Source organism: Oryctolagus cuniculus, chromosome 6, assembly GCF_964237555.1.
Source record: "Oryctolagus cuniculus chromosome 6, mOryCun1.1, whole genome shotgun sequence".
In the NCBI taxonomy this organism is placed as follows: Eukaryota; Metazoa; Chordata; class Mammalia; order Lagomorpha; family Leporidae; genus Oryctolagus; species Oryctolagus cuniculus.
In genome coordinates this window covers 21074341-21200400 of record NC_091437.1, presented here as the reverse complement: position 1 = coordinate 21200400, position 126060 = coordinate 21074341, and the positions used below count along the sequence as shown (strand labels likewise).

Sequence of the window (126060 nt, the reverse complement as noted above, 5' to 3'; positions counted from 1 at the left end):
AGTGCCATTTCACATGGGTGCTGGTTTGAGTCCCGGCTGCTCCACTTCCAATCCAGCTCTCTGCTATGGCCTGGGAAAGCAGTAGAAGATGGCCCAAGTGCTTGGGCTTCTGCACCCACAAGGGAGACCCAGAAGAAGCTCCTGGTTCCTGGCTTCAGTTCAGTGTAGCTCCTGGCGTTGCAGCCATCTGGGGAGGGTGGAAGATCCCCCCCCCCCCCCGCTCTTTCTCTCTGCCTCTGTCTCTGTAACCCTGCCTTCTAAACAAATAAATAAATCTTTATATATTTAGCTTTTGCATAAAAAGGAGACTCCTCTTGCTGTTGCAGGGCTTTCTCTCTTCCTTTTCCCAATTGCCAAGCTATGTAAAACTCCTCTGAGTGTATAGAAAATAAATGTAGAGGCTGGCCCTGGCATATGCAAAATAATGAGTAGTGCTGCCTTTGTACCCTCTGCCCCTCTTCCCCCACTGAGGTGTGGAGCTGCAGTGTCACCTGCTTCAAGCAGCACCCCGAGGTGCTCCCCAGGAAGCCAGTTACTGCCTTGTTCTCAGGGCCGCTGAGAACACCATGCATTATGCCATCTTGTGCAGACCCCCAAGAGATTGCTCCACACCTAGCACTAGCCCAGTGGACTGGTTCCTCCCTCGTGGATAATCAGAACTAGGTAGAATAACATGTATTTTGCTTTGACTGATAGGACTTTAGAATACGGTGGCCTACTTGCCTTTAGTCTGATTTTTTTTTTTTTTTCAGGACCGCCATTTCCTACTCCCTTTCTTCTTTGGCCCTAATAATACTGTTATTTTCTGCCTTAATCCTTTGCAACAGATCAGTTTGAGTCCATTTTTAAAACAAGATAGTGCACAAATAAGCTAAGACTGCAGTTAGTGTGTGCCTTATAGGGACAGTTTGTGCCATTCTAAAGCCACAGCCTCCACTTGATGCCAGCTGGAGGAACCTTCCAAACACTTGTTTGTTGTAACATTATCTGAATGTCTCATTCTTAAGCCGTTTCATTTGCAAAGCAAATCAGGTATTCAGTCTTCCTTCGGAAGTTGAACAAATGTGTGGGAAAATGATTATGAAGAGGCTACTTCAAAAAAGAACCTGTTTCCTCTCAGCATTTATCTTGGGCTTCCTGTGACCCAATCTTCAAGTTACTTTTATCAGCGTTATCAGAACATCAGATTTTACCCGAACACGTTTATGGCTGTGACTAAAGAATATGACAGATCAGACATTCTTCCACACCTGCTCTCCTCCCCCATCCCTTTTAGAGGGCTGGGGAAATTCTAGTTTTTAATCAAAGGCTTTATTTCTCCAGTTGCACAAAGGAATCTAACTGGGACTTTACAACGGAATAAAATATTTCTCAGAGTCGATACCAATCTCAGCAAGAGGATATTGCCCAACTCCACCTAAAAGTACTAGAGTCATTACAGAAGTTTGTTGGCTTTGATTCCTCCTCCACTGTGAGTTAGGCCTCCCCGTTGCCAAGTGTGTGTGTGTGTGTGTCTCCTGCTGTAGCCCAATTTCTGTACATGTGTCTTTTGTGTTTGCTGTATACCTGCACTGTGCTGAGTGGGATGTTCCTGGGAACACAGAAGTGCTCAGTCCTCGCAGAACTCACAGCCTCTCTCAGTGGGCCGAGGGTGCCATGTGCAGAGGGCTCTACAGGAGGGTGAATGATGAGCGTCAAGTCCTGTGTTCTTCCATTGCAACTAGCACAGCATCTCACACGTCTGCCTGACCAAGGAGTCGGCCAGACTGCCTCTCGGGGAAGAGCTGTTGAGGCTTTGAAGCCATTCAGTAAGTGGGGAGGCATTCTAGACAAAAGGAGTAGAATGCGTTTAGCTGCCAAGTGCGCTGATGTTCTGCTGGAACTGAGGCCACAGGGCTGTGTAGGGAGAGGCCAGGATCCCATTGTCAGAGTTTTCTGTAAGTGAAGGATGTCCAGTGGGACTCTGAAATTGTGTTGTAGAGAAACAAGTGCTGACCAGATTGTGAAGGTTTAGATGGGAGGGACCAAGGCCTGGGAGAGCCGGTGATGTGTGCACAGGCACCCTGGAGGCTGACGCCGTCATCAGCCGGATGATCCGTTCTCTCATGAACTGCCTGGCACCTGTGACTGCTCTGGACTGAGGGAGCCTATATGTCTTTACTCTCTGTACTCCAGCTGCCTAGCAGGTCCCTGGATGTGTAGTGAGCACTGGTGAACAGGAACCAAGGACCAGAGACTGGAAGTTGGACTAGGGAGAAGTGGACAGGAAGGATGACTCGGGCAGAAGAAAGGTGCTCCAGAGAGCTAAGAGGTGGATATCTGGGGTTAAGGCAGAAGGCTGGTTCTGGACAGAGTGAGCATGACAGCCACCCAGGGGATGTTGGTATCCCCCTGGGGATGGAACTCCAGCTTGAGTTGACAGACTGGACCTAGAATCAGCCCCGACGTGAGAGAACGTGCTGCCCTGCCCAGTGATGCTGGTAGGATGCAGAAAGCTAAGCTTGTATTGAGAAGCCAGGCTGAGCCTTGCTCCATAAGGAAGCAATGCAAGGGCCAGCGCTGTGGCACAGCGGATTAAAGCCATAACCTGCAGTGCCAGCACCCCATATGGGCACTGGTTCTAGTCCTGCCTGCTCCACTTTTGATCCAGCCCTCTGCTATGGCCTGGGAAAGCAGTAGCAAATGGTCCAAGTCCTTGGGCCCCTGCATCCATGTGAGAGACCCAGAAGAGGCTCCTGGATTCAGATTGGCTCAGCTTCAGCTGTTGTGGTCAGTTAGGGAGTGAACCAGCGGATGGAAGACTTATCTTTCTCTTCGTCTGGCTCTGCCTTTCTCTGTAACTCTTTGAAATAAATTAAATAAATCTTTATAGAAAAAAAAAAAAAAAAGGAAGCAATGCATAGCCCTTTGTCATGAGAGTCCTCAGATGCCTTTGGGTACCCTGAGATGCAGAAGGGAGGGTGAGGAAAAACTGGGCAGGTCAATGGCACAAATGAGCCAGGAGCAACCAGAGGGGCCATGTCTGTGTGTTTAAAAAATGTATTTATTTGAAAGGCGGAGTTAGAGATCTTCCATCCACTGGGTCACTCGCCAAATGGTCACAATGGCTGGGGCTGCCCCACGCTGAAGCTAGGAGCTTCTTCTGGGTCTCCCACATGGGTACAGGGGCCCAAGCACTTGGACCATCTTCTGCTGCTTTCCCAGGCCATTCGCAGGGAGCTAGATTGGAAGTGGAGCAGCTGGGACTTGAACCGGTGCCTATATGGGATGCTGTTACTGCAGATGGTGGTTTAACCCACTGTGCCACAGAGCCAGCTATTGTTGTGTTTGTATTAGAAGCCACCCTTTCTAATTGTGGCCCAAGAATGTTTTAATAAGAGACACGGCTATAGATTTGAGCCAAATGGCTTTTTTTCCCATTTGTTTATCCAGTGAGTATTACCTACTACCAGATGCCAGTCAGAGATGGTTGATTCAAGGGCAGAAGGTGGAGGTAGCCAATAGCCAGGAGGGCGAGGTCAGCCTGTGCTGTCAGCGTCACATATTCCATGTGCAAATGAGGTCCGTCCCATGAAGCAGGCGTAGGCTGTGGCTAAGTTTCTGAAATGAGTGTGCTTAAATGACAGGCATCTTGACTTTGACTTACTCCTGGACTTCTGCTTCGCTCGCTCTGTGTGTCCTCTTCCATCTGTGCTCTCTGTATGTTTAGAGGCACCTCGCTGGGTTTCCATGCAGAGTCCAGGATTACAGTCTGAAGTGAATGGAATGTGAGTTGTATCTTGACCATTGAATCTTGTCTTCAGACAGATCTGCCATAGAGCCTGCATGTGTCCTTTCTCTAACTTGTTTCAAATCTTTTTTTTTTTTTTAAGATTTATTTTATTTATTTGAAAGACACAGATACAGAGGGGGGGGGGTCTTCCAACTGCTGATTCACTCCCCCAAAATGGCCACAACAGCAGGAGCTAAGCTGATCCAAAGCCAGGAGGAGCCTGGAGCTTCTCCAGGGTCTCATGTGGGTGCAGGGGCCCAAGGACTTGAGCCATCCTCTGCTACCTTCCCAGGCACATTGGCAAGGAGCTGCATTGGAAGTGGAGTAGCTAGGACTAGAACTGGCACCCATTTGGGATGCCAATGCTGCAGGCCAGAGCTTTAGCTTGCTGCGCCACAGTGCTGGCCCCTCCAAATCTTTCTGGATGAATGGGAATACATCTGATATAAGACACACACAACGCACACTGCAGTGCCTGGATCCAATACCCAGCCCCCACTCCTGATTCCAGCTTCCTTCTAACCCACACCCTGGGAGGCAGCAGTGATGGTTCAAGTAATTGGGTTCCTGCCGCCTACATGGGAGACTTGGAGTTCCTGACTGTTGACTTCACTGGCTCTTGGCTTTAGGTGGCCAAGTCCCAGCTGTTGTGGCCATTTGGGGAGTGAACTGGCGGATGCTACCCCTCTCTCTCTCAAATAAAAAAAAATTTTAAATCTTTTTGACGGGCTTTCCTTTGTAGTCTAGGCCTCATACACAAACTATAACCCACAAGTCATATCCTGTGGCAGACTACAGCTCACATTAGCCATTGAATGCAAATAAGTCTCAATCAAAGAAGAAAGGAAATTAAAGTGTTCAGGGTGTATCTGCTCTGATTGGGCTGAGCAGCCCCCATGACTCTCCTGTATACTTAGTGCCCTTGGCACACGGGTATTTCATGTGGGCAGGGTGAAACTGGCTGTGGTCAGGGTGAGACTTTAAGCTTTTGATTTATTCCCTTATTTTGAAAGGATTAAAAAGACATTACATATTTTTGTGTAATTTTAGTACTACTATTAATTTTGATGACGTGTAAGTGAGGATGAAAAGAATGCTAAGTCACTGCTGCAGATCAATATTCTTGCCGAGAAGGCAGGTTTTGATGATCTGACTTCATTTTGTGTTGTCCTGCTCTAGTTCTTTAAATAATGGCTTTGTTGGGATGCAAGTCTTCTCTCAGCTCTGAGTCTTACACCTGGCTTCACCTGTGGGACTTCCATAAGGGGGGAGGGGGGGAGATGGCCTCAGGACCTTGTGGTGGCCTCTCTTTTCCTCAGAGGCACAACAGATGCAGGGCAAAAAATAAAAAATAAAATAAAAAATAAAAAATAAAAGATAAGTAAAAGTATCAAATGCATCCTAATGGGGTACACAATTCAGGGGTCAGTCTATTCATAACAGATGTGCAGCCATCACCACTTGTTAATATCAGCATTTTCGTCACCCCCAAAAGAAACCCCATGTCCATTCAAAGCCACTGCCCATTCCTCTACCCCTCCTGGCACCTAGCAAGCAATATTCCATTTTTGTCTCTCTAAATTTTCCTATCCTCAATATTTCCTATTAGTAGAATTACACCATATGTGGCCTTCTTTATCTGGCTTCTTGGCACATTTCCTGGGTGCGTGCATTTTGTGGCTATGTCAGTACTTAGTTTCATTGTTTGATTGTGAATTATCTGCTGTGAAGATATACTGCATTTTGTGTACCCTTTTTTCAGTGGACAGACATTTGGGATGCTTTTTTTTTTTTAATGTTTGAAAACAGTTGCTGTGAACATCTGCAGAGGTTTTTTTATGGACATGTTTTCCCTTCTCTCTGATCTATACCTAGCATTCAAATTGTTGAGTCTTAAACCATCTTTAACCATTTGAGGAACTGCCAAGTTGTTTTCCAAAGTGGCTGCACCATCTCCCAATCACAGCAGCAAGTGTTCCAGTTTTTCTGAGTCTTTGCCAGCACTTGTTATTGTTTGTTTTGTACATTTTATTTAAGTTTAAAATTTTCTCAGCCACCTTTCCTCTTTTTTTTTTCAGGCTTTCGAAGGGCTAGCATCATAAAATAAATTTTCAAGTATATATATAAAAGCAGAATAGTTCAATCATCTCCATTACCCATCCTCAGCTACAACGTCAGCTCTTGATGTGTTGACTGGACATGGTACATCGCTTCCCCTGTTGGACAATAAGGGCTTACCTCATTCATTTTCCCCTTCACAAATTTTTTACAGTAAGTTATCTTTTAGTTCTTATATCACCTTTAAAGTTCATAGAAATAATTAAACCTCATGTTCTTATTCCATCAAACCTTGACGGTGGTGGTGAACTGACTCCTCCCATGGAAGCTGGGAGTGTTAGTGCCCTGCCTGTCTCTCCCAACCGTGTTCAGCTCTTCCTTTTGTATTGTCTGGTGGGTGGTGTTTAGAGTCTGTTCTCCACCCATAATTAAGTCTTCCGTACTTTGTCAGTTGGTTCTAAGACTTGATAACCAAAAGAATTTATATTACGAGTTCAAAGGTTGTCCACTGCAGCACCTGACAGTGTGTGAGGCTTACTTACGTTTTCTACAGACTTTGTGCGAAGGGGAGACGAGTGTTCTAAGCACCTAGCTGACCGCTAGTTTAGACAGGAGGATTCATGGACACACTGTGCAGGCTCTCTTCCTTATCATTTACATCTCACATGGCTCTGTTTCTTAATCATCGTATGCTGTTCTCGCTCCCAGTAGAGAGGAACAGCGTTGAGAAGGAAATGGTCTTTCTGTTTGGCTCCTACACTATTTATAGTAAGTTAACTTGGTTTTTCTAAGAGTTGCAAACCACAATTGCATTTGTCACGTAAACATAGTCACCATTAAATACCATCACTGTTATATTCTACATATACTTTATTTTATGATGAATTATAAATACATAAATATTAAAAAAATAAAGCCATTAAAATTCATAAATTAAAATATTCAGCTCTGACGCTTTGAGTATTTCTCTTGCATGGCGGTCTTTAGCCTGTCTAAGAAGTCTTCCAGTGTAGTCTGTCTGGCTTCCTTCCCAGGACAGTTGCTCTGCGAAAGAAGCATTGCGTTAGCTGCATTGGGAAGCATTCGAGGCTTGCTCTCCTGCCTGTCGACTGGGTCAGGCATCCCCTGGCGCTTGCCACCTGCACAGTGCGCAAACCTGGACCTCCACACTAGTTTGATTGGGGTCCGACTCTGCCACTAGACCAGCAGGGTCTTTACCTAACCTTCCTGGTCACGGTACCCCCTGCATGCTGGCTTTCAGGGGGTGGGCACAGTCTCTGGAGATGTGTCACAGCTAGGGGCTGCTCACAGGCAGTGACATGGAGGTGCAGGTTAGACCAGTTCATTGCCCTCCTGGGCACTCTGTGTGGCTGCCTGACTTGCTGAGAGATTCAGTCAGCTGCCCTCATGCCCTCAGTAACACCACCGTGCTGTGGCACCAAAGGAGAAAAGGATTCCAGGTCCCTACCTCCAGGCCACCACTTCACTTTGAATAGGGGGCCAATGCCGTGGTGCAGGTTAATCCTCCGCCTGCGGCGCCGGCATCCCACATGGGTACCAGTTCTAGTCCCAGCTGCTCCTCTTCCGATCCAGCCCTCTGCTATGGCCTGGGATGGCAGTAGAAGATGGCCCAAGTCCTTGGGCCCCTACACTTGTGTGGGAGACTGAGAAGAAGCTCCTGGCTCCTGGCTTCAGATCGGCGCAGCTCCAGCAGTTGCGACTGAACCAGTGGGTGGAAAACCTCTCTCTCTGTCTCTCCCTCTCACTGTCTGTAACTCTACCTCTCAAATAAATAAATAAAAATCTTTTTTTTTTTTAAAAGCCATTGCTTAGGCAAGCTACTTAATTTATTAAAAAAAATGTCAGTTTCTTCCTTTGTAAAGTGGGGACGATAGTACCCACTTCTGAAGGTCATTAAGAGGCTTGCAAGAGAGAACGCGTGCAGTGGCCGGTCCTGTTCATTCCCTTGATCTTTCCAGTAAGGTGTGAAGGTGGAGGCCCAGGAGGGGAAGAACGTCCCTGTTCTCTAAAGCCGGCTCCTCTGCTCTGCTCCAAGGCTTCTGCCCTCTCCTGATTCTGTCCGTTTCCTGTAGCATCAGCTTTCCTTCCTTCCCACTGGCACCCTAACACGCTGATGGATATCCCGCCTGGGAAGAGCTCCCCTTACTCCACACCTGCCCTTCAGCTATTGTTCCTTTTCTCTGCAACCTTACGGCAGAACACCTCAAAAAGAGTTTTCTGTATTCACGGTCCGTGATTCACCTGTTCCCACCTCCTCCTCTCTTGTACCAGCGCCAGCTGGGCTTGCATCCCTACCTCTCCATTTATATCCCTATCACCAGGGCTATCCGTCCTTCCAAAGCACTCCCTCCCTAAGAGAGCGTCTTCCCTTGCCTTGCGGTGCACCACACGCTCCTAAGTTTTATCCTATGGCAGTGGCTGCTGCTTTTCGTCTCCTCTGTTGGATCCCCCTCTTCCTAACCTCCAAGACTCAGGCTTCAGATCTCTTCCCTTCTCTACTTCAGTCTGACTTGAGGTAGCATCACTGGAGAACTCTGTTTTACATGTAAGTCCTGACCTCTCCCCTAAGCTTTTCTGACCATCTTCTCAACATGTCCACTTAGGTCTGCAAATAGCTACCTCATATTTATGATGTTTGAAATTGAATTCTCCATCTTCCACAGCATGAAGCTATGTTAAGTCCCCAGCGTTCCATGGCTGTTACAGGACCAGCCATCCCCAAAGGGTCCCTGCAGGAACCACGAAGTCACCTTGTTCTTCTTTCATAACTCACAAATGATTTGCCACCAAGTCCTTCTGGCCCTATTTGTAGTTATATCCCAAATTGAGCCACCTCCACTGTTCCCACCCCATCCGAGCCACCATTGTCTCCAGACTGGTCTACGGTAGAAGCTTTCTGACAATACACTCAACGCTGTTCAGTCTGCTTACCATACCATGACCAGAGTGACCACTTACAGCCATGTAAGTCAGATCGTCCTCTATCCTGCTCAGAACCCCATCCTCGGGGCAGAATGCAAAGGCCCTGTGTGATGTGATTGGCTGAACTCCCCCTGGGTCCCTCTGATCCAGTCATATTGGTCGTCTGGCTGAGCTTTGAACCAACACATGAAACTCATCTCCACCCTCGGGCCTCTGCACAGCTGTACTTTCTGTGTTGATCAGGTGGCCTGAATCCTCTCAAACTGCTGCTTGGATAACATCACGAACTCCTGAACCAGTCCTCTGCACTGTGACTCCTGCATTCTTTATTTCTGTTTTTCTTCATGGCGCTTTTCGTTACTGAACATCATATTACACATTTGCATCTGAGAGCAGTGGACTGGCTGCTTATCTGAGAGAGCTTCCTCCACTGGTTCAGCCTCCAGACGCTTGCACTAGCCCCTGGCTAGGAGCTAAATCCAGATCTCCCACTGCATGAGACATCACAGCTACCTCCTAGGGTGCTCATTAGCAGGAAGCTGGGGTCCAGAGCCAGAAGTGGGAATCAGACCTCGGCACTCTGATGTGGGACGTGGGTGTCTCAACCACTGGGCTGACTACCCAGCCCTGCCTGTTTGTCCTTAATGGTGCATCCCTAGTGTCTGGAAGAGCACCTGGCACTCGCAGAGCCGTAACGAGTGCTGGTTGAACGAGTGAGTGGGCGGATTAATCAAGGTACTGCAGCTCCTGAGGCGGAGCAGTGAGCGGGGGGGGCCGCCTCCGCCGCCGCCTCCTTACCAGCTTCGCCATGCTGCAGAGGTTCCTGTCGAGTCCTCTCAGGAGTCTGAGGTCACCGAGCTCTCCGTGCTCCTTGAAGCACCAAGACACCTTGTGGTGGAGGTAGAACTGCCGGAGTGCAGTCGCGGCCCTGCAGACGGCCTCTCTCTCGGTTGTGTTCTAGAAAGAGAAATACCAGACGGCCACGCGCTAGCTCTAGCGTGGACGTGGAGCAGGTGTTTTCCTTCCCGATTTCCTTCTGGGAGGACAAATGGAGAAAGGTGAGTTTGCCCGCTGTGGCTCCGTAGCCAGGCATTCCTGCCTGCTGCTCTGGCCTTCAACCTCTCCAGACGCCTGCTACCAACAACCTGCACAGGCTGCCACCTGCTCTTCAAAACCTCCCAACTTCTCTTCCCTTGGAGGGTTTTGCCAGAAGGGCCCCTGGATAGCATCGCTGACTGAGGTAAGTGGCCCAGGGGAGAGTCCCGTGCAGGGCCATCTGGCGCTACAGTCCGCGTCCAGCTGCGAGCTCTGCTCTTCCTTCTGTAGAAAGAACCCACATGAGCCCCTCCCGGCGGATTCTGCTCTCATTCCGAAAGCCTCTCGGGTCCAGCTTTCCCTGGAAACACTGCTTGTTGACGCAATGAGTGCCCATCATTGGCCTGGACACTGCTGCTCCGGGCAGCACTTGAATTTGGCTCCCCGCAGGGGAGAGAGCCGTACATGGAGAAGTTCATGGTCAAGTGGGGAGTTAAGAGTTTCCCCATGCTACAAGAGGTCAGTGCCCAGATGAGCAGGGCAAGCTGCCGCAGGGGTCTGACCTGGGGAGGTGAGAGGGTGCCATTGAGCTGGAGTTGGGGCCTTGGCTGGTGCAGGATGAGGATCTCCTGGGAGTGTTGCAGCTCTGATGTGGGACTGTCCACAGGCTCTTCCTGGGGACAATGGGTCTTAGAAAAAGAAACCAGCTTTTGGGGTCGGCGCTGTGGCGCAACGGGTTAATGCCCTGGGCTGAAGCACCGGCATCCCATATGGGCGCCGGTTCTAGTCCTGGCTGCTCCACTTCCAATCCAGCTCTCTGCTATGGCCTGGAATAGCAGTAGAAAATGGCCCAAGTCCTTGGGCCCCTGCACCCACGCGGGAGACCCGGAAGAAGCTCCTGGCTTCAGATCAGTGCTGCTGTGGCCAATTGGGGAGGGAACCATCAGATGGAAGCCCTCTCTCTCTCTCTCTCTGCCTCTCTCTCTGCCTCTCCTCTCTCTGTGTAACTCTTTCAAATAAAAATAAATAAACCTTTAAAAAAAAAACAGCTTTTTGGCGGAACCTAGGAGAGGGATTGTGCATCAGTCTAGACCAGGCCTCGGTGTGCTCTGGTTTTCCACTGAAAAACAAAGGCATGAAACCTAGAGCGGTCTTAGCTTGAGCCCTGTTTCCTTATCAAGTGCAGATAAACTGTGTAGCCTTGCTACTCAAAGTGGGCCCACGGGCCAGCAGCCTGGACGTCACCTGGGAGCGTGTTAGCAGTGCAGGCCTACAGCATGGGAAGCTGCAGTGAGAAGATCACCGTGAGGACCACGGGGGACGCTGCCCAAGCAGCTGCCAGTTCTGTATTTCACCTGATGCTCAAGAAGGTAACTAATCAGCAAGAACAATTCAGGCTCCCACCAGCAAGAGACAACCTCTTAGGATTCTGGTAAATATCTTCTCAGGTTTTTCTTTGTTAATACAGTTTTTTTTTCCTCCAAAATGGAGCAACTGGTATTGACACTGTGTTGTGACGTCTTTACACTTAGACTGCAAGCATTACACTGGAGAATGCTGTTTAAGATGGAATTCAGAGGGGCACAGAAACCACTGTGGCTTTGTACAGCCTCTCGTCAGTCCCCGGTTGTAGCAGCTTTTTGCTTCTATAAATGATGTGGCAGGAGCAATCTCTGTGTCCATCTCTTTTTCTGTAAGCTAACTAACAGATTTTATTCTAAGATTTTTCAAGGAAGCTCCCTCAAGGGGAGGGCCCCTCGAGGGGAGGGCCCCCTGCCCCATGTGCTGGACTGGCGGAAGGACACCTAGCTGGCTGGGAGTCTCTTCTAGTCCCTGACTGGAGTTTAAGGGTAGTGACTGTCTCTGGGTTCTGGGAGTCAGGGACCCCCTTTCTAGCCACCACCCTGGCTCGGTGTGGGTGGGTGGCAGTGGTGAGCCTGTTAGGAGGTGGCTGCTCCCTGTGTACCCAGATGTGAGCAGGTGCCCTCCTCTGTTGCTGTAGAGAGAACGGTGAAATCTCAGAAAGCCAGAAGGGCCCTTTGATAATTTTCCCATCAAAAGCTGGTGAGGCTTTTCTGAAACTTTAGCTCAGAAGCCTAGAAGTTATGCTGTCTCTTGGTTTTGACCAGTATATGATCACAAAAATCACAAAATTAGAGGAAACCCTTTACAATGTTTTTCTAAGTATTTTCTAAAGGCATTGTATTTAAAATAGGAATTGAGAAGTCTCTGTTGGATGAAAAGGACTATTTCTAAAGGGAGTCTTAGTTGGAGGCCTTGAGTTTAGTTCCCTTGGTTTTGCTGCACGAGGATAACCCTTGACGCTCCCCTGGCTTCTTGGCCAGCCTGCTTCCCGCCACCCGCGTCGCCTTTGTTGCCTGTGTGGTTCTGGCAGTGGCTCGGGAGGAGGCCTCACACCTCGGCCTTGTTCAGGAAGAGAGGAAAAGAAGGGCGTGAGCCCATGCCAGAGCGAGGTCTGTCCCTCGAGGGGATGCCAGGAAATGACCATGGAGTGGGGTTTTCTTCTGGGGCAGTGACTCAGTCTCCTAACTTGGTTCTGGGCTAGCCTCGTCTAGGGCCACTGAACGCAGCCCTGACGGCGTTGCGTTCATTATCTCCTGCTCTGCCCACGTTTAGTCAGCTGATACATGGGGAAGTCCTCTGAAAACCCAAACAAGGCGGCCTGAGATTCAATATGGAGCTCTGTGAAGACTTGTGGGCTCCAGCTGTCCTTGGTAAATGGGATATACTTCCAAGTAAGGGTACACCCAAGAAAGCCTTCAGAGAGCAGCCAGCTTGCTCTCCTCCGGCTGGAGTTGCCTCCAAGACCCAGGATTTCCATCCGCTTGTTCCTGGCAGCAGCTGTCCCGAGGATGCTCCCCAACTTAGAAATAATGTAATTCCTAATCCCCCAAATAACTGAGACTAATACACTAGGTTTTAAAAAGACTTTCTCCTTTGGGAACATAAATAGCTTTACCTCCCACCTACTACTTTTGTGGGTTTTTGTTTGGAAAATAAAAGCCTTTCGTTGCTCTGAAATACCTTAATAGATGAGTAAGCAGTGCTGAGTATTGGGGGAAGAAGGCGATGGAAGAGGGAGGTTAATTCCAGGAGGAATGGGTCAGGCTGTGCAGGGGAAGGCGTGTGAGCTAGGGAAGCGTGAGGAAGGCCGTGGGGACTTGGAGGAGATGATGACGGGTGTGGTGAGGGGGCATCCCTGTGAGAGCTGGGAGAAGACAGGAGCCTGACCTGTACTGGGACGGTGGTCTTGAAATCACAACTTTCTACCCACTCCAGGGCTGGGTTCCAGCCAGGCCTCCCATCACCTCCAGAGTCACCGTCACACCTTCAGATGTGGAAAGTGAGGCACAAAGTGGCCAGAAGTCTTGTCAAAGACCACACAGCTAGTTAGTGGCAGAACTGGGACTGAAGCCATAGCCTGTCTCCCAACTGCCGCGGCTGACATGGAGCCCAGGCAGCAGTGTGGCATCCACGGGTCGCAGGACACAGCCCAGATGCTCTTGGCTTCTGTTGGTGCTATCTTAAGTCCTTAAGCAAGGACTTGGAAATTGTATAAATATAGTATATATATATATTATACATACACCTGTAACCTTGTCCTTGGGAGTCCCATCCTGTATCAGACTCCTGGAATAATCTTCAATAAAATGAGGTAGCCCAGATAGAGCCTTGAAGAGCAGTCTTAGAAGGAGAAGGGGGGCTGGCACCGCGGCTCACTAGGCTAATCCTCCACCTTGCGGAGCCGGCACACCGGGTTCTAGTCCCGGTCAGGGCACTGGATTCTGTCCCGGGTGCCCCTCTTCCAGGCCAGCTCTCTGCTGTGGCCAGGGAGTGCAGTGGAGGATGGCCCAAGTGCTTGGGCCCTGCACCCCATGGGAGACCAGGAGAAGCACCTGGCTCCTGCCATCGGATCAGCGCGGTGCGCCGGCCGCAGCGCACCAGCCGCAGCGGCCATTGGAGGGTGAACCAATGGAAAAGGAAGACCTTTCTCTCTGTCTCTCTCTCTCACTGTCCACTCTGCCTGTCAAAAAAAAAAAAAAAAAAAAAAAAAAAGGAGAAGGGGCCCTGCTCTGTGGGCCGAGTGCCCAGGCTGACTCCTGGCCGGGTCAGCCCCTCCAGCACACACGGAAAGCCGGCACTTAGGAGCTTTGGGGCTTTCATTCTCAGTCGTGTGTTTCCATGAAAACAGGAACTGAAGTACGCCAAGCCATTGATACAGCCCCAGTCATGTGTTTGTCAGAGAAAACACACTATCAGCTGTCAAATCTATCTCCTCCCACTGCACATGGTGGGGTGGGGGTGAGACTCGCGGGAGCAGCAAGGCTGATGGTGCCCCAGCAGTCAGAAGCAGGGATGTGTTGGGCTCTGTGCGTCAGGATGGTCCCAGCACAGGCGCGAGGGGGTTTGGTAGGACAGAGCCCGCTGCGGGCCTGGGGGCGGCCAGGCCGGAACGCAGTGGGCTATTAGGTGACCGGCCTGTGGGAGAGAGAGGAGGGGCTCTGGCAATACCTCCTCTGTTGTCATAGGAAGTCTCTTAGACAAAATGAAAGCTCCCTCGACCTGTAATCTCAATATCTACTTCTCTGTGAGGCTATCTGGTTTTTCAGAAAAGCATGGGCCAGAAAACTTCTCTCATTCAACAGGCATTTAGTGAACACCTTCTGTATTCCCGGTAAATCCCTAAAGAGCTTTTTCTTGACCTGGGTCTGGTGACAAAATCCAAGCTATCTGTCACACCCCTCCTCAAATCAAGTGAAACCCGAAACGCCGAAACACGGTCCTCAAGCGTGAAGACGCAGATTCTCATTTCTGAAAACATTTAACACCTTACAGATAGCCTGGGCCCCCCTGTTTCCCCCAAGAAGTATCTTGTTGGAGCCCTTGCAGGCGGCTCCCGTCTCACAGGTCCCCCTGCACTGGGGCAGGCACGGGCAGCTTCTTACCTTGGGGACGGCCAGGGCGTCTGCTATCATCAGCTTGGTGCATGGAGTCTTGGCCCCGGCAGGAACAAGAGAACAAGAGACAGAGTCAGCCTCCGACGGGACAAGTCTGGGGAGAAGTCTCGCGTGCTCCCTTTCCTGCCCCCGACCCAGCCCCGGGCCTCCTGGCCCTCAGGTTTCTCATAGTCTAGGACGCACGGGGAGATGGTGCCAGATAGGTGCTCACCTTTCTCTCTGTGAGGATGTTCAGGGTTTTGATGACTTCGGGTAGGATGATGTCGCCCCTGCGCCCCTGGATGAAGTGCGCGGTGCCTGCGAGGAGGCAGAGCAGAGTGACAGGCAGCTGGGCAGGGAGCCCCATCAATAGTGCAGTGGCGGTGCGGGGCAATTAGTTTATCAGGAGACGCTACCAATGCATTCTGACAAAGATTTCTCTATTTATAGATTTAAAATTGCTGAAACCGAGGAAAAATGAGTTTACATTGGAAATTTTCGTTACACCAGATTGTCAGTTGCTGGGAGCCAATCAGAGCCTCTCTTCCAGGAGAAAAAGTGCCTCAGAGAAACAGGTAAAATGTTCCTGTGAAATCAGACCAATAGGAAAATGAAACCTTTTTTTAAAACTAACTACAAAGTTTCAGCATAGGAAATTACACCATAATTTGCTCTTTAGATTAATCTTATCAGCTTGGGGCTGCTGCTGGCTTTTGCTTTGCATAGAAGGAAGAGGCCACAGGTGTCCGAGCTAGTCTGAGCGCGGTCCCTCCCGGGGAAAGATAGAGTGATATCAAGAAAGTCTGACTTGCACAGCTCTTGAGCCCGGGCTCTTCCAAGTATGGGTGGAGACCTGGAAGTTGTCCTGTCATGGAAAAGCTGACCTGGGGCTCCTCTCTGGGCAGAAGGAGATCCTGTCCCGCCCTAGCACGGGTGGGCTGTTCCTGCAAGTGGAGGTCTTGAGGGCAGGACAGGTGACACTGGGTGGGGCAGGTGAGGACGCCCCAGGCCGGGTGTGCCCCTCTCAGGAGCACCACTTCATAAATGGGACTTCAACACATCCTAATTAGGAAAAGAAAAAATTAAAAAAGCCCCAGTCTTAGAAACTTGCGAATCAGTTCTCTTGGTCAGCGCCGCTTCCTCCCGCCTGGCTGTTGGAATCTCATCCCCTAGAGCTGTGAGGTGCTTGCTCACCTTGACAGTGAACCTAAGGACCCCATCGCTGGCTTAGCTGCCTGGGCCTTGTGCAGCGTCCCTTCTCCCTCTGCACCCTTCCAAGAAAGGGCCCGGCCACGGTGGGAACCCGCACCCTCACCCTTCCTCCCAGAGCCTTCCCCGCACTCCCCGCCCTTGGTCTCTGATCTTCTCCTTACTCATCTGCTAGGTCATCTGGAAGTGTTTGTGACTGAGGCTGTTCCTGGACTGGGTTTGTTTTTTTTTTTTTTTCTCTTTATTATTTAATTGACAAAAGTTAAGTATGTCTTTATGGTACGTGAATGTTTTTAAAATTGTATACATTGCGGAGTTGCTAAGTCAAGAAAATTCATGTATTACTTCACTAGAATTTGCGGTGAGAACACCTCAAACCTACCCTCAGGAGCCTGAGCGCGCAGGGCACTCCTAACTGCAGTCACCGTGTCGCGCAGCACGTCTCCTGCTGCCTGGAGTTTTACATATTTGGGCCAACATCTCCCCACCCACTGGTAACCTCCGTTCTACTCTATGCTTCAATGGGTTTGCCATTTTTTTTTTTTTAGATTGCACATATGTGTATGCAAGGGTACTTCAAAAAGTTTGTGGAAAAAATGGAAGGAGAAGATGATGCACATCTCGCACAGACTGTCATGTGGCCTTGTGTGTGCGGTCAGCCTGCCTTACCTGGGGTAGCGTCCACCAGCGGCACCCACACTGTCACAGTGGCTGGACTTTGTTCTTTCTCAAGGCTGAGTAGTATTCCCCTGCGTGCAGCCCGCACCTTCCCTGGGAGCTGTGCGTTGAAGCTGCCATACTCAACAGGTGCCTTTGGACAGCAGCTGCGGGAGCGGAGCCATGCCCTGCAGGGGGAGGGCGCGCCCTCCCCCCAGACACAGGTGCAGCTCAGGGGGCCGTGGGCCACCCTCTCCTCTGACCAGCTGACTACAAACTTGGGAGTGCAAACTGCCTCTTGGGTTTGGTAATTGGCTGTCAGGAAATAGCCCAAGTGAGGTTGCAGTCCTTTGATAGCAGAGATATGCAAATGAGGTCCAACCCTAAGGGGAGACCCACAGGACAGGGTCCAGGCAGGTCCCCGAAGCAGGAAGCTTGACATCCTCTTCACGGATTCCGAGTGTGCCGTGTGCTCAGCTCCCAGCTGCACCTCGGTGCCTGGAGTGGTTCCTGGGGCTCCGTTTTGTACGTGTGTGTGCGCAATGCACAACTGAACAGCGGGCCACCTGGCTGGGCTCACTCTGCAGCCACCTGCTTGGAGGCCAGGCTGGTGTCACAGGAGTTCAGTGGTGTGCTCACCTCCCTCATCGTGCTAGGACCCCCAGGTCGCATCACTCACATAAAGCACTGGGGCCACCAAAGGCCCAAGGATTTAGGAGCTGCCTCCCAGGTCTTTGGCAGAGACTTTGTTCCAAGAATTTGTAACCTGTTGGACGTCCCAAGAGCTCAAACAGAGGCTGACCCTGTCTGTGAGTGAAGTGGATTCCTCTCTGCACAGACAGACTGGGAGAGTTTGTGAGCAGGGCAGATGGCTCTGAGAGAGGCAGACTGAGCTGTGGTGTGGGGGACGTGGGGCCGAGGCTCCAGGCACAGCAGGGGTGGGCTGCGGAAGGTGCCGACTGGCTGCTGGCCCCGCCGGAGGTTCTGGAGAGGTGGGGTGAGGGCTGGGGTCTGGAGCATCCTGGTGGCAGTTGAACAGCCGTGGGCATTGTCAGCAGGTGTTTTCTGCTAAGGACCAGCTGGGACTTGAGGCTCTGGGAGCCAAGATGAGGAACCAGAGGAATATAATGTGGGGCCTTTAGCGCAGAAGCAGGGAACATAGCTAATTTTGTTTCTTCCAGCAGCTGGATGAGGCCAGGGGAAAGAAGGAAACTTGCCCAGCTATCAGGGAGTGATGGGAAGGAAAAGACGGGCTATCCCACAGCGGGGCCCCCAAGCCTGCGGAGTGCTGGGCGGTGCCTGGGCAGGGTCAGCAGGGAGGCTGCAGACTGCTGCGCCCACACTGTGTCAGTCCTAGGCCCTTCCTCTCGCCCTGCACGGGAGCTGAGACTCAGAACTTTGCTTCCAGGCTCTAGCACTGCTGTTTGAAGTCAGCAGACAAGTCACCTGTCACCCGTCAGCTCTGTGACACGGACGGTCACTGACACTTTTGGGGCCTCACCTTACTCATATGTGAAATGGGAATCGCACGTGAGATTCCCGCAAGGAGAGAGATGCTGTGAACGCAGTTGGCGCATTTCCCTCGTGTCCCTCCCCAGGTTTCTGTCACCAGAGGCCACAAGTGCATGGGGTATCAGGGGAAGGGCTCAGGGCCAGGCCTGGCCACTCTGCCTCCCCACTGGGCTTGGGCTTGGGCTTGGGAAAGTAGGGGTGATGTATGCACCTGTTCTGTCGGGTGGAGTAACTGAGAATGCACCTGCCGTTTAGTGAGTGCTGTGTGGGTGGTGGCATTATCATTAACATCATTGTTATTATTATTGACAGTATCTTTGTTTGGGCAAATGCACAGGCCCGCTTGTTTCCCATGATGCACAGCCACTTGCCACACTGCAGCCTTCAGACTTGGTCTCTGGATCCAGGGCAGGAATCAGACCCTGCTGTGGATTCTTGCACAGGAAAGCAGGTGCTTACTAAACTCTCTGGAGAGCAGGAGCAGGCTGCAGGTGTCACAGGGCTCTTACGAATGTACCCCGGGAAGAACCTCTACCTCTGCAGCTGCCACTGGAGGTTTGGCTGCAAGTGCGGTAGACCAGAGCCACTCCCCAATGGCCTCCCAACACGCACCGGAGAGCTTCAATAGCCCACCCTTTCTCCCACTACCCCACAGCCCAAAGGAGCATGAAGGTGGCACTGGCCTCCCTGCCCAGCTCTCCCCATGGCCCCGCTGTGCCCTGCGTCCCCATGCTGTCCCCTCCTGGCAGCGGTGTGGGCGCAATGCCTGAGAGCCCTTTCTCACTGCTCTCAGGTGCACTCATGGTGCAACAGAAGCCTCCGCAAGGGGGAGATTTCTAAGCAGAGGCTGGGCCAGCCAGGCTCCTGCATGGAGCGGGGGCTGGCCAGGTGGGGACAAGTGCCAGGGGAAGGGTGCGGCCTGTGGGGGCTGAAGCCAGGGGCTTGCTGAGGCTCTGGTGGAACTCAGGGACGCCAGGGAGTCTGGGAGGGGACATGGACAGGGCAGCCAGTTAGAACTGTGCAGTTGTCCCAAGAGTGAGGAAGTCAGGTGGATGGGGTGAGACTGGAGAGGGGAGCTTGGGTTTGAGAGCCACTGGGCAGCAGTAGAGTATCCAGGTTAGAACCATGTGTCCAGGAGTCAGCAGCTTTGGCTTGTTCTCTGTGCCAGCTCTGCCACATCCTCTCTCAGTGACCTGGGGGAAGGTACCTTGCCCAGTTTTCTCCATGAAACAGCTGATGGTAGGGGTGTGAGTCATAAACACAGTGTTTGGCGTGGGGCCTGGCAGGTGGTAGCCCTCGAAAACCTGTCTGCTGCCCTCGTCGTGTCTCTTATTCCCAGCGGAGTCAGGTTTGGTGGATCCTGGGGTGAGGAGCAGTGAGGTGTCGCAGATGGCCCCGGGCCTGACTTGGGGGCTGCCATTCTCAGAGGTGGCCTTGGGGAGAGAGAGGATGACCCAAGGCTGATGGTGGGCCCAGGCTCTGGGCACAGAGAGTGACTGAGCCATGGGGAGAATTCACTGCTAAGGAGCATGGGAGGAGAGGGACCAGGAGGGACCTGCCATCTCAGCCACCCTGCAGAGGCGTGCGAGGTAGGAACAGTGGGTTGGTGAGTGGTGACATAATTGCCACAGCTTCTGAGTGCAGTGTGGGCAGGAAGGAGTGGAACCCATAGACAGCCTGTGTCACAGGCAGGCTGTGCTGCTGTGTGTGTTATCAGGGGTGGGCCTCCCCAGCCCAGCAGAGGGCAACTCCCTCATGTAACAGTCCCATACCATTACCCCCAAAGCTCCCCCACCACACAGGGCCTAGGAGCTAATGACGAGATGTCTTGGGGGGAGGAGAGATGGAACAAAACTGGCCTTGAATTGCCAAGTTTTTTTTTGTTTGTTTGTTTTTTTGTTTTTAAGATTTATTTTACTTGAAAGGCAGAGATAAAGAGAGAGAAGGGGATTGAGAGAGAGAGATCTTCATTCATTGGCTCACTCCCCAAATGGCCACAGCAGCCAGGGCTGCGCCAATCCAAAGCCGGGAGCCAGGAGCTTCTTCTGGGTCTCCTGCATGGATGCAGAGGCCCAAGCACTTGGGCCATCTTCTCCTGCTTTTCCAGGCACATTAGCAGGGAGTTAGATTGGAAGGTGGATCAGCTACAACTCCAACTGGCACCCATACAGGACGCCGGCACTGCAGGTGGAGGCTTAACCTTCCATGCCACAGTGCTGGCCCAACTGCCAATTCTCGAAGTTGGACGGTAGATAACTGGGGGTTATCCTTGTATATGTTTGAAATTTTCTATAATAAGAGGTCAGAAAACTTCTAAATGCATGGAAAATTTAAAAACATATTTAGCATTTATCTATAACATACGCATACATAAATTTTGTATTTGTAGATTTTGTGAATAGTAAGTAAAGTAGACATAGAAAAATATAATAGAACTACATGTAACACAGGCACATAAATGCATCCCCAGCATCTGAGCACCACTGCCTGTCTCGCTCTCACACTCCCTGTCTTCCTCACCCCCCTCGGCCCTCACCTCCCACTCCTCCCCTGCAGCCAGGAGGGACCTCAGGTGGCGTCCCTCCATCTCAGATCCTCAGACACAAGGGCCTGCTGTCTCCGCCTGCCCCTGTCCCACTCTCTTCCAGCCACAGGTGCTGGGCAGAGCAGCCTGCACTCCCTGGGAACAGCCTTGCCCTCCCCCATTCTCCCCTCGGTGCAGCAGCCCCTGCCCGCTGCACGGCCCCAGTGGCACTTGTGGCCCTAGACACGTGCCAAGCCAACTTGAGACTGTACCCACTCACTAATGCACTCCCCTAGAAGCCTGCGATGACCAAGACTGCACCAGGCTTACGTTGGAGCCAGGTCTCCCACATAGGTGACAGGAGCTCTATTACTGGAACCACCACTACCGCCTCAGGAGCCAGAGCCAGGTATAAATCTAGATACTTCACCGTGGGACGTGTCTTCAGTGGTGTGTCAACCTGTAGGCTAAATGCGTGCTCTCTCCCACATACTTTAAACCATCTCTAGATTACTTGTAATACTGATGTCAGTTACCTGACATAGGTGTACATAGGGAGCAATGACCAGAAAAGTGGACGCACACGGTCAGCTCAGGTGCCATTTAAAATGCATGCATTTTCTCTCTCGTTGGATCCCCAGAGGCAGTAACCACAGAGAGGCTGCGCTCGCTGACTGCGTGAGTGTGGCTCCGGTTCTCAGGGGGCGACTGACCCTTGGCTGGAGTGATAGCCGTGGAAGTGGGGGACTCCGCTGGGGCTGACGCGGAGCTGTGCGGCCCTGGCACCTTTGCCCCCAGCCCCAGGCTGCTCTTTGTGCCTGTGTCCAAAGGCGCAGATCACGGAGAGGAGGCAGGAACGCAGGCAGGCAGGGTGTGGACCGGCCTTGCTGGGCAGTGTGGTGAAGAGTGATGGCTGTTGGGTTAGCTTTCCCCAGGAGAGGCGGGAGCCGGCTGAGGGGTGCACAGGAGCTCTCTGCATTTGTCCCCGGGGTGTTGGTGTCACCTCGGCCTGACAGCAGGGCTGGCACCTGCTTCCCAGCTCACCTATGTCAGCCTGGCGGGCCAGGGCTGGATGAAGACCCCGAGCCTCTCCAGCATGGTGAGCACTGAGGGACCCAAGAGGGCCCAGCCCCTGCCGCAGGTCGGCCGGCCGGGCAGTTGAGCTTCCCAGGCTATCGGCTGTTGCCTCCCAGGCCTCTGCAGGCCCCCTTCTGATGCCCTGGGAGAGCTGAGGGTCTGGGCCCCTTCACCTACCCCAGTCCTGATCGGCTCCCCCTGGGGGCCAGACACCAATCTGAGGTTCTTTTCGCCTCTTCTGAAATTTATCTTCATCCTGCATTGGGAATGAGTGTGTACTCATTGTAGAAGCCGTGGGAGTCCGTTAGTGAGAAGGCGCCTTTGCCGGTGTGGTGTCACTGCTGCTCCTCTGGGCCGGGGTCTTGAACTGCAGATCTGCAGGGCCACCACAGCCAGCTCAGGCCCTCTTCCCCGCAAGGGTTTCGGGAAGAACTGTGCGGCCCCCGCAGCTCGGCCGTCGTGAGGCAGAGAACAGAGCTGACGAGAGTTGCTAAATTTAATTCTGGTGCCTGCGTCACCTCTGACCACACAGTAGCATCTGCCCAGGCAGTGCACGGGCTGGGGGTGTTTCAGAGGGTGACTTTCCACAGAGAAGGCATGTGGAGGGAAGGAGAGAGCAACAGAAAGTGAGGTCGTAAGTAGAAAATCACTTCTGGGATTTTGAATGGCTTGTCGTGGGGCCCTCCCTTGCTGCTGAGAAGTCACTTGATCTGGGAAAGTTCTTTGCACGCCATTTGCACACTGCTTCTGGGTGGAGCCGAGAAATGAATGAAGATAGGGAGGCTGGCTGTCTGATGTGTGGGAGGTGGCCGGTGGGTGACACAGCCCCCAGTCTCTAACCAGGAGCACCTCTAAGGGCCCGTGTGGCCCCTGCTGCAGTGCCGCTGGCCCTCTTGGATAAGGTGGGGGTCAGCCGGAGAGGGGCAGGCTCTGGGCGGGTCGCGGTTAGCCAACTCTTGCAAAGATGCGTCCCTGCCGACTCGGTACTAAGCTGCTGCCTGGGCCACAGGGAGGTGAGATGCAGGCCTGTCCCCCCAGGCTCCGCCTTCTCCTTGTGAGCAGCTCAGGGGCTGGCCTGGGAGAACCCCAAGTGACCTGGGCTGTTTGCTGACACCTCCTCTAGCTGCAAACACAGGCTTTGGCGCCAAGTTCACCGGAAACTCGTGTGTGTCTCTCACTTCTCATTTGCGCCCCAGCCCCTTTTCCAGTGAAACCTCCTGGGCCTGGTGCTCTGGGGGAGCTGAGGGGCCCCTGCGCCCTGGGCCCCACAAGCAGTATCTCCCTCCGTCTCTCCTGGCACTCTCATCTCTTCTTAACAGCCCCCCGTCTCCGGGTCCTACTTGGGGCTTGCCTCATGCAGGAAAGTCAGCCGTGTGGTTAGAGAAAACTCCCAGCAAATACCCCAGGGTCATCCCCAGGAGGCCGTGCTGCCAGTGACAGCTGACACGTCCCTCTCTCCCCATCTCTGATTCCTGGCTGGGCCATCACTTCCCGCCCCCGTTGCCAGCAGTGGCAGTTTGGTTCTGTGGCCCTGTAAGGTGTCATGTCCCTCATCCCTGTAGGACCTGGTGCCTGTTCCAGTTCCCCCCCAACACTGCCAAGGGGGACGGTCTCTGAGGTGTAGGCACAGGGGCCAGTGTGCGGCTGAGGATGTGGCGAGCTGTGGACCCCTAGTGGTGGGGTCCGGGACAGCCTGTGCTTGGCACCGCACCAGCCTGCTGGGCCTCCAGGTGTGTGGGTGGAGGCCTGCCAAGGGACACCGCCCCCACCACACACACACTCCCCACCCTCTGACACACACACCTCCCCCGGTTCCGGTGCCTGTCCTCAGGGGATTCACGTGGCATTTCACTGGAAGGCTCTCCATCCTCTGTTGGACACACAGGCCGAAGCTTTGGTAGGGTGGGATGGACCTGGTTCAGAGAGGCATTTGGCCCAGTGGTGAAGGCGCCCACATCACATTTTAGACTGCCCGGGCCCCATACTCTGCCCTGCTTCCTGACTTGTTTCCTGCTAATGCAGCCCCTGGGAGGCACTGGTGATGGCTCAAGCGAGACTTGCATTGAGTTTCCGGTTCCATTATGGGCATCTGGGGAATGAACCAGTGGACGGGAGTTTGCTCACTCTGTGTCTCTGCTTCTCAACAAAAAAAGACACTAGTGGAGGGTAGATCACTAAGTTCTACTTAAAAAATCATTACTGTTCTGTAGTATTCTTTAGGCTTAAAGCTCCTAGACTGGATGGAGCAGGCTGCTGGGATCCTGACTCTCTCCCCCAACTTCCGAACCTCTCCTATCCCCCCAGCAAGTCAGCCCCTGCTCACCTCCAGAGGGTGGGCCTCCCTCCTAAGGACCCTGCATTAATAAAAACGAAACTCTTTTTGGTGGTGACCCTGGAGTCAATGTGCCTGGATGGCCATTGTGGTGCCAGCCTCAGGTGACCCTCAGCGGATGGAGAAGCACTCCACAGGTTCTTTGATCCCCTTGGCACCCAGAGGCTGGTTCTGTCCCCTGCCCTACACAGCCCATGGAGACACAGTTCCTGTGTGCCTCCCCGAGGCTTCTCGCTGGGCCTGGCATCCCTGGCTCCTGCCCCATCCAGCCTGGCTACTCCTCGGTGGACGTGAGCAGTCCCTGAGCAGTTGCCCATAGTCGTTGGCTGCCAGGTCTTCTACTCTTGCCCGAGTGATACAGCCGTGAGCACTAGCTGTCTACATTGACTTCTCAGCATCACAGGGTGTTCCCACTGGTGCCTTGGGCTCCCAGCAGGACAGCTGCCTGGAGACCCACTGCCTCTGCAAAGACACCCCAGCCTTCTGGAACCATCTCTGCCTTTGGTACCTCTTAGAGATTCAAGGGATGCCATGCTGAGGCCTGCTGGTTCAGCCCTCCCACTGCGGGCTGAGCCCACTGGTCCAGGCTCCCCATCTGCCCTGCGGCACAGAGGCCACAGACCGAGCCATGTGTCTGTCCAGTGCTGTGAGTGCAGTCCCTAATGAGAGGGGCTCAGAGCTAGATGAGCTCCCTGTCGTGTCAGTGGGGATAAGCCAGTCCCTGACGGTAAAGGAAGGGAACAGTGCATCCAGGCCACTGGAGAGAGCACAAGCTTCGGAGTCGCAGTGCGTTCGGGGCCCAGAGCCTGGCTTTGCTTCTTAACAGCTGTGTGTCCCTGGGTGAACCGTAACTGCCAGAGTGTGAGGGAGATACGGCGCCCACCGACACAGCTGGCTGCTGGTCAGGGTCATGATGGTGGGATGCCTTCCCATCCTGGCCCAGGCTTCCTCCCCCGCCTCCTTGCCATGGGCAGCAGCCCGAAGAGGGGCTCCCTCCCCGCCCCTTATTCAGCCAGCCTGCCTCCCGCAGAGCTCCTCAGAGTTGGGAGACCCCAGACCAGCTCCCCAAAGACCCAAAAGAGGATCCAGTCTCTTTGTCGTCATCTTTATTCCAGTTTGACAGAATTGCCCTTCCCCCCATCCACAGCCCCGCTCGTGTCCCAGGCTGCACATCAGTATATATTATGAACTCTGTGCTAACATGCTGAATACTTTAAATATGAGGAAACACTGTAATAAATTACTCCTAGGCTGTTGGCTGTCGACAAGAGTGGCTCCCTGGCCCTCTCCTGTCCCTGGCCTTGGCTGAGGCCCGGAGGACCCAGAACCAATGAGGTAGCAGAATTCTGTGCACAGTACTTCTTAGCAGGGACTCCTGGCACCTGCTGCCTTAGCACTGGAGCCCCGCGGCTCTGGGCAGCCCCAGCCTGACAGACGCTTTAAATAACATACAATAATAAATAAGAGACTAGTGCCCGCGCTGCACTGCCCCTGGGCCCTGTGTGAAGCAGGTCCCTCTCCCACCCCGTGTGCCCCCTCTGGGATGCCATGGCCCCTAGAGCAGGGGTGGCAGGCACCCTCGTCCCCCAGGCTCAGAGCCCTGGACAGGAGGCGCAGCGGGCTGAACCCAGGCCCCAGGAGCAGGGGTGGGCAGCACAGATGAAGTCTAAACTAAGGAAATCTTCCCCTTCCCTCTCCCCTTCCCCATTCCCCAGGAGAACTCAGCGGCTGGCGGCACTGGGGGCCGACCTGCGGGCTTCAGCGGAACTTCCCCAGGCGGTACAGCATCTGCAGGTGCCTGCGCAGCTCCTTCAGGAACTGCAGCAGTTCGATTTTGGTGTCTCGCGCTTGCACGCTGGTGACCTGCTGCAGGACGAAGAGGAGGCGCGTTAGTGGGTACCAGGGCTGTGTCCCTCAACCCGCTCCAGAGTGCCCAGGAGGTGGGTCCTGTTACTTCTGCTGCATCACAGATGTGGAAACTGAGGCTCAGGGGGGAGGTAGGGGCCCTGGAGCCTTGCTTTGAGAAATCCCCAGGGGCCGTGTCCCCCCTGCTGCCACAGGGGACCCAGGTGAGCCAGGGCTGGCAGGAGTGGGTGCTGGGTGGGGCTGAGATGTGGGAGGGAGCCTTACCTTGGCCACAGCCTTGTCTGTGCAGAGTCCGCTCAGCATCCGCTGGGTCCTCTGGATGGCGTTGCAGCCAGAGACATTGACGAGGGACTCCAGGGCTGCGCAGTACTGTGGGGCGGAGACCGCGTGCGTCAGAGGCTTGGGGGAGGCAGGGCTGAGTGGTGGGAGCCCCGAGTTATGGGGGCAGAGAAGGCAGCTCTTGAAGTCTGCTTGGATCCCCTCAGCCGTGTGAGCGAGGCTCAGAAGAGACCAGGCCGAGGTGTGCACCTGTCCTCCCCTCCCTCCCTCACGCTGTCCATGGGTCCTTACCACGCTGCCTGTCAGGTTGACGCTCCACACCATGGTGCCATTGCAGAGTGGAGCCTGAGGAGACAGAGGGGCCCCTCAGCATCCCTGCAGGAGCACTCGCACTGTGCTCATCTGCCTGGGGCTTGGGGCTGAGAGAGACGGACTGGGACCCAGCTGGTAAGGGCTGAGGCAGAGCCGGGGCAGGAAGGCAGGAGTGAGGGGTGGCCTGGGCTGCCGTTGACCAGGACAAATGAGACAGCAGGTGGTAGAGGTCAGGGTCTGGTCCTGCCTTCCGAGGTGGGGGATGCCACGCCATTAGGAGCATGGGCGCTGTGGGGTTGTCCAGGCCTGGTTTGAATCTGGCCTCTGTCCATCTTACGAAGTCTTAGTCAGCAAGATGGGTCATTGTCCCTACTGCTGGAGGTGAGGCAGCAAGGAAGTGACACGTGAAGCGCCCAGCGTGAGCCTGGCGCCTCCCCCTGCCCAGAGTGAGCTGTTGCCAGTGGGGACGGGAGCTGAGCCCACGTCGAATTCTGTGGTGGAATGGGCTCAGCCAAGCTGTTGTGGACAGTGGCCAGGTCAGTGGCAAATGCCAGGCAGATCTGGGGGTGTTCTGACCCATTAGCTTTCTTCTCATTAGCAATGGCCAAGGATGCACTGGAGGTGCAGGTGGGGCCAGGCCAGGGGACAGGTGGTCCCTGGGGGCACTGCTGGGCCCCTTCATGGTTTATCCACATTTCTGTCCTCCATAGCCCGGTGCCTGTTGCTTTGCCATGGCTGGGCCCGCCCCCTTGTCCTTGGGGCTTCTTCCTGACTCCCAGGCCCAGTCCACTCATGACCTCCCTGAGGGCCACCCACCCAGGACCCTTGCAACTGGGACCCTGGCCAGCCGGTGCTTACCTTCTGGTTGTGTGTGATGTTGACCAGCTCCTCGATGAGCTCCTTGAGGGATGTGGGGGGAGGCACAGGGCCTGGGGATACGAGGCTGCCAAGGCAGGTCACAGCAATGGCCACAGCCCACCAGAGCGCCATGGAGCCCAGAGCAGCAGAGGAGGATCGGGAGCAGGCGTGCGGGCTGGCCCAGCTGAGCGACTGTGGCCCTGGCCTCCTGTGGCAGCTTTTATAGGCCCGAGTGGTGACGCCCCAGCACCCTGGTCTCCGCTGGCAGACATATCTATAAACCACATCTTTACTCATCTTTTTTTGACTTTGTGGAAAATCCAGCATGTATAAAGGAAAGAGTTTGATTTCGCATGGACTTATTGAGAAGGGTCTCATGCATAGTTTCCAAGATCTGGCTGGGCTTGCTTCCAGGAGTAGGTGAGGGGGCCCACACTTGCCATGGCTACCTGGTGACCACGCTGAGCACCTGTCCTCTGACCCCTTCCTTCACTGGACATGCATGGAGTCTCGGTGGTGGGTGACCGCAGTCTACCAGCTGTAGGAATGGGGGAGGTTTAGCCAGTGAACCGGTTTTTCTTTCTTTCTTTTTTTTTTTTTAAGATTTTATTTATTTATTTGACAGGTAGAATTACAGACAGTGAGAGAGACAGAGAGAAGGGTCTTCCTTCCATTGGTTCACTCCCCAAATGGCTGCAACAGCCGGCGCTGCGCCGATCTGAAGCCAGGAGCAAGGTGCCCCTTCCTGGTCTGCCATGCGGGTGCAGGGGCCCAAGCTCCTGGGCCATCTGCTGCTGCTTTCCCAGGCCACAGCAGAGAGCTGGACTGGAAGAGGAGCAGCCGGGACTAGAACCCAGTGCTCATATGAGATGCCGGTGCCGCAGGTGGAGGATTAACATAGTGCGCAACAGCGCCAGCCCACAGTGAACCAGTTTCTTAGATTACCAAGGTCATACTTGGTTTAGATATGAAAGTCGAGCAGGATAAAAGAACAGTGCCAAGCCCGGCTGTTGGCCCACCCAGTTCCTCCCTGTTGGCCCGGTGGGAAAGATGCTAACCGTTCAGATGTTCGGATGTCAGGTGGAAGACCCAGCCAGACCAGGGCTCCTCCAGGAACCCCAGGTTGCACAATTGCCTTGATGGAACCCTGAGTCGGCGCAGCCTGGACAGCTGGGGTTCCTGCCCAGGCCTTCAGCCCTCGGCCGTCCTGCCAGGAAATGCTTACTGGGCGGCTAGCCAGAGACTGCCCTGCCTGAGCCCAGGTGCCAGTGTGTGACTGTTCCAGGCCACTGAGGCAGCAGCCGCCACCTTTGCCCTTGCCCGTCAGTCTCAAGGGACCAGCTCCTGCCCCCTGGGGCCCCTAGTGTCCCCTGAGCAGGATGCAGCAGTGCTGGGGAGTGCTGTTCTGTGTCCTCTGCTTTTCCCTCATTGCCCCAGGAGCTGTAGAAGCAGCCAGAGAGGGCGCAGCGTTTGCCTGCTGGGTGCTGATGTCAGGATCTTACCTACCCACTTCCTCCCCAGCCCAGGGTCTCCCCAGGACCTCCTCTGCCTGCTCAGCCTCCCTCCATCCTCCCCTCAGTGAGACGCAAGCTCTGGCTAAGGCTTTTCCACAGGGCGCTGGGCCCTCACTGCTGCTCACAAGCCTCCCGGCTTGCCCGCCTCTCTCCCTGCCAGGATGCCACTTCATCCACAGCCCACGGTTGGTTGTTCGCAGCAGGAGCCCGTAGGTCCAGACGCTGGGAAGCCATCCCCACCCGCGGTGGCCCGCATGTCTGGCTGTGTGACCGCCCCTTCCCCTCTCCCGGGCCTCGGTTTCCTCCTCCGCAGAGTGGGGTCTCCCATGGGGCTCGGTGCGGGGGGTGGAAAGGAGTGGGAACCACTTGCTGTGCAAGTCCCGGAGCCCCGCGTGGCGATGAGTCAGCGTCCCTCTGCTCCCCATGACCAGCACAAGGCTTGCGGGGAACTGGGGCCCGCGCGTGGGAGCAGGGCGATGGCCCCGGGAGATAGGGGCTCTGCGTTATGTAAGGGGCGATGGGCAGATAAGCGGGCTCCGTGCGGCTCGCCCTCCTCTGCTGTCTCGGTGTAGACCGGCTTCTCCGGGAAGCTACGAGGGGGCGGGAAGGTGGAAGTGGTCGGCGGCCGGCCCTAGGCAGGGCAGGGGCCAGCGGGGCCCCCAGCACCTGTGCGCACCGGCGGGCCCTACAGGCTGCGCGCGCGTCCCCGCGTACAAGGCCGACGATCCCGCCCTCTCCCCGCCCTGCGGCCGCCCAGGGTCCGGGATTCACAGGCGCCAACGCCACCCGCTCTGGCAGGGGCACCCCATCACTTTCTCCTTGGCTGCGAGCAGGGCTCCAAGCTCTCCCCTGGCGCTGTTAAAGCTCTGAGCGCTTGGCACAAGCGGCCGGCATGTCTCCCCCACCTGCTGTCACAAGCGGGAGCTCTCGCAGAGGTGGGTCCCTGCGGCTGGGGGCGGGGTGAGGGGCGTTCGCCCGCCCCGCAGCCGTCCATCCAGCACTGCCCTTCCTGGCGCCAGGCCTGCACTGAGGCCGGACAGCTGGCGCTGGCTTTTGCGACATTCTCGGACTCCGGGCTTCCCTGGGCCAGGCAGGAGTGAGGTGTTCTAGTACAGGACGGTGTAATTTCCTAAGCTTTCAGTTTTAGGAAAGCTACCCCTGCAGGTGATTTTTAAAATGAAATAATTCAAGAAAGTTGGTTAGGAAAAAATCAGTTTGCTACGGGTGCCTTGTGGTGCTGTTTTGTGAGGGAGGCACAGCCTACCTGTGTCCCCACGTGTCCAGAGCATCCGTGTCCTCGGACTGCACGGGGCCCTGGGAGAGAGCATTCTGTCCGGGAGCAGGCGGCTTGCAGTCCTTTATAGAAAAGAAGCTGGCTTCTCTCAGCCGAGGCTCCCCGTCCCGCAGTGCAGCCACTGTGTGCGGGGCCTGGGGCTCCCATCACTCGGCGCTGTGGGAACTGGGATCGGCCAGGCAGGAGTGGAAGCGTCGGTCACGTGCCCCTGCTTCTGTGCCTGGCCAGCATTTGTCTCTCTTCCCGCACTGCCTGCGTCCCGTGCCGGGTGGCCAGGGGGCACCGTCTCGGATCCTTCAGCTGCTTTAGCTTCTTCTCCAGAGGAGCCACTCTTTTTTGGAGTTGTTTTTTTTTATTTTTATCTACTTGAAAGGCAAAATGTGAGAAAGAAAGAGTGAGACTGATTGTCCATCTGCTGGTTCACTCCTCGAATGGCCACAGTGGCTAGGGCTCTGGGCCAGGCTGAAGCCAGGAGCCCAGAACTCCGTCCAAGTCTCCCACACGAGTGGCAGAGCCCAAGCACTTGAGCCACCGTCTCCCAGGGTGCCCATTAGCAGGAAGCCGACTGGAGGCTGAGGTGGGACCGGAACCCCCGGCACTCTCGCATGGGGTATGGTCGTCCTAAGCAGTGCTTTGTCCTCTGTGCCCCGATGCACAGCTCAAAGCTCTGTGTTGATAATTGTGTTCTCTCGGTGAACTGATTTCTCATGAAATGTCTCTCCACCCAAGTCCTACTCCAGCCTCTCAGCTCTGTAGTCCAAGAATAATGTAGTGGAGTGGCCAGGATGCAAACAGGCCCTCCCCTGTGGGATGCCCTGCCCCACGCAGCCACTCAACCTGCTGCACCACAGGGCTGGGCCCGGGAGCTCTTGGAGCCGGTGCACCTGCTGCTTACGCTTTTCTGTTCGCCGCATGAAACCGAGGCTGCTACTTGGTGATGTTCTGGCGAAGGGATAGTCAGTGGCCCCCGAGGGATACTTGTGCTGATTGCTCTTTGTCAGCCTTTCTCCACCGACGTCCTCCTCCTCTTCTCTCTGCCAGCATAGCTCGCGTTTGGGTCTGCCTGAAGCCCTGCTCTCCGCTTACGTAACCGCTCTGCCGTGGTCACGGCTGAAGCAGGCCTGGCTAGGGCTCCTTTTATTTTCCCTTGAAGCTTCTCCCCTCTGCAGTTAACGATAGGCTTGTTTCTCAGTTCGCTGTCTCCCGTGTTCTCGGTCACGTCACCGGGCCGTCGTGGCTCGCTGTGTGAGCCTCCAGAGGCCGGGCCACCATGCTGCCGCAGTTTGATTTTGCTGGGGAAGTCTCCCCAGGGGCTGCCCTCTCCACTCTGCGCTCTTCTGCGCTCTGGAACCCCCGCAGGCTCCCCGCCGCTGTCTGCTCTTCCATTGAGCTCCTGCAGTTTGGCAAGAGCGCCCCGGGCACGAGGTTCCTCTGTGGGCGAGTCGGGCTCGTGATGTGGACCACGTGGCTGACAGTTTTCCTCTTAGGTGACGAGTGTGTTGGACAGGACAGTTGGACAGCACGTGCATTGTCTCTCCTCAGATTTGTGCCCATATTTTTTTTTTACTTATTTATTTGACAGGCAGAGTCACAGATAGTGAGTGAGAGAGACAGAGAGGAAAGTCTTGGATTATTTTATTTTATTTTATTGTGGGCAGTAATTGCATACAGTATTTTTACTGCACCTGTGTTTTGATTGCTGTCTGCGTGTGAGGTCAGGCGTGAACTTGCCCGCTTGGGGCAGCACAGTGGTGCTCGAGATGTCTCAGGACTTTGAGATTAGGGATGCTCAGTCCCTGTGAAGCAGAGCTAGCCTCGTCTCTGCTCATTTAGATACCTGTTGATGTCCGTGTGGGCTCAGGACTACTGACTGTGCAGGTTCCAGCCAGGTGCTGTCCTTGTGCTGTTTCTCACGTTGATCAGCCTTTGGCCATCAGGGCTGCAGTCAGGCCAGGCCCTGGGTCCTTTGTTTTGAATGTTTTCCTACTTTTGAGTGCCACAGGTTGTTCTAGACTGAGTTTGTATTTCACCCTCAGCCATGGAACCAAGTGTTTCTCCCAGGAGTCAGGGCTCCATTCAGTGGGGAGGGTATTCAAATGGGCTTGCCCATTACTCTGGGCTGCCATTGCCTGAGGGCCTTCTTGGTAGACAGAGCTAGACTCCCGTGTGCGTGTACATGGATGTGTTTCTGTTTCGGTCTCTGTCTTTTTCACCACAAGAATGCACACACACTGTAGTCAGTTCTGAGTGTACCGTCGGCAGTGTTCAGTCCGTGCACACTGGTGTGCAGCCAATCTCTGGAACTCTGCGTCTCGCAGAACAGAGCCTCCTTACCACTCTCCCCGCCCCCTCCCCAGGGAACGTCCTTCTACTTTCTGTGAATCTGATACTGTAGGTGGTGACTGTCTTTTTTTTTGTGTGTGTGTGTGTGTGACAGGCTTTCACTTAGCATGATATTCTTAAGGTTCACCCATGTTGTAGCATGTAATAGAATTTCCTTTTTTTTTTTTTTTTGACAGGCAGAGTGGACAGTGAGAGAGAGAGACAGAGAGAAAGGTCTTCCTTTTCTGTTGGTTTACCCCTCAATGGCCACTCTGGTGGCACGCTGCAGCTGGCACAGCGCGCCAATCCGAAGCCAGGAGCCAGATGGCTCTCCTGGTCTCCCATGTGGGTGCAGGGCCTAAGAACCTGGGCCATCCTCCACTGCACTCCTGGGCCACAGCAGAGAGCTGGACTGGAAGAGGGGCAACTGGGACTAGAAACCGGGGTGCCAGCGCCACACGCGGAGGATTAGCCTAGTGAGCCGCGGCGCCGGCCAATTTCCTTCCTTTTTAAAGCTGACTAATATCCATTGTAAGCATACACGATACACAGTGTGCAAGTTTATCCAAGGAGGAACTGACAGGTGTTGGCCTGGCTCCCCCTCTGCGCTGTTGTGAACAGCACTGCTGTGAACGGAGGTCTAGAAATACCTTCGAGACTTGCTTTCACCTCTTCTGGGTACACTCCAGAAGTGGATCATTTTACTCTAAAGAGTTCTGTATTCCTACTTTTTTTGGAGGAGCCAGCATTGTAGTACATTCCAGTGGTGTACAAGGATTCCAGCGTTCCGTGTTCTCACCAGTACTCTTCTCTGGTTCTGATGGTGGCCGTCCGAGTGAGTAGGAGGTCGTAGCTCGCTGTGGGTTTGAGTTGCATTTCCTTATCTTCAGTGGTGTGGAACAGCTCTTCAAGTGCTTACTGTCCATTCGTGACCAGCATCATCATCTCCGAGGAAATGCCTGCTCCAGTCCTTTGTGGGTTTTAAATCATTTTTGTTGTGTTGTAACTGTTCTTTATATATTGTGTGTATTAACTCTGTCTCAGAATTTTACCCCATCCTTGCAGATGCCTTTCTACTCTGCTGATTGCTTTGATGCACAGTTTTGTATTTTTTTTTTAAGATTTATTTATTTATTTTAAAGTCAGTTACACAGAGAGAGGAGAGGCAGAGAGAGAGAGAGAGAGAGGTCTTCCATCCGATGGTTCACTCTCCAATTAGCCACAACAGCCAGAGCTGCACTGATCCGGACCCAGGAGCTTCCTCTAGGTCTCCCACGCAGGTGCAGGGGCCCAAGGACTTGGGCCATCTTCTGCTGCTTTCCCAGGCCATAGCAGAGAGCTGGATCAGAAGTGGAGCAGCCGGGTCTCGAACCGGTGCCCAAATGGGATGCTGGTGCCTCATGCCAGGGCGTTAACCCACTGAGCCACAACGCCAGCCCCTTGATGCACAGTGGTTTTTTTTGTTTGTTTTGTTTTTGTTTTTGTTTTTGTTTTTGTTTTGTTTTTTTTTTTTTTTGACAGGCAGAGTGGATAGTGAGAGAGAGAGACAGAGAGAAAGGTCTTCCTTTTGCCATTGGTTCACCCTCCAATGGCTGCCACGGCTGGCGCGCTGCAGCCGGCGCATCGTGCTGATCCGAAGCCAGGAGCCAGGTGCTTCTCCTGGTCTCCCATGGGGTGCAGGCCCAAGGACTTGGGCCATCCTCCACTGCCTTTCTGGGCCACAGCAGAGAGCTGGCCTGGAAGAGGGGCAACCGGGAAAGAATCTGGCGCCCCGACCGGGACTAGAACCTGGTGTGCCGGCGCCGCTAGGTGGAGGATTAGCCTATTGAGCTGCGGCGCCAGCCTGATGCACAGTTTTTAATGTGTGTGTAGTCCAGTTTACCTGTAGTTTATTGCCTACGGTTTGGGTGTATAATGCTTTCTGTATAGAATCACTTTCCTGGTATTTTGTTGAGGACTTTTAGCATCTACTTTGTTTTCTTTTTCTAAATATATATTTATTTTAAAGGCAGAGTTACAGAGAGACAGAGGCAGAGAGAGAGAGGTCTTCCATCCGCTGATTCACTCCCCAGATGGCCACAACGGCTGGAGCTGCGCTGATCCAAAGCCAGGAGCCAGGAGCTTCTTCTGGGTCTCCCATGTGGGTGCAAGGGCCCAAGGACTTGGGCCATCTGCTGCTGCTTTCCCAGGCCATAGCAGAGAGCTGGATCGGAAGTGGAGCAGCCGGGACTCGAAGCGGCATCCATATGGGATGCCGGCACTGCAGACGGTGGCTTCATCTGCTACACTACAGCATCGGCCCAGCATCTACTTTCACAAGGTGTGTTGCTCTGTGGTTTCCTTTCCTGTCTGGTTTTGTTATCAGTGTAATATTGACCTCATAGAACCAGTTGGGCAATATTCCCTCCTTTTCTATTTCCTGGAAGAGTTTGAAAAGGATTGGTATTATTTTTAAACATTTGCTAGAAATCACCAGTAAAACCACTGGGCCTGCACTTTTTTTTTCTCAAAGCTTTTGGTTTTTTAATCATCTTAATGATTAAAGTTGTTTTAATAACTTTACTTGTTCTGAGTCTTCAGATTTGTGGGTTCTTCTCAGGCCAACTTGGGTAGCTTGCACCTATCTAGGGATTTGTTAATTTCATCCAGGGTATCTTACTTGTTGGCCTACAGCTGCAGAGTTCCCGATACACTCAGTGTCCCCGAATGATGGGGCTGCAATCTGAGGAACACGACACAGGGTGATTTCATTCTTTTGTTTTGTTTTAAGATTTATTTATTTTATTTGAAAGGCAGAGTGTGAGAGAGAGAGGCACAGAGAGAGACATCTTTCTTCTGTTGGTTCAATACCTAAATGCTTGCAACGGCTGGAGCTAGGCCGATCGGGAACCAGGAGCTTCTTCCAGGTCTCCTGCGTTGGAGACTTCCAGGTACATTAGCAGGGAGCTGGATTAGAAGTGGAGCAGCTGGGACTCGAAGTGGGACCCATATGGGATGCCGGTGCTGCAGGTGGCAGCTTTACCAGCTACGCCACAGCACCGGCCCCAGGGGGGTTTCATTTTCATGCAAACATCACAGTGTCCTTGGGCACAGCTGGGCAGTATAGTCTGCTACACTCTGAGGCCGCAAACACACAGTGTGTTACTGTGCCGAATGTGACAGGCAGCTGGGACAGAACGGTATTTGCATGTTGAAACATAGAAGAGGTCCAGTGAAATGCCAGACAGGAATTGCTCAGCTCCGTTGTGGTCTCACGGGACCTCTGTTATGTATGCATTCCTTCATTGACCAAAATGGTATTACGTATGCAGGAGTGATCGATCTTTTTCAAAATTAGTAGGGTTGGTAGTAATGGCATCTTTCTCATCCCACTTTATCTATCCATTATCTGAAGTGGGGCATTGAAACCTCCCCCCGGATTCTTCCTGGCGAGTGGCCTGTGTCTGCCTCAAATTCTGTTTTGCTTCATATTATTTGCATCTGTATGGCCTTTGTTAGGTGAATATGTGTTTATGATTGTATGTCTTTGTGATGGACCCACCTTTTCTTCTTTGCAAAATGTATTTTTCTGTCTCTAGCAAGAATCTTAGTGTTACAATCTATGGTGCAGCTCCTCCAGCTCTCTTGAGGGTACAGCTTTGGTATTTGATCTGCTGTCCTTTTATTTTCAACCTTTATATCACTTTGAATTGTCTCTTATAGCCAGCATATACAGTTTTCCTCCACATTTATGGCTCTGTATCCATGGATTCAATCAGCTACAAATACAAAATATTTGGAAAAACATACTGTCTGTACAGAACACATGCAGACATTTTTCTTGTCACGGTTGCCTACAGAGTGGAGTAGGACTGCCGTCTTCCTAGAATTTACACTGGACTCGGTACTGTACGTAATGTAGAGACGGCTTGAGTTACATCAGACCATCTGCATGCGTAGTGTGCAAATGTGCCATTTTATATAAGGGACTGGAACATCTGTGGATTCTGGACCAAGCCCCCCTGGATATGTGGAATGGTACTAGTCGGATGGTGTTTGTGAAATCCGGCCCGCCAACTCCTGTTGTTCGTTAGTCTGCTTGTACTCGGTGTCATCAGTGATATGCAGGGTTCATGTCCGTCATGCAGCTGTTGTCTTCTGTCTCAGAGTGGCTTTCACCCCACGCCTGCCCCGAGTGGTTTGCTCCTGTATTAGAGATATTCTGTTACACCATCTTAATGTCCTTGTTTCTTTTAACAGAGGTTCTGGATTACAAACTAACATTACAGATAAATAGCAATATAATTTCTACTTCAAAGCTTCCGTATGGGTCTGTTTCTCCCCTTCCTAACGACAGCGACAGCAACCGTATTATACAAACAGGAAAGAGTGTGCTTTTCACGTGAATGCATCTTACTCTATATCGCAAGTCCACCTACATAGTATTACAGTTATCCCCAAACCCGTTCACAGCACATGGGCAGAGAGTTACAGACCAGACGCAGCTCTGCTCTCATGCTCCCTGTGTGTTTCCCTGTAGTGGGGCTGCTTATTTCCTCAAGTGGATTTTAGTCCAGTTTTCCTTTCATTGCATCCTAAAAGATCTCCCTTTATTCAAGATACTTCAAAAAGTTTGTGGAAAATGAAGTTAGAAGATGAGTTTATTTTGGTGCAAAAAGTTTTGGGGGCTGGTGCTGCGACATAGTGGGTAAAGCCACTGCCTGCAAATCCCGGCATCACATGTGGCCGCTGGTTCGAGTCCCGGCTGCTCCACTTCCGATCCAGCTCTCTGCTATGGTTTGGGAAAGCTGTGAAAGATGGCCCAAGTTCTAGGGCTCCCGTACCCATGTGGGAGACCCGGAGGAAGCTCCTGACTCCTGGCTTTGGATCGGCCCAGCTACAGCCATTGTGGCCATTTGGGGAGTGAGCCCCCAGATGGAAGACTCTCTGATTCAACTCTGCATTTCAAATAAACAATTTTTTTAAAAGTTAAAAAACCTACCAGTTTTGAAGTCTGTGCATATGATGAGCCTTGAAAAAGTTCATGGAAAATGTGTATTATGAAAAAACTTTGCATGCATTATTATCTTTTAATTCCATCTCCATGAACTTTTTGAATTTCCTCCATATTTCTTATAAGGCAAGTATGCTGGAGACAAATTACCTGAATTTTTGCTTCCTTGGGAAATTTTTTTTTTTTTTTTTTGAATGATGGTTTTGCTGGACACGGAAGTGAGCGACAGTCTGATTCAGCCCTGTAATGCCTGCGTCACCTCCCTGCTCTCAGGCCTCCACTGTTTCTGATGAGAAGTCAGTTGATAACTTATTGAGGGTCTCTTGCTCCTTTCTTTTGTTATTGTCAAGGTGTCTACGTTTTTGACAACTTGACCGTGGATGTCTTTGAGTGTATCCCCCTTAGAGATCATCCAGTTTCTTAAATAGGAAGATTAATGTTTTCATAACCAGAGAAGCGTAAGAATATTCTGCAGGTATTCCTCCTGCCCCTGCCTTTGCTCGTTGCTGGGCTCTGGTTGCGGTCGGCGTGTGCGGCTGGGGACTCGGACGTCTCTGGAGAGCCCTTGGTTCTCCTGCATTCCCCTTTCATTCATCAGGCTGGAGCCCCCTGACTGACCTGTCCGCAAGTTCACGGACTCTTCTGCAATTCAGATGCCCTTTGAGCTCCTCAGGACAATTTTTACTTTACCTACTATTGGTTTTTTTCAACTCCAGAATCTCAGTTTGGTTTTTGGCCATAATTTCTATCTCCTGAGTGATAGTCTCTTTTTGGTGATACATCATTCTTGTACTTTTTTTTTTTTGAATATTTATTTATTTATTTGAAAGGCAGAGTTAGAGAGAGGGAGAGAGAGGCAGGTAGGTAGGTAGGTAAGTCGGTTGGTCTTGCATTCGCTGGTTCACTCTCCAAATGGCCGCAGCAGCCGGGGCTTTGCCAGGCGGAAGCCGGGAGTCAGGAGCTTCTTCCTAGTCTGCCACCTGGGTGCAGGGGCCCAAGCACCCAGGCCATCTTCTGCTGCTATCCCAGGCAAATTAGCAGGCAGCTGGATCAGAAGTGGAACAGCCGGGACTCAAACCAGCACCCACATGGGATTTACCCACAGCACCACAGTGACAGCCCCTCTTGTACTTTGCTTCAATTCTTTAGACATGATTTCCTTTAGTTCCTATCAAACACAGTTATTATAGCTGATATTTAACGTCTTCCCCTAGGAAGTCTAATATTTGGGCCTCCTCAGCAATTTCTATTGACTGAATTTTTATTTTGTATGGGCCATATTTTCATGTTCTTTTGCATGTCTTGTAATTTCTTTTTGAAAACAGGATTTTTTTAAAAAAAATTAATTAGGCCGGTGCCGCAGCTCACTAGGCTAATCCTCCACCTTGCGGTGCCAGCACACCAGGTTCTAGTCCCAGTCGGGGCGCCGGATTCTGTCCCGGTTGCCCCTTTTCCAGGCCAGCTCTCTGCTGTGGCCAGGGAGTGCAGTGGAGGATGGCCCAAGTCCTTGGGCCCTGCACCCCATGGGAGACCAGGAAAAGCACCTGGCTCCTGCCATCGGATCAGCACGGTGTGCCGGCCGTAGCGCGCCGGCTGCGGCGGCCATTGGAGGGTGAACCAACGGCAAAGGAAGACCTTTCTCTCTCTCTCTCTCTCTCTCTCTCTCTCTCTCACTGTCCACTCTGCCTGTCAAAATAAAATTAATTAATTTGAAAGGCAGAGTTACAGAGAGGCAGACACAGAGAGAGAGAGAGATCGATCGATTGATCGATCGATCAGTTGATCAATCTTTTATCTTCTGGTTCACTCCCCAAATGGCATAATAGCCAGAGCTGTGCGGATCCGAAGCCAGGAGCCAGGAGCTTCTTCCGGGTCTCCCACGTGGGTGCAGGGGCCCACCTACACTGCTTTCCCAGGCCATAGCAGAGAGATGGATCGGAAGTGCAGCAGCCGGGACTTGAACCGGTGTTCATGTGGGATGCTGGCACTGCAGGCAGCGGCTTTGCCTGTTCTACCACAGCACCAGCCCAGGAAACAGGGTATTTTAAACAGTAAGTCAGTTCGGAAAATAGAAGACTTCTTCCCTCGGGCTTGTAACTCTTGATGCTAGTTTGTTTTGTGACTTTTGGACAAACTCTGCTTTGTCACATTTGGTTCAGTGAAGTTTCAGCTTAGTATTAAGCTAATAAGGATACACAGATTTCATGTCTTGAACCAGTAGTTTTTTTTTTTTTTTTTTTTTAAAGTTTGCACACACATGTGGTGTGGGTATGCTGGCTGGGCTGTCTGCATGCCTCAGCAGGCGGTTTACAGCTACACTGTAACCTCTGCTTCCTGCACCAGGAGGGTCTCCCGGTTGGCAGAGGTGAGAGCTTTGGGCTCCCTCTAGTCCCTGCAGCTGCTCGTGCTCTCCCAGACTCCCAGGAGTTTGCAGGAGCCTGGTCAGGCTCCCAGGGACGTGTTCCGCAGCTCTTCCTTTGAAGCGTCGGGTCAGCCGCTTGTCAGCCCCAGCTGGAGACGGTGCCCGAGACAGCACAGCGCAGCCTGAGCCAGCTGCCTTGCAGGTAGCGCAGTTAGCAGAGTTGTACGTGAGGTTAGGGAAGACTAGGCTCCAAGAATGGAGCTTTCCAGGCAGCTGTCAGAGGAGCGGAAGAATGGCAGTTCTCCGGGATGAGACCCGGGGAGCGCCGAGCCCATTCTTCCCCTCCCGTGGCTGCTGCTTTCCCAGACGCTCTAGTCAGGAGCCTACCACGGAGCCAGGAAGGGGCAGTGAGGTGAGGGCAGGTTGAAATGCCGCTGGCTGGGAGTCAGTGTGAGCCTTTACTAAATTGCCGAAAAAGTTGATTTTGACCATTTCTGCCAGTGTTGATTTTAAAGGAGAATTTTGGTGGTCTTCACCCTTAGAGAAGTAGAACTGCTTTATATATGAAAACGCTAAGTTTATAGGGATGCTTTCAATTTTTTTTAAAGAATATTTATTTATTTGAAACTCAGAGAGAAGGAGAGGCAGAGAGAAAGGTTTTCCATCTGGTTCACTCCCCAGTTGGCCCCAGTGGCCGGAGCTGTGCGATCAGAAGCCAGGAGCCAGCAGCCAGGAGCCTCCTCTCTGGGTCTCCCATGCAGCTGCAGGGGCCCAGGGTCTTGGGGCATCTTCTACTGCTTTCCCAGGCCATCGCAGAGAGCTGGATCGGAAGTGGAGCAGCCAGGACTTGAACCCGGCGCCCACATGGGATGCCGGCTCTGCAAGGTGGCGGCCTTACCCGCTCTGCCACAGCGCTGGCCCCTGGATGCTTTGCATTTGGTCAGAACAGCACAGGGTTCTGCGTGTCGCCTTTCCCCTTTCCTGATGGGCAGGCGTTTCTCCAGCCGTTCTTCGTGTATACAGTTTATGTCTGTCTGTCGGACTTCAGTGTCCGGATAGAACGAAAACACCCCTCCATGAGAAAGCTCAGTGGCTGCTGTGCTGGGAACAAACCGAGGGGAGCCAGACCCCACGCTGAGAGCAGATGCTTCCTGCGGTGGGGGTTTATCTGGGGAGGCAGGACCCGACTCCGGCTGTATTGTCAACGTTGAGCCCATAGTCCTAAGCTCATGGACTGGAAATGGGAAGTGAGATAAACCGGAGAGGCAGGGAAGACACCAAGAGTTTTGAACTGGGAAGCATCAGAAGGTAGCCGCCGTTAGCGGAACGCCTCTGAGAGGTGCAGGTTCTGCCCGGAAGGTGGTCGTGGTCCTCTCGGGTTTCATTTCCAAGTTACAGTGTGGACAGAGGGCAGCTATTCGTGGGTCCGACGCAGCAGAGAGCTGGCAGGGAGACCGACGGCCCACACACGGCTGACCCAGGAGCTCCAGGACTTCCGGTGTGCCCGCCTTCAGCCAGGGCTGCCCTCCTGGGTGTCTCCGCTGAAGGTTTCTCTCGTCTTCTAGTGACAGTTCGGGACGCAGCTCTGCGGGTGTGTTCTAGAACACAGGAGGGCGGTATATAGACACCCCCGGGCGGGGGGGGGGGGTCCTGAGGCAGAGTTAGCCAGATCCCCCAGTCCCCCTGAGGGGTTAACTGGTCACCCACTGGGTACCTGCTTCACAGCACGCCTGTCCGCGCTGACCTCTTCCCCGTACCATCCCTCCGGCCTCCCGGCCGTTTTTACTTCAGTGTCGTTCTGGGTTCTGCTCCTGGAGAACCCGCATTAGGACAGGAAGTGTGAAGCTGGGTCACAGAGTGAGCAGATGCAGAGCCGGGCGCAGCCTCCTCCTGATCCTGACGCCCACCGCCGCGCCAGCAGGGGAGGGGGACAAGGGAGCAGCCGAGGGAGCGCCTGAGGTGTGTGTGCACGAGTGTGTGCGCGCGCAGAGCTGGACTTGGGCGCCTCAGGCAGGACTGGGACTGGTGTATATGTGTGTGTGTGTATGTGTGTGTGTGTGTGCGCGCAGAGCTGGACTTGGGCGCCTCAGGCAGGACTGGGGGCTGCCAGGCACATGTGAGGGCAGGGGAGGGCAGTGTGCGGAAGGCGACACTGTGACAGGGTGCGGAATGTAAGCCCTGGGGGAGAGGAGTGGACTGGGGAAGAAGTGGGACAAATTGGTAGAATCCGTGGATTGGAACCGCTGGTGGAAGTGCTGGTGAAGAGCAGCTTAGCGCCGGGTGACGGTGCCTGCGACATCGTCATTGGAGGGCCTGGGCTCTAGAGTGAAACCGTGGAGTCTGCGCTGAAGAGCAGGGGGCCGAGGCCGGGCTTCTCAGCCACAGGTGTGAGATGGGCCCTGGGGGGACGCGGGACTGAGCCCTGAAGTCCTCAGGGAGGGCGAGTGGACAGGCCGGGGGCACAGGAGACAGCGAGGAGGTTTTTCTGGAACACCGGTATTTGCTGTGTGGCAAGCGGTTGTAAGCAGTTTACAAACAGGCCGTTTCATCTCCGGAGCAGCCCGCCACGGCAGGATCATGTTTCCTACTTTTTCAGACACAGAGCAAAAGCTGCTAACCTGTCCCAGGCCTCACAGCTTTGAGCGGTGGCGCCAGGACACGAGCCCAGCATTCTGGTTCCTTCCTAACCTTCACACCGCGATGCTGGCTGGCTGTGCCAAGTGTGTGGGGGGAGGCATCCTACGGAGAACGATCTAGAAGCAGCCATGTCCCCCTCCCCGCCCACGGAACTGCGGGGCTGGGGCTGCCAGCGGCCTCTCCCCAGAGGGCTGCATTGTGCAGGGGAAGCGAGTCTGCAGCTGGCAAGCCCTGTTTCTTCACTGCCTGTGTGCCGCGTTGCCTTTGTTGTTGTTCCTGTTGCTGTGACCGGCGCTTTCGGAAAAATGCTGACACAGGTATCTGGTCTTAATCCTTAGTGGGAGATGTTTAGCTTTTTGTTATTAAGATACCTTTCTTTCTTTTTTTTTTTTTTTTTTTTTTTTTTTGACAGGCAGAGTGGACAGTGAGAGAGAGAGAGACAGAGAGAAAGGTCTTCCTTTTCCGTTGGTTCACCCTCCAATGGCAGCTGAGGCCGGCGCGCTGTGGCCGGCACACCGTGCTGATCCGATGGCAGGAGCCAGGTATTTCTCCTGGTCTCCCATGGAGTGCAGGGCCCAAGGACTTGGGCCATCCTCCACTGCACTCCCTGGCCACAGCAGAGAGCTGGCCTGGAAGAGGGGCAACCGGGACAGAATCCGGCGCCCCGACCGGGACTAGAACCCGGTGTGCTGGCGCTGCAAGGTGGAGGATTGGCCTAGTGAGCCGCGGCGCCGGCCGATACCTTTCATTCTGAGGTCATGACAAATAACAAAGTAAAATACTCTTTGCTGGGCTGGCGCTGTGGCGCAGTAGGTTGATCCTCCACCTGCAGCGCCAGATCCCATATGGGCACAAGTTCTAGTCCCGGCTGCTCCTCTTCTGATCCAGATCTCTGCTGTGACCTGGGAAAGCAGTAGAAGATGGCCCAAGTGCTTGGGCCCAGCACGTAGGAGACCTGAGAGAAGCTCCTGGCTTCAGATCGGCACAGCTCCAGCCACTGCAGCCATCTGGGGAGTGAACCAGCGGATGGAAGAGCTTTTTCTTTGTCCCTCCCTCTCAATACCTGTAACTCTACCTCTCAAATAAATAATCTTGAAAAAAGGGGGAGAAAATTAAATACTCTTTGCCAAATGAAGCATTCATCAGGGCTTGGGGTGCTGCCTTGTCTCAGCTGCCCCGTGGCTGTCTGAGGACCACTGAGAAAGATTAATTTCTGACATTGTTGCATTGCTGGGGGAGGAACTCCTTGGTTACTGTTGGTTACTTTGCAGGTTTGCTATCGGATCTGACTAGAATCGACTCGTTCTTGCTCAGTTCGGGAACCCATGGCCCAGTGCTCCGAGATGGAGCCGTGTTCCTCTCTCGATGCGCAAGTTCGGTAAGTGTGAAAGTTTAGTTTGTGAGGCTCGAAGTGTCAGGGGAAGGGCTTTGGTGTGGGCAGGAAGCAGGGGGCGGCGTGGGAACACAGGCCTCGTGCAGGGCTGGGTGAGGTCTGGACCAATCCTTCTCATCCAGCCGTCTTCATGGGAACCACTGAACACACAGAATATGACGGAAGCAACTTTCCTCCATTCGCTCAAGGGTAGCGCGTAACTGGTATCATTTTAGGTGCACAGAATCTGATGTCAGCTAGCAATTCCAGGAAGTATGATTGCGCTTTTAATAGGATTCGGGTCTGTAGTGAGCACGTCACCTGCCCTGTCCATGTCAGGTTGGACCCTAGTAGGAGCAAGTCCTGACTCTGAGGAACCTTCCACAGTGAACGCCCCTTGGAGCGGAATCCGGATCAACCAGAGCCCTGCACAGAACACAGGATGGATGCAGAGGGGGGCTGGAGACTTCGTGACACAGTTCAGGAAGCGAAGAGGAAGCCTTGGACTTGGCCAGACTTTTGGGAGTTGGATACACAGTGTGGGCGTTCCTCAGTCGAGAGGCCCAAGGCAGGATGCCTGTCTTGAAGGGATGTGTAGGAGGTAGGTGATGGGTATTTGACTGGGGTGGGGAACCTTTTTTCTACCAAGAGCTGTGTGGAAATTCATACATCATTCATGGGCCAATATAAAATTCTTGACTTAGAAATGAGCCTGCTACGGAGTTACTGAATTTTGAGCTCACTGAGTGATTTCCAGGGCCTTCCCCACCCTGAACCTAGATGAGTACTAAGGTTCCTGTCAAACCCCGAGACCCCACTCAGCTGCTTCAGATAGCAGTTAGGAAACCAAGGCCTAAAGGGAGGCCACTTGCTGATGTATAAAGCAGAGGCAGAGCCGGATGCTATAACTGTGTCAGTTCCAGTCATCCTCAGCTACTGCCAACTCGGCTGTTCAGAAAATCATGCGAGGGAGTAAATTCCCAGTGATTGACACCAAAGTCCTAACTTGTTAACAGCAGTGAGAAGCACCTTCGTACAGAATGTATTTTATTATTGATTCAGCCGACAGAGGACACAAGGTCTTCGGCATTTAAGTGATTTTAATGAACGTACGACCCCAGGGAGTTCATGTTGTACCTCACGATCTCTGAGCACTGATCGATGTTCTTCTTGATCCTGTAGAACTTCTCCACATATTCAGAGCGTCCTAAAAGCTCCACAAAATCTTCATCATGAGTGATTACCAGGAGCTGGAAGTTACGCTGCTGGGAGCGACTTTTTATTATCCTGAAAAAAAAAAATGTAGAATATTTTGTTAACCAAGACTTTGTTAACCAAATGGATTTCATTTGAGAAAGCCATTGCAGACCCTGCCAGACACATAAATTCATGCTTATAGCTTTTCCTGTGCCTCAGGCCGCCCTACAGGAAGTGGAGGGAGGGCCGGGTGGCCCCAGGCTTCTAGCTCAGCCAGGGTGGAGTGCCCTCCACCTCTCCAGGCGTGGCCTGATGCCTGGCTTAGGCGCAGGTAAGGGCACACGCACTCGAGTCTACTAGATGGCAAAGGTTCTTCTGACTGAAGCAGGTGAACTGTTAGTTTTCCTGGACACCTAAACTGCTCCACTTCGGGAGGCGCCTGACCATTCCCTCAGCAGGGATTTCCCTGACCTGTTACTCGTTTTCTCTAGAAGAAAAGTCTTCAAATAATCAAGACACTACAGGTAAGGGGAATAACGCGGCCTTCTCAGGAGCCAGGTCTACTCAGAATTCTGCCATCACCAGTTGCTGGATGCATCACTGCTGTGACACACGGGGCCCTGAGTGGGTGGAGTGGGCGCACTCTTGCTCAGTAATCAGCGACAAGGCTGACCCGAAAGAATTTTTCTTTTAACCACTGTTGATCCCTTGCTTGGCGCTGGATGCTCTTGAGGTTACACGGGGTACAGCAAGCTGACACCGTCTTCTACCTGGGGGCAAGTGCCTGCCAGCACAGTCCTCCTCCTGGTTGGTCACATGTGAAAACCTGGGGAGACCATCCCAAGCCCACTGCGACCACCCAGGGATGTCTTCACGACAGTGCGGTTCCTCTGCTGGGTTTACAGGAAAACCAAGCCAATCCAGGAACCACGAGCTGTGACTTTGTGAGAACGCGGGAAAGTGCAGATGGCGTCTGCAGCCGCTGGCCGGCATCTCGCTCCTTTCTGAGGGACCTGAAGAGTTGCTGTCGAAAGGAAAATCCCGGGGCCTGGCACCAACTGCCTTCCCCACAAAGGCTCTGTCTAGGGGGGCTCCAGCCCAGAACGCACCGATCACAACCTGTCCCCAGCGTGGGATACTTACTCCACCAGAGCATGCGCCAGAGATTCAATGTTCTCTCGGTCAAGGTTGGTCGTGGGCTCGTCCAAAGCAAGGATGCCGCAGTTGAGGCAGAACGTTTCAGCCAGGGCCAGGCGGATGATGAGGGAGGCTAAGACCTGGAAAAACGCCGAGTGAGACGTCTCCCTCCCCAGGCCTCCTGCTCACGGCTGCAGGCACGATCCCTCTCAAAGCGGGGTGATATCCCAAGGGTACTGATGGTAGGGAATCACTGGCCCTTTAGGGCACCTGGCCCTGTAGCCCCTCCAGGAGCGAAACCATCACTCCATTCTCTCCACCCATCATTAACGATGCTGATCACACACCCCAAACACATCCACTCTAACAAACTGGAAATTGGAGGCCTGATACAGATGTGTGGCCATTTATCTGAAACTCTTAATCTCATTAAGGGTCTACGATGAACAATCTTAAAAATTCTTGCCCTAGCTACTACAGACAGATTACCTTTCTCCCCTAGGGAGTGGGCTGCTGACTAGACAGTAGACACTTGCCTCAGCCACCCAGGCAGGCCAGATTACAAAAGGAGGGGCCTCAGTTGCCTCTTCGGATGACAGACACTTCCTTCTTACCTGTGACTCCCACCACTGCCAGCCCGCCCACCACCCATCACGTGTGCAGCATCAGGCTGGCCGCTTGGGCTTCAACAAAAACCTGCAGAGGGAGGGTGGATGCTCTGTGCTCTCGCTACGCCAAGGAGGTAATCTTCCCTTGGAGAAGCGGCAGAAAATCTACTTTCGCTCAGAAAGTATTTTTAATTCATGTTGAAACACTATGTATTTCTATGTATAATTACCACTAAAAATCACCAAAGCAAGCAGTAATACTGATTATAGATGACAAATGTGTCATTTTTGCAGAGCTGGATTTAGATAGTAATCTGCAGAGGTCTTAAGTCTGTATCGGCTGTCTAGGCTAACATAAGCAAAAACTGGAAACTCCGAGAATACTCAGTCTTAGGACTGAAAGACGTTCAGAGCCCCAGGGTGATGACCTGCTGCTACCCTGCAGCGTCCTCGGTGCAGAAGGCCCTCACCTGTCCGCAGGGTGCTGGGCCCATTTTTCTCACATCCTGACTTGCCTCCTTGCCTCTTGTAGAGTAGCTGGCCTGACCTAGCCGAGTTTGTTTGCACCAGGGTACTTGATAAGTTTACTTTGGTGCAAAAATGCTGATCCATGCACAGCTTTGTCCTAATATGTATGTCCCATGTACCACTTGGAGACATGTGTAGATGGCAGAGGGACCTGGGGCAATCTCCAGGCCACTGACTGGCAGATGTCTGGCCTCTGAGGCACCATCTTGTCAACAAGGCTCTGTGACCAATGGCCAAGCCTCATCTGACTCCACCCACGATCTGGTTTGCTAGTTTTGTCATGTCACTGCTTCTGAAACACACTCCTGCCCCCTTTGACCACTGAAATCAGGATGCATCCTAGGTGCAACTGCATTTTTTTTCTTTATTGGTAGCACATTAAAAAATGATCTATCTTCTACGTGATGACATAGTGTGCGTACTTGGATGAGGAGGGTGGTGTTGGCTTCCTGTTCCTCATCTAGCCTCTCCTGTGACACTGTTCCAGGCCCTACTCTTAGAAGCCCCCTTGACATGCGACTGAAGAAGCCACTGACAACGATGGTGGCTGAGTCGGATTCACTTTACACGCATCAAGGGTGCTGTCAGGGGTGTCCCACTCACGGGTAGCCTTAGGTGGGGTGTGTGTGCGCGCGCACTGCACTGCCAGCTGTCTGTCGCTGGTGTCCTCTGTGCAGCCTGGCTCTCTAGGTTCCTGAGGCACCTGCCTTTTGTCCGGCACTGCATCGTCCTCGCATATCCAAGGCCGTGTCTCCCTTCAGCATCACCACACGGTAGTTGTAATTCCGCCTTTTATCAGAAGCTGATACGTTTTCATCAGCATCAGAGCGAATTTCTATATATTCAATATCTGACACAGAAAGAAGAATATTTCTGAGCAACCTACATTTATGGGGTACCCATTTCCCCAACTGGGAGGACTCTGGGGCCTGGTGGTCCAGCCAGAAGTGATTGAGATGCCCCAAGCAAGCCTCAGCCTCAACATGGTCTTTCTTGGTTCCCTGTGAAGGGTTTCTTCTGGATGGCTCTCCTCTTAACGGCATTTGGGTTTACCCCATCTCTGCTACAACAGAATCAGCCAAGCATCAAGTCTACCACAGCCAAATACGAAAGTCCTGTGAGGCTCTGGGAATAGAAAGCTTTGCATTTTCTTTCTGCTGAGAGATGTTGTCAAGATAAGAATTCTTAGAAAATTTCAAAGAGATACTCAGAAAGGGGCACAGGGAGGGATCCCCGGATGATGAGAGGTCCCATGGGAGGAGCTACAGAAGGGGCTTTTGGAAAAGGCATTCGGGAAGACCATGTGCTCATTACCTTGTCCACGGTAGGTACTTCGCCAAAGATCACGAATAATCTTGTTGATTTCTTCCATTTTCATACTGTGAAATTTCATTATTGCTCTAGAAAAGGAAGTCATTGGTATTTTAGTAGATAAACAATATGTATTATTTATATACAAGATACAGAATTATAGTACATTTTAAAAACATACTGATGTAAGTAACAGTAACTTTTCCAATATTTTCAATGATCAAATGTACTAAAAGCTAGGAGCAAAAACCTTGCTGTTGGGCTGTTACTGAAGACCACCTGCACACTGCCCGTCTTCACTGCACAGCACAGCTGGCAGCGGATGTCTCTGAGGCCGTTGGGCTCCAGGAGACCTTCTAGACAGCCGCAGTGAGTGGCAGGAAGGCTGGATGTTATCCAGGGGAAGCGAGCGGTTTCTGGAAACTGCTGCCATCAGGCTTAGCAGGTGCTGCTTTTACTCCCGAGATCTGTCCAACCAGAAGCGCTGGTTCTGGAGGGTGACGTAGGGGCTTAAGCGGAACTGAATCAGTTTTCTTCTGCCTTCCTAACACAGATTCAAAATTCCTAGTTCTAAACATGTGTATTAACTTAGGTCTGGTCTTTAAGGTGGCAGTTTCTAAGCATTAAAAAGGGAAGGTTTATAGAAACAAAATTTGTCTGTAAAAATCTAACATTGTTCCTACTATAGTCACTGTTCATCAAAAAGCACTGGGGTTCTTTGGAATCTGGTTTGTGAACTAACAAATGTTGTACCAGTGATAAGAAGGCAAATACCACTGCCATCACCACACAGAGGATGTGAGGTGGACGGACTTCCATTGCAGGCCTCTTATCTGATATATATAAAAAAAGAAACCAAACGTAATGCTACAACTGCCTCTGCAGAATCATTTCATGATCTTCTGGTTCACCAGCCCAAGAGAAATGACTCAACATAAATACATTAAGTATCAGATGAAGGACTGCGAAGTACTAAAGACTGAAGAAAAAGAAAAAAAGAGACCACGCTCTGCTGCCTGACAAGAATGCAACACGTCTCCATCGTCTAATTGTTCATCTCTGCCTCACACTTTGTGCTTTTTCCAAAAAGAGAAAACATCTCAGTACGTCTATAAAAAATAACACAGATACAGCTCATAATATGCTCATGTGAGTCCTGTTAAAGCCTGCCTTTCCATAGCTCTCATATCCTGATCCTGATTTTCTGGTTTTTAGATTTATTTATTTATTTGAAATGCAGAGTTACACAAAAAGGGAGCGACACAGAGCAAAAAGCTTCCATCCTCTGGTTCACTCCTCAAATGGCTCTAACGGCCAGGGCTGGGCCAGGCTGAAGCCAGGAGTCAGGAGCTTCTTGGGGTCTCCCATGTGGGTATAAGGGTGCAAACACTTGGGCCATCTTCCGCTGCCCTCCCAGGTGCATTAGCAGGGATCTGGACTGGAAGTGAAGGAGCCAGGACTCAAACAGGCGCCCATATGGGATATGAGCCTCACAGGCAGCGGCTTACCCACTACACCACAGCACTGGCCCCAAGTTTTGTTTTGTTTAAATCATTCAGAAAGATCAGGATCAGAGGCCAGTGCTATAGCACAACAATTTAAGCTGCTGCTGTGACACTGGCATCCCATAAGAGCAAGTACTAGATAGTTCACTTCCAATTCAGCTCCCTGGTCACATACTTGAAAAGGCAACAGAAAATGACTCAGGTGACTGGGCCCTGGCCACCCACGTGGGACACCTAGATGGAGCTCCAAGCTCCTGGCTTTGGCCTGGCCCGGCCCCAGCCATTCCAGCCTCTTGGTGAATGAACCAGCAGATGAAATAACTCTTAGTACCCTTCTGTAACTCTGCCTTTCAAATAAGTAAAATAAATTTTTAAAATAAAAAATCTTGGCCGGTGCCGCGGCTCACTAGGCTAATCCTCTGCCTTGTGGCACCGGCACACCGGGTTCTAGTCCCGGTCGGGGTGCTGGATTCTGTCCCGGTTGCCTCTCTTCCAGGCCAGCTCTCTATGTGGCCCGGGAGTGCAGTGGAGGATGGCCCAAGTTCTTGGGCCCTGCACCCCATGGGAGACCAGGAGAAGTACCTGGCTCCTGCCATCGGATCAGCGTGGTGCGCCGGCCGCAGCATGCCAGCCGTGGCGGCCATTGGAGGGTGAACCAACGGCAAAAGGAAGACCTTTGTCTCTCTCTCTCACTCTCCACTCTGTCAAAAAATAAAAAATAAATAAATAAAAAATCTTTCCATTCCAGTTAAAAATCTTCAGCAGCTAACATAAAAGCACTGCCAGTGTAGACAGTGGGCGCCGGCAGGGCAGAGGTGACTAAGGTACGTGTACACTGTCTTCCAGGGTGCCCTGTGCGGCAGGCTGGCAGGTCTAGACCCTGCACCAGAGGAAGAAGCTCTAGTCCAGAGAGAGAGCTAGTGCCACCGTGGGAGGGGAGCTGTCTGCAAGGTGAGCCCCTGTCTCTGCAGTGCCGAGTTCACAGCGGCACACAAAGGGGCAGCGCTGCAGTAGCTACAGTGACTGAGCTGAGGGGCACGATGGTAAGAGTGGTTATTGATGACTTTTTACCTTATGTAAGACTCAGCGATGCTAAATGGTCATATATCACTTCATTAAATCCTTTCAACAATATGCAGTTAGATTTTGTTACTCCATTAACAAAAACTTGAAATTACTAATTTCAAATATCAATTTGAAATACTAATTTGCCCACGGTCAAAGAAAAATGGCTAGACAGTACTTGAAATGACAGTTAAAACTGAAAAAGCAATCAAAATTCCATCTTTTGAAGTCTCCAGACTCAGCTTTATGAGTGAATGTTAGCAAATCTTAAAGATTTATTATACAGCAAGGAAAAACCTAAGTAACAACCACAAAAGAAGAAGTACAGGCCTATTTTGCTTATAAATATTGATAAACATTCTGAATAAAACCAAGTTTAGTAGTAAGGGCATCAAAAAGAATATAAAATAATCAAAGTGTCTGAATAGTACAACGTAGGCGAAAAATTCAGTAACTGTCTCTTTTATTGAGACAATAAACTGTCTCAAGAAAAAGCAAAAGGAAAAGCATTCGATAAAATCTGACACTGAGTTTTGAACAACTCTCCAGTAAGTGAAAAGCAGAAGGAACTTCTCTACTCTGACAAAACGCAGTTTCAGGCAGCCACAGCAGCCAGCAGCCAGCTTAAAACACACAGCTATCCTGAAAACCTGCAATGTCTGCAGTCAATACAACTGCTGCCTGAGAAAGTTAAATAAAATCAACTCAACAGTTAAGACCAAGAAGGCAGCCAACTCCAATGGGAAAGACAACAGAAAAAAAGAATCTTATCCACAGTGACAATAAAAACTATAACCTGGAAGAAAGCTATAAAACTTTACTCTCAATGGGACAAAAATAACTGAAGAAATAGGAGACACTCAGAGCCCAAAATTAGAGAGGCAGAGAGAGGTCTTCCATCCACTGGTTCACTCCCCAGATGGCTGCAATAGCCTGAGCGGTGTCCATCCAAAGCCAGGAACTTCTTTGGGGTCTCCCACATGGGTGCAGGACTTGAGACATCTTCTGCTTTCCCAGGCCATACCAGAGAGCCATGTCGGAAGTAGAGCAGCTTGGACTCGAACTGGCATCCACATGGGATGCTGCACTGTAGGCAGAGGCTTTATCCACTGTGTCACAGTGCCATCCACAAACCCACAAATTCTAAAGCAGGGTATGCATTGTGGTGCAGTGGGTTAAGCTACTGAGTGCTGGTTCAAGTCCCTGCTGCACCACTTCTGATCCAATTCCTTGCTAATTCACCTGGAAAGCAGAGAGTGAAGTGCTTGGGCCCCTGCCACCCACATGAGAGATGTGGATGATGTTCCAGGCTCCTGGCTTTGGCCTGGCCCAGCCTTGTGGAATGAACCAGTAGATGGAAGATCTCTTTTTCTCTTGCTCTATCTCTGTAACTCTGTCTTTCCACATAAATAAATTTTTTAAAAGGGTACGAGCTTTTTTTTTTTTTTAACTTCAAATATAAGAGAGAATGCAAAGAATACAATCATAGTACTGGGCACAAACAAATGAAATAGTTGGTGGATACAGAATCTCATCACATACAGAACTCTGTGTAACATTTCAAATCAATTGGAAAGGTTTCAAAAGGGTTAGAAAGGTGAAAAAAATTAATTATCGGTACTATTTACCAAATTCCAAGCAAATCAAAAGGAATAAAATTTAAATACAAGAAAAGTAAATCGTAAGAAAACGTTTTCAGAACCTTAGGATTGGGGCAAGCACTGCGGTGCAGCAGGTAAAGCCTCTGGTTTGGGCACTGGCTGGAGTCAGCTGCTGCTCTTCTAATCCAGCTCCCTGCTAATGCAACTGAGAAAGCAGCAGAAGATGCCCAAGTATTTGGCCCCCTGTACCCACATGAGGGACCCGGATGAAAACTCCTGGCTCTTGGCTTTGGATTGGCCTAGCTCTAGCCATTGTGGCCATTTGGGGAGTGAACCAGTGGATGGAATATCGATATCTCCTGTTAACTCTGCCTTTCAAATCAAATCAATCAATCAAAAAAGAAAAGGATTAGGAAGGACTTTGTAATTGAGGCACAGAATTGAGAAACTACAATTAAAAATGCTAAAGACTGACTAAATACAAAAAGTCATAAATGATACTATAAAGTAAAGACAAATGACAAATTTTGAGTGGTTATGTGTAATATGTTTGAAAAGGATTACTATCTAGAATCTGCAGGAAATTAACACATAGAACCAAGACAACCTAGTAGGAAAATAGGCAGAGAAAAATGAGTAGCCAGTTCTCTGAGAAGAAATACAAAGAGCCAGCATATGAAAAGACATTTAACTCTACATGGCAGTGAGAACATTTCTTATGCAAAAGATTGCCAAAATTTTAAATGGCTAATAAAATGCAAACATGGAAATGGTCACTTCTATATACTTTTGGTGGAAACCAATTTTGTGTTTCTGGAAGGCAATTCAGCACTAACAAAGACACACATCCCCTCTGACCCAGTAACACGATCTAAGCAGCTATCTTTGTGGTGCATCTGCACAAGTGGGCAAAGACACACAGTGCAGCATAAGCTTTAGAAGCAAACATTTAAAAACTTCCTACTCTATCCACCAGCGGCTAATAAAGTAGGAAAATCCATGTTACAGAATATTATCCAGCTATTAAAAATTATAATAAAGGGCTTACATATTTGAACACAAAAGATTTGCATCCTGTGTTAGGTGGGAAAAAAAAAGAAAAGAAAAATCCCTATAGGGTGGTATCATTCACAAAAAACTAGAAAAGCTTTGTGCAAATTCCATGCACAGGCACAGTGAAAGGAAATGAAAACATGCCACTGAAGCAGTAACACATGCACAATCAATGTTGGACACTGTTACTGTCATCAGCCTAAGACTACCTTCAAAATATGTTCTGTGAGCTGCAGTCATGAAATAGGAAGAAGCACAAATCATCTGGAAGACAGGGTTGAATGCAGTGAGTGGTACAAGTTATGGAGTACAATGGAAGGAGATCTTCTGTCTGCTGGTTCACTCCCCAGATGGCCACCAGGACCAGGGCTGGCCCAGGTCACAGCTAGGAGCTTCCTCCTGGGGCCTGGGGTCTCCCACATGGGTGTAGGGGCCCAAGCACTTGAGCCATTGTCTGCTGCTTTCCCAGGTGCATTACCAGGGAGCTGAATTGGAAGTGGAGCAACTGCAACATGAACCGGCACCCCTATAGGACGCCTACACTGCAGGCTGGGGCTTTAACCCGCCGTGTCACAGCGCCAGCACCGGCCCCTGGAGTCCAGTTCTGCTCCGAATTCCATTGCAGGATGCAGTAAATGATGGCTCAAACAGCTGGGTTGCCACCACTGTATGTGAGACTTGGGTAAGTTCTAAATTCATGGCTTCAGCCAGGCCAGTCCTAGCTACTGCTGGCCTTCAGGGAGTGAACCAATGGATGGGAGATTTCTTTGTCGCTCTCTTTCCCTCAAAATTTAAAAAAAATTTTTTGGAACACTCTATTGCATTTAATGAAGAAGAATGATGGCTTTAATGGTGTTTATAATTCTGGTGAGCCATGGAAATCTTAGAACCTTGCTGTCTGTGAAGTTCACAACCTAACACATTTCCTGTTTGAAAGGAGCCATCACAAGACCAGAAAGACTTGTACCAGTGAAACTGTCCTTCTTGATACTCTAACAGATACAGGTCAGCAGACATCTGTCCAAATCCACAGAAAGTACAACACCAAGCATCAACACTAACATAACCTATGGACTCTGGATGTAACTCTGCCTTTCAAATACGGGTTCAAATTTGATGTCACAATCGAAGCAACACCTCAGGCCTTCCCAGGCCTCCCCAGGACAATGGTTCAAGGTCTGTGTTGCTGCTCTGAGGGCCACTTTTCTAACCATCTTAGGACGTAGCCATTAACACGGAACTGAATGCCTAAAATGCAGTCATTAGCAGGTATCTAAAGGGCTGGGCAAATCCCACCTACATAAATCAAGCCCTCATTTTCTAGAAGACTTCCAGCTCTTGCTTTTCCTCCTTAAACCACCTCTGGGCTCAGGCTGCTGAGGAAGATAAGCTACTGTTATGGAAAGATCTGTACTGATGTTCCCAAAGTGCTCATAAACTGAAAACTGATCTCCGTAAAAAATAAGAATGGGGAAGTAAGAGGGAGGAGGAAGAAAGGCAGGAGTCTGGGTGGCAGGAAGCATCATTTTCCCAAATCTGTGTATATTAAATGCATGAAGCTGTATTCCTTAAAAAAAAAAAAAAAAAAAAAGATAAAAAAAAGTGACTCCTAAGTGGGACTTCCCCCAAACCCCAAGCTATTTCACTGGATAAAACACTAAATGGAAAAGCTATAGAGCTATACATTTTTTTCTAATAAAGATTAGTTGAGAAAAATAATTAATCAAATACATTGATAAAAAACAGTAAAGGTTATTTTCCCAATGACAGTACAAGCACTATCCTCATTGTTTCATGTGAAATGCAGAGCTGTACCAAACACTGAAATGTTAAGTTGCTGAAAACTGGCCGTGACCACTGTGCTTAGTCATGTCACCATTATGACACAGGATGTTCCTCCCTCCTGCCCTGGTACTCAGCACCGTGGACTTCTTGGCTTTCCACAGTTAGGTCCCAGGAAGCCATCTTGCTTAAGGGAAATGGTATTTTGAATCTCATGTCTGTTACTTAGCAAAACTCAAAAGTCCCTAATCTATCAAACTTGTGTATTTAAAAGATAGGTGACCTCTTGGGGGCAGGCATTTCATGCAATGCGTAGGATGCCAGTAGGGGCATCCACATCCAGCAGTCCAGGAGTGCCTGGTTTGAATCCCAGCTGTTCCGTTTCCAACCTGGTTTCTTCCTGACGTGCACCCTGGGAGGCAGGAGGTGATGGCTCAGGAACCTGGGTCCCTGACACTCATGTGGGAAATTCAGATTAAGTACGAGGTTCCTGGCTCTAGCCTGCCCATGCCCTGGCTATTGTGGGCTGAGGGGAAAAAAACCAGTGGATAGAATATCTTTTCTTCTGCCTTTCAGTTAAAGATAAGACAAACTAAAAAAAAAAAAAAAATTTAAAAAGTGACTTATTTTCAGCACCAGCACTGTGGTGCAGGGGGTTCAACAGTTGCCTGCAGCATAGGCATCCAATACAGGCAGCTCCCAGCTGCTGTTCGGCTCCCAGCTGCTCCTCTTCCAATCCAGCTCCCTGGTAATGCATCTGGCAAAGGAGCAGATAATGGCCAAAGTGCTTGTGCCCCTGCACACACGTGGGAGACCCAGAAGAAGCTTCAGGCTGGCCCAGCTCAGACTACTGTGGCTATCTGGGGAGCGTACTAGCGGATGGAAGATCTCTCTCCACCTCCCCCCTCCAAATCTACCTTTCAGATAAAAAAAAATAAGTCACCTATTTTTCTAGATATAGCCCCTAAAACCATGAGGGTAATTCAAAAAGTTCATAAAAAATATAAAGTTAAATTTATTTTAGTACAGAATTTTTTGAAATCCATGCAGTTTTTTCATAATAACCATGTTCCATAGACTTTCTAAAGACCCTAAATATTAAATAAACTTCCTAAAATCCTTAAGACTATTAAACTAATTTTCCTTAGACTTCCCAACCACAGCTTTTAAAATTCAAGCAATGGTTTAACCACCATCACAAGAGACACATTTGCTTAAGAACTGTGTTTGGTATGAAACGCCACTGGTTATCTTCTGGTTCTGTAATCTGACCTCTGGCCGCTGCAGGAGCTATGGATATGAAGCCACTCTGCACCCAAGGTCGGGACGAGGATGGCGGTGAGCAGCAAACAAAGCACTCATCCAAACAAAGCTCCCCTTGAACATAGGGGTCCACGCCCAAGTCACAACAGCTGGCCGCCTCAAATCCAAAACTGTCCAAACTGTAGGCTTCCACTTAATCTTAGAAATATGACCTAATGTGCAATGCTCACGTCTGGGAAAAATCAGAGTAGCACATTCTGGGCACAGGGTGAAACACTGTTATCTTGAGTGATACATTCTGCAATCATTTAAACTGATCCTATTAGTATGGAGTAGCAGATAAGTGATGTATGCTTTCCCCCTTATTTAACACGTCTCTGACCACTGCCGAAGCTTATACTTGGTGATGTTTTTAGATGATTACTAATAACAGATGGTAATCAGCTTTTCTTGAAAATGCCCTGCTAATTTCCTGTGCTACCTTAAATAGAAATGCAACACTTAAACTAACTGCATACTTTATTCTAAGAGATAACAATGAGGGAAATTTTTGGACCTTCTAGGTGAGAAGACAAATTTGGGGCTCACATACAAACCTCAATAAGGCCACTGTTTGCATGCAAGCCCACAAAGATGCAATTTTGGGGAAATCTTGTACTGCCTTTCTTCTCATTTAGAAGAGTTCTTCTGAGTACCCGATCAGAGAACTCAGTAAACATCATGGCTTTGTGCCTAAGGCAAGTCTAATGGCTGGAAAGCACCTTGTTCCTCCCTACCCGCTTCTGCCCCTGGCTGCCCCATCACCTGTACATCCTCACCATGTTCGGTCTGATGCTGCTGTGACCAGGATACCTTCCCTGCTGAAATACCCGTTCCTCATTAAAGACTGAGGTCAAACAGACTGTGGAGCACCTGCCCAGGGCTCTGCCATCGAACAGTCAGCAGTGTGGAGAAGGGACAGAAAGATACTCCCAGCATCCAGAGTCTGACAAGAGAGGAACAGAGCAGGGAGGGCCCAGTGTTGTGGCACAAGTTGAGTTGTGTCACACGTTGCTTGTGACACTAGCATCCCATGATCAGAGTACAGTTTATGTCCTGGTTGCTCTGCTTCCCATCTAGCTTCCTGTTAATGTGCCTGGGAAAGCAGAAGTAGTTGGGCCCTTGCCACCGATGTGGGAGACCAGAATGAAGTTCCTGGTTTTCATCTGGCCCTGACCTGGCTATTGTGGCCACTTGGGGGATGAGCCAGTGATCAAAGATCTCTCTTGCTCCATCTCTCCTTCTCTTACTCTTTCAAATAAGTAAAAAAAAAAAAAAAAAAAAAAAAAAAAAATTTAAATGCAGAAAATATGAAGAACACCTACTAATCATTAAGACCAATAATATACAAAAAATGGGTAAAAGATAAACTACACAAAAGAAGCAATAGCATGATCATTCACACAAATCAGCAGCAATGAGGGGACCGCAAAGGCTACCACATGGGCAGGCAAGCATGAAGACGTTTATAAAAATCAACATCAGATGTGGCATCAGAGAAGGCTCCTATCTACTGTTAGCGGGGTCATTTGGGAAAACAATTAAACATTGTTTCAGTAAACCAAGCATACCCTGAAACTTATTCTACTTTATAACCATATTATATCATTGCTCCAGAGATATGGCAAGAATGATCCTGGCAGCAAAGTTTCTATTACTAAAGACCTGAGGGAAAATGCCAATGCCCATCTACCACAGAATGCCACCAGGGGTAGATTCCCCAAAGAATTCTGTACAGCAGTCAAGATCAACATAGCTATAAGCAAAGACCAAAACAGCAAATCCTAGAATACTCAAAATATGGTACCATTTTTTAAAAGCTCAAAAAGAAAAAAAAAATCACACATTTGAGAAACCACTTTTTACAAAAGCAGAGATTGTGAACATACTTGGCACTGGTTACAGGGAACGGGGATGATGGAGGGAGGGCTGAGATAAGAGAGGAACATCAGGTGGATGCCAGAGAATGATAATGGTAAAGCTGTCAGAATGGTTAGCGCGGAGGCTATCATGAGTTCTCTTTACTATTAATATGCTTTATAAATTAAGTTTCTAACTTACAGTGAGCATATGGGCGTATATGCACATATATATTTTTCCATTCTATATACAAATGAAATATATTTAAAATGAGAAAAGGAGGTAAGCAGGACTGAGATACGTGAGGTGAGATTCACAGCAATGGGAACCACGTGTCCCATCTACTACTTACTGGTCAAGGGTCTTATAGTAAATGTCCAGGTCCTTGTTCACAAGCTCTGTGGTTCTCATAACAATCATCATTTCTCTGTACTTCTCCTCTGCATCTCGAAATTGAGGTTCTCGAAGTTCTTTCTTAAAATGAATAATTTCTTCCTCATAACCCTTCTGTCGCCCTAATGCCAGACTGTGATTTCTTTTTATGTTTTCTATGTTCTCTTGCAACTTCTGTTGTTCACTATTAAAGGGAAAAATGACAAATGAGGAATGCTTTCTAGCTTTTAACAACCTTAGGTAGGAAAGCTATATCTCTCTCTTTTTTTTTTTTTTTTTTGACAGGCAGAGTGGACAGTGAGAGAGAGAGAGACAGAGAGAAAGGTCTTCCTTTTGCCGTTGGTTCACCCTCCAATGGTTGCCGTGGCCGGCGCACTGTGGCCAGCGCATCGCGCTGATCTAAAGCCAGGAGCCAGGTGCTTCTCCTGGTCTCCCATGGGGTGCAGGGCCCAAGCACTTGGGCCATCCTCCATTGCACTCCTAGGCCACAGCAGAGACAGAATCCAGCGCCCTGACCAGTAGTAGAACCCGGTGTGCCGGCGCCGCAAGGTGGAGGATTAGCCTAGTGAGCCACGGCACCGGCTAGAAAGCTATAGATCTCTTAAGATGGTTATCATTCTCCTTAGTAATCAACATATGGTAAGTGTCACTCTCCTTGCCTTTTTAAAAAAATTTTTTGAAATTATTTATTTATATTACAGGTAGAGTTGTAGACAGAGAGAGAGACAGAGAGAAAGGTCTTCCTTCCATTGGTTCACTCCCCAAATGGCCATGACGGCCGGCACTGCACTGATCCAAAGCCAGCAGCTAGGTGCTTCCTCCTGGTCTCCCATGCGGGTGCAGGGCCCAAGCACTGGGGCCATCCTCTACTACCCTCCCGGGCCACAACAGAGAGCTGGACTGGAAGAGGAGCAGCCGGGACTAGAACCTGGCGCCTATATGGGATGCCAGCGCCGCAGGTGAAGGATTAGCCAAGTGAGCCATGGTGCCGACCTCTCTTTGCTTTTTAAGGCTTCAGTATGAGAGGAAATTCCCTTCCTTCCAAATCTGCAGCATCTAGGTTTCTCAACAGCTACCTTTTATGTGCTGAGCAAAGAACTCTTTTAACACATGAGCACTGAAAAAGTTCCTGCCTTTTAGATCTAAGTAAACTAAGGCACTGTATTTGACTAACATTACGAATTCACAAACTTCTGATTGTGAACTGAAAACACACAATCACAACACTGAGAATTTACCGAGTAAGATTTCATCATTTTGCTTACAATATGTCCAAGGCACAATACAATCTTATCTGAAGTAAATATTTTCTGAAATAATGCTTATTAAAATGTGGACTCCTGGCCAGTGCAGCGGCTCACTAGGCTAATCCTCTGCCTTGTGGCGCCGGCACACCGGATTCTGTCCCGGTTGCCCCTCTTCCAGGCCAGCTCTCTGCTGTGGCCAGGGAGTGCAGTGGAGGATGGCCCAAGTGCTTGGGCCCTGTACCCCATGGGAGACCAGGAAAAGCACCTGGCTCCTGCCATCGGATCAGCGCGGTGCGCCAGCCGCAGCGGCCATTGGAGGGTGAACCAATGGCAAAAGGAAGACCTTTCTCTCTGTCTCTCTCTCTCTCACTGTCCACTCTGCCTGTCAAAAAAAAAAAAAAAAAAAAAAAAAAAGGATTCCTGTATGAAAACAAAATTCTCTTGCACAATGATAAAAAGCGTAATAAAAAAAGTACTTGAGTTATTCTAATAATTTGGCAAATGACACATATTTCAGTCTGTTTTAAAAATCTCAACTGAGGGCTAGCATTGTGGCACAGCAGGTTAAAGCCCTGGCCTGAAGCGCTGGCATCCCATATGGCCGCCGGTTCTGGTCCTGGCTGCTCCTCTTCCAATCCAGCTCTCTGCACCGGCATGGGAGACCCAGAAGAAACTCCTGGCTCCTGGCTTCAGATCTGCACAGCTCTGGCCGTTGAAGCCAACTGGGGAGTGAACCAGAAGATGCAAGAGCTCTGTCTCTATATCTCTCTGTAACGCTTTCAAATAAATAAAATAAATCTTAAAAAATAATTAAAAGACAATAAAAATCTCTACTGCGCACAGTCAGCGCTGTGGCGTAGTGGGTAAAGCCACCGCCTGCAGTGCTAACATCCCACATGGGCGCCTGTTCTGTCCTGGCTGCTCCACTTCCGATTCAGCTTTCTGCTAATGCACATGGGAAAGCAGCAGAGGATGGCCCCAAGTCCCTGGGCCCCTGCAACCATGTGGGAGACCTGGAAGAAGCTCCTGGCTCCTGGCTTCAGATTGATTCGGCTCTGGCTATTGCGGCCATTTGGGGAGTGAACCAGCAGATGGAACACCTCTCTCTGCTTCTGCCTCTCTGTAACTCTGCCTTTCAAACAAATAAATAAATATATAACCACTTATCCAGCATCTCTCGTAGCCCTTATACTGCTCTCTGGTTTACAAACACAAATACAGGGTTGGCCTAATTAGATGCCTGTTTTTTCACATTTCTGTGTGTCCTGGTTGAATAAAGGTTTGAAACAGAACAGCTCTACATGGTCTGAATCAATGTGAAATTGTCATCTATCAGGTACAGAAGGAATTTTTAAAACATCTAGTTCTGGACTTCTGCAAAGAAATCCTTATTTCATTTAAGAGTTTCTTCTAAAAACTTCACTTTTCCAACATGCCAATTCAAGTACTAACATTACAGCATTCAAGAGCTAAGGGCCTGGCAGCTAGGACGTTAGGGTCACATTCCCGGCCTTCATTACGATTTTTCCTGTGATTTTTCTGGTCTCAGTGTCCTAACGTATAAAAGGTGAAGAGGCTAGTGATGATGCGCTCTTCCAGGTACAAACACTGATACTTAAAGTACCTAAACCAAGAAGATATAAAATGACATGAGAGTAACCATTTGTTAGCTTTTACAAACTCAATTACAACTTCACTTACTGTATCTACACATTAGAAAAATCTAAGCACTTTTTCAGATTTCTACATAAATTCAAGATGACAAATAAATCTACAAGGAAGGCTGAATGATGAGCAATCTGACTTCACCAGCTGAGATGGTTCAAAATCTATGTATTTGGCAAGTACAATCTTTTCTTGAGAGGCAGAGGGACAGAAAGAGAGCGCTCCCACCAGTTAGTTTACTACCCCAATGCCCAAAACAGCTGGTGTTGGGCCAGGCCTGGAGCTAGAAACTCAATCCAAGTCTCCTTCACGGTGCCAGGGATCCAAGTATTTGAATCATAACCTGCTGCATCCATGAGCCGGAAGCTAAAACTGGCAGCCAGAGCTGGGACTCAAACCCAGTCACTCTGATATGGAACGAGGTTATCCAAACCAGCATGTTAACTGCTGGGCCAAATGTCTCTACTACAACCTTTTACAGCAATCTTAGCATGTTGGCTTGTTGCTTTAGCATCATCTAGGTTCTTACAGAATTCCTAAGGCAACTCTAAGGCAGGCATGGTAGAAACAGTATTTTTTTTTCTGCTACATTAGGAAGGTAGAAAATGAAACGTGTCAACTAGATGAAGAATCAGGTTAATCATTTAAAAACTATATGCGTTGGCACATAATCACAACTGGGAATATCTACACTGACAAATGACTCTGGCAATACCATACTGCACAAACTCTGACACAGGCAGGCTCCACAGCCATGTACTCTTGACGCTCAACACTGCTGTTCTGTGCAGCAGGTTAGCAAAAGCCTGGGGATGTGGCAAGTTTAATGCCGAGTAACTACCGCCCATCACCATGAAGTCTATTTGTACAAAAACCCTGACCTATGGTAATTCTAATGGGACCTTAAGCTGAGGCTGAAATTCTTTTATGAAAAAAGTATTCACTTTCTTTACATTATAATAAAAATGTTGAATCAAAGATTATTTTCAAAAGCATACTTTTTCATTTGCAAAACCTGCATTTGACCCATTTCCTTCAGATGTTGTTTTCTTTCTTCTTCAACTTCTTTTAGTTCCTCATTTCTTTTTCTTAAAGTAAGGTTGTCCTGCAGCCATCGTTCCTGTATCTAAATTCAATCATCAAGTCACCATTATCATCAAGGCATCAGCATGAGACCCCAACAGATGACTGCTGACAGACAGTGCCACTCGGCCTTCCTCACAATCACAGAAGTCAGCGTGAAAGCTGAAGGCAGCTCTTCTTTATCTACACAACACCCTCCTTTTCGTGAACACAGACATCCTTCTTGTTAGTAAAATGGCGCCATCTTACTTGTGGTGCCATCTAACCCCCAGACGCCATCTTAGGCCCTGGCCCCCTGATGCCAGTTGCATGGTAGGCTTTGGCCCTGAACCTCAAGATCCAACCACCGATGTAAAGCTCCACCCCCACCCTAATGCGATTCGCTATTCCTACTTCCCTACCCGCCCCCTGACAAAGGGATATTAGGACCCATTTCCAGGATACATGCTCTCTTTTTCCTTTTTTGCCCCTTCCTTCTGTTCTGTCGGGTTTTCCCCAATAAACCCTTTCCCTTACTCCAGTGTCTGGTGTGTTTTGTGGTGGCCTTACACTGTCTCAGGAACAGAGGAATGATTTCTTCTTAGCTTTGACACAAAGTGAATTCACTGTGACTTCCTCTCTTCATTTGACTACTAGGATCTTTAGCTAGCACATCAGACTTTGTGGAGCACATTTTACTTACCTTGCTCCAAGCTAGTTTTATTACACTCTTGTTCTTATTTTTATATTGCCTCATTTTCCCATTAATTTAAAAGGTATTTGGCATTGCTCTGTTGTATATAACTTGGTAAAGAGTTTCTGGAACAAAGTAGGATACACAGTAAACTAACACCACTGCATTTACTAAATTAGACCACCAACTTAAAAAGGGCCAAGGATGGGGTACAGTGGGTTAAAGCCCTGGCCTGAAGCGCCGGCATCCTGTATGGGCACCAGTTCTAGTCCTGGCTGCTCCTCTTCCCATCAAGCTCTCTGCTGTGGCCTGGGAAAGCAGTGGAAGATGGTCCAAGTACTTGAGCCCCCGCACCCATGTGGGAGACCTGAAAGAAGCTCCTGGCTCCTGGCTTCGGAATGACGCAGGTCTGGCCGTTGCGGCCATCTGGGGAGTGAAACAGTGGATGGAAGACCTCTCTCTCTGTCTCTGTCTCTCTCAGTAACTCTTTCAAATAAATAAAATAAATCTTAAAAAAAAAAACAAAAAACAAAAAAAAAAACAGGGCCAAGGAATGGCAACTCTTAACAATCATTATATATGTACACAGACTGCTCTCACTATTTATCAGCAATCCATTTATAAGCTAGTATAATTAAGTACTTTTTATATATACATCGTTAAGTTTACATTATTTATTTAGCATTTCTTAAGCAAAGATCCAGTTTCTTTCTTTCTTTTCTTTCTTTCTTTCCTTCCTTCCTCCCTCCCTTCCTTTTTTTTTTTTTTTTTTTTTTGACAGGCAGAGTGGACAGTGAGAGAGAGAGAAACAGAGAGAAAGGTCTTCCTTTTCCGTTGGTTCACCCCCCAACGGCCGCTACGGCCGGTGCACCGCGCTGATCCGGCGCCAGGAGCCAGGTGCTTCTCTTGGTCTCCCATGCGGGTACAGGGCCCAAGCACTTGGGCCATCCTCCAGTGCACTCCCTGGCCACAGCAGAGAGCTGGCCTGGAAGAGGGGTGACCGGGACAGAATCCGGCGCCCCGACCGGGACTAGAACCCGGTGTGCTGGCGCCACAAGGCGGAGGATTAGCCTAGTAAGCCGCGGCACCAGCCTTTGTAATCCTTAAGATCTGTGAATTGACATACAAGACCAAATTACCTTAAGCACAAAAAAGGGACAGAATAATATGAATGGTATGACTCTATCTGTAAAAGTATATATACATTTTCATATGTGCATACACATGCACACACATTACACATAAATCTAAATTTACTGTATATGAATAAAAAACTACTCATCAGAGTAAGACTGGTAATCAGAAGATGGAAAGGAACACTTTTTTTTTTTCTGTTAAAGATTTATTTATTTATTTCAAAGTCAGACTTAGGGAGAAAAGGGAGAGACAGAAACAGATCTTCTATCCATTGGCCTACTCCCCAAGTGGCCGCAATAGCCAGGGCTGAGCCATGCCTAAGCCAGGAGGCAGGAGCTTCATACAGGTCTCACATGTGAGTGGAAGGAGCCCAAACACTTGGACCACCTCCTGCCACTTTCCCTCAGGCCATTAGCAGGCAGCTGCATTGGAAATGGTGCAGCCAGGATTCGAACTGGTGCCTGTATGGGATGCTGGCAACAGAGGTAGCAGTCTCACCTGCTATGTCACAACGCCAGCCCCAGAAATGAACATTTTTATTTTTAGTCCTTACAGATAAACTTTTGTCGCATGAGCCTTATATGAAAATAAAAATGAAAAACTAATAATTTCACGGGAATTGCTTTTCTCTGCCATTTGCATCTGTACTCAGTGGATTTTCTATTGAAAACAAAACACAGGAAAGAATGTTTTAAGTGTTAAGATACTGTAAGCTGAAAAACCTACCTTCTGTGTATCAATATCTTGTCTCATGATTCCCATTTCTTTATTTATTGTTTCTTTGTGTTTCTCACATTCACTTAGTTGAGCTGTAACTTTATTAAGTTCAGTTTCTTTTTGCTATAGAAGAAAATTAAAGTCTTTCAGCACATAAAATAAAAATAGAACCAAATAAATAACTTTAAGTTTTAAATTACCTTCTTATAGTCATCTTTCCCATCTTGAATGTAATTCTCAATGTCTTTCACATAACCATGAATATTCTTCACCTTCTCTTTGATGTCATTCAGCTGTAGAAAAGTATTTATTAAATTTTCACTGGGTAAGACTATGGCACCGAACAGGAGAGCACAGTGAAACGCTGGCTTGGTTCCAGGAACCACCTCTATCAAATTTCATGACCTTAGACAATTCCCTTTATCATCAACAGGAATGGATTAAATAATCTCAGTTCTTTTAGTTTTGATCAAGAAACAAAATAATCTGTTTAATCATTATTCTTGCAAGACTAATGTTAAAATTTTACAAATCTGAAAATACTATTTAACATGTCATTTAATTTCATGTGAAGTGATAAGTGTCCAACATAGTTCTTAAAAACAAAAGTTTAATATAGTTTGCTAAATATATAAATAAAATCTTACTTTATCCTGTGCTATTTTGTTGCTGGCATGTTTTTTGCTAATTAATTCTTCTTTTTCCTGCTGGAACTTTTCCAATGCTGTTTCCAAAGGGTTTACCTGCTCTTTAGCATCCTAAAAATATAAGAAAAATTAAGTCTAATTCCATTATCTTATTTTAGGTGTCATTCTTCACACTCAATAAAAGCATTATCCACATCCTATGATCTGAAAGTCTCCTTTGCTCCTTTCAATGATCCTATGAGGAAGGTACCATTAGTTTCATCCTCATATTTTAGATAAGACAACTGGCACAGAGAATGACTGACTTGCCCAGGGGCACTGAAGAGTAAAGGCAGTAGCCAATATTCTAAATTAGTCCAGCTCCAGAATTCACATTTATTTTATTTTATTTATTTTATTTATTTGAAAGGCAGAGTTACAGAGAGAGGGAGAGACAAAGAGAATCTTGCATTCACTGATTCACTCCCTAAATGGCTACAACAGCCAAGACCAGGACAGCCTGAGACCAGCCGAGAGCCTGGAACATCAGTCTCCCACACGGGTGGCTCAGAACTGGAGCAGCCAGGACTTGGACTGGCACTCCAGTATGAGATACAGGTATGGCAGGTAGCATCTTAACCCACAACACCACAACACCAACCCCAAGAGTTCACTCATTTTTTTTTAAGATTTATTTATTTGAAAGGCAGAGTTACAGAGAGGCAAGGAGAGAGAGAGATGTCTTCTATCTGCTGGTTCATTCCCCAAATGGCTGCAATGGCCAAAGCTGAGCTGATCTGAAGCCAGGAGCCAGGAGCTTCTTTCATGTGCCCCACTTAGGTGCAGAGGCCCAAGGACTTGGGCCATCTTTTACTGCTTTCCCAGGCCATAGCAGAGAGCTGGATGGGAAGTGGAATAGCTGGGACTCGAACTGGCGCTCATTTAGGATGCCGGCACTGCAGGTTGTGGCTTTACCAGCTACACCACAACGTTGGCCCCAAGTTCACTCTCTTTTAACACTGCCTCAGTAACTGATGTGACTCTTGGTGTAGGACATATCCACCTAATTATATTATCATGTGGCCTCAGGCCTGAGTTTTCATAAATTTACAGGCCCCATGTCAGCTGTGTGACCCAAATGGAAAGCTCATTCAGTCCAGGGTTCTCCTTTGCTTATGGGAATGTCAGTAAGAACATTTGTGGGGCTAGTGTTGTGCCACAGTGGGTGGTGTGGGGAGCAACTCGGACTAGACTAAGTTACTGGAATTAAGACTTATTCTATGCATCTGCTCTCCCACAATATGGCGCTGAGAAGGGAGAAACAGCTTCTACACAGCTGCCTCCAGTTCAACCAATAAACTGTAGGACCTGCTCCTGACTGGAGGAGAGCAGCGTACTCGGCGTATGGGTAGCAGAGTTGGGATTGGTGGAAGAGGACTATAAAGGAGGAGAGAGACAACATGCACGAGGAACATCTAGGGGGAACATCTGAGGGAACACCTGTGCAGCCCCCGAGAGAGCCGGCCGGCGGTGTGCTGCTCCCCCGCGGAAGTGGGGAAAGTGGCTAGGGGGAACCGCCCTTCCACGGAGGTGGAAGGGACGGTAGCCAACCCGGGAAGACCCAGCAGCAAACCCGGGGAGGGCCGAGCAGACGAAAGAGCAGCGCAGGGTCCTGTGTCGTTCCTCCACGAAGAGGGGGAGCGACAGGTGGAGCCCTGGAATCCCATATGGGTACTGGTTCATGTCCTGGCTGTTCCATCTCATAAGCAGCTTTCTGCTGATAGCCGGAGAAAAGAAGTCTAAGACGGCCCAAGTGTCTGGGTCCCTGCCATCAACGTGGGCAACCTGGAGGAGGTTTCTGGCTTTGGCCTGGCCCTTCCCTGACCACTGGAGCCATCTGAGGACTGAACTGGCAGATGGAAGATCTCTTTCTCTGTTTCTTCCCCACTCTCTGAAACTCTGACATTCAAGTTAGTGAGTAAATGCTAAAAACAAAAACAAAAACAATTGGGTCTGTAAGCTTAGACTACTAAGGCTAAGCAGATATTCTACAGTAATAAAAGCATACTGGTACACTGATGCTGGTATGTTCATATCTACTGCCTTCAAGTAACAGACTTTTTTTTTACTAGTCAGAAATCCCTGTTATTTTGCCTTGTAACACCTCTACAACTTACTGATTATGATAGCTACCATTCAAAACAATGGCCCTCGAGGCCGGCACTATGGCATAGCGGGTAAAGCCGCCTCCTGCAATGGATGGAAGACCTCTCTGTCTCTGTGTAACTCTGCCTTTCAAATAAATAAATAAATCAGAAAAAAATGATTTTCAAGGACTTTAAGATCCTGACTTATCAACTGCATTGACAAAGGTGTGTCTTACTATACTGGAAAATGGAACATGATGGGAAACAAACTGTATTCAGTATCTGAAGACCTGTATGAAAATCAACTCTGCTTACGCATGAAGTGGGGCAATTCATGACCATTTACAAATCTCAATTTCTTTTTCCATAAAAAGGAGATTTAGTTATCTACCTCAACAGGGCTTCTGAGACCCTGAATGGCTAATGTCAAGGTGCTTTATAAACAGTAAAAAATTGTACAAATGCAAGTTAATACTATTTTATATAAAACTCTGATAATATGGAATCCAAAATTGCTTAACAAACATTCATATTAATTGACAGATATTTGGTAACCTATTTAGTGCTTACTTAATGAGCATATTTTTATTCTGAAAACGTAGCTAAAATTGTTGTTGTTTCTGACTCTATTGATAAACTTATTCACTCTGGTATTTGCTTAACCTAGATAAGGGATGGCAGATGCATTCCAGTACATGCCAACTCAGTACCTACTCCCAGGCCTGAGACTGTCTGCCCCGATACAGGATTTGTACCTAAAACAAACCTTCCATACAAACAGGAATCACCACACAGAATTATCCTGTAAGCGCCTCACTATTCCAGTAACATGATGTTATACTTAGGCAAGCAGCAAGTCCTTCCACATCATGGTCAAACTCCTTTATGCAATCTTTATGAGCACAAATTCCTTTACTCACGAAATACACAAAGAACTCTTATGGCATTTTTGCTCAACCCTCACAGTAACTGTACTTCTGGTCACTACCAACAAAGAGCATTTCATATACTGCATTATCACTATTCAATTTAATAAACAACCATCAATGAATGTTCTTGCCTTTATCTCTCTGAGTAAAGACTGAACTTCAGTGGACAAGTCCACAGTCTGTTCCTCCAGTTGCTGACGACGCTGCAAATTAGTGGATATCTGAAGTTTCTCTGATTTAAGTTCATTTGCTGTACTTTTTAGGTGTTGGATCTGTTCCTGTTGGTCCTGAATGAGCTTACGATTCAATTCAATCTTACTGGAAACTGTACAGAAACATATTGACATACTGGTTAATACAAGGGTACAGAAAGCAACTAGTGTCATACTTTAAGTGCTTACAGGTCTAGTAGAATTCACAAAGGCTGAGTTTCTGCAGGCCCCACCCACTGCAACCAAAGTGTGACAAGAACACCTCCCACCTCTCCTGACCACTCACAGTAAAGATCACATGGCACATACGAATGAAAACAGAGTAGAGCTCAGTTGGTACTCTCCTATTATTCAAAATGCAAAAGCAGGAAAATACAGAGGATGTTCTTAAGAATACAGAGTGAATATACTGAGCTGGAAGGAACAAAGTTCCCAGCCCATGTAGCACACATAAAATTCAGTATAAAAAGCATGCAATGACAATGTCAAGATCCTTATGGGTACAAGAACAAAGTCTATGTTACCTGTATCTAATTTGTGCTGTTTTTCTTGTTTTTCCTGGTTTACTTGTTGAACAGTTCGATCTAAGTCTATTCCTTGTAGCTTGGCTGCTTGCTGTGCAATTTTTCTTTCAACATCTTTAAGTTCCATCTGAAGAATAAAACAAAGTCTCTTCACCTAAGAAACTTACTTCATTATTGCTCAAAATCTTTTTATTTTCAAGATTTATTTATTTATTTGAAAGAGTTAGACACACACACACACACACACACACACAGAGGTCTTCCATCTGCTGGTTCACTCCCCAACTGGCCGCAATGGCCAGAGCTGAGCCGATTTGAAGCCAGGAGCTTCCTCCAGGTCTTCCCACGCAGGTGCAGGGGCCCCAGGACTTGGGCCATGTTCTACTGCTTTCCCAGGCCACAGCAGAGAGCTGGATCGGAAGTGGAGCAGCCGGGTCTTGGATTGGTGCCCACATGGGATGCCGGCACTGCAGGCAGAGGCTTTACCCACTATGCCACAGCCCCGGCCCCTCAAGATCTTTTTAGTAAAGCTGAATAAGATAAAAATAGACTAAACGTTCAGTAATCAAAATACATGATAGGAAGCTGACCAAAAATTAAAAACAAGGAGAATTACATCTTAATTTCCATAACTTATGAATTAAAAAATTGAACACAGAGAGGTAAACTAAAAAATTGTTCTTTGAGGTTACAGGAAGTTTAGGATGGGGCACTTTATTTTTTTTTCCAGAAATTTATTTAAGGGTCTGGCATGGTAGCGCATCAGGTTACACTATTATCTGCAAAACCCATTTGCTCTACTTCCGATCCAACTCCCTGCTAAGGTACCGGGGAAAGCAGCAGAAGATGGCCCAAGTCCTTGGGCCCTTACCTACCAGTGCACGACCCAGATGGAGTTCTAGGCTCCTGGCTTCAGCCTGGCTGAAGGCCCAGCTATTGCAGCCATTTGAGGAGTGAACCAGTAGAAGGAAGATCTCTGACTCTCCTTCTCTCTGTAACTCTGCCTTTCAAATAAATCATTTTTTAAAAAAAGATTTACTTATGTAATTGAAAGCATGGAGATGGAGAGACAGGGAGAGAAGGAGAGAGATTTTCCATCTGTTGGTTCTCTCCCCAAGTCACCAGGACAGACAGGGTTAGATGAGCCAGAAGCCAGGTGCCTGAAACTCCATCTGGGTCTCTCATGTGGGTGGCATGGGCCCAAGGATCTGGGCTATCTTTCACTGCTTTCCCAAGTGCCTTATGAGGGAACCAGATTACAAAATGGAAAAACCAGGACATGAACCCGCACCTATATGGGATGCTAGTGTTGCTGGCAGCAGCTTAATCTGCTGTGCCACAACACAAGCCCCAAGCTGGGGAATTCTGAATGCAACTGGTCCCTCAACACTAGTTACTATTATTAACACTCTAATCGCTTTTCTTATTCAAGTCACCATGAAATAAGTTTTATTCTGATTTAAACTAAACTTACCTGGAACCTCTCCATAATTGTAACATCTGTCAGACATACTTTAGCACTTTCTTCTTCAGGCATTATTGTACCCAACAGAGTTTCCTGTTCTTCTATGTCATTTTTCAGGCGCTGTATATCTCTATTGACATTCTGTAGTTTGTTTCTTAATTCTGGTATCTCCTTCTCTTTTAAATCAACTATGCTTTGCCTTAACAGAAAACACACAATTAAAAACAATCTGATGTCCCCGTAAGTAGACTAAAGACACGTATTTTTTTGACAAGAATACAAGAAGTGACACTGAACCCCTTTCCGAGCATCACAGCAGCAGCTATCTGGTATCAATGCACTCACTACTTACTCACCTGGGGAAGGTGGCGTGACTCAGGTTTCTCCACTGTAAATAAAGTTCCTATTTTTCTCTTTGACTTACACACTGAGACTATGTAATTATACTGCTGAGTTTAGTATCTCTTGGTGGACCTTTCTTGCAGTAATTATTATTTTGCTGTTTGCCAAACTGGAAGATATTCTATAGATTAATTCCTTAAAATGATAAGGTCATACTGAGGCAAGTATTTTGGTGCAGTGGTTAAGCAACCAATTGGTATGATGGCATCCCATACAGCAGTACATAGCTTCAGGTCCTGGCTGAATTTCCCATTCAGCTTCCTGCTAATGCTCATCCTTGAAGGCAGCAGGTGATAATTCAAGTACTTGCAGCCTTGCCACCCACATAGGAGACCTGGATGGAATTATGGCCTCCCAGCTTCACCTGGTCCAGCCCCAGCTGCTGCAAGCACTTGGAGAACAAACCAGGGGACTGAAGATCACTCGTGAGTGCGCTTTCACTCTGTTGCTTTCAAATAAATAAAATTAAGTAAAAATCTTAAAAGTGTCAAGGTCGGCCGGCGCCGCGGCTCACTAGGCTAATCCTCCGCCTTGCGGCGCTGGCACACCGGGTTCTAGTCCTGGTCGGGGCGCCGGATTCTGTCCCGGTTGCCCCTCTTCCAGGCCAGCTCTCTGCTGTGGCCAGGGAGTACAGTGGAGGATGGCTCAAGTGCTTGGGCCCTGCACCCCATGGGAGACCAGGAGAAGCACCTGGCTCCTGCCATCGGATCAGTGCAGTGCGCCGGCCGCGGCGGCCATTGGAGGGTGAACCAACGACAAAAAGGAAGACCTTTCTCTCTCTCTCTCACTGTCCACTCTGCCTGTCAAAAAAAAAAAAAGTGTCAAGGTCATGAAAGACAAAGAAAGATTGATGAGCTGTTACAGACTCAGGAGACTGAAGAGAAACAAAGGCAAGATACAGAAAAAGGGTATCAAAGGAAAACCTGTTAAAATTTGAATATGGTTTATGATTTAGTATCATTATATCAATGCTAATTTCCTGATTTGATAACTGTATCATGGTCACAGAAACTGTTAACATCAGGAGAAGCTGAGTGAAGGCATACCTAAATATTCTCTAGTACAGAATCATTCATATATATATATATATATATATATTTAATTTACAGAGAGGATGGAAGGAAGCCTACCACTCAGCCAAACACTACCTATGATTAAGGTACTAAAACTGCCAGCCCATTTTACTGTTGCTACTCTATTGAATCACTGCCTCTCTGGTTCCATACTTACATTTTTGTTGACAACTCTAAAGCAATAAAATTTCCATACAGTCTTTTTCTAAAAATCTAGTTGATTTCAGAAGAATTTCAAATTCTTGTTTTAAATTAAATTAGTAAGGAAAGTTAAAGTGGTATAGTAAATTAGTCTCTAATGGGAGTATTACAAAAAGCTGAAAGAAAAACCCAAAAGCTCCTATATACTATTACTAAATAATCTTTAAAAAATGTACACTATGATCAAGAAACATCAACCTGAACTGATCTGTGGCAAAAGACATATACTATTTTATATTGCAGAAATATGCAGAATTCTTATTTCACAGATACATATACTCATAAATGTCATGAAGAACCCTATGCTTATATTACTTCCTGAATATTGTGGTCAGAGACCAGTAGTTGATGTGAAATCATGCTCCCTATACCTAAAAAGTGGCACAGCTAAGAAGGACGAGTGACAGTCAAGCATTCACTAACTGGGGACATCTTTGTGGGGAACTACAGGAACACATACAATCCCAGCCCTACTACTACATTTTCATATACACATAAAAAAGCCCTTCAACAATGTGGTCCAGATTTTTGTACCTTCTTACCTGATGATTTTAAGATGCCCAAATACATATCCTACAAAAAAGTGAAGCCCCAGAGAATGGGCTACTGAGACCAATTAGGGTTCTCTGAGCTTTTCTTCCTCTCATTTTTATGACATTTTGTTATTTTCATAACTTTATTCTCATGGTCCACAACTGTTTTTTACTAATACTACATTCAACAAATTGTATGCATCTACGGGACATAATGTCATGTTTGAGGCATGTACACAATGTGCAGTGATTAAATCATGCTAATAACATATTCATCACCTCATCGATCATTTTTAAGATATTTGAAATTTATTCCCTTTTGTTTTTTTCCTTCAGAAACTCAACCTATATTTTTAAGTTTTATTTATTTTTATTTGAAAGGCAGAGTAACAGAGAAAGAGAGACTGACACATCTTTCATCCCTTGGTTCACTCTCCAAATTGCAGCAGCAGTTGGGGCTGGCCAACCTGAAGCTAGAAACTGGACACTTAATCCAGGTCTCCCATATGGATGGCAGGTCATCATCTGCTGCCTCACAGGGTGTTCATCAGCAAGACGATTCAGAAGCAGAGCTGGGACTCGTACCCAGGTAATCCAATAGGATGCAGGTATCCCAAGCAACAGCTTAACTGCTGTACCAAAACACCCAAGTAAGTTTATTTACCTATTTATTTATTTATTTGAAAGAGAAACAGAGGCAGGCATCTTCCTTCTGCTGGTTCACCCACCTCTCTCCCCAAGTGCCCATAACGGCTAGGGCTCGGCTAGGCCAAAGTTGGCAGACTGGATCTCAACACAGGACTCCCATGCAGATGCGTGTTACTTGCAACTTTACCTGCTGACTCCCAAAGTGAAAACTAGCAGGAAGTTGGAATAAGTAGTGGACCTAGAACTCTAATCAGCCACTCCATTTGCGATGCACGTGTCCCAGCTGGTGTATTTTTTTTTTAAAGACTTATTACTGGGCCCGGCATTGTGGCATTGTAGACTAAATGTCTGCCTGTGGCATGGGCATCCTCTATGGGTGCTAGTTCAAGTCCCAGCTGCTCCTCTTCCGATCCAGCCCTCTGCTATTGCCTGGGAAAGCAGAAGGTGGTCCAAGCTTGGGCTCCTGCACCTACATGGGAAACCCAGAAGAAGGTCCTTGTTCCTAGATTTGGATTGGCCAAGCTCCAGCTGTTGCGGCCATTTGGGGAGTGAACCAGCAGATGGAAGACCTCTCAAATAAATAAAATTTTTTAAGACTTATTTGTTTATTTGAAAGGCAGAGACAGAAAAAGAGATCTTCCATCTGGTTCACTCTCCAAATGGCCTTAACAGCCGGAGCTGCACCAATCTGAAGCCAGGAGCCAGGAGCTTCTTCCAGGTCTACCACATGGACACAGGGGCCCAAGGACTTGGGCCATCTTCTACTGCTTTCCCTGGCCATAGTAGAGAGCTGGATCGGAAGTGGAGCAACCAGGACTCGAACCAGGCCCTTATGGGATACCCGCACTGCAGGCAGTAGCTTTAACAGCTACGCCACAACGCCGGCCCCTATTATTACTTTACTCATTTGAATGGCAGGATTACAAAAAGAGAAGGAAAAAGAGACATCCTCCATCTGCTGGTTTATTCCCCAAACGGCCACAACAGCTGGAAAGGGGCCAAGGGCCAAGAGCTTCACCCAGGTTTCCTACATGGGTACAGGGGCCCAAGAATTTGGGTCAGCTTCCACTGCTTTCCCAGGCACATTAGCAGAGGACTGGATGGAAGTGGAGAATCTAGGACATGAACTGGCACCCATAAAGCCTATCAGCTTTGCAGGCAGCACCTTAACCCACCACACCACACCACCAGCCCCATACATGGTTGTTAACCACCGTGCCAGACACTCACCCATCAATGACCCTACTTTTAGACAGTTGTCTTTTCCACCCACAGGGGCTGGAGTTGTGGCCAGACATCTGCCTGCCCTCAGCATTCCTGCCAACACCTCAGCCCATGTCCAGGGCTTCCTCTGGCCCTTTTCCAGCTTTGGGTCCTCTAACTTAACGTGGACAACCAGAGCGGCACTGAGGCCACTACAGAAACATGGTCATCATGCAGATTAAGGTCAGCCATAGTTACTTTGACATTCCTCCCATCAACATATGGAATATCCTTTCTCACTGACTTTTGGCAGGCTCTGTGACTGTGACCAACAGAAAACGGGAGCAGTGCCACTGTGCATTTCTGGGCCTAAGTCTTAAGACACTTGGAGCTTCTACTTCCTGTTTCTTGGAATTCTTGTTTTTGGGACACACTGTTTGGTAAAGCAGCCACTATGCTGACAGAAGCCTAAGAAACATGCAGGGGCCATGTGAAAAACCCTTGTTTCACAGCCCCAGCTGAGCTCCAAGCCAACAGTCAGCATCTGCCTGATTGAGACTTCCAATGACTACATCCAATACTTGATGGAACCGCATGAAAGACCCCAAGTGGGAGCCACCATACTGAGCTAAGTCATTCCATAGGGCCAAAAAAAAATCTAATTCATTGTCGTTAGGCACTAAGTTTTGAGGAGGTTTGTTACATAGCAATAACTGGAATAAACAGTTCTCATTCATTCAGTTATCAAAGTAATACATGACGAACTGTAGAGGGTCCAATAATGGAGTAAGACATGCACAGAAAGGATGCTCTGACAAGGATCCTGAAATTAACACAATGTTAATTTCTGCTATTTACAATAGATCTGTGACAGAACTAATGACACATTTCTTTTACATGCACCTTCTACCAACTTAAAATTTTACCTTTTTTTCAAGACTCCATCTTATTTCTCTTCTTCCTTCTCATGCTCAAACTACTGCTACTGTCTGCTTATCACACTCTCTCTGCGGACCCCAATAGTCCAGTTTTCCCCCTTAATGCCTGCATTATTTATTTATTGCTGCATAACAAAATGCCCTAAAACATAGAAGCTTTAAAACAAGAGCACTTATTTTTCTCATAGGCATATGGCCAGGAAAAGAGCCTCTGACTTGAGGTCTCTCAGGAAGCTGTTGTCAAGCTATCAGCCATCTAAAAGCTGACTCCTGGGAAATCTGCTTTGACACTCACTTGTCAGAAGGCGTCAGGTACAGGCCATTAGGGCCACTCCACAGGGTTGCTCAAAATATGGCAGCTGGCTTCTCCTGGATCCCAGAGTGGGTATTGAGGGCAGATAACCTCATCTTGGAAGAGAAATGCAAACCACTTTTGTTCTATGTTACTGGTTATATCAGGGGTGGGGGTGGGGGCGCAAATGACCACAAGGCACAGATCACGGGGGATTATCTTAGAAGCTGGCTCCATAATGCTCATCCTTCTTAAACCTCTTCTTCTTTTCCTGAAATTCTTCCTTGGTTTTCCAAGACAATATACTCACCCAGTTTTTCTTGCAGTTTTTCTCACTCCAACCCATTCAATATATTAAGACCAGCTTAATGTTCCTAAAACACATCTTTCATTAAATCCCCTGAGGTGACTCTTCACTACCTATCAGAGACAACTAGAACTAGGCAGGAGCTTCACAAAGCCCTATCTTCCCAACTTAAAGAAATCAATCCCCACAAATAATTCCCCCAACTCCCCATAATAATGCAATCACAGCAGAGGTCACATTCCCCTTCCCTTAGCATCCTGTCCAGAGTTCTTTCTCCCCTTTCCTGCTCTTAACTGAGTCAAACCAACTTCAGAGCTTTTACATTGCCCTTCCTGCCTCAACTGACAAGGCTTGGGATGACTGCATCCTGTGATAGTGTGCTTGGGTCTGAGTCCTGTCTGTCTCCAATCCAGCTTACTGGTAAAGATGCACATAAGGAGGTGGGAGATGGCCCAAGTGCTTGGGTCCCTCTATGTAGAGAGCCCAATAGATTGAAGATCTTCCTCTTTCTCTCTGCCTTTCAAATACAAAATAAACAATTTTTTTTAAAAAACACAAAATACTTTTATGATTTTGTACTGACTTCTCCTTTCTTAGCTAATGTATTTGTTTGAACTATTTTTCTGCACTTTATTAAGCCCAACTTTCTGAATGTAAAATTCTGGCAGCTTGTTTCCTTGAGGGTCATGTCTTAATAACTAGCTTTGTGCTCTCCATCTGGAAGACACCAAAGCTATCAGCACACATTCCCTAATTTCCTTTTATTTATAAATAGACCATCATTTGAATTTCTTACACAAGTGAGAGTAAGCATAAAATAACAAAAATCACCTAGGATCCATTTCTTTTAAAAGTGACAAAGACCTAAAAATAATAGTTTAAAATTTGTCTTTTGGAAGAGCCCTCAGTACCTTTTCTGCTAGGTTACAAACTGGTATGATAACGAACAGTTCTAAATACATGCCCTCAAGCCAAGTCTCAGGAATTATACCCACATATGACGATGCCAGCACCCTGTGCCAAGTTTAACAAACAAGGTTGTTAACAAAAAGTGATTCTTTTCAGCATATAAATAACATGATACAGGGCACACTGGCTCATAATCCTCATTTAAATTTTTTTTTTTTAATTTTAAAGATTTATTTATTTATACATCAGGGAGAGCTAGAGAGAAGGAAAGACAAGAGAAATTTTCTACCCGCTGGTTCACTCCCCAAATGGCCTCAATGGCCAGGGATGAGTCAGGCTAAAACTAAGTTGGTGTCAGAGGCCAATGAACTTGGGCCATCCTCTACTGCTTTTCCAAGCCATTAGCAGGGAGCTGGATATGAGTGGAGCAGCTGAGACGTGAATAAGCACACATACGGGAGGCTGGCAGTGTCGCAGGTAGTAGCTTTACCCACCACACCATAAGCCCACCCTGTTCACTTTAATATATTCATTCAGGGGCCTGCACTGTGGCGCAGTAGGTTAATCCTCTGCCTTTGGAGCAAGCATCCCATATGAGCGCTGGTTCTAGTCTCGGCTGCCCGTCTTCCAATCCAGCTCTCTGCTATGGCCTGGGACGGCAGTAGAAGACAGCCTAAGTGCTTGAGCTCCTGCACCCATATAGGAGACCAGGAAGAATCACCTGGCTCCAGATCGGTGCAGCTCCGGCCGTTGCGGCAATTTGGGGCATGAACCAATGGAAGGAAGACCTCTGTATCTCCCTCTCACTGTCTGTAACTCTACCTCTCAAATAAATAAACAAAAATCTTAAAAAATATATCTATTCATTCAACATAACCTTTCTGAGTACTTGCCATATGCCAGGCACAGGACAACACCTTTTGCAGCATTGCTGCTACCTGCAGAGTTAACAGTAGAGCCCTGCTCCTCACCTCATGGGCACAAGTCCCAGCATTTCATCACGCCGCTTTTCCTTCTTCTTCAGTTCTGATTCTGTTGACTTGAGTTTATCTGGAGCAAGCCGCAGCTTAGATTGCAAATCACTGATGACTTCTTGTAATTCAGCCTCTGTCTGAAAAACTCTCTGACAGACGGGGCAACATGACTGGTTTTCATCTGTTAGCTGAGTAATGAACTGCGAGTAAACGGCTGTGGCTCCAGCAAGCATGGCTATTTTAAGAAAACAAATAGACTTTTGGTGAAGAAAATATGAAGTATCATTTCATCAACATGGTTACATCTGTTTCCATAAATAGATGCTTATTCTTCTTGCTTTATAGACATTACAAAACAAACAAAGGTTATCGGATATTTAAATCTTTTCCAAAAGTCATGATACATTCAGATTTGTATAAATTACTCTGGAATAACATACAGTAAGTTTAAACTTATTGGAAACCTTCTATGTGCTAGGAACTGTTCAAAGAGTTTGGTACCCCTATCTCATTTACTCCTCCTCAAAGCAACAGGTAATAGTTGTATCCTTATTTCATAGATGATGAATCTGAAACCTAAGGAGGTTCCAATATACTGCCCAAAGTAATGATGTGAGTAAGTTTAGAGACAAGATTCAAACTCAAGTCATTTGGCTCCACAACCAAGTTTTTTTTTTTTTTTTTTTGACAGGCAGAGTGGACAGTGAGAGAGAGAGACAGAGAGAAAGGTCTTCCTTTGCCGTTGGTTCACCCTCCAACGGCCGCCGAGGTCAGCGCACTGCAGCCGGCGCACCACGCTGATCCGATGGCAGGAGCCAGGTACTTATCCTGGTCTCCCATGGGGTGCAGGGCCCAAGCACTTGGGCCATCCTCCACTGCACTCCCAGGCCACAGCAGAGAGCTGGCCTGGAAGAGGGGCAACCGGGACAGAATCCGGCGCCCCGACCGGGACTAGAACCCGGTGTGCCGGCACCGCAAGGCGGAGGATTAGCCTACTGAGCCGCGGCGCCGGCCCACAACCAAGTTTTAACATCTCCATCCTTAAAAGTCAACTGTGAATGAAAATTCAAAAGCTTCAAAATGCCTTAATGATATAAAGCAGGTAACTTACCTCGCTGTTTTGAGGATTTTTCAATTTCTTCTTTAAGTCTATCTAAGTCACTTTCAAAATCTTGGCTACCACAAACATCGAAAAGCTTGTCTTCATAACTGGACAACTGCTCTTCCTTTCTTTTTAGCTCATTATTTATATGATTTTTATTTTGTTCAGCTGAAGCTAGTTCCTTGCTAAAATAAAAGCAAATATAGATTATAAATTTAAAACATGAGAGGGGCTGGCGTTGTGGCACAGCGGGTTAAGACTCTGGCCTGAAGTGACAGCATCCCATATGGGCACTGGTTCTAATCCCAGCTGCTCCTCTTCAGATCCAGCTCTCTGCTATGGCCTGGGATAGCAGTGAAGGATGGCCCAAATCCTTGGGCCCCTGCACCCATGTGGGAGACCCAGAAGAAGCTCCTGGCTCCTGGCTTCAGATAAGCACGGCTCTGGCCACTGCGGCCAATTGGGGAGTGAACCATCAGATGGAAGACCTCTCTCTGTGTAACTCTTTCAAATAAAAATAAATAAATCTTTAAAAAAATAAAAATAAATAAATTTTAAACATGAGAAATCAGACTAAATGTTTGAGCAGTCAGATACATGACAAATTCTACTGAGAAATCATTGTAGGATTTAGTGTCATGACAACACTCTACTTCTGCCTTACTTCTCCCATGGGACACTCACTCACCTGTCAATCCTGGTCATGGGACTAATGCTAGAAACATGTGCACAGGCAGAATTCTGCCTGGTTTCTGGGGATTCCTGGATTTAGATCTCAGGTTAAGAGCCTTGTCAAGAAGATGCTTGCTGGCTATGCTGCATGGAAGGAAGAAAAGAGTATTTTCCTCATTCCCCTCAGCCCTTACTCACCTGGGAAACCCCTTCCTTTGTCATCTACTTATCTCCTAATGGCTCACTCACTCTCATTCATCAAAGATTCTGCTTTCTAGTACACTTTATCTCCACCCCAACTCTTGAACATAATCCCAGGCCAACTTCAAGACTCACACATACAAGGTTTTTTTCAATATGCAGGTTATGATGTAGTAGTGAGTCTTATAATCAATTTAACCCATTGTACTCAGCATATTTTAAACAATGAAAAAGAATACAGTACAATATGTAAGAATAGACAAAGTAGAAATACTGTTTTGAGACATATGTTCCAGATCAATGTTGCATGCCCACATACTTCATCATACTATCCACTGTGAGTAATAGCAAAATTTCAGAAAACATAACTGATGTAGATGCTTTCACCATTCTAGCCTTCACTGAATACTTCTCATCAAGGTCTCCAAAGACCTAAGTGCCAGGTGAAGCCTTCCTCTTGATCTACCTCTAAAACAGCGCTGAACGCTATCAACCATCTCTCTGAGAGGCAGTCTTCCCAAGGCACCCCACACACCACTCGTGCAAGGTTCTCACCCGAGGCTCCCCAGGCATGTCCCATTGTTCTGCACTTGCTCTTCTTTTTAAATAGTGGTGTTTATCGGAAGTCTAACTGTAACCTTTTCCTCTGTTTTCATAATCTTCTCAAGGTGACACAGCCATTGCTAATAAATTCAATTATCCTTTACATTATACCAATCTCCTGAACTTCAAACTCCAATGTTCTATTCTCTGACATCTCCGTAATACAATTTTTTTTTTATTTTTTATTTTTTCTTATTTTTTCACAGGCAGAGTGGACAGTGAGAGACAGAGACAGAGAGAAAGGTCTTCCTTTGCCGTTGGTTCACCCTCCAATGGCCGCCGCAGCTGGTGCGCTGCGGCCGGCGCACCGCGCTGATCTGATGGCAGGAGCCAGGTACTTCTCCTGGTCTCCCATGGGGTGCAGGGCCCAAGCACTTGAGCCATCCTCCACTGCACTCCCTGACCACAGCAGAGAGCTGGCCTGGAAGAGGGGCAACCGGGACAGAATCCAGCGCACTGACCAGGACTAGAACCCGGTGTGCCGGCGCTGCAAGGCGGAGGATTAGCCTAGTGAGCCACAGCGCCGGCCCATAATACAAATTTAACATGGCCAAAGCCAAAACTGTCTTCTTCCTAAACAATCTATGTGGAATTTCTGGCCTTCTTGTCCAACTGCCAAATAAGGCAACAACTGAGAAAAATGACTGTTTTTTTAATGATGGATTACTCACAGAAATTCAAAGAATTCTAAAATTTTAAACCTCTGACTTAGGCCTACAAATTTCCAAAAGACAAGAGGTGCTAGTCACTATCTTCTATTACTGTACTTGTAAAATACAGAATGAAAGTCAATCAGTATGACATACAATTTCAAAAAATGACTTTAAAACACTTAAAAATGAAAGCATGAAAAGAGATACTTCTATTACATTTCCAGTATTGCAAGTACTTACTTCAATTTGGCAAGTCTGTCTCTGGTCTGATTAATTTCTTTGGATTTACTATGAAGCCAGTCTTCAAGCTGCTTTTTGTTAGGAAAATACCCCAACAGTGAAGTTAATTCATCACTATGCCTAGATTTTATTTTTCTAATTTGTTCATCTTTGTCAGCCTGTAAGTAAAAAAAAAAAAAAAAAAAAAAAAAAGATTCAAGAATAAACCCTGGCATCTCAATTATATGAGAAATAAACTGTGCAGTAACTTAAGTTCTAGGATTAAAAAAATTAAACTATAAAAAGGAATTCAGAAAATACAGCAATGTCTGTGTTTGTGTATATATTTCTGTGTTAATTTTTGTAATTCATAACTTATACACTTAAAAATCTAGAGTATTAAGTTTATTTAATGTCTAAAAGATAAAAGCCACTAACAACTCAATACTTTATAGCCTATCAATTCTATGAATGCAAGATAAACTATTTTAAATACCAAACAATATAATTAGAACAAGAAGAGAAGCCATACTTTGTCTTTGGTCAGCATCTCCATTTGAGTACGTGTTGTTGTATGATGATTTAACTGCTCCATCTCCTGGTCCAGTTTACGCAGGCTCCTATCTAGGTCTGCTTTCTCATTTTGAAGGCTTATTACTTCTGTTTTAAGGGTTTCTACGTTACTGTTTTTCTCGGCCTTGCTCAACTCACGTTCCTAATCAATAATTCAAACAAGGGTACACATTTAAGAATGAGAAGTAAAATAATGGCGAAACATACCAGAAATTATGGTCAAAATATTACTGTTTGGTTATATCCAAAACAGAAAAACTATAAAGTATTATAAAGAAAAATCTATTAAAGTTATCTTACTATGTTACAATGGTAGAGATTTAATAAATAAACCTAGAATGCTCAAATAGGAATAACAATGAGAATTTGTGCACATTGAGGAGAAACATGTCCACATAGAGTGGCTTGCTAGTCAACAATTTTATTAAGTCCTCATTTACTCACTATTATTACCTGGCATGCACACACTACAAAATAGTGTGATGTGGTCCTTTCCACCTTCTCCTCACTCAAAGACAATACTATAATCAAGTGCTACACTGACAAAAACATGCTACAACAGTGAGATAGGGAGCAAAAATGTTTACTCGAATTACGAAGTGGGGACTTGCTGATCTTCAAGATGCTTACACTTTGATAATGGAGATCTGAAGAAAGGGACCAACAACAAGGAAGAAAATTTGGAAATTCTTGAAATTAGATAAGAAAGTGTTTAGTGAAGACTAAGTAGTAACATAGCAAAACTCATATATAGTTACATGTATCTAGTTTAGAAATACATACATGTATATACTTTGGAACTTAAAGGGAAAAATACCTTTTTTTATTCACCTATGCTCCTAAGAATCACAGTTCTGTTTTGCTTTGGACATTTATTTCTATACACATTCTCAGTTATTTTGATTTGGAAGGTCTGAAGTTTTAACGTCTGAGAACAGGAATCTTTAAAAGGCTCCATAAATGATTCTAATTTTCAACCAACCAAGTTCCAGAATGAAAGATTTACATGATTAAGATATTTGCATGGGGGCTGGCATTGTGACATAGTGGGTAAAGCCACCACATGCAATGCTAGCATCCTCTATGGGTCCCAGTTCGTGTCCCAGCTGCTCCACTTTCGATCCAGCTCTCTGCTAATGGCCTGGCAAAAGCATCACAAATGGCTCAAGTGGTTGGGTCCCTTCCACCCAAGTGGGAGATTCAGATGAAGCTCCTGGCTCTGGGCTGGCTCAGCCTGGGCTGCTGTGGCCACTTAGGGAATGAACCAGCAGATGGAAGATGTCTTTCCCTCTTTCTAAGTCTGACTTTAAAAATAAAAAAATAAACAACTTCTTTTTTTTTTTTTTTTTTTTTTAATTTTTGACAGGCAGAGTGGACAGTGAGAGAGAGAGACAGAGAGAGAAAGGTCTTCCTTTTGCCGTTGGTTCACCCTCCAATGGCCGCCGCTGCAGCCGGCGCACCGTGCTGATCCGAAGGCAGGAGCCAGGAGCCAGGTGCTTTTCCTGGTCTCCCATGGGGTGCAGGGCCCAAGCACCTGGGCCATCCTCCACTGCACTCCCTGGCCATAGCAGAGAGCTGGCCTGGAAGAGGGGCAACCGGGACAGAATCCGGCGCCCCAACCGGGACTAGAACCCGGTGTGCCGGCGCCGCAAGGTGGAGGATTAGCCTATTGAGCCACGGCGCCGGCTCAATAAACAACTTCTTAAAAAAAAAAGATATTAAGTTGAATTTACTTTACATGAGATGAATAGACACGGCTGACACTTTTATTAAAATGTGCCATAATCCAGAATTAGCAACCAATAAAATACTTTCAAATACAAGATTTCATTGTCTTATACCTTAAAATTATTAGATTACTCAAATATCTTACAGCTTTTTTGAGCTCCTGGTCCAGTTCAAGAATCCTGTCTGAAGATCCTTCCAATTGCTGCAATTCATACTTCACATTCTTCAGCTCGCTCTGCTTCCTACTTAGGATTTCTGATTTTAGCTCAATTATTCTTCCCAATCCAGCTTTTTTATCTCTTATCTCATCTATCTGTTTCTGTTTGAGAGTCTCTTTTTCTGCAAAATCATTCTAAAAGCATTATGAAGAATGAGTGTTAGTTTTGTTTTACTAGTTTCTTTATTGTAAATATAACAATGTACACTGAAAAAATTACAAAACAATATTTTAAAATGTAAAAACAATCAACCAGAGATAATCACTGCTGTGAGCAAACTTTTTTTACAATTAGCTACAGAAATTTTACTTGAGCCAATCAAAAACATAGTCTACATTTTATTCATCTTTACCTTTATAAAACTATACAAATTTACTGTGATAGAAGTTTTTCCTACCATGCAGCAGACTGTATCCTCACACTAATCTAAAAATATGCCAAGACAGGGTCTATCCAAAAATCAAAACGGTTTAAGTACAGATATAACCAAAACAACAGAAATGGTATTTTCAAGGTATTTACCATCAGTTGGTTGGCAGTTTCTGCTTCCCTTTCTTGTCTCTCTCTCACAAGTTTGTGAAAATTTTTAATCTGTCTTTCATTGAACGGTCCACGTTCAAAGCCATCCAATTCTAGCTGTGTTGCCAAAGACTGAATTAATGAATCTCTAGCTCGGATGTGTTCTTGATGGCGATCTGCCTGGAGCTGTAGACGACCTTTAAAAAATACCAACTTAATAATTCTTTTTCTAAATCTGATTTTATAAAAGTTGAGATAAAAATAGATTTAAATTAAGTATTAAAAAATAATACAGTGTGACTTCTTGTATACTTTGCTCAGTTGCCGCCAAGAACAGCATTCTGCAAAACTACAGTATAATATCACAAGAAGGATAATGAACGACACCAATAAAATATACCAATCTGACTCAAATGTCCCCAATTTTACTCATGCCTATTTGCAGCTGTATGTATGCATATTAAGTTCTATATAATTTTATTACCTGTATAGATTCATATATTCATGTTAATAGTCAAGATACAAAACAGTTCCGGGCCGGCGCCACGACTCACTAGGCTAATCCTCTGCCTTGCGGCGCCGACACACCGGGTTCTAGTCCCGGTCGGGGCGCCGGATTCTGTCCCGGTTGCTCCTCTTCCAGGCCAGCTCTCTGCTATGGCCCGGGAGTGCAGTGGAGGATGGCCCAAGTGCTTGGGCCCTGCACCTGCATGGGAGACCAGGAGAAGCACCTGGCTCCTGGCTTCGGAGCAGCGCGATGCGCTGGCTGTAGTGCGCCAGCCATTGGAGGGTGAACCAACGGCAAAAAGGAAGACCTTTCTCTCTGTCTCTCTCTCTCACTGTCCACTCTGCCTGTCAAAAAAAAACAAAACAAACAAACAAAAAAAACAAAAACAGTTCCAACACAGCAAGAATCCTCTTGTGGGATCTAGCAGTCAACCATCTCATAGAGGTACACCTGGGCTGAACACACACTGCAGCTCCTGACTCTGGCTTCCTGCTAATGTAGACCCTGGGAGGCAGCAGTGATAGCTCAAGTGACTGGGTTCCTGCCACCAACATGGGTAACTAGGAATATTCTTCAGGCTCCCATTCCATGCCAGTTCCAGCTATTGTAGGCATTTGGGGACTGAACCAGCAGATAGGAGCTCTACTTATCCATCTCTTTTTGTCTCACAAAGAAAAAAAAAATTTTTTTTCCAAAAAGAGAAGAGACAGGCATTTGGCACAATGGTTAAGACATCCATGTACCATCCGAGTGCCGGAATCAAGTCCTATCTCTGTTCCCAATTCCAGCTTCCTGATAATGCAAACTCTGAGAGAAAACAAAGATAGCTCGGGGCCGCCATGGTAGCGCAGAGGATTAAAGCAGCCACCTGCAATGCCGGCATCCCATATGGGTGCCAGTTTGGGTCCCGGTTGCTCTACTTCTGATCCGGCTCTCTGCTATGGCCTGGGAAAGCAGTAGCAGATGGCCAAAGTCCTTGGGCCCCCGCATCTGCGTGGAAGACCCAGAAGAAGCACCTGGCTCCTGGCTTCAGATGGGCATAGCTCCTGCCATTGTGGCCATCTGGGGATTGAACCAGCGGATGGAAGACCTCTCTCTCTCTCTGCCTCTCCTTCTCTCTCTGTGTAACTCTTTCAAGTATATAAATAAATATTTAAAAAACAAAACAAACAAAACAGGTGATAGCTCAAGTACTTGAGTCCCTGCCACCCAGCAGTAGACCGAATTTAGCTCCTGGCTCCTGACCTAGCCGTGGCTGCTCTAAGGCATTTGGGGAGTAAACTAGTGAGAGGGCTCTTTCTGTCTGTCTCTCAAATAAACAAATTTAGAAATAAAAGAGGAAGAAAAAAAAAAAAAAACAGAACCCTTCTGTTGCCCTTTTAGAACCATACCACATCCATCGTCTTCTTCCCCCTTCTCCTACCTAGGATTCTTGTAACCATTACTCTGCCCATTATTGCTAACATTCTGACATTTCAAAGATACTATATAAATGGAAACATATCATACTTGACAATTTTACATTGGCTTTTTTCACTCAGCATAATTCTCTAGGGACTTTTCAATCATGCAGAAAACACAGAATATTGTATTAGAAAAACAGACCAAGTAAACACTTTGCCCTACCCTGCTCAATAAGTAGTTCTGATTTTTCTTGATTAAGAAGTCTAGATTCTTTATTTAATTTTTCTAGTTCACGCTGACAGTCTATTAATCTCCTTTCTTTTTCTCTTACTGTTCTCTGATGATTGTGATATAAGTCATTTAGCTGGTCATCGGTCCCTTGAAAAACCTGCATAAAACCAAAGTAAGAAGCTTTAATGTATAAACATCAGAAAGTATAATCATTTTGAGGTTCATCAAATGTGAACTAAAGTATACTCAATATCCTTAATTTACCTAGCAAATACATAAAAGTTACAAAAATACCAGAATTTGTAGTTACCTTTTTTCTCAAAATGTGGGTGCCAAAATTGATTCAAATGAGGTTCATTACAATACCATCAAAATGTTGGAATAGAACAAAATTCTGCCATTACAAACCTTTTCCATCTTCTGTTCCAGTTCACTGTTATCTTTCTGCATTTGCTTCTTTCGGCTATCCAAGGCTTTAATTTCATTGTCAAGTCTCATTATTTTAGAGAGACTGTGTTCAATTTCTTTTAGACGATTCTGAAAATACAGAACACTATGTAAATAAAATTTACTCTCATTTACACTGCTGATGAAGACAAATAGGATGTGCCAAGGCAAACCATTTAGTGAAAGTGATTTCATTTAATGCTAAAATAATTATGTTAAAGGGGCACAGAAAAACTTAGGATGAGAGGTAATAAGGAACTTGCCCCAAGTCTTCACACTTAACTGAGAAAAGTATTCTTTTTCTGATTCTATTTTAATTCTATTCCATTTCTAATTCTAAAATATGTTCTGCTCTTAACAACTCCTTCAAAAGTCACTCATTCATTCACTGGTCACTTAGAGCTACAATATATAAAGTACTACATTTAAAAAAGTTAACATTGGGGCTTTCACAGTAGTACAATGGGTTAAGCTGCCACTTGTGACGCCAGCATCCCATACTGGAGTGCCAATTCAAGTCCTGGCTGCTGCATTGGTCTAGCTTCCTCTTAATGTTATCTGGTAAGAGAATATAAGATGGCCTAAGTGCTTGGGCCCCTGCCAATCACGTAGGAGACCAGTAAGGAGTTCCTGGCTCCCCGGCTTTGGCCTGGCCCAGACTGGGCAGTTGTAGCTATCTGGGGAGTGAACCAGCAGATGAAAGATCTCTTGCTCTCTCTGTCACAATGCCTTTCAAATAAATAAATAAATATATTTTTTTAAAAAGTTAATTTCTGGCTGGCGCCGCGGCTCAGTAGGCTAATCCTCCACCTGGCGGCGCCGGCACTCCGGGTTCTAGTCCCGGTCGGGGAGCCGGATTCTGTCCTGGTTGCTCCTCTTCCAGTCCAGCTCTCTGCTGTGGCCTGGAGGTGCAGTAGAGGATGGCCCAAGTGCTTGGGCCCGGTACCAGCATGGGAGACCAGGAGAAGCACCTGGCTCCTGGTGTCAGATCAGCCCAGTGCGCCGGCCGCAGCAGCTGTTGGGGGGGTGAACCAACAGAAAAAGGAAGACCTTTCTGTCTCTCTCACTGTCCACTCTGCCTGTCAAAAAAAAACTTTAATTTCTAAAAGACAATTTAATTAATTTATTTCCATTTATTTATTCCGAAGACAAAGACAGAGATCTCTGATCTCCTGGCTCACTCCCAGGGTCAGGCCAAAACAAAGAGCTGGGAACTTAATCTGTGTCTCCCATGTGGCTAGCAGGAACCCAACTATTTGAGTCATCATGTGCTGCCTCCAGCATGCAAATTAGCAGGAAGCTGGAATCAGGAGCAAAGTTGAGACTCAGACTCAAGTACTTCAAATTATGATGTAGGCTTCCCAAGTAGCATCTTAACCACTAAGCCAAACACTCACCACTATTTATTTTTTAAGAAATTAGAATTACTAAGAGGACTAGAAATTCATGGTGAAATGACCTATCTGGCCACCTAGGCAAATTTACATGAAGATCTTATTTTTTAAAAGGATTTATTTATTTGAAAGGCAGAGTTACAGAGAAAGGAGGAGAGAAAGAAAGACAGATTTTCCATCCATAGGTTTACTCCCCAAATGGCTACAATAGTCAGGGTTGGGTCAGGCCAAAGCCAGGAGTCAGGACCTTTATCTGGGTCTCCCATATGGTGGCAGGGGCCCAAGTACATGGGCCATTTTTGGCTGCTTTTCTAGGCACATTAACTGGGAGCTGGATCTGGACAAGGGCAGCCGGAACACAAATCAGCTCTGTAAGACTATACTTTAATCCAAGGTTTGCTCAGGCAAACAGAACTCTTGAGCAATGCAGGACACATGATCTCAGTGGTCTGCTTCTCAGACTCACTTCCAAGGACAGCTGGTAGTCTCCTGTCTAAGAAAATGTGAGAGCTAGGCCGGCGCCGTGGCTCACTAGGCTAATCCTCCACCTTGCGGCGCCAGCACACCAGGTTCTAGTCCCGGTCAGGGCACCGGATTCTGTCCCGGTTGACCCTCTTCCAGACCAGCTCTCTGCTGTGGCCTGGGAGTGCAGTGGAGGATGGCCCAAGTGCTTGGGCCCTGCACCCGCATGGGAGACCAGGATAAGTGCCTGGCTCCTGCCATCGGATCAGCGTGGTGCACCGGCCGCGGCAGCCATTGGAGGGTGAACCAATGGCAAAGGAAGACCTTTCTCTCTGTCTCTCTCTCTCTCTCACTGTCCACTCTGCCTGTCAAAAAAAAAAAAAAAAAAAAAAGAAAAAAAAGAAAAAAATGCATCCTCACCTTAAATGTCATACTAATATATCTATATCTCTATATGGATATCACTCAATCACCATAAAAATAGGAATTTTATTTACTTGGTTCTCTAATGTATCCCCAGAACACATGAGAGGTGTTCAGTATGCTCAAAGAATGAAATGAGAAATCTAATAATAACAATAACCTTTAGGTATCATTGACTGAATGCCTACTAAGTTTGACCTTTTTTTTTTTTTTTTAAGTTTTTTTTTTTTTTATTTGAAAGAGTTACAGACTTAAGAGATCTTCCATCTGTTGGTTTACCACACAAATGGCTGCAATGGCCAGAGCTCAGCCAATCTGAAGCCAGGAGCCAGGAGCTTCTTCCCAGTCTCCCATATATGTGCAGGGCCCTAGTACTTAGGCAATCTGCTGATTTCCCTTGCCAGCAGCAGGGAGCTGGATAGGAAGTAGAGTAGCTGGGACTTGAACTAGTGCCTATATGCAATACCAGCACCAAAGGCCACAGTTTTACCCACTATGCCACAGTGCCAGCCCCAATGTTTGATGATGTAAGAGGTGCTGCTATAAATGCAAATTATTACAATACTACTTGCTTAGTAGGAGACCCAGAAGACTTAACTGACTTATACAAAACTACATAAGTACTATTAAAATATAACATTGTAAGGTGGAATGGCATGATGTATACTCTGGCTGTGCAAAAAAGAAACCTGAACCCTTACCTCATACCATATTCAGAAATTAACCTGACACAGGAATATTAGATTTAAATATAAGAAGTGAAATCTAAGACTTCTAGAAGAAGAAAAAATCTTAACGACAATGGGTCAAAGATTTCCTAGATATGTAACAAAAAGCAAAAACTATAAAAGAATGAAAGAAATCAATAAACCATATCTCACCAAAAATTTTTTTTAACTTTTAAAATTTCCAAAGTACAGAATATGGATTACAATGGCTTCCCCCCCATAACGTCCCTCCCACCCGCAACCCTCCCCTTATCCACTTCCTCTCTCCTTCCATTCACATCAAGATTCATTTTCTATTCTCTATATACAGAAGATCAGTTTAGCATACATTAAGTAAAGATTTCAACAGTTTGCTCCCACACAGAAACATAAAGTGAAAAATACTGTTTGAGTACTAGTTATAGCATTAAATCTCAATGTACAGCACACTAAGGACAAAGATCCTACATGAGGAGTAAGTGCACAGTGACTCCTGTTGTTGACTTAACAAATTGACACTCTTGTTTATGGCATCAGTAATCACCCTAGGCTCTTGTCATGAGCTGCCAAGGCTATGGAAGCCCCCTGAGTTCACTGACTCTGATCATATTTAGACAAGGCCATGGTCAAAGTGGAAGTTCTCTCCTCCCTTCAGAGAAAGGTACCTCCTTCTTTGATGACCCCTTCTTTCCACTGGGATCTCACTCGTGGAGATCTTTCATTTAGGTTCCCCCCACCCCCACCCCGAGTGTCTTGGCTTTCCATGCCTGAAATACTCTCATGGGCATTTCAGCTGGATCCGCATGCCTTAAGGGCTGATTATGAGGCCAGACTGCTGTTAGGACATTTGCCATTCTATGGGTCTGCTGTGTATCTCACTTCCTATGTTGGATCATTCTCTCCCTTTTTGATTCTATCAGCTAGTATTTGCAGACACTATTCTTGTTTATGTGATCCCTTTGGTTCTTAGTCCTATCATTACGATCAATTTATCTCACCAAAATTTAAAACTCCCACCTTCTTTAAAGTAGTTAGGAAAATATTTTCAAAACACATATTTGATAAAGGGAATATATATGGAAATCTCATAGTTTAATACAAAGATCCCCTCCAAAAACAAATCCTACTGTAAATAAGCAAAAGACTGCCTACTTTACCAAAGAAGACATTCAGATGGCAAATGAGTACATGAAGATAAGCTAAGCTCACAAAGAAAACAACACTTCACTGAACGACAACGACATATCTGCCATATGTGATAAAATCACTTTTTTTAAATGAAAAAGACTGGCAACACTAAGGCGGACACAGAGCAACTACACTGTTGAATACTCCTGGATGAATACAAAAGAGTACAGCCACTTTGGAGATTAGTTTGACAACTTCCAGGGTTAAACATGTATATACCAAACAAGCTAGGAACTACAATCCTAGGGGGTTCCCCAAGACATATGAAATCATTTATACAAAGACCTATACACAGAAGTTTATCACAGGTTTATCTGTAAGGGCCAAACACTGCAAACAACTTAATGCCTACCAATCAGAAAACAAAAATCAATGTATCTATACAGTGGGATATTGCTCAGTAATAAAAGGGAATGAACTATTTATACATGTAGCAACGTAATGAAACAGTGTTAAGCTAAGAAAAGAAGCCTCACACACAAATCAATATACTGTATGATTCTATTTATACACCATTCTGGAAAAGACAAAATCACAGTGACAGAAAAATCAGTGGTTGTCAGGGACTGGAAGCAGAGGGACAGGACAAGGAGAGAGAGGCGGTCTTTGACAAAACTTTTTTCAGTGATGGAACTATTTTACATCTTGATTGTGGTGGTGGTTATACTACTGAATGTATTTGCCTAAACTCAGAATTATACACTTTAGAAAGAGTGATTTTAGGAGCCAGTGTTGTGGTATAGCAGGTAAAACCACTGCCTGTAATGCTGGCATCCCATATGGGCACCGGTTCAGGCGCTGGCTGCTCCATTTCAGATACAGCACTCTGCTATTGGCCTGGGAAAGCAAAGATGGCCCAAGTATTTAGCCCCTGCCACCCATGTGAGAGACCCAGGGGAAGCTCCTGGTGAGGCCTGGCTGATAGATTTCTTCCTTGACAACTGTGTTTTGGCCCTATCCCCAGGTGCACAAGGTCCTAGGAGCTAAGACAACAGAAACTGTACCAGAGTGCTTAACAGGGTGAGAGTGAAATGAAACAAAAGACTGGAGCAGTAAGGCTATCAGGTGTTGAAGGACCAGGCACCTGTGTGGAAAACCAAACTAGAAACAAATTTCTCGATTTTCATTTAAAGAAAGAAAAGACAACAGGTCTAAGGGAGTCAAGATTGACAAGATACATTGGGATGAGAATAAAACAATTACTCAGAGTTCTTAAAAATGGAAGGAATCTATAAAAACAGGGAAGTACGTACTACAGTACAGGATGAACTGAAGCAGTGTTCTCTGGTCTGCTGCTGGGGGGTGATTTGGCCTAAATGTCATGCTGAGTTCTATGAAGGGAAGACTCCTTACATCCAATAGCTAGTAAAGTACTTTGGAAATTGTCCACTGAATGAAGATTCACTTAGCCACTTTCTATGTGCCAGGCCCTGGGCTAGGGTGTAAGGATACAGAGAATAGGATTAAACTCTTGACAAATGGGTCACAATTAAACTCCAAAAAAGCAAGTAAACAAACACCTCAACCTCTGGTACAACTTTGGTTAGAATTCTAGACAATTCAATAAATCCTGGGTATCATTCTTGGTGCTATCTTGACATTATTTCCTATTTAACTCTCCATTTCAACTATGTGGACATCCTGAATAGTGCTCTCAAAGAAAAGCTTACATTTTACTGCTTCTGTCTCCAAAGACTTACTCACTTTGGATCAATGAAGCTACAACCCAGATTCAGCCTATGAAATATCCTCTGGCCACCTCAGAAATTCTCTTCCTTCTTCCTCACATCTCCTACATCTCTTATCTTTTTTCTGCTTTATCATTATGTGTGCTTATCATCTTTCTAACGAAGCACTTTCTAGAAAATATGTTCTAGTAACTGGGTAATTACTATAGCACAGTTATCAGGACAATTTACTATAAAATATAACATATTCTGTTACTCTTTTGTCTAAGTCCAATAGCTATCTATAATCTGACCCCAATTCTGACTGATTTACTGAATCCAGGCTCTTCCTCACAAAATCCTGCTCTAATAAGCCTGTATTTTTTAGTATATTCATATATACCTGGTAACATTTGTATACACACAGGTATGGCAAAGATGAAAAAAAGAAAAAAAGTTAATGGGGTGTCACGAGCATTTGGCCTAGCAGTTAAGGTGACAATCAGTTAAAATGCCAACAACTATTTTGGAATGCCTGGGTTTGATTGCTGGATTGATTCCACACTCCAGTTCCTGATCGAAGCTTCCTGCTACTGCAGACAAAAGAGGCAGTGGTGATACCTCAAGTAACTGGGTCCCTGACACCCACGTCAGGGACTTAGATCAAATTTCTGCTGCCAGCTTTAACCTGGCCTAGCACAGCAACAGCTGTTGCAGGCATTTTGGGGGTGAACCAGTGGACAGAAACTCTTTGTTGGCATGACTGCTTGTCATGAAATTAAAAAAAAAAAAAAAAAAAAAAAAGCTACTGGTAGGATGTATTCTGGGAAGTCAGAGATAAAGAGCAGGAAGGATATCTTTTACTTTTTATCTAATATCCTGCAACTTTTCATTGTGAAAGATATAACTTTTAAAAGAAAAAATAAAATATCTTATCAATTAAATTTCTCCCCCATCTTCAAGGTCCAGCTTAGCCCTAACTCCTTCCTAAAGCCTTTGTGATAAATGTTTATGCATGGCCATCATTTAAAAAGATTCTTTTCTACTTTACAACTCAAAGATCTATACCAGCATTGACAGGTATTTTAAAAAAGAGCCAAATCAATAAATATTTTAATGTTTTCATTTTTCAAAATATCTTCTTTCTGAAACTCAGAAAACAGCCATTTTTAAGATTGTTCTCACTTATTCAGACTTGCAATACCTAAAAGGACAAAGATGCAGTTGTGGACATCCTGATGCCTATGGCTATCTACACAGTATACTCTGGCACACAGGAAATATTCACTAAATGTTTACTAAACAAACAATGATATTCCCTGCAGGCCTTTCTTAGAAGCTGCAGGTTTTAGAACACTATAGTAACAAATATTATCAATATGCTATAGATCAATTCCAGATTTTGTGCAACATCGAGAACAATTATAAAAATTCTCTATGAAGATAGGTAATTCAAGAACTCTCCAATGGGGCCTGGCACTGCGGAGCAGTGGGTTCAGTTGCTGTCTGTGCCCCTGCCATCCATACTGGAGCACAAGCTTTACTTCTGGTTGCTTTGCTTCCAATCCAGCTCCCTACTACTGTGGCTGGGAAAGCAGAGAAGATGGCCCAAGTACTCAGGCCTCTGTCACACAAATGGGACACTTGGATGTGATTCCAGGCTCCTGACTTCAATATGACCCGGACCTGGCCACTGCAACCACTTGGGGAATGAATCAGCATATGGGAGAGCTCTCTGTGTGTGTCTCCTTTTCTCTTTCTGCCTTTGAAAACAAATCTTAAAGTCTTAATGTGCTGAACTGTAAGGTTATTAACTACATTGCTATTTAACAGTTAGTGATCTGTATCACTAATTTACTATGCTGCTACAAATTTGTTTACTCTCAAATTCAAGCTCTTTGGGCAATTTAATGACTAACTATTTACTACAGACGTAAGACGTTAGCCGTATCATTATATAGTCTTTGATAATTTTTCAAGAAATACACATGCCATTCAAGTTCACACAAAAATAAAATAGGCAGGTATTTAGTCTACTAATTAAGATACTTGCATTCCCCCATCAATGTGCATGGGTTTGATTCTTGGTTTGGGTACTAAACTTCAGGTTTCTGCTAATGCACAGGCTGGGAAGCAGTAGTGATGACTCAAGTAATTGGGTTCCTGTCACACATGTGGGAAACCTGTACAGTTTCCTGTTCCTGGCTTCTGCCTAAGCCTGGCCCAGCCCCAAAGTTGCACACATCTGGGGAGTGAACCAGCAGATGCGAGTATCCCCTCTTTATCTGATTCTGAAAAAGAATTTAAAAATAAAGTACATTAGAGGTGAATGCTATCATGTTAAAAAAAAAATACATATGGGGGCCAACACTGTGGCGTAGCGGGTAGAGTGAGTCCTGGCTGCTCCACTTCCCATCCAGCTCTCTGCTTTGGCATGGGAAAGCAGTGGCCTAAGTCCTTGGGCCCCTGCACCCACGTGGGAGACCCAGAAGAAGCTCCTGGCTTCGGATTGGTGCAGCTCCAGCCATTGTGGCCATCTGGGGAGTGAACCAGTGGATCAAAGACTCACTGTCTCTCTGCTTTTCTGTCATTCTGCCTTTTAAATAAATAAATCTTAAAAAAAAGTATGACTTTTTCCTTACTACCCAATAATCAACTATGTCCATCAAGGTGGCTCCAGCTAATAATAATACACTATATACTTGAACATTATTGAGAGTAGATTTTTAAGTGTTCTCACCACAAAAATATGATATGTAAGGATATGTATATATTAATTTGATTTATCCATTCCATAATGTGTACTTGGATCAAAACATACTGTGTGCCATAAATATATGCAATTTTGTCAATTACAAAAATTAAATTACCTTCAATGGTTCAAGGTCGTTCTCATAGGATTTGACAATTTCTTTTGAAGATGTTAACTGAGATTCCTTACTAGTAATCTGATCACGAATTTCACAGGCTTTTTCTTTGTTTTGCTTCAGATATTTTAGTTCAGTCTGACATTCTTTTACTTTCTGACCTTGTGTCTGACGTACTTGCCGAAGCGTTTCTAAGGCTTTAATATATCTTTGAAAATATGAAATAAAAATAGAATTGTTAGTTAAGTAAGTTACAGTATATACTAATATAGTGTAATATTATAGTTAAAGATGACATTTTCAAAGATGTCATAGCAACTCAGCAAATGCTTATGACGTAATGGTTAAGACAAAAAGTTAGACTTATACTTTCCAATCAGGTAAATAAACATGCACAGAAAGAATTATTACAGGAAATACAACCAATGGCTGTCAGTGAGTGAAAGAGAATAACTGATGATCTTTCTGCTTTCGAAAATGCTGATGTCAAGAAAAAAGCATCAGGGCTAGTGCTGTGGCGTAGCGGGTAAAGCCGCTGCCTACAGTGCCAGCAAGCCATATGGGCGCCAGTTCAAGACCCGGCTGCTCCACTTCCAATCCAGCTTCTCTGCCAGGGCCTGGGAAAGCAGTAGAAGATGGCCCAAGCCCTTGGGCCCCTGCATCCACGTGGGTGACCAGGAGAAAGCTCCTGGCTTCGGATTGGCACAGCTCCAGCCGTTGCAGCTAATTGGGGAGTGAACCAACAGATGGAAGACATCTCTCTCTCTCTCTGCCTCTCCATCTTTGTGTAACTCTTGACATTCAAATAAATAAATAAATCTTTATAAAAAAAAGCATCATCTAAATTATAAACATGATGTAATAACTTATCAGGCTTTAAAGTTTACTTAAGGATTACAAACCTTGTTGCTGAAAATATCTCATCAAACTTTTGCTTGAGAGCCTTTCCTTCACTTAAAGGCCAATTAGAGTCTTCTTGGTGACAGAAAATGACATTGTTTAACACAGACTTGGAAACCCCAAGAGCACTTATCATTTCTCGGTCAATTTCTGCACACTTAGAGCTGAGACTGACCTTTTCACCATGCCTACAAACAATGAAAATCAAGAATGTAAGTAACGTAACCTTCAGTTGTATGCATTCTATCACTTCATCAATCCTTCAGGATGTACTTCTTTCAAGTCCATCCGTTTATCTATCCCCTGTTACAATGAGTCTTTGAGCACAAGCAGTTCACTTATTTATAAGAGGGTGTGTAAACTAAGATTACATAGGAAGGGATTTCAGAACTTTTTATAACATATTTTGACTGTTAAATATAATGATTTAAAGTATTTAAAGATAATCACAGAGGAAAATAAAATAACTTCCACCCTTCAAGCTTAAAAATAACAGACTTAAATGAATAAGCAAGAGTGACTTAAAAATATCTAAGAATGTGTAGTCTGAAAAAGGGCTGTTCAGTACTAGAATAAGTGGGCAGACACAATATTTGTCTTTACTGTTTTTTAAACATTGCAATTTGTTTTTTGAAAACATAACAGTGAGTACCCTGAGTGTGTTTGCAGGTGGCTAAAATGGACATACACAGTTCAGTAAGTTATCACATTAGACCACGGAAAGCTGATGGCAGCATGGACTAAAATGGTCACTCTAGAGATGGAAAGAGACGTTTAGGTTAAATCTACAGACATGGTAATAGATTAGATATAGAAAAGGAAGACGCTAAGACCCAGGTTCTGCGTCTGTATCCCTGGATGGATAGTGGTATCACTCACTGAATAAGGAGGATCAGGTTCTTGGAGGCTGCTTTTTTCTTGGGAGGGAGGTAGAATCAAGGAGAGGATCATGAGCCTGGTTTTGAACATGCTGAATCTGGGGTGTCTTTGAAACAACTGGCAGAAAATGAGAGAGGCGGTTGTGTGTCTGAGCTGGAAAATAGAGGTCTAACTTATGAGATACAAATTTATGAGTCAACTACAAGTCAACTATGAGCACACAGTAATTTAAGCAACAGAAATGAATGAATGGGTGAAATTTCACCTAGGAAGAGAATATGATGCATAACCAGGAGAAGACATAAACTGAGCCCTTGGGACTCCAACCTTTACTGGCTGGGTGAATGAAGCAAGATATGAGTTAATGAAGTAGGATGTAGCTGTCATACAGAAAAAGAGGGCCAACAATTAGTCATGGAAGTTTAGAAAAAGAATTTTCATATAAGAATTCATTAACAAATACATTTACTGAGCTGTGGCACCTAGAACAATGACCCTCTAAAGATGTCCACATTCTATTTCCTTGAATTTGTGAATGTTAGGTTACCAGGAAAAGGGGAATTAAAATTACAGAGGGACTTATGTTGTTTGCTTAATCATCTAATTTCAAAATAAAGAGGTCATCATCCCATATTATTTAGATGGGACCAATGTAATCACAAGGATTATTACATGTGGACAAGGAGGCAGAGGCGGCCAGTGATTCAACATGAAAAGAGCCCTGCTCACTGCTGCTAGCATTGAAGATGCAGTAAGAAGACCACAGGTCAAGAAACGGTAGTCACGTTTAATAAGAGAGAGTAAGGAAATGGATTCTCCCCAAGAGCCTCCAGAAAGGAACACAGTCTGCTCACACATTGGTTTGAGCCCAGTAAGAGCTAATGTACACTTCTAAACTACACAACTACAAAACAGTGTGTTGTTTTAAGCCACTAAGTCTATGGTTTGCTACAGCACAGAAAACTAATAAAGGAGCTCTTACTACATATTAAGCATTTTACATGCATTAGTTCAATCCTTATACCACCTTTCCAAGATACATACAGAGATAATGAACCCCATTTTGGAAATGAAGAAAATCAGGCTCACTGTTAGGTCTACGATAGCAGCAGCATTACCTTAATCTCTGCAGAGGTTATTAGCGACCTTTGCAGGAGCTGTTTCAGTGGTGGAATGGGGTTGGAGAAGGTACAAAGAGAAGGTAAGGCAATGGATACAGTGAATATCAACAACTTTTGAAAAGTGGTGTAATGATTGAGTAATTAATTAGCATACTAGATCAATAAAAGCAAAGGAAGGAAGATGAAGAATTAAGAAATTTGCTCAACAAGGATAATAGGCACCCAGAGCAACCTAATTCTCAAGCCAAAACCCACTAGAAGCACACACTTGCCTCTAACAGAAAAGTAATTTGCTGAAAGTGACAGATGATTATTTGTTTGCATTTGAATGCTTTTCATCTCATCCATCCCCAAAAACCATGCTAGCATTTTATAGTCATTCAGCCTATATTTGAGTGATTACCCACTTTCAGTTCAGTAACTATACATTGCTCAAAGCAATGGAACACTACCACTAAATTGTTAATGAGATCATTCTATTTAATTGATAAATAGTAACAAAAAAATTACATGTTGATAGTGGGGAAGGCTGTGTTTATGAACAGGAAGTATATAGAAAACCTGGACTTTGCTTAATTTTGCCATAAACTCAAAATTGTTTCAAAAAATATAGTCTGCTTAAAAAAATTTTAAAAAAAGAAAACACACTCCCGCTTGAAATAAACTTAAAAGTAGTAGGAAAGTTCATTGTATTATAGACCTAAAAGGCTGAGATGAAGAAATATTCAAATACAATATAAATACCTACTTTGTCCTGGTAATGACTCCTTCTAGGGTTTTAAATTCTGTTTTTTTACTCTTTTGAGAGCACACCATAGATCTCTGCACAGCTATAAGTTCTCCATTGACATCTCGAAACTGCAGACGTATTTGGGCTCTCACATCTGTTTCTTGAGCAACCTTTGAAGGTAAAGAGAAAAAAAATATGCTACCTTAATAAGGACCAGGAGGACAGTTCCAAAACAACAAGCATTAGCAACTTTACTCATTCAAAATATGGGAACAAAACAAAATGGAAAAAATTTCAGCGTTCAAAATCAGTGACGTTTTGCACACTATTCAAGAGAGGAAAATACTTTCTAGTTGATTTACTAAAATGCACTTTCTGCCTCTTCATTCAGCATGATTAGATCAGGTGTGTGAATTTTTCTCGTGGAGAAGTACTTTAAAAATTCACTTTTCAAATTTAAAGAAATAATCACAAGCTTACAGAAATGCTGGCGTAAATATAACTCTCCCCTACCCACCTCCAAACCACTTGAAAGTAAGTTGCTGATCTGATGTCCTCACCAGTATTTCCTACAAAATAGGTCTATGTCGGTGAATGCTTCACAAGAATTTAAAAGTAAGGTGTATTCTGCTGTTACTCAATGACATGTCCTACAAATGTTAATCATGTTTATTTGGTTAACAGAGCTGTTAGAATGCTCCAGATCCTTACTGGTATTTTATCTTCTTCCATTCTCTATTAAGAGCACTGAGATCTCTAACTGTAACAGTAAGTTTGTCTACTTCTCTTTTCAGTTTCACTGGTTCTTTTTCGTTTCTTTTCTTTTTCTTTTTTTGACAGGCAGAGTGGATAGTGAGAGAGAGAGACAGAGAGAAAGGTCTTCCTTTTTGCCGTTGGTTCACCCTCCAATGGCCACCACAGCTGTTGTGCTGCAGCCGGCGCACCGCGCTGATCCGAAGGCAGGAGCCAGGTGCTTATCCTGGTCTCCCATGGGGTGCAGGGCCCAAGCACTTGGGCCATCCTCCACTGCATTCCCTGGCCACAGCAGAGAGCTGGCCTGGAAGAGGGGCAACCGGGACAGAATCCGGTGCCCTGACCGGGACTAGAACCTGGTGTGCCGGCGCCGCCAGGCGGAGGATTAGCCTATTGAGTCGCGGTGCCGGCCTCACTGGTTCTTCCTTATGTAATTTGAAGCTCTACATTTTTTTGTTTGCTCACTTTTATTTATTTGAAAAACAAAGCAATACATATACAGAGATCTTCCATTTGCTGGTCACTCCCCAAATGCCCACAACAGCCAGGGCTGGGTCACACTGAACTCCATCCAGGTGTCCCAAATTGATGACAAGGACCCAACTACTTAAACCATCATCTTCCGAATCCTGGAGGGCCCATTAGAATTAACGGGACTGGAAGTGGAGAACTGACTTAAATCCAGGCATTCCAATATGCCACAACACCCACTGAAGCTTCAGGGTTTTTTTTATTAGTTGGCACAGTATATTTTTCCTATCCTTTTTCTTTCAACTTACCTGCATCATTATATTTAAAAACACTGGGGCTGGACGGCGCTGTGGCTCACTTAGCTAATCCTCTGCCTGAGGCGCCGACATCCCATATGAACGCAGGGTTCTAGTCCCGGCTATGGCCCGGGAGGGCAGTGGAGGATGGCCCAACCTGCACCCGCATGGGAGACCAGGAGAAGCACCTGGCTCCTGGCTTCGGATCAGCCCGGTGCATTGGCCGCAGTGCGCCGGCCGCAGCAGCCATTGGGGGGTGAACGAACGGAAAAGGAAGACCTTTCTCTCTGTATCTCTCTCTCTCACTGTCCACTCTCCCTGTCAAAAAAATAATAATTAAAAAAATGCCCTAACTAGCAGGCCAAATACATATATTCATGATCCACAGCACCTACTTTTCTAGAAAGATGAGTGAGGGAGCAAGATGGTGGTATAGCAGGAGGATACTCCAAATAACGCAGAGAAAAAAAATGGAGAATTAATGAGTAGAGGGGATACAGCAGGCAGTGGATTCATAAAAAGGTCGCGCAGAGTGGCCCAGGAGTTCACAGAGATTACCTGGGCCCACGCCAGTGAAAATTGAAAGTACACAAAGGGAAAGGCATGGAGACCCAGCTAGGAGACAGCTGGGCACCCACACAGAATCAGGTAAGAGGTTGCAAACCCACGGAGATGCAGACACAAATGAATGGGAAAATTTAATGAACAGCGCTCAGTGCTCTAAGTGGGAAGAGGGAGAAATTCTGGGGGAGGGGCAGAGAGCTTGAACAAACCAGGATCCCTCAGTGTCTTCCCCCCGCCCCCAACTGGAGCTGCAGCGTGAGGGAAGATGCCATATTGTTTGTTTACATCCCTGAGCAAAGGAAACCGGCTGCCCCTTGTGCCCCCCACGCACAAACCCAGCAACTGCAGGGACAGCTTCACAAAGCTCCAGGAGGTGGAGCTGTGTACTTCCACTTGCTACAGGCAGATACATAGCAGCTCTTAGCAGAGGGAAATCAATTTAAAAATCAAACCAATCAGAAACACCAAAGAACGAAGGAAAAATTCTGAAGAATAAACAAGAATCTATGAATTCGCCAAAGGAGCAATCTAAATCTTCAATAATGGAGGCTGAAGAAGAAACTGAAGTCATGACAGAAGAATTCAGAAAATTAATAATCAGATTACTTAAAAGCAATCAGAAACAGATTCAAGATCTGAATGAAAAGCACACCAAAGAAATTGAGATTCTAAAGAGAAGCCAAGATGAAAAATTCAATTGACGAAATAAAAAATGCCGTGGAATCTCTCAGAAATCAAAAGATGAAACCGAAGAACGAATATCAGAACTGGAAGACAAACTTCTGGAAATAATACAGAAGAAACAAAGAAGAAAAACAGAAAACAGAAGAAGAAAAAAATTAGAAAATTAAAAATCATGGTTGGAGATCTGCAAGGTTCTATCAAGCGATTCAACCTACGGATCATAGGAGTCCCGGAAGGTGTGGAAAGAGAACAAATTAGGAGGCCTTCTTTTTCTTTTTTAAGATTTATTTATTTATTTGGAAGTCAGAGTTATACCGAGAGAGAAGGAGAGGCAGAGAGAGAGAGAGTCTTCCATCCGCTGGTTCACTCACCAGATGACCGCAACAGCTGGAACTGTGCCAATCCAAAGCCAGGACCCAGGAGCTTCTTCTGGGTCTCCCACAAGAGTAGAGGGGCCCAAAAACTTGGACCATCTTCTACTTTCCCAGACCATAGCAGAGAGCCAGATCAGAAGTGGAGCAGCCAGGACTAGAACTGGCACCCATATGGGATGCCGGCACTGGAGGCAGCGGCTTTACCCGTTATGCCACAGTGCTGGCCCCTAGAAGGCCTTCTTAGTGAAATAATATCAGAAAACTTCCACAAAAGGCAGATTGAAAGAGATGCCCAAATACAATACACAGAACTCCCAACAGACTCCACCAGAAAAGGAATTCACCAGAACACATTGTGGCAACACTCAGCTCAGTGAAACACAAAAAACAGATTTTAAACTGTGCCAGAAAGAAACAATACATCACATTCAGAGGAAATTCAATTAAACTCACCCCGGACTTCTCATCGCAAACCCTACAGGCAAGGAGACAATGGCAAGATATATTCCAAATCCTAAAAGAAAGAAACTGTAAACCCAGAATACGCTACCCTGCAAAACTATCATTTATGAATAAAGGAGAAATAAGGATATTCCACAACAAACAGAAGTTGAAAGAATTTGTATCTTCACGCTCAGCCCTACAACACTGGCTCAAGGATGTCCTGCACACAGAAACAGGAACTTCACTACAAAAGAAGACGAACATAGAAAATGACCCAGCAAGGGGCCATCGCTGTGGACAGCAGGTTAACACCCTGACTTGAAGTGCAGGCATTCTATATGGGTGCCAGTTGGAGACTCGGCTGCCCCACTTCCAATCCAGCTCTCTGCTATGGCCTGAGAAAGCAGTGGAAGATGGTCCAAGTCCTTGGGCCCCTGCATCCATGTGGGAGACCTGGAAGAAGCTCCTGGCTTCAGATCAGCTCAGCTCCAGCCATTGAGGCCATCTAGAGAGTGACCCAGTGGATGGAAGACCTGTCCCTGTCTCTGTGTCTCTGTCTGTCTCTCTCTCTACCTCTCTTCTGTGTAGCTCTGCCTTTCAAATAAAATAAAGAAATCTTAAAAAAAAATAAAAAAGAAAATGACCCAGCAAAATACAAACAAAATCCAAAATCCATTAACAGTTCCACTTAGGGAACCATGGCAGGGAAAAGACAGTATTTAACAATAGTCATGGGCTGGCGCAGTAGCACAGCAGGTTAAAGTCCTGGCCTGAAGCGCTGGCTTCCAATATGGCTGCCGGTTCTAGTCCTGGCTGCTCCTCTTCCAATCCAGCTCTCTGCTATGGCCTGGGATAGCAGTGGAAGATGGTCCAAGTCCTTGGGCCCCTGCACCGGCATGGGAGACCCAGAAGAAGCTCCTGGCTCCTACCTTCGGATCAGCACAGTTCTGGCCATTGTGGCCATCTGGCGAGTGAACCAGCAGATGGAAGACCTCTCTCTCTGTCTCTACCTCTCTAACTCTTTCAAATAAATAAATAAATAAATGGTCAACACTGAATGTAAATGGTCTCAACTCCCCAGTTAAAAGACACAAACTAGCTGAATGGGTTAGTAAAGAAAGCCCATCGATCTGCTGCCTTCAAGAAACACATCTTAGCAACAAAGACACACGCAGACTGAAAGTGAAAGGATGGAGAAAGATATTCCATGCTAACAGAAACCAAAAAGAGCTGGTGTGGCCATCCTAATATCAGACAATATAGGCTTTAACACAAAAACTATTAAAAGAGACAAAGAAGGACACTATATAATGATTAAAGAATCAATTCAACATGAAGATGTGACTATTATTAATGTATATGCACCTATTTATAAGGCACCTGGCTATTTTAAAGAATTATTAAGGGATTTGAAGGGAGATACAGATTCAAATACAATAATACCCCACTTTTAGCAATGCACAGATCAACCAGACAGAAAATCAACAAGGAAACAGAGCTAATTGACTCTATAGATCAAATAGACCTAGAAGAAAGCTACAGAGCCTTCCACTCCACAGTCACAGTGTACACATATTTTTCCCCGGTGCACAGAACTCTCTCTAGGATTGACCATATGCTAGGCCATAAAGGGAGTCTCAGAAAATTCAAAAAAATTGAAATCATACCATGCATTCCCTCAGACCACAATGCAATGAAGTTGGAAATCAACAACTCAAGAATCTCTGAATCATATGCAAACACATAGAGAATGAACAACATCATTCTGAATGAGCAGTGAGTCATAGAAAAAAATCAAAAGAGAAATCAAAAAATTTCTAGAAACAATAGAAACAAATGAAAATAACAATACAACTTATCAAAATTTGTGGGATACATACAGGAAAAGCAGGGCTAAAAGGAAAATTTATAGCAATTGGTGCCTACATCAAGAAACTGGAAAGGCACCAAATAAATGAATTTTCTATGTACTCAAGGATCTAGAAAAACAGCAGCAGGCCAAACCCAAATCCAGTAGAAGAAAAGCAATAATCAAAATCAGAGAAGAAATCAACAAAATTGAAACAAAAAAAAAATACAAAATATCAGCAAAACCAATAGCTGGTTTTTTTTTTTTTTAAATAAACAAAATAGACATACCATTGGCCCAACTAACCAAAAAAAGTAGAGAGAAGACTCAAATCAATAAAACTAGAGATGGTAACGAAAACATAACAACAGACACAACAGAAATAAAAAGAATCATCATAAACCACTACAAAGAGCTGTATGCCAACAAATTGGGAAGCCTAGAAGAAATGGATAGATTCCTGGATACACACATCTTACTTGAATTGAGCCATGAAGACAAAGAAAACCTAAACAGACCCATAACCATTACTGAAACTGAATCAGTAATAAACGCCCTCCCAACAAAGAAGATTCCAGGACCTGACAGCTTCACTGCTGAATTCTACCAGAAATTTAAAGAAGAACTAACCCCAGTTCTTCTCAAATTATTCAAAACAATTGAAAGGGAGGGAATCCTCCCACATTCTTTCTATGAAGCCAATATCACTTTAATTCCTAAACCCAGAAAAGACACAACAGAGAAAGAAAACTATAGACCAATCACCCTGATGAACAAAAATGCAAAAACACTCAACAAAATCCTGGCCATTCAAATCCAACTACACATCAGAAAGATCATTCACCCGGACCAAGTGGGATTTATCCCTGATATGCAGGGATGGTTCAACATTCAAAAATCAATCAATGTGATACATCAAATTAACAAACTGACAAATCCAGTAGCATCACAATACCAGAATTCAAGACATACTACAAGGCAGTAATAATCAAAACAGCCTGGTATTGGTACAAAAACAGAGGAATAGACCAATGGAACAGAATAGAAACCCCAGAAATCAATCCGAATATCTACAATCAACTTATATTCGACAAAGGAGCTAAAACCAACCCCTGCAACAGGGACAGTCTCTTCAACAAATGGTTCTGGGAAAACTGGATGTCCACATGTAAAAGCATGAAGCAAGACCCCTACCTTATACCCCAAACAAAAATCCACTCAACATGGATTAAAGATCTAAATCTATGCCATGACACCATCAAACTAATTGAGAACATTGGGGAAACTCTTCAAGACACTGGCACAGGCAAAGAATTCCTGGAAAAGACCCCAGAAGCACAGGTAGTCAAAGTCAAAATGAACAAATGGGATTAACTCAAATTGAGAAGCTTATGTGCAGCAAAACAAACAGGAAAGAGAAGAGGCAACCAATAGAATGGGAGAAATTATTTCCAAATTACACAACCAACAAAGGATTAATAATTAGAATCTATAAAGAGATCAAGAAACTCCACAGTAACAAAACAAGCAACCCAGTTAACAGAAGGGCCAAGGACTTTTTTTTTTAATGTTTGAGTTCTTTATTTCATGGATTATTACATGCTATATTTTAGTAAATCTCTTTGAATTTCCAAAGGGTTTTTGATGAATGGCATGGGCCAATTCTTGGTACGCAGCAGGGCAGAAGTGCTCATGGTTGAATGACTCAATCTGGTGCTTAGTTTATCCCTCCCCTTCCAGCACTGGAAGGGGAGGGCCAAGGACTTTAACAGGCATTTTTCAAAAGAGGAAATCCAAATGGCCAACTGACACATGAAAAAATGTTCAGGATCTCTAACCATCAGGGAAATGCATATCAAAACCACAATGAGGTTTCACCTCACCCCAGTTACAGCGGCCGTCACACAGAAATCAACAACCAACAAATGCTGGAGAGGATGTGGGGAAAAGGGCACCCGAACCCACAGTTGGTGGAAATGTAAACTGGTAAAGCCACTATGGAATACAGTATGGAGATACCTCAAAAATCTGTACATAGACTTACCATATGACTCAGCCATCCCACTCCTGGGAATTTACCCAAGGGAAATGAAATCAGTAAACAAAAGAACTATCTGCACCTCCATGTTTACTGCAGCTCAATTCACAATAGCTAAGACATGGAAGCAACCTAAATGCCCATCAACCGAAGACTGGATAAAGAAACTGTGGGATATGTACACTATGGAATACTACACAGCAGTAAAAAAGAATGAAATCTGATCATCTGCAATAAAATGGAGCAAGCTGGAAAACCTCATACTTAGTGAAATAACCCAGTCCCAAAGAGACAAATACGATATGCTTTCCCTGATTTGGGAGAATTAATTGTGCTCCTAAAATGAAAGTTATAGAAGCAAAATTGACACTTTTAGAATCAATGACTGGAATAGTCCTTGACCTGACTGCTGAGGGACAGTTTATCACTGTTACTTTTTATTTTGTATGTCCTTTTTGTTTTTGTTTTGTTTTGCTCTTTTTGTTGTTTTTTTCTTTTCTTCATATTATATGCTGAACTCCTCATGTAACATAGAATTAACTATATATGTATTTTAAGTCAATTGGAAAAGATCCCTGTTAAAAATAAGAGGGGGAATAAGAGATGAAGGAGGTAGTCTCTAACTGTAAAGCAGTATAGTTCTGCATACAGTCCTACGGACTTACTTCTAAGGGTACAGCCTAGAAACTTTCATGGGACTCCAAATCCATAAAAATTGGTGGTTTAAATGCCATCTTAACTGTTAAAATGATATTAAATGTCAAAGTCAACATATAGATAGATGGATTTAAGTGTAAAAGTGATCATATAAATAACATCAAGTGCCTGGTAATAACAACAGAGTTAGAAAGGAAGGAAAGTCCAATAAGGGAAGCATCCACACAGCAGACTTCTAGAATGACATTCGCTGTAAATAACACTGACCTCAGAATCAACCCTTGAGGCTTCCTGTTCTGGCTAAAAGACCTGTGAGAGCATTTCAGGCGCGGAAAGCCTAGACACTGTGGCAAAAATTATCCTACAAGAAGGATCCTTGTGAGGCTTCAATGGAAAGAAAGGGTCATCAAAGAAGGATGTACTCTTCTCTGAAGGGAGGAGAGAACATCCACTTTGTTTATGGCCATGCCCAAATACCTGTGGAGTCCATGGTCAGAGAAGGCTTTCATAGCCTTGGCAGCCCATGGCAAGACATCACTGACATCACAAATAAGAGTGTTAATTGTTAAAGAAACAACAGAAGTCACTGTGCACTTAACTCCCCATATAGGACCTCCATCTACAATGAGTTGTGCTATGAGAATCGATTACAAATTTTGCTCCCAAACTGCACTCTATATGTTGTGTGTGTGCGTAGATGCAAACTTTTGCAGTCTATGCATAGCATGAAGTTGGACTTTTGTATATAAAGTCAAACTTAAAATGGAAAAAAAAAAAAGAAAGATAAATGTATTCGGCAAATTTAAGCAAAGGGTGCCGTGTACTATTTCTATCACAATATTGTTGCTGCTGTTCTACTGAGGAAAGATCACTTTAAAAGGAACTATGTTTTATTTTTCAAAAATAGACTGCATTAACATGTTAAGGCAAATAAATTGTTTTATACATCAGAATTATTTCTAACCAAAATAATGATAATTAAAAAAATTCTTCTTTTCCAAACCACTTAGTCCTACAAATGGGGCAGGAGGAAGGTTGGAGGAGGTGGGGAGACATAGTAGCTCATCCTAGAGTGGGGTAACTGAACTTCAGCAGGCTAAGGAGGAGATATACATGGGGAGACGGTCTGGCACAGGGCTTCAAGAGTCCAAGGGCATGAGAAGTCCTGTAATGTTTTCTGGAAAAGGCATTCATCAGCAGAGATGACCGAGCCCAGGAGGAAAAGAGTCCACCTTGGAAGAAACAGTTTGGGTGTTCAGATCACAGAGTAGAGGGCAGCCTTCAAGAAGTCACCTGCTGGGGCCAGCACTGTGGTGTAGTAGGCTGAGCCTTCACCTGTAGCACCGGGATCCCATATGGGCACCAGTTCAAGGCCTCACCACTCCTCTAGTGACTCTTATGGCCTGGGAAAGCAGCACAGGATGGCCCAAGCATTTGCAGCCCTGCACTCGCATGGGAGACCCAGAACAAACTCCTGGCTCCTGACTGGCCCAGCTCCAGCTGTTGTTGCCATTTGGGGAGTGAACCAGCAGACAGAAAACCTTTCTGTCTGTCTCTCCCTTTGTCTGGCTGTAACTCTACCTCTCAAATGAATAAAAAAGAAGTAACCTGCTGGAGTGCCAGTACAAGCCCTGGCTACTCTGCTTCTGATCTACCTTCCTATTAATGCACCTGGGTAGGCAGCAGGAGATGACTCAAGTGCTTGGCTCCCTGCTACCCACCTAGGAGACCCAGATGGAGTTCCTGGCTTCTGGATTCAGCTTAGTCAGATGCGGTTGTTGCAGTCATTTAGGGAGTGAACCACTGGAGATCTCTTTCTCTCTTGTTACTCTTTCAAATAAACAAATTCTGAAGAATAAAGAGGGGCTGCCATTGTGGCACAGAGGGTTAAGGCCCTGCCTTTGATGCAGGGCACCCATTCGGACACCAGTTCCTAGCTACTCCAGTGTACACCTGGCTCTCTACTAATATGTCTGAGAAAGCAACAAAAGATGGCCTAAGTACTCAGGTCCCTGACACCCACGTGGAAGACCTGGATGGAATTCCGGGCTCCTGGCGACAGTACAGCCCAACCCCAGCAGTTGCAGCCATTTGGGGAGTGAATCAGCAGATGGAAATCTGACCTTCTCTGTCTCTGTCTCTCTCTGTAATTCCACCTTTCAAACAAATAAATCCTTAAAGAAAAAAAAAAAAAAGAAAAGAAAATGTCAGAGGCTGGTGTTACAGAGCACCAGGTTAAGCTGCTGGCTGCAACGCTGACATCCCACATGAGCATCCGTTCAAGTCCAAGCTGTTCCACTTTCAATCCAGTTCCCTGCTAATTTGTTTGGGAAAGAAGATGGCCCAATTTCTTGTGCCCTTGACAACCATGTGTGAGACCTGGATGGAATTCCAGGATCCTAGCTTCAGCCTGACCAAGCCCTGGCCACTGCAGTCATTTGAAGAGTGAACTAGCAGATGGAAGTTCTATGTCTCTCTCACCTTCACCCCATCCCCTGTAAGTATGTCTTTCAAATAAATAAAAAAAAAAAAATTACTTGGAAGAAAGGGAGGGAAGGGAGGGGAGGGGAGGGGAAGGGAGGAAAAAAGAAAATGTCAGTGCCTAGAGGGTATCAGACCATGGATAGAGAATGAGGAAATGATCCAGCATGGGCTATCAGGGCACACACACAGGGGAAAGCATCAGGTGAAGGAAGGAGGAACAAGTCAGAGTCTCAGCAGGCTGAAGAGGGTTTGCATATGGTGGTAGAATCAGCCCACCATGAGGTACTAGAACCTGGACAGTGGTGAGACATTCACTACATACAGGCAGTTGACCAAAGTGGTGAACGTTAAGCATGCAGTCAATTCCTTGTCTCACTCCTTTCACTGCATTTGCCAGGAACATTCTCAACCTTGGTTTAACTCAACTTCTTTGTTTACTCAGTGCTTTCCATTGATCAATTCAACAAGACTGAAGAAAACATACACAACCATGATGACTGATTTCCCTTTAAATTTTCACACATAAACCTCAAGTAACCCCCTGACATTGTCATGCACCCTTGCAACACTTCCCCAATTTACTCTGAGGTAAAAAGTACTTTGCATCTTTCCAAGTCTCAATCAATCCTTTTGCAAGCAATGATCTCACTTCTTTTTTCACTGACAATACAGAAGCCATAGGAGAGCTTCTCCATTCCTCTACTAATAACCCTTCTTAACACTCTGCCCACCAGTCTGTTACATTTAATAAATAGCATATGCTGTTCATCCCTCCAGTTGGGGAATGGATCATATCTCTTCTTGCCTACACAAGGAGCTGGTTTTGCAACTACCCCCTCACTAGCATCAATTTTTCCCTCTATCCAGTTGAGTCTATGAATGTTCTAGTGCAATCCAATTTGACAAGCACAAAGCAAGGACAATAACCAACAAAACCCTCCTTTATCCTGAAAATCTCCACAGTTAGTTACAGCAAAACTCAAAGTAATTGTTTCACTGCCTTATCACCTCTTCTGATTACTGAAATTGGTTTTAACTGTAACACTAATTGGACTCCACATATTCAAAAACTTGTCTCAAGCCATTAACAAATGTGGACACAATTAATGGCTACTTCCTCAGAACACTGTATTCTGTCTTCCAAGACATCACTCTCCCCACTTTCCTCTTTATTAGCCCTCTTCTAGTATTTTTTTCTGGCTGCTCCTCCTCTTCCCAATTTTTGAATACATTAGCTCTAGCACTCTAGGTTCAGGTACTGGACCTCTTGTCTCTATTCATTCCCCATTCGATCTTATCAAGCTTTAAAATCAACCTTAGAATGGAGTTTGTGAACTCAAGAGGCTTCCATAGCCTTGGCAGCTCATGACAAGAGCCTAGGGAGATTACTGACACCATAAGAGTGTCAGTTGTTAAATCAACAACAGGAGTCACCGTGCACTTACTCCCCACGTAGGACCTCCGTTCTTAATGAGTTGTATGGTGAAAATTAACAGTAAAACTTGTCTACAAACTACTTTACATTTCAGGTGTCTGTGTGTGTGGGTGCAAATCTTTACTTAGTATAGAGTTGGTCTTCTATAGATAAAGATAATTAAAAATGAACCTTAATGAAGAATGGGGTGGGAGAGGCAGTAGGAGGTGGGATAGGAGTTGAGGTGGGAGGGCGGGTATGGGAGAAAGAACCACTATATTCCTAAAACTACCTATAAAAATTGTATTCATTAAATAAAAGCTTTCTAAATAAAACAATTAAGACTTAAACTTGGTATTAACAGTGAATATAATAGTCTTCCCTAAGATTTTGGACAATTTGCTTGCTGCTTGAAAGAGCATTAAAAGGTAACTCTGGTGTATGAAAAAGAAGAGCTTCAGCCAGCGCCGTGGCTCACTAGGCTAATCCTCCTCCTTGCGGCGCCAGCACACCGGGTTCTAGTCCCGGTCGGGGCGCCGGATTCTGTCCCGGTTGCCCCTCTTCCAGGCCAGCTCTCTGCTGCGGCCAGGGAGTGCAGTGGAGGATGGCCCAAGTCCTTGGGCCCTGCACCCCATGGGAGACCAGGAGAAGTACCTGGCTCCTGCCATCGGATCAGCGCGGTGCGCCGGCCGCAGCGCACCAGCTGCGGCGGCCATTGGAGGGTGAACCAACGGCAAAGGAAGACCTTTGTCTCTGTCTCTCACTGTCCCCTCTGCCTGTCAAAAAAAAAAAAAAAAAAAAGCTTCAAGAATGACAAGTTAGAAGATTACTGTAATAGTTCAAAGAGAAGATTACAGTGACATGGACCAGGAAGGCAGTGGTGATGGAATGGACAAATTCTGGACATATTTTCAGAAGAGTAGTTCAGAATTGCTTATGATTTGTAAACAGCTAGGATAAAAAAATCAATGAAGGATGGCGCACAGGTTTTACCATGAGCAATTGTGTGGATGATTACAGCATTTACTGAATTGCAAGAGCTCTGAAGTGGTAGCAGGCTTAGGATGTGGGAAAGATGGGTGTACAGGGAATGAAGAGTTCTGTTTTGAATGTGTTAATTTGACAAGCCCATTAAATATTAGAAAACAAAACCATGCCAGACACATATTTCCAGAGCTTAGGAAAGGTAAAAATTAAATACCTACATTTGGGAGTCACAAGCACACTTCTAGTACTTAATGTCCTGAGAGTGGATGAGGTTACCCAAGAAGAGAAGAGATAGAGAATAAAGCGGTATGCAGAGGACTGAGTCTTCAGGCATACCAGCATTTAGAATTAAACAAAAGCAGAACTAGCAAAGACTAAGACATGGCCAATGACAGCAGAGAAACCTGTGAGATGATGGTGTGTCACAGAACTCAAGACAGAAATATCTTCTTAAAAAAGGAATAACCAGCTGCAGCAAATCTGTTACAAGTCAATGAGAATTAGAAACTGACCATTCTGGCAAGATATATTCCAAGTGTTAAGAGAAAAAAATCTGTCAATCCAGAATACTTGACCCCACAAAGCTCTCATTTATGAATGAAAGTGAAATAAAGACCTTCCATAACAGAAATTGAAAGAATTTGTCACCACTCATCCAGCCTTACAAATGATGTTTAAGGATATGCTACACACAGAAACATAGAAACATGGTCATCACTATGAAAGAAAGTGAAGGCAGAAAATCTCCCAGTTAAAGTACAAAAAAAAATCCAAAGTAAACAATAGTAATATTTATGGAAAAATGGCAGGGTCAAGTCATTACTTATCAATGGTCACCTTGAATATAAATGGCCTTAATTCTCCAATTAAAAGATACAGACTGGCTGAACAGATTAAAAAGCAAAACCTGCTTATTTGCTGCCTACAAGAAACAACACCAACAAAAATACGTGCAGAATGAAAGTGAAAGGATGGGGGGCCGGCGCTGTGGCACAGCGAGTTAATGCCCTGGCCTGAAGCACCGGCATCCCATATGGGCACTGGTTCGAGACCCAGCTGCTCTCTGTCTCTACCTCTCTGTAACCCTTTCAAATAAATAAAATAAACCTTTAAAAAAAAATAAAGAAAGTGAAAGGATGGAAAAAGATATTCCATGCTAACAGAAACCAAAAAAGAGCTAGTGCATCCATTCTAATATCAGACAAAATAGATTTTCACAGAAAAACTGTTAAGAGATAAAGAAGGTCATTATGTAATGACTAAGGATTAATTCAACTATTTTTAAATATATATGCACCTAATTACAGGGCACCTGGCTATTTAAAACAAATGTTAATAGATCTAACGGGAGACACAGACTTGCATATACAATAGTAATGGGGGCCTTTAATACCCTACTTTCAGCAATGGACAGATCAGACAGAAATTCAGCAAGGAAACAAAAGAGTTAATCGACACACAGACCAAATGGACCTAACATATCTATAGAATTTTTCATCCTACAGTTGCAGAATACATACTCATCTCACCAGTGCATGAAACTTTCTCTAGGATAGACCACATGCTAGGCCATAAAGCAAGCCTCAGCAAATTCAAAAAAATCAAAATCATACCATGCATCTCCTCTGACCACAACAGAATGAAGTTGGAAATCAACAATTCAAGAATCTCTAGAACACATGCAAACACATAGAGACTGAACAACACACTCCCAAATGAACACTGGGTCATTGAAGAAAAAAAAAAAATTCTGGAAACAAATGAAGACAAGACAACATATCAAAACTATGGCATACAGCAAAAGCAGTGTTAAGAAGAAAGTTTATAGCAATTGGTGCCTACACCAAGAAATTGGAAAGGCACCAAACAAATGAGCTATGAATGCATCTCAAAGACCTAGAAAAACAACAGCAAACCAAACCCAAAGCTAGTAGAAGAAATAGAGAAGAAGTAAACAAAATTGAAACAAACAAAAAAATACAAAAGATCAACAAAACGAAGAGCTGGTTTTTTGAAAAAGTTAACAAAACTGACATGCCATTGGCCCAACTAATCCAAAAAAAGAGGGAAACAACCCAAATCAATAAAATTAGAGATGAAAAGGAAATTTAACACCAGACACCACAAAAATAAAAAGATTCATCAGAAATTACTACAAAGAGCTGTATGCCACCAAATCAGGAAACCTAGAAGAAATGGATAGCTTCCCGGACACAAACAACCTACCTAAATTGAACCACGAAGACAGAGAAAACCTAAACAGACCCATAACCAAGATGGAAATTGAATCAGTAATAAAGACAGACACTCTCCCAACAAAGAAAAGCCCAGGACTGGACAGCTTCACTGCTGAATTCTACCAGACGTTTAAAGAACTAACCCTAGTTCTTCTCAAACTATTTAAAATAATTCAAAGGGAGGGACTCCTCCCAAGTTCCTTCTATGAAGCCAGCATCACCTTAATTCCTAAACCTGAAAAAGATACAACAGAGAAAGAGAACTACAGACCAGTTTCCCTGAGGAACACAGACACAAAAATCCTCAACAAAATTCTAGTCAACCGAATCAAACAACCCATCAGAAACATCATTCACCTGGACCAAGCAAGATTTATCCCTGGTATGCAGGGATGGTTCAACATTCCCAAATCAATCAATGTGATATATAACACTAACAAATTGAATAATAAAAACCACATTGACTATCTCAACAGATACAAACATTTTATAAATTACAATACCTTTTCATTGATGAAAATTTTAAGCAAATTGTGTATAGAAGGACCATTCCTCAACACAATCAAGATAATTTATGACAAACCCACAGCCAGCATCTTATTTAATGGGGAAAAGTTGGAAGCATTCCCACTGAGATCTGGAGCCAGACAAGGATGCCCACTCTTACCACTGATTTTCAATATAGTCCTGGAAGTTTTAACCAGAGCTATTAGGCAAGAAAAAGAAATCAAAGGGATACAAATTGGGAAGGAAGAAGTCAAACTATCCTTATCCACAGATGACATGATTCTATATATAGGGGATCCAAAAGACTCCACTGAGAGACTATTGGAACTCAAAGAAGAGTTTGGTAAAGTAGCAGGATACAGAATCAATACACAGAAATCAACAGCCTTTCTAAACACAGACAATGCCATGGCTGAGAAAGAACTTCTAAGACCAATCCCATTCACAAGAGCGATAAAAAAAAATCAAATGCCTTGGAATAAATTTAAACCAAGGATATCAGAGATCTCTATGATGAGAATTACAAAACATTAAAGAAACAGACACGACATACAAAAAAGTGGAAAAATCTTCCAAGTTTATGGACTGGAAAGAATATCAAAATGCCCATACTGCCAAAAGCAATGCACAGATTCAATGCCACACAAATCAAAATACCAAGGACATCTTCTGAGATATAGACAAAACATTGCTGAAATTCATATGGAAACACAGGAGACCCTAAGTAGCTCAAGCAATCTTATACAACAAACACAAAGCAAGAGGCATCACAATACCAGATTTCAAGACAATAGGGCAGTTACAATCAAAACAGCTTGGGGGTATAGTAGGTAAAGTAGCCACCTGCAGTCCAGCATCCCATATGGGCGCCGGTAGGAGTTATGGCTGCTCCACTTCTGATCCAGCTCTCTGCTATGGCCTGGGAAAGCAGAAGAAGGCCCAAGTTCTTGGGCCCCTGCACCCACGTGGGAGACCTCCTGGCTTCAGATCCACACAGCTCCAGCCATTGTGGCCGACTGGGGAGTGAACCAGCAAATGGAAGACACCCCCCCCCCCCAGCCCTGCCTCTCCTTCTTTCTTTAACTCTGTCAAGTAAAAACAACAACAACAAAAAAAACCCACAGCTTGGTACTGGTACAAAAATAGATGGATAGACCAATGGAACAGAATAGCAATGCCAGAAAACAATCCACACATCTACAACCAGCTTACTTTTGACAAAGCAGCTAAAAGCAATCCCTGCAGCAAGGACAGTCTCCAACAACTGGTGCTGGGAAGACTGGATCTCCACATGCAGAAGCATGAAGCAAGACCCCATCTTATACCTCACACTAAAAGCCACTCAAAATGGATAAAAGACCTAAATCCCACAACCCAGTACCACCAAATTATTAGAGAACATGGGGGAAACCCTGCAGGACATTGGCATAGGCAAAGAACCTGTAAAAGACTCCAGAGGCACAGGCAATCAAAGCCAAAACTGACAAATGGGATTATATCAAACTGAGAAGCTTCTACAATGCAAAAGAAACACTCAGCAAAGTGAAGAGGCAACTGACAAAATGGGAAAAATTATTTGCAAACTATGCAACTGGTAAAGGATTAATAACCAGAATATACAGAGATCAAGAAACTCAACAACAAAACAACCCAGTTAAGAAATGGGCAAAGGACTGAAAAAGGCATTTTTCAAAAGAGGAAATCCAAATGGCCAACAGACACATAAAAAAAATGCTCAGGATCACTAGCCTTCCAGAAAATGCAAATCAAAACACAATCAGGTTTCACCTAACCCCAGTCAGAATGGCTTTCAAGGGGCCAGCACTGTGGTTTAGTGGGTAAAGCCACTGCCTGAAATGTCAGCATCCCATATGGGTACAGATTCAAGTCCCAGCTACTCCACTTCCGATCCAGCTCCCTGCTAATGTGCCTGGGAAAGTAGCAGAGGATGGCCCAAGTACTTGGGCCCCTACACTCACATGGGAGACCCAGAAGCTCCTGGCTCCGGACCAGCCCAGCTCTGATCATTGCGGCCATTTGGGAAGTGAACCAATGGATGGAAGACCCCCTCCCCTTTCCCTCCCTCTCTCTGTAACTCTACCTTTCAAAATAAATAAATCTTTAAAAACAGAAAAAAGAATTTGCTTTCATACAAAAATCAAAAAACAAATGCTGTTGAGGATGTGGCGAAAAAGGTACCCTAATCCATTGTTGGTGGAAATATAAACTGGTACTGTCACTGTGGAGGGCAGTATGGAGATACCTCAGAAATCTGAATATAGACCTACCATATGACCCAGCCAGCTCACTCCTGGGAATTTACCCATGTTTATTGCAGCTCAATTCACAATAGCTAAGATATGGAATCAACCCAAGTGTCCATCAACTGAAGACTAGATAAAGAAAGTATGGGATATGTACACCATGGAATACTACACAGCAGTAAAAAAAAATGAAATCCTATCATTTGCAAAATGAATGAAACTGGAATACATCACACTTAGTGAAATAAGCCAGTCCCAAAATGACAAATACCATATGTTCTCCCTGATCTGTGGTAACTAACAGAGCACCTTAAAAGGTAATCTATAGATGTGAAACTGACACTTTGAGATTCAATGAACTTTGAACAGTTTCTTGACAACTGAGGAAATTTTTTTTCATACTATTTTTTTTTACTTACTATAACTGTATGTGTATAAAATTAATTGAAAATACATCTTAGTAAAAATAAGAATGGGAATAGCAGAGAGAGGAGGAATAGAGTGGGAAGAATCACTATGTTCTTAAAGTTGTACTTATGAGATGCATAAAGTTTGTCTTCCTTAAAGTTTCTGGGGGAAAAAAAGAAATTGACCATTCTATGTGGCACCATCAAGATTACTGGTGACCTTTTAAGATCAGTTGTACTGGAAAGAAAAAAAAAAGAAAATTTGGAGAGCAGAACGAAGAGAAAATAAGTCAATTTTGCTAAAACTGGAAGACAAAAAAGGTAGTGGTTATTTGGAGTAAAGGGAGAGATTTTTTTTTTCTTTTTTTGAAAGATCTATTTATTTGAAAGACAGAGAGAGTGACGAGCAAGCGAGCTTCCATCTGCTGGTTCACTCCCCAAAAGGTTCAAACAGCTGGGGCTGGGCCAGGCTGAAGCCAGGAGCCTGGTACTCCATCACAATGGCAGGAACCCAAACACTTGCACTATCTTCCGCTGCTTTCTCAGGCCCATTATCAGGGAGCCAGAGCAGAAGTAGAACAGCCAGGACTCAAACCAGTGCTTTTATGGATGCCAGTATAGCCACAACACCAGCCTCAAGGGAGAGGTTTTTTTGTTTCAACATTGGAGCTACCAGAGAATGTTTATATCCTGATGTGAATGATTCCAAAAAGGACAAACTATTGATACAAGATAGAGAAGGAACAAACAGCAAAATCTCAGACTAAACGCGGGATGGATGGGAACCAGCTTCTATGATGAGTTGATGCTGAGGTAAACACAGCAACAATTTTCCCCATAATAGAGCAGAACAGTTTGCATACATATGTGGGGTAGTTTGATAGATTTTATGACTGTAAAATGAGGGAATTTGCATTTGATTCCTCCTATTCCTCAATAAAGTACAAGATCATTAATTGAGAAGAGTTTAAGGAGAGAGGAGTACATAGTCACTGTACAGAGGACTCAGTAGTCTACAATGGTATTACCACTTTTAAGAGGAATAATTATAAATATCTTAAATTACAAGGTAATCTTTAGTCACACAAAAGTGGAAACTACTTAAATGATTATTAACAGAGCATCAATTAAACAATTAACAGTGTGTGTCGATTAAGAGATCCACAGTATGTTCTCAATTTGTACAATGGTAAAATAAAATTTTATTGATGTACTAAAATACACACACTTATTTATATACTCACATAAGCATGACACAAACACACGGAAAAAGTCTGAAAGACACAATGAACTCTTAACATAGTAGGACTAGGGACAGAGAATATTGACAAGCTCCATGACTTCATTAACATAAATATATATACACACATATTTATACATGTAATATGTGTGTATATATGGTTTTTATTTATATATGCAGCAAGAAAAATGTAAAAGCCAAATGTTATGCCCTTCACACATACTAATAAACACCATAAATCAAAGATTCACACACAACTATTTTTATCATGGTACATTTTAATGCAAAAATAAAAGCAATCTCAATGTTAGAAAACTATGTAACTACCTGTGTCCATAAAATGGGGATCCATGTTGTGGTATAGCGATTTAAATCAATGCCTGCATCCCATATGGGCAGCCATTGGTGTCCTGACTGCTCCACTTCCTATTCTGCTCCCTGCTAATGAGCCTGGGAAAGCAGAGGATGGCTCAACTATTTGGTTCCCTGCCACCCACGTAGGAGACTCAGATGGACTTTTGGAGTTCTGGCTTCAGCCTTGGCCCATCCCTGGCCATTGAGGCCATTTGGGGAGTGAACCAGTAGATGGAAGATCTTTGTCTTCCTCTCTTTCTATAACACCCTTTCAAACAAATAAATCTTTAAGGAAAAAAAAGCCCACAAAAATTACACATTTTAGGCAGAAAATACTCCAGGCAAAAAAAAAAGTATAAAGACTAAAAGCATCCATGTACTAAACATCCAAATTAACAATGTGTTATAAATTCCTAATGACGTAAGATTATATAACATTTAGTGGGGGGAAAAAACAAATACAAAATTAGAGCATGATTTGTTGAACTATTTACTTAGTATAGAGTTAATCTTCTGTATTATAAAGTTAATTGAAAATAGTTTAGTAAAAAATAAAATGGGACTAGGAGAGGGAGGAAGAAGGGTAGGAGAGCAGGTAGGAAGGCAGGTATTGTGGGAAGAATCACTATGTTTCTAAAGTTTTATTTATGAAATTCATGAAGTTTGAACACCTTAAATAAAAGGTTTCTGGGGGTGGAGGGAAGGAAAAAAAACTAGTCTGCAGGCAAACATCAGCTGTACTGAGTTGAAGGTGTCCCCCCAGAATCTACATTTCCTTTGAACCTCAAAATGTGACTTTATTCACACAAGCAATTTGTCACATAAAGGTGAGGTCATACTGAAGTAAGATGGACCTGGATCCAATACTGGGTCATCATAAGAGAGATATTTGGACAAGACAGAGAGGAGGATGCCACCAGAAACAAGGTAGAGGCAAGGAAGGAAACTGACCCAGAATTCTCAGGAGACAGCCAGATCTTGCCAATACCTTGATTTTAGACTTCTGGTTTCTGGAACTGAGACAGTAAATTTCTGTTGTTTTAAGCCACACAGTTTGTAGTAATTTTTTACAGCTCCATAAGAAATTAACATAATGACTTTTTAATCTATTTATTGGGTCTGTCAATAATCTAAAGGCTTCGTGAAGTACCCATCATACTTTGAAAACTAAGAGATATCTATAGTCCCATGTTTATTGCAACCCAATTCACAAAAACAGAAATATGCAGTCAACCTAGATGTCTATCAACTGATTACAGAATGCAGAAAATATGATAAATATATGTGGAATATTACTCAGCGAAATCCTGACTTTGCAAGAAAACGGATGGAACTGGAGATCATTATATTAAGGGAAATAAGCCAGACACAGAAAGGCAAATTCCACATACATGGAAGTTAATGTATACAGGGTATACAAAAATGTGGAGATACCATATTATTTGGTATACAGACAATAAAGACTGTCTTCACTGAAAAAAAAAATTAGAGTATGACCTCAGCTATGTAAAGCAGCATGTAGAGGAGGAGAAAATACATGAACGTATCAATAATGGTTATCACTGGGTGCCAGGACTGTGTGGGGTGATTTCACCTCTTCATACTCTTCCATTTCCAGGTTTTCTGTAATAAGGTATTACCACTTTTTTAAACTGCTATTTTTAAAAAAATTTATTTATTTGAGAGGCACAGTTACAGAGAGGCAAAGACTGAGAGAGAGGTCTTCTATCCACTGGTTCACTCCCCAAACGGCAGCAACGGCCAGAGCTGGGCTGATCTGAAGCCAGGAACTTCTTGCGGGTCTCCCTCACGGGTGCAGGTCACCAAGCACCTGGGTCATCTTCCAAGGCTTTCCCAGGCCACCAGCAGGGAGCTGGATCAGAGGTGCAGCAACTGGTCCTTGAACCGGTATCCATAAGGGATACCTGCACTGCAGGTGGAGGCTTAGTCTGCTATGCCACAGCACCAGCCCCTTACTGCCACATTTACAATTAAACATTTTATTTTAAAAATATAAAATTTAGCACCATTACCTTAGGATCATGAACAAATGTATTTCCTTTGGTTCCAGGAGGGAAATCTCCAGTACAAATATATTTTAGACATTCAATGATGGTCTAAAGAAACAGAACATTATATTAGTTATAAAAGAACCATGGGCATTTATCAAAAATATTAAAAATGTCAAGAAGACTACAAAAACTACAATTAGATAAAATTTACCATTATAAATCTGTAATAAAGATTTGATTAGGTGTTTAAAAAGTACTGCAAGTTCACAGAAAAGCTATATAAGTATAGTTTCAGTAATTCTTTAAGATGTCCTAAGATAAATTATTTGTAAAAAAAAAAAAAAATCTGTTTTCAATTAAGACCCTTAAAGTACTTTAACAACAAGTGCCAACAGCTACAGCTTTCTATGTGCCAAGCACCATACTAACATAAATCATTTAACTCTCACAGTAACTACAGGCTACAGAAACTATTTTTATCCCCCTTTTACAAATGAGATAACTAACGCACAGAGCAGCTACGTCACTTGCCACGAGTCACATGGCTAAAAACTGATTAAGTAAAAAATTCGTATTCAGGCAGCCAGTGCTCCAAACACTAACCTGCCTTCCAGCAGTGCATGTCATACAACGCTAAGTACATAATTAGAATTTACTTTTTTAAAGATTTATTATTTATTTGAAAGGCAGAGTTACAGAGGCAGAAGCAGAGAGAGAGAGATATCTTCCATCCATTGGTTCATTCCCCAAATGGCCACAATGGCCGGAGCTGTGCCGATCCACAGCCAGGAACCAGGAATGTCTTCCAGGTTTCCCACGTGTGTGCAGGGGCCCAAGGTCTTGGGCCATCTCCTACTGCTTTCCCAGGCCACAGCAGAGAGCTGGATCGGAAGTGGAGCAGCCTGGCCTTGAACCAGGGCTCCTATGGGATGCCGGCGCTGCAGGCAGCGGCTTTACTCGCTATGCCAGAGCCGGCCCCCAGTAGCTTTTTTACATGAACAAAAGTAGACAAGAACCTGGCATGCACCACTCAACTTTCTTTCCGCCGCCTTTCAAACGTTTCGTTTAGACTCTTCTGCTTGCTATCCTGTCCCCTACTGGCACCGCCTTTTCTGAAACTTACTTCACTCTAATCCTCAAACATCCTCAGGGCTTTAAGTCAGGACACACAGCGGTCTGGGGGTGAGGGGGAGGGGATCTTCACAGCAACCCCCAGCTTTCCAGTGCCAAGTCCCACGGCCCCACTTTCCGTTCCAAGTTAAGCCACTCAGGACGCCTAGGCACTCGGCATACTTAGAAACGCTTCTGAGCCGTTGTCTACATTTTACAACTTTTTAAAGGAACTGCCGAGCGGGACAAGGGCCAGGGCGTGAGACCACGCTTTGGTGGGGGAACGGCGCCAAGACCCCAGGGCACCCTGGAAGGCTGCGAGCAGGTGCAGCGGGGCGGGGGCGGCCCCGGGCTCGCGGGACTCCGGCGAAGCCGCGTCCGCGGCACGGGCCCGAACTCCCAAGGCCGCACGCGGCCGGGCGCAGGGGCACTTCCTGGGCCTCCGTGACGGGGCCGGGGGACGCCTCTCCTCGTCCCACTCCCCGGCGCCCTCCAGGACGGCTGCTCAGGACTTACCGTCTTCCCCGCCCCATTGGGTCCAACCAAAATCGTGAGGGGGCTGAAGAAAGTGATAATTTGCTTATCTTTGTCCTCTATTCCAAAACTCCGCACGCCCAGAATGCTCATCTTTTCAATCCGGGACATGTTTGCAAACGTTTCTTATCTCGACACCAACGACCTACACAAAAAAGCCCTTGGTCCTCAACCAGGGTTGGCGGGGAGGCTGCGGCAGGGCGGGGGCGGGACGCTAGCGCCCGCGGGTCCCGGCGTCGGGAAGATCCGGCCGCGCCGCCCCGGGAGGGCCGAGAGGTCAGCCGGGCGAGCTGCGCAGGGGGCGCGGGCTCTGCTTCCTTCCGGGCTGACGGGAGAAAGCGCGGGCGGGGACCAGCCCGGGGCTCCCCGCGGGGGACGAACGCCACAAGCCCAGCAACCCCGCGACCCCGCGGCTGCGCGCGCGCTCGCAGCTTCCCGCCTCCGCTACGCTTCCCCGGCGCACGCGCGGGGCACGCCGGGAGGTCGGAGGCGTGCGCTGCGCGCGCAGCGCCGGGTCCAGCTGAGGCGGCGCGGACGGCGGGAATGGATGCCCCGTGGGACTGCAGGTGTCGGTGGGCTGCCGACCTCCTGCTGGGGCTGGCCAGCGCCGGAAGCCGCCGACTCTGAGGGAAGACCGAGACTGGTGACCCACGGCGCTTCTCCAGCCGTGCCCCCTCGACTCTTGGAATTGGAGGGGACGGAGACCTATTCCGCGAGTCCATTACTGTCAAAAACACTTCCCGGCGACACCAAGACACTGCCTTTTTCACTGCTCCGCTCCCGACGTGCATTCTTTTCCAGTGATCACGTGACAGCTGATGATGCCAGCGCAGTGGTGGCTAATGGCATGTCTCCTGGTGGATTTGTGTGCTTCAAAAGAAGAAAAAAAAAATCTTAAATTTCTAATTCGGTAATTGAGAGTTGTCACTCGCATGAACTCTCTTTGAGATCCTCAGTAGTTTTAGGGATATGAAGAAAGAAATGTGTAAGACCGGAAGTTTGAGAACCGTCCTAGACCACAAACAGATGCTGTTACTAAACTATCAAAGTCTTCGGGAGGAACAGGCGGTTAGCACAGTGGTCCAAACACCCCCGGCGCATTACAGTACCCGGTTCTGCTCCTGCTCTGGCTCCTGCTGGCAACTTCCTGCGGATGCAGCCCCAAAAGGCAGCAGTCATGGCTCAGGTAGCTGGGAGACCTGGAAGGCCCGCTGCACTGGGGGAGTGAACCACCTGATGGGAGCGTTGCCTGTCTCTCTGGCCCTCTCGAATACATTTTTTAAAACAAGTTTTAAGTTTAAGGCTCCTGGCTTCGGATCAGCACAGCGCACCGGCCGTCATGGCCACTTGGGGGGGTGAACCAACGGAAGGAAGACCTTTCTCTCTGTCTCTCTCTAACTCTGCTTGTCAAAAATAAATAAATAAATAAAGTTTAAGTGTTCTGGAAATAGGAAGAATGCAAAAGAAATCCACTCGAATCAGCACCACAGGATAGGGACAGATACCTTTAAAATAAGGGGAAACAAGTTACCTGTCTCAAAAGTGACTGACGATATTTCTTTCCTGGAAACAAATTTAATGGAGGGATATCACATACAAGCACCTACAAGAAAATTTACAAAAAGTACAAAAACAATTGTGCCAATTAAAATCAGAGAACTTTTGGATTACTAATTGAGATGAAAAAAATCTAGAAAATGCTCTCCACATAAACTCAAGAAAATCACATACAGAACCTAACACATACACTTAAAAAAGTCGAAGTATGCCAGTCGGGAAGAAAACTTCAATGTGACAGATATTTCAGGGCCGGCGCTGTGGCTCAATAGGC

At 46.2% G+C, this 126060-nt stretch overlaps 3 protein-coding genes and 1 non-coding gene across 11 annotated transcripts; 1 reads left to right on the top strand and 3 right to left on the bottom strand.

Annotated features, from left to right (window-relative positions):
- The first annotated feature begins 4984 nt into the window (after positions 1-4984).
- LOC127490857 (small nucleolar RNA SNORA64/SNORA10 family) lies at positions 4985-5104 on the top strand. Its single transcript, XR_007919248.1, has one exon. It is a non-coding gene; the product is annotated as a small nucleolar RNA SNORA64/SNORA10 family (small nucleolar RNA).
- A 1577-nt stretch (positions 5105-6681) lies between these two features.
- Positions 6682-22211, bottom strand: IL4 (interleukin 4). Of its 3 annotated transcripts, XM_070075001.1 has the most exons (5): positions 21923-22211; positions 14999-15084; positions 14776-14823; positions 9572-9730; positions 6682-6874 (listed from the first exon to the last, which is right to left on the bottom strand). In XM_070075001.1, exons 1-5 carry the CDS (start codon positions 22026-22028, stop codon positions 6773-6775), a joined length of 501 nt encoding a protein of 166 aa, XP_069931102.1. In that variant the 5' UTR covers positions 22029-22211; the 3' UTR covers positions 6682-6772. The 3 variants fall into 3 exon arrangements, with proteins under 3 accessions (XP_069931102.1, NP_001156649.1, NP_001164577.1); NM_001163177.1 differs by lacking the exon at positions 21923-22211 and having other exon boundaries at positions 6773-6874; positions 14999-15133; NM_001171106.1 differs by lacking the exons at positions 14776-14823; positions 21923-22211 and having other exon boundaries at positions 6773-6874; positions 14999-15147.
- A 3496-nt stretch (positions 22212-25707) lies between these two features.
- Positions 25708-27597, bottom strand: IL13 (interleukin 13). Of its 3 annotated transcripts, XM_002710092.5 has the most exons (4): positions 27393-27596; positions 26514-26567; positions 26208-26312; positions 25708-25943 (listed from the first exon to the last, which is right to left on the bottom strand). In XM_002710092.5, exons 1-4 carry the CDS (start codon positions 27522-27524, stop codon positions 25836-25838), a joined length of 399 nt encoding a protein of 132 aa, XP_002710138.4. In that variant the 5' UTR covers positions 27525-27596; the 3' UTR covers positions 25708-25835. The 3 variants fall into 3 exon arrangements, with proteins under 3 accessions (XP_002710138.4, XP_051700168.2, XP_051700169.2); XM_051844208.2 differs by having other exon boundaries at positions 26208-26567; XM_051844209.2 differs by lacking the exon at positions 25708-25943 and having other exon boundaries at positions 25956-26312; positions 27393-27597.
- Positions 27598-44916: 17319 nt separating this feature from the next.
- On the bottom strand, positions 44917-124692 carry RAD50 (RAD50 double strand break repair protein). Of its 4 annotated transcripts, NM_001171348.1 has the most exon segments (25): positions 44987-45173; positions 46227-46360; positions 48064-48206; positions 48671-48756; positions 59188-59412; positions 63139-63266; positions 65760-65873; positions 65951-66043; positions 66398-66508; positions 69584-69777; positions 70189-70315; positions 71663-71852; positions 79131-79368; positions 80245-80420; positions 82605-82762; positions 83116-83298; positions 85030-85236; positions 85625-85818; positions 87756-87921; positions 88173-88301; positions 96923-97127; positions 97822-98007; positions 100568-100719; positions 122607-122690; positions 124212-124340. In NM_001171348.1, coding segments are annotated over 25 exon segments (3939 nt in total).
- Between the last annotated feature and the right edge of the window lie 1368 nt (positions 124693-126060).

Bases quoted from the DNA above. Each gene is read 5' to 3' on its own strand.
- RAD50 (XM_051843298.2), bottom strand. From the start codon at position 124,340: ATGTCCCGGATTGAAAAGATGAGCATTCTGGGCGTGCGGAGTTTTGGA. The intron at 88,302-96,922 runs GTAATTTAATTT...CTGTATTTTCAG, and splicing joins ACGACCTTGAACCATTGAAG to AATCGTCTAAAAGAAATTGA. The intron at 85,819-87,755 runs GTAGGGCAAAGT...TATTTTTTAAAG, and splicing joins AGAACTACTTATTGAGCAGG to GTCGTCTACAGCTCCAGGCA.
- IL4 (XM_070075001.1), bottom strand. From the start codon at position 22,028: ATGAGTACACACTCATTCCCAATGCAGGATGAAGATAAATTTCAGAAG. The intron at 15,085-21,922 runs GTAGGTGAAGGG...GCCTCCTCGCAG, and splicing joins GGGAGCCGATCAGGACTGGG to GCACCGCGCACTTCATCCAG. The intron at 9,731-14,775 runs GTAAGAAGCTGC...TTCTCTTTCTAG, and splicing joins ACGCCCTGGCCGTCCCCAAG to AACACAACCGAGAGAGAGGC.
- IL13 (XM_051844208.2), bottom strand. From the start codon at position 27,524: ATGGCGCTCTGGTGGGCTGTGGCCATTGCTGTGACCTGCCTTGGCAGC. The intron at 26,568-27,392 runs GTAAGCACCGGC...CTGTCTCCTCAG, and splicing joins ACATCACACACAACCAGAAG to GCTCCACTCTGCAATGGCAC. The intron at 25,944-26,207 runs GTAAGGCTCCCT...TTCGTCCTGCAG, and splicing joins CAGACAAGGCTGTGGCCAAG to CAGGTCACCAGCGTGCAAGC.